Source organism: Glycine max, chromosome 19 (genome assembly GCF_000004515.6).
Source record: "Glycine max cultivar Williams 82 chromosome 19, Glycine_max_v4.0, whole genome shotgun sequence".
NCBI classification, from domain to species: domain Eukaryota; kingdom Viridiplantae; phylum Streptophyta; class Magnoliopsida; order Fabales; family Fabaceae; genus Glycine; species Glycine max.
In genome coordinates, this window is record NC_038255.2 from 44,358,086 (window position 1) to 44,502,264 (window position 144,179).

Sequence of the window (144,179 nt, forward strand, 5' to 3'; positions counted from 1 at the left end):
TAATATATAAGAAAGTGGTCTCGATTTTTAAAAATATAAAACAAGTAGTCAATTAACAAACATATTTTTCAAACATTTAAAAAAATTAAAATGAAATTTATTTTTCAAAAATAAAAAATATTTTCTCAAAACAAATAGGCTTTTTAAACATTTTCAATAAGTCTAAAAATTTAATTATTATTATTATTTTAATTTATTGTTTTCAAAAATTTTGTAGCACACTCAAAATTCTTCTTCTCTTATTTTTTGGGAAAATCCATAATGCTCCATCATCTAATTCCCTAGTCATCTTCTTCCCCTTCCCTATACCCGCCAATCATTCATAATTGACTTTCAAATTGACCTACATTTGTCTCTAAGACCATGTTGTCCTTGCATTTTGTAGTGCTTCCAACCCTAAAACCGTCCCTGATCTTCGGTTCCAACATGCTTACTTCACCAGAAGTGCTCAACCCATCAACTGATTCATGACCCCAAAGTATATATCATTCCATGCAACATCTATTCCTAGAAGTGTGAGCAATAACATGTACAAAACTACAAATTGCGAGGGTCTATAAACTAAGGTTGTTTGTGGTATGATATATTTTAATTTTTAGATGAAACATCATTCGAATTAAATATAAAATAAAAATATGATTCGATTTGATTCCATTTAATTATAACATTAAATTTAAATCAAATTTTTGTGTTTTAGTTCAATTCAGTTTGCCAATTTTTTATTTTATTATCATAATATAAAATCTATCAATTAAAATTATATAATTATTCTATTATATTATTTCAAAAATGATTTTTATTTTTTGTTAAATTTTGTTTAACATATTTTACTTAAAAATTATTATTTTTACTTTTATTTAATAATAATATAAAATGATATTTTCACTTTTATTTAATACTATGTTTTAACAATATTAGTACATCATTTTTTAACTTATGAAAGTAAAATATACATCTTGACTATAAATAAAATAATAATAATAAATTATTTAATACTTATAATTAATTACCACGATAAAATTAATGTAATTATAATATCCGATTTATTCGGATTGATTCAATTTTTTATAACAAGACCTGAAAATCAAACCAATCCACAAAAAATATGTAATTTTTAGATTTTTTGTTTTTGTGATATCCAACTTAAGTGATTTTTGGATTTATTTGACGATTTACAAACAATTTGATTCGATTTGAACACACCTATTATGAACCACCGCAACAAGTGGCACCTAATTTTGAAAATAGAAAACAGAACGTCAAAACAAAAACATTTTTAAAATCCTGAAAATTTGAAAATGAAAATCATTTTCAAAAAAAAAATATTTTTTTAAAACAAATAAAACTTTAAAAAAATAGTTATTTGTACTGGAAAAAATTTGCATAGGTAAAAGACTAATTATTCAAATTAACACAAAGTAATTAGTCACTGAATCTCTAAATACATTATGATGTTGTTCATTACAGAAAGAGATGGCCGGCTTCAACTATACGACTCAAATCAGGAACTTTATTTTGGGTAAAATGAAAATATAGTGATAAAAAATGTAATTTTAAGTAAATCTAAAAATATATTTTCTTTTGAAAATGCATTTTTGGTATTTTTATTTCTTGAAAGCATAAAATAAAAGTCAAATCAAATGTATTTTCAGAATTCTAATATTTCAAGAATGAAAACAGTTTTTAGAAAATGAAAACAGAAAATAAAAATGCAAACCAAACATACCCTAACTAATAGTGTTTTTTATAAAGATACCAGAATTCTCTTATATTATATATATGGGACAGATCCGTTTACACCAAATCTCATCAATTAAATTTAATCAATCTAATGGTTCCAAATATTTCAGCTAATAAATAAAATTAAAACAAAACACAATTAGTTAGAGCTATATTTAAAATTACTTGATCATATTTTTTCTGTAAGCGTGTGGATTAAAGATGAGCACACCAATAAGGAAAGATATGGTCCTCCTATAACTGTATCATGGCTAGGTTTTTGGGATGTAAGGATGGAAAAGGCTCTCCCCATGAGACCCCATCTACCCCATTCACGTAAGGACCAAGTCCACGAGGATGCGGGTATAGTACTCTATAAGTAATCATTTATAGCAGAGAATTAAACATCTTTTTGAGACACTTGGTGCTAAATGGAATAGTAGTCTTCATACTATTAATTAACATAAGTGGCAGTGGTTGGCTGAGGTGGAAAATAAAAGGTCAATGCTGTTACTTGTGATGGCAAAAGTTGTTCATATATGAGACTAGATGTAGCTAGGGTTGTTGGAAATTGACGGAGAAAAGTTATTACGAGGAATCACAATATATAATTATTATTTTCATGTTTGCTTTAATCCTATGAAGTGTATCGCATATACATCACATTTCACAAATAAAAAACACGAAAATTAAAGTAAAAAGTATATGAAATCATGAGACGATTACAAACACTATATTTAAAAAGAAAAAGAGTGATGAACTTAATTACAATGTAAAATAATTTTAAAAAAAACTCAATCACAAATCATTATATGGGATAAGTTTTTTTTACTTTTATAAAAATTATATAAACCATGAATTATGATTGAATGACAATATAATATTATTTTTAAGTATATATTGCTAGGTATATGATGATTAAATTCTTATTTAAAAGGAATGATTAAGATTATAATTAAATACAATATTAGTATAAATTATTTATGTATAATTGTATCAATAAAACTAACTTTATTTTTAATTCTATCTGTATATTGCATTGTTAAATTCTTATGACATATAGGTGACTAATGCCAATTCTGATAGACATGTAATTTTTTTTCTTCGAAAAATGCATCATAATTATTAGAAATAGAGTAACGAGATATAGAATATCTGAATTGTAATCAATCGCACATCATCATCTGATGAAGAATTCTAGCGGAACGAAATTAGAAAGAGAAAAGAAAAAAAATGAATCCACAAATCCACATGGGGTCAATGATTATGAAGTAATAATATCTTGGCTTGGTGGTCATTTAGTTATATCATCAATTATGAGTTTGACTGTGAGGTAAGATGTCTTATCCCTCTTGTAATCCTCAAGTCTATTCTTAATTAAGTTCATCTTGAGCAGTATCGATCGAAGACAATTCTAGTTAACTCCAGTGCATATATATACACATACATTGTTCACAACGTGATAGAAAGTACTAATTTCTCAACTTTTGAAAATAAAATGAACGGTTTTGAATTAATCATCAAGATTTTCAACAAAGTACTCGTTAAAGAATTAATTAACAATACAATTTTTTAACAAAATCTTGATGCATTAAAATTATGGTGAAGTATATACAATAATGATTTTTTTTATTTAATTCTTTAATCTCTTATATTTAATTAACCACACACACATACGTACATATCAGTTCACATTCACAATGACATGTCCCTTATATAGGATGCTGATGGGGAACAACAACAAGCCAGTCCAGGGCAGCTAACTGAACTTTTATAGTGTAACGTCGTCGTCTTGGTGATCAAACAATACGAGCATATTCCCAGACATGTTTCGTGCCACTCTAACTTGAAATATACGTCACTTTAGACACGTACGTACGTATGCTCGTACTTACTATAGTAGTAAAAAATAACAACAATGGAACTACAACACCATGTACGTACGTATGCTCGTACTCACTTCATTTGTGCGACATGGACAACATATATGTTGTTGACTTCAATATAATGAGTGTGGAGGTCCTTGTAGCCAAATGAGTTTATCATCATAACAAGGATATAACTGACTCTCTATAATCGCTTTTTATACTTAATTTTTGTTTTTTTGAAATTTTTTATTTCAATAATTAATGTAGACTAATATTATAAGATAATTATATTAGTTATTTATTATTAGCGAAGTTTATTTTATGTGATCAAATTAAGTGAGTTCATTAGACTATTAAATTAAATGATATAAACTTAAATGAATAGATATCAGTATTAACCTGTCATTAGAAGATAATAAAAATCCTATTAGGTTAACAACTATAACAAACATATGATCCCTAATATAGTGAGTCATAACACATAATTTATCTTCTTTCCATCTGAAGAATTACGAAGGTCTCATTGAGGAATAAAAAGAGACTATGGTTGAGGAGGAATTATAATGTCATTATTTATGATCGTGATGGATAGTCACAAAGATCTTACAACAAATGTCAAAAAATGCCTAGATCAGGAACCAACTATGAATCCAGGTATTTTATCTAATTCTTGATAATCAAACATGTTGTAGATCCTAGACTTTTGGTGAATTGTCCTAAATTACATATATACTTGTGAATTTTTAGTCTCCGCATGAAGAATAAAGATTAAAGATAATTTCAACAAATGGTATCAGAGCAGGTCTTTAATGTTTAATTATTAACAATTAGATAAAATACTTAGATCCATAATTGGTTCCTGATCTAAATGTTATTAGACATTAGTTGTAAGATTTTTGCGGTTATTCATCACGAATAATGACAATATGGTTCTTCCTCAATCAGAACTTGTTTATTCTTCAATTGGACTTTCGTAACCCTTCTGATTAAGATAATAGAAACTATGTGTGATGGTTCGGTATATTGGAAAACGTAATCTTCTTATAATGTGTTAACCTAATAAGGTTTAATTTCATTATCCCCTAATGGACCAACACTGACATTTGTTCATTTAAGTTCATATCATCTTATTTAACAATCTAACAGATTCACTTAGTTTGATCACATAAAATAAAAATCACTAATGATTAATAATTAATATAATTATCTTATAATATTAGTCCAAATTAATTATTGGAATAGAAAATTCCAACAATCTCCCACTTGAGCTATATATTCTAACAATTATATAAAAAATTCTTATATGTGCATCTGTACGTTATTTATCTTTAGACTTTCACCTTAAGAACTTGATTTATCTCATGTATCAATAATGAAATCATTGTGGTTTTCGTCACTACAACAAATGTAACTATACCTCAATGACTATCATATCAATACACTCAATGACATAGATCAATATGAATAAGCAACATGAAAATTACATGCAATGTGATCTCAAACATGCTTATTTTCCATTGGTTCAACTTAAGTCTTTAGCAAGATCAATCTTAAGTCCTTAAGTACAATTTAAATATTGTACTTAAATAAATAAATTTCATAATAAACTTATAAACCGTAATTTTTATTTATGCAAAAAATCAAACACATGAAATTCGAATGCAAACATAAAACATAATGTCATTGTTCATGATCGTGATGGATAACCGCAAAAATCTTATAACAAATGTCGAAGAATGCTTATATCAAGAATCAACTATAAATTTAAGTATTTTATCTAATCCTTAACAATCAAACATCTTTAATCCTTAATAATCAACTATATTGTAGACTTTACGACTTTTGGTGAATTGTTCTAAATTATAAACATATGAATTTAGGTATTTTATCTAAATGTATTAATTAATTATCAGTTATAAATATCATCATGTTTCTAATATTTTCTTTCTGAATTTAATTTTTATTTTATATGATTACTAGTATTTTATAACTTTTACTTTAACCAAAACAAATGATGTTGTATGTTTTAATTATTAATTGTTAAAATGAATTTTGATTATTTTCCTTTCAACTTTGGTAAATTAATGACTCTTGGGCATGAAAATCTACTAATTAATTAGTTTTTTATGCTTTGGCTCGTATAAATTGCTGGTTGAACAGGTCAACTTGTTCACCAAAACTTATATATATCTACCTCTAATTTCAACATATTTGTTTATTTAGAAAATTGTAACAAAAACATATGTAGTTTGATATGTAAATTTTTGGATAGTCCAGAACTCCAGATATAGATCGACTCAAGTTTGGCATTTGATAGAGTGTGAATCATCCGAAGCATACGCCATTCAAGCTCATAACTAGTTATGGGACTATGGATCATTCTAACAAACTGAGCATGTAATATAGCAAATGCCCAATACTTGAGAGTTTGTGGACGGTCCGTGTATATACACCAATCTAGCATAGCAAGCACACGGGTTTTTCAAGTGCTAGAGCAATTGTGAACTATATAAATTCTAGATAGATTGAGCATAGCAAACACCCAAACCTTTAAGACTCAATATTGTTTAAGGAATTGTAAATAGTTTAGATTGATTAAGCATAACAAGTACTTACGCTTTTAAAATTAATGTTTAAGAGATTGTTGACTGTTCATCTGATTAAAAACTCTTCAAAATAGATGAGCATGTGATCCTTAAATCCTAATCAAATTCAATAAATAAGTATGATTTTTTCACATTATTACTTACATCAGGTCAAGCATAAGAGTAATTATTTGGATTTATTGAGTTCAACTAGTTTTAGGATCCTTAGACATGAACAATAGCACTTTCTATAAATTCTAACTTTTATTTTATTTTATCTTTAGCTAAAATTGTAAATTTAGTCATCATATTTATCTCAAAATTCAATTTTGATTTTTTTATAATTTAATTTATGAATTTTGTCACCCAGATTTTTACAATCTATCTTAAAATTGAACAATGACCATTAATTATTTATCTTAACCTCCACGTGTCGTCGTTTTTATCGGATGTTGATAGTCACATGTCACAATTTTATGAGAAATTGACGTTAATTAAGTGCACAAAATTAATGTCTAATAAACATATAACATATAACGGTCAAGGTTGACAAATAATAGTCAATGCTCAATTTCAAGATTTGACAAAATAGTGAGATAATTTCCAATTTCGGAATTTGATAAAATAGTGAGATGATTGTAAATCAGGGGACTAAATTTGTTAACTAAATTATAGGGGATCAAAATCAAATTTTAAGATAAATAAGAAAATTAAATTTATAATTTTACCTTATCTTTAATAAAATAGTAAGTTTTTTGTTATTATTTCCTTGTCACCATATCTGCGTAGAAAAAGAGGAAAACTACTAGTAAAAAACATATTAGTACAAAATTATCCACGACAATACTTTATTTTTTGGGATGATGGACGGTGCAGCGGGGGACCCCATATGGTTCAATTTTCTTAAGCCCTCAGGATGACTATGCAGTGACAGAGTATCACGGACGGTCCTATCACCTTGCATTGGAAAAAGAGAACCTCAAACACTGCCCCCCACACTACATACTACTACTAGTGTAGTGAATTGACCCCACACAAGCATCGCTGTCTCTCTGTGTATCAATGCTTCTCTGACCTCCCTGTTTCAACAGTTTCTCGCATGCCCTCATTGTAATTATGGCTTAATCATTCAATACCAACAACTAAAGCCTCTTACAAAGGCCAGTAACTTTTCTGTTACCCTCGTCCTCGCGAACACCATCATTTTCACCTTGATTTCTTCAATATCACGTGCACAACCTTTTTAATACGTACTTATAGTATATTACTACTAATAGTCAACGAGTCAGTCAACGTATGCATATAAAGTAACTTTATTTACTTCTACCAAAGCCCAAAGGTGGTATACTGGTAGCTTTAAAATTTCAGTATCTTTAAGCTAATACTACTACCAGTATAGTATAGTAGGAGTTTGGCTTAAATAAGCTCTATTAAGATTAATTATGATTTCTTATATTTATCTTGTATTTTATATATCACATTACTTATCATATTTTTTTTATTTTTCTCCTTTTTTTTACTTGAGGTTTAAACACTGCAAGGAATTAATTAATGTTACCTGAATCCGCTGATCATTATTCCTACTAATTAAGATAATCATTTATATATGATTTTTTTTCTATTTGCTAGACCTAAGGCAGAAGAAATGCGACTCACTGTCTCGAACACACACACACACATTCTTCTTCTACCTATGTGTGCATGTGGGTAGTATCTGTTTTTAGAAAGTTCAGGTCTACTGTGTGTATGTGTGTGAGACTGAAAGAGAAAGAGTGTGTGTGTAGTGTGTGTGGTGGCCCATTAAAATTTATGACTGACTGCCACTTTGAGGATGCCATAATAAGATATTAAGAAAGAGGGTACGCGTCAAACCAAAGACAGCAAAGAGCAAATTAATTAATTAAATTGACATAGACTGACATATTATTTGTAATATAACTTGTTTCAGAGAAAAGAGCTAAGAATAAAAGAGTTCAGGTATGACATATATAAGATGCAGCTCACATATTATCTGTATAACTCTTATCTTATAATTAATAGAAATAATACTATGAAAGAAAAAATATAAAACAAGATATGTAATATGAGAGAGAGAGAAATGAGTTATAAAAATGTTTATAAAAAATAATATGAATCTCTGTCTCTCTCTATATATACTACCCATTATCATGTTATGATTATGTATATATGTGAGCTTTTGGTTTTATCTCTCAAATGATAAAGAAATCAAAACAAGAGAGCAGACACCAGTTGGAAGCCCTTACACAAGTTTATATATACAATACTTTTCAGGGGGTTAAATATATTTTATTCGATTCAAGTTTCGTCTATGGCTTTTTCTTGTCCTTTGGCAGAATAATCACATGAAGCCAGCCACTCTCTCTTTTACAGAATATGAGTACCCTCCAAAAAAAACTTATATTATATTCCTTGGCTTTAGCTATTCTAACATCCCTTGTTTTCTTGCTTGTACTGTCTGAAACCTTTGAAAGTTAGCTGTTTTCTTCTACTTTGCTAGAAAGCAAACCTTTCCAATATAGCTTCACTGCTCCCCCTTTTTCTAATATGCAAATGATACCCGGAGACCCCTTTTCACTATCCACTTCCCTCCCAGGGCTTCCCAATAATGAACAAAACACTAACACAAACCCTAACCCTAATACTCCACCGCCCAACAAAAAGAAGAGAAATCTACCCGGAACACCAGGTAATGCAAAATCATTTTTTTTAATTGATTAATTATTCTCAAATAAATTGATTTTGCCACTTTTCTTCAAACGGGTTTTAACTTTTTTTGAATTTGGATTGGATTATTATATATGCAGATCCAGATGCGGAGGTTATTGCTCTTTCGCCAAAGACTCTCATGGCAACGAACCGTTTCATCTGTGAAATATGCAACAAAGGGTTTCAGAGGGACCAGAACCTTCAGCTCCATAGGAGGGGTCACAACCTTCCATGGAAGCTAAGACAGAGATCAAACAAAGATATTCGGAAGAAGGTATATATCTGTCCAGAAAAAACCTGTGTCCACCACGATGCGGCAAGGGCTCTCGGTGATCTCACCGGAATAAAGAAGCATTATAGCAGAAAACACGGTGAGAAGAAGTGGAAGTGTGAAAAGTGTTCGAAAAAATACGCAGTTCAATCTGATTGGAAAGCTCACACCAAAACCTGCGGCACCAGAGAGTATAAGTGCGACTGTGGCACCCTCTTCTCAAGGTAGTTAATTAAATCCATACACTTTTTTTTTAATGAATATTCTGATGTTGGTTTAATTTTTCATATGATTTGATCACGTGAAAAAGTGAAAATTTCATGTCATAGAAACAAAGTAGACATGGATCTGATTGTCCGTTACATAGTCACGTAAAAATTCAGCTTCGTCTATATCTATAACTATATAGTATTTATAAGTTTTGCAATCTTTTTATATTAGTGGATGAAATTATAAATGCTCATACATGTGTAAGTTTGTTTCGTTTGTTGGTGGATTGAGCTTGGGATTTAATGTGCATATAATAATTGTGTATACATTAGCAGTATAAATGATTAGGTAATTAATGGGCAATTTTCATTGAAATTTGGACAGGAAGGACAGTTTTATTACACACAGGGCATTCTGCGATGCCTTAGCTGAAGAGAGTTCGAGACTCACCTCAGTTGCTTCAACGAGCCTAAATTTTATGAGTGAAGATACAACTATGATGAACACACAAGCTAGTTTGTCGTCAAGTGGATTAATCAATGGCCAGGGAATGCAAAGTGTTTCACATTTTGGTCCACATGGGCTTCGTTTAATGAGCATGGGCACAGACCAACAAAGACCAAACTTGTCACTATGGTTGAACCAAGGAAATCACCACATTAACAACCCACTTGATGTGGCATCATCAAGTTCTTCTGGTTTGCCTGAGGTATTGCACATGGCACAACCTAATAATAATGCCTTAATTGGTTCTTCTACAATGTTCTCCAATTTTGGAATAACGCCTGCTTCTTCCAATTCATCTAATCCAAACTTATCTCTAATGGGGAAAAAGGGAGAAGGTGGAGCTTCAGATTTGGCATCAATGTATTCTGAGAGTCAAAACAAGAATTCAAACTCAGCTACTCCAATGTCAGCCACTGCCCTTTTGCAGAAAGCAGCACAAATGGGCTCCACCAGAAGCACCAATCCTTCAATTTTCAGTGGCAGTTTTGGAGTAATGAGCTCATCCTCCACGCAAAGTACTAGTCTCAATAGCAATTCAAACCAAAGCTCTGACCAACTTAACCACGCCTTTCAGAATTTTAATGCAACAAGCAGCAGTGCAACTCTGTTGGGAAGTTCTACTAACTTTAGCTCGTTGACGCATTCATCAAACGGTTTTGACCAGTTTCTGATGGAAAACAATGTGGAGCCGACCCAGTTGAAGCTCCATCCTGGCTCAAACATAATGGAGCAACATAACTTGACAAGAGATTTTCTTGGCGTGAGTGGAAATGGAGGTGGACATCATGCATTTCTACCCCAAGAGCTGGCAAAGTTTGCTTCCTTAGGCTCATCAATGGGATTGAATCAGTTCACTGCAGGCCATCAATGAAGTCTTTTCTGACTATAATTAACTCATAGTATGACATATCTAGTGGTCCCAATTCATGTGTAAAATAACACTAAATTATTGGGAAGTTCGTGAAGGTTGGGACCAAGTTAGAGCGAGTTCGAGATCAGAGATGGTTCTTTGTGTGTGTTGTCAGCGGTTCGGAGGGTAAAAGGGACCCACTGCATGTTTGAGATGAAAGAAGGAACAGCGAGTTCCCCGAGCAATGCATGTTCTTCAAGTAGTTGTTGTTCTTGTTTGTTTGTCTTCTGTCTTAACCTTGTTATCGTTTTTGGCTTCTCTTCCTCGAAACAAGTGAAAATTAGTATAAAGTATAAAAAGCAACCAGAAAATAATGAGAATTTGATTGAAGAGCAAAAAATGGGAAAAAAATTTGAAATAAATAAACGTACTATACTAGTATTAGGTACTTTTATTATCGCTGACCGTGAGTCAAAACTCGGTTACTGGACAACCCTACATGGCGTGGATTATTAGTTCCCGTGTTAACATAACTTATGAGAAGGTTGAATATTTTGTGTATTGAAATCATTATAACAATAAATGACTCTAGACAAATTTACACGTTGGATATGTTAGTCATATACTCTTATAGTCTTATGGTAACCATATTATTTTTAATATGATTAAGGGAAGTTCACGAGGAGATAAGCATTTCCACGTACGTTTCTTATTCGGTTGCCTTTTTGGTAGATATCAAGTGCTGCACAGTAATTTTAAATAGCCAGAATCCAGATGCTGGGCTAACTTTTCCATAGACTCTAAGTATATAGTGATCAAATCTCTAGCTAGTGGCTACTGATAAGTGTTAAACAGTGAAGGTTTCGTTTGAGCCGTTTGATTTTTCAAATACGTACAATTTTATAGTAGTAGTAATTAAGATTGAATTAAGACTGCTTACTATTTTAGTGCTTGCTTTCATTGCCTGTTGCTTTCAGGTCAAACTTCTTTATTTGGTGGTATACTGAATTACTAAAAAATAGTCTATGGTTGCTATTTGCTGCTTTGCACAGTAGAAACGGTAAATGAAATATAAAGTTGGTTTAATAATAAAGAGAAAAGAAATAAAAAAGAGTTTACAGATTCGAATTTCTTTATTAATACAAATTAAGAATACTAATAACAACTAACATTTACTTTACTGATTAAAAAAATAAAAATTATAAAGTATGCCCTAGGCTGGTTCAATCCCTTGCAGTTCAGATGTTTGGAAAATGGAAACAACAGCCAATCCAAGCATCATTAAGCAAACTTCACTGGCTGATGTGGAAAATTTTAAATAGCTGTTAGGTTTATTAACTTAATGAAAACTTACTACAATGGATTGATGGAATTTTTTTATTGGTAAATGTTAATTTGTTAAAAATATTTGTAATGAAAAATAAGTTTTGTTAGAAACTTACAAAGATGTAATGGAAAATGAAATACCATTTGCATAGATGAATATTGAATAGATCACACAGACATATAAAATACAGTTTTTAAATAAGATTTTACCTTATCTAAAAAAAAATATTTACCTGATGTCACGGTACTCTTTGGCATGGATGAAATATTAATACGTACCCACTCATACATGATACTAAAACCAGCTCCATACGTTGATTGGGGTAAAATATTTACATTTAAAAGTTCACTCCATATTATAATATAAATTTTTTTCATGAACAATGCTAATATAATGAGATTTAAACATATAATTCTCACATACTTAACAAGTATAACTCAGATGTCAATGCACACTGAATTTATGAAAAATGGCTTAGATTTAATCCTCGCAAAATACATTCTTAGATAAGAATGAAAAATTTTAAATATGACTAAATTTTAGTCAAGAATTAATCTCACAATCAGTTCAAAGAATTTAAATTTGTAAAGATACCTTAGCATACCACTTAGGAGCCTAAGAGCCTAATTACGGTGATAAAATAAAAAACACATATAACCACATGTAAATCACCACTCAAATCCTCTACAACTAGGCCAATCCTAGTAGGTTATTTTACAAATCTAAATGTTTATTCTTTAATAAGAATGTTTTTCTATATAAAGCATTTATTTATTTTTGGTTAATTTTTATTCCTTTTAAATATTATATATTAACTTTAATTCTTATTAAATTCTATATAAAGTTAGTATATCTTTTCTTAGATGAACCAAATTTTAAATTAAATTTATTGTAATATTAAACAATTTTAATTTAATTTAATTTTAAAATTTTGAATTTCAACATCTCATGTTAAGAAAAACTATTTGTATTAATTTTAATAATTTAATTCTGTATTTTGACTCAATTTTAAAATTGTTATATCATTAATTAAACCTTATTTAATGCGATAAAATATTTCTCATAATATAAATAATAATAAAAATTACTTTATTTGATTCGGTGATAAAAGTCCTCGTTTGGTTATAACTTTTCTACAATCTATCAAATGTAAATAATTACACATTTTTTAATATGCATCTATCATTTCTCATTTGGTTGAATTGAACTATATTAACTTGCCTTTTTCTCTTAAATAACCCTACGAGAAAAGAAGCCAATAAACAGTAAATGAATGCTTTCATTTTGTGTTAGTGTTCTAAGCAATGAATCGACCTTAATTATCTTGTGCTTTATTAAGATGCGTCTCTTCCTCGTGGACCTATATCATAGGACCTTACAAAGATGTACTTTGCGATCATTGCGAAACAGTGTTTGAATTTTGAATGCTTTCGAGGATAGCTTGTACATGTCCAATGGCCAATTGACGCGGTTCCATGTAAATACTAAGTAGATGGTAAGAGCATGATATTTGAACGTGCACAAAGGAAGAGATCCTAATAAATAAAAGGCTAAACATTTTGGATAAATACTCATATATTTCTAAAACTGTGAAGCAATGATAAATTAATTTTTAAAAGATAAAAAAATTTAAATTTAAATTTAAATTCTAAATGTATAAAATATACAATAAATTAATCCTTGATATTTTATATGTTAAAAATTTTTGTTTTTTTAAAAATTAATTATATAAAAACAGTTAGTTATTCTGTACAAAATATAAATTAAAATACAAATTTAATTAATGATCTGAGAAAAAACAATAAGAAGATAAGTATTTTAGTGAGAGCGAAAATCATAAAAAAGAGAGGTATTTTGGAATACCTCATTTTTCTCTTCTTCCTCTCTTCTTCTCTCTCTCTGCTGGTTTCGAACCGAAGACTCGTTGCTTGGGAAATGCATTCCAAACCATCAAATCGTTCGGGAAACCGGCGTTAATAAATCCAACGGATATTAAATTTATAACAAAATTCTCTTGCATGCATGCATTCTTCGATGTTGAACACTTGGAGTCTTGGACCCTTACCAATGCTTGGTGTGGTATTGGTATATATTTATTTATAAAATAAAAAACCAGACACACATTTGAACTACGTTGCATTCTATTTATTGGAGTTGTCACAATTAAACACTTTATCTAAGGTCTAAGCCCAAATAAAACTGGACCCATATTTACATAGTCATACTGTTTTTCTTTGTGACTCAACCGAAACCCAAAGTCTTAATTGCATTGCCACTTTATTAGTAGGGTGTTCTTAACGTGATTTGATTTAATTTTTAGATAAAAATTATTCAAATTAAATATAAAATACAGATGTGATTTAATTTTAATATAATATCAAATTCGAATTAAACTAAATCATTTTTTTTAATTTAGTTCAATTTCATATTTGTTTTATTTTTTAACCTATTATCATAATTTAAATTTATCTAGTAAACTTACATACTTATTATATACTTTTTATATAATTTTAAAAATTAATTTTTTTATTTTTTTTTTTAACATATTTTAGTTAAAAATTATTATCTTGACTTCTATTTAATATAAAATAATGTTACCAGCTTTTTTAATATAATAATAATTTGTACATCATTTAATATTTAACACTACTTTTTAACAATATTATTACTATCTTTTTTAACATATAAAAATAAAATGTACATATTAATTATAAAGTAAGTGAAAATTTAAATTATCTAATACTTATTATTAATTATCACAATAGAAATTAATATAATTATAATATACATTTTGTTCGGCTTGATTTATTTTTTATAATAAGATCCAAAAACTAAATTACAAAAAATATATGTTTTTTTTTTGTTATTTTTGGTTTAAGCAATTTTTTATTTTTTATATTAATTTGGTGATTTACAAACGATTTGATTTAGTTTTAAACATTCTTACTTATTAGTCCAAGAGCTAACTCTCAAGGCAATTGTAAACTGAAAATATTGCTACAACTAACTTTCAAAATGTAGTAGTTCTTATAAAATCAATGAGATGTTAATGTATAACTAATTTTGCAATTGATTCATTTATCACGAAAATAAGAAGAGGTCTATTGCTTTAAAACTACAATAAAAATTGAACTAGAACATTTTAAAATTATGTCCAAAACCAAACATTTTATTTGATTACATGTAATAAATGTATCATTATGCTTTGCCTTGTTACCTCAAAGAGACCCCTTATACATGTGTAGAAGAAATAAATGCATATACATGTGTTAGGTTTTTATATGTTTGGGATTTAGCGTGTTTAGTGGCACGAAATAGAGAAGAGAGGAAGGGAGGTGCACGGAAGTGTACGGAAATATTCACTCATGCGGTTTGGCACGCTAGAAATACCAAGGAAGTTCTTTAAAAAAACGTGGGTCCCTCCATGCAAAATTTCTCAGCCAAATTGTAAAGAATAGAGACGAAATGAACAGTACTTATGATAGCCAGCGCACAGAATTCCCCTATCCATTTATCACCTACAACAATCAAGACTTTATGCCCTCCTGCACATGATTCTTATCATAGTATTAAATTTTTGTTCAACATTATTTTTATATCTATTAAATATTTTTAATTTAAATGTTTTTTATTTTTCTTCTATCAGATAATCTTTATTTTTTATTTTTTTTTCTTTTCTTACTTATTTTTCTTTTTCTCTCTTACTTTTTATTTACCAAACACATCCTTTAAGACTTAAGTTAATAAGAAATTTTCATTGAACTTTGCACAGGAAGAACAGCTTTATTGCTCACATCACAGGGCCTTCTTAATGCCTTTGCGGTTGCTACCAATAAGTCCAAATTTTTAGAGAGAATGAAAAAGCATGTGAGTACAGTGATATATAGAGGGATTCAAATTTAAATTATTCTAAAATAAAAATTAAAAATCTAATTAAATAGATTTTCTTTTTTAATTTGTTTGTGTGATTTTTTTTCAAATTTATTTGATTTTCTATTATTTTTTAAACTAAATAAAATCATAACACTTATATTACTACAGGATTATTTGTTATATAATATATATATATATATATATATATATATATATATATATATATAGCTTGAGTTTCAAAATTATTTTACTATATTATATGTGTTATAAGAATATGTATATCACTTACTTTTTAGACAATATATTTAATTTAAAATGTATGAAAATTTGATATATTTTTATTTGAACATGTTTAATATATTAAGAATTTTCATAAATTATTATTAGTAACTTTTTAGTATAATTTAATTTTAAAAATGAAAAAAAATCATATAAATTTTAATGAAATAATATTTTAATAAAAATCACAAAAATCAACCCGAGTCAAATCATAAAATATTTATTTTTATGAAAATTGAATCGCAAATATGCTAGTGAAATATATTTGAGTTGTCAGAGTAAATTTTCTTTTTCTAGGTATAATATAAATATTTATATTTGATATTCAACTAATTCTTTCTTTCTTGTTGATCCATTTTGAAATAAAGTGATTTATCTAAATAAGACTTCATATTCAAAATTTTGATTCTAATTTCAAACTAGATTAAAGAATTTAAATATTAAATCATTTGTGTTCACGAGGTTTAAAATTTCCCTGTATATACGCATCTTTTGCGCAATTGGACGTTGGACCCTTAATGGCCTCACCAATGCTTGAGCCTCGGTTCCCATCACTAGTCGTGAAAGGGACGTACTTCCTATATTTTCACTATTGTGTTATGCACTTTTCATTATATTTTTTAAAATAAATGTATTTTGGAATCTAACTTTTTGAAATACAATAAAAAAATAAAAAAAAGCAATAACCGTCATCATCGTTAAATCCACATGAAGTTCAATACTTGAAAGTAGTCGAATGAGTTTTGTGGAATATGACATCAATAAATTTTATTTATGTTCTTTTTTCAGAATATTATTTAAATAAATTATTATGTGAGGTCAAATCATTACATTTTTTAAGAAATTAAAAATAATTAATTATATTTATATAAAAAAGTTTTTGTTATGCAACTAAATATCATGTGACAATATCATTTTTTTTCATAAAACGTAACAGAAGGTTTTTATTTATTTTTTAATTAAAAAATATATAATCATATTAATTAGTGTTTTTTAAGGAGGTTATCAATTAAATTTATAACAATTATTATATATTAATCATGTTATTCATATTAAATAAAATAATTTTATTATATTTTCTTTATCTATAAAATTCTGGAATCAAACTTTATTATCAGAGGATTTACAATAATTTATAAACATTATTCAAACAACTGAACTCTCATTTTTTTTTATTAGATTTAATAAATATTTATTAAGTATATGAAACAAAAAGTAATTAGTGCAAATTTGATACCTAAACATCTTTCTCTCTTTATATTTAATGTAATATTTATATAAACATATAAAATATTAAAATTTTCGTATATAATACCATATTTAATATACATACATTTATGTACCATTTAAAGTTGCATTTATACAATATATTATATTTAATGCAGTATTTATTATTTTACACAATATATTCTTAAATTTAATAATATTTGTTTAAAAATGAATAAATATTATTAAATATTATATTGATGAAATTATGAAATATTATATATTTTATAATTATTATTTTTAAAATATCATAACAAGATTTTAAAGATCACCATCCTTTACAATTTTTTTTTATAAAAAAACTGCATTGTTCTCAACCATTAAAATAAATTTTTACTAATATAAAATTTTAATCCGTATCCAAATTCTAGGATAGATATTATAGATTTATAGAAGAGTTATGGTAATAAATAAGATGAAACTACAGAAGTTGTGGCTATGATAGGCTTCTCTTAGTGAGCTAATTACAACGCAAAATGTAGTATTAATATTATATCTATTGGCTTAAATATGTTTTAAATCGTTGATAAATTAGCGGATTTTATTTTGGGGTCATAATAAAAAAATGTTAGTGATATTCTCTTCCTGACATTTTCCCTCAAATTTTTTTTTTATGATTGGTTAAAATTATTGAAAGTCACAATTTCTTATATGTTTTATTTTTTATTTAATGATCCTCTTTCCACGTTTAGATTAAATGAAAAATGAAATTTACCAAAATTAATGAGAGAGAGAAAGTGTCACTGATATTTTTCTAAAAAAATTGTAGAGTCCTTCATAAAATAAATTTGTTTTTGATCCTTGTTGTTTTGTTTAATCCATCTATTATGTCTATTTTCCATTTTAGTCCTTGAAATATTTTATTTACTTTGTATTAGTTTCTTTGAAAAATATTTGATAGGGACTAATAACAAATTATTCACATATTTTAGGGACAAAAATGAAATAAATATGTATTAGAAGAATTAAAACAAAAAAAAGGACCAAAAATAGTTTTTTATTTTATTTTGTTAGAGACTCAATGCTAATAATTTTTATTAGAGACCCAAAATATGATTTTATATACCAGGGACTTAAAACATATTTAAACTTATATTCATTACACACGTATATAGTTGATTTTTTTCTCCCTTTAAAATTTCATAAACATGCATTTAACATTTATACAAAATTTCTCACATAGATGATATGGAATTAGAGAATAGCCATGACAAAGAATAAGATGAGAACCACTAGGTTTGTGATTATGATTATGATCATGATTATGCCAAACTTTTCAAAAGTTAATGACAATCCTCTATTTGTGCATATTGAGTCAACTTGTGTGTTTGGTTTAATCAACTGAGTTACCAAATGTGAACTAGAATGTGCACCTTCTATATTAAAACTTGACATTGCATATGTAATATGTCTTTATGCTTTGTCATACAACATGTATTGAAAAGTTCATCTATGTTGTCTCCAATTGTATCCTTGGTTGTGGCTTAACCAAGTTCATTGACATTAATATTGATATTCGTCCTCTTACAATATTGATGTCCTTTTAAGGTTTTATAATTATTCTTTATAACCAAGTTATTTACATTTTTACATGTTTTTGTTAATTGGTTTTACGTGTCAGATGTTTGTGGTCTTACCACCAACATGGTGAATTCTCGTGTGCAAGAGTTTATAAACAAATAATAACTTGTTACAGGAATATTTGAGAAAAAAAAGTTGTTAGGTGAAATAATAATCAAACATTATTGTAATAAATAAATTTAAATTGATGAGTAACATTTTTCCCCATAAATCCTTTGTCCAATTATTTTCTTTCATTTTTCTTATGTTTCTTTGATATATTAATAAATATGCTTGCAAATAATACTAATGATGACACTAAAAGTTACTAGAGCGACATGAAAAATGCATGCAAAAAATATTGATGACACCAATATATAATAAATTCTTTGTATTTGATCAGATGAGATGTTTCCAAGACGACACAATTTCTCTGTCACTCCCTTCTCCTTTCAACTATTCCAAGTTACTCTGGTGAGATTTTGTGCCCCCTCTAGCATCAATGCATAGACGATCCGAAACCATCTAAACACAGTGAGTTGTCGTCAAACTCCGCGTTTGTCATTATGCGTGGAGGAGGCCTATTGTTTTTCAATGGATACACTATGCAATTGACAACGACATTGCTGCTATTCAAGAACTTGCGGGCGAAGTCCTTTAATGGAGTTTAATACAATCGGGCGAATTAAATTTACACAGTACCGTAGCCCATATAACGTTCAATGGAGGTAACTGATGAGATGTGAAACATGGAAGCAGAGTAGGATAGGAGAGAGGAGAGTAGGGGTGTTCACATGTACGAGTCACCCGTGAACCCGAATTGACCAAAATCGACCTGAACAATTTGGGTTGGGTCATTTATGTATTTGGATCAAAATTGAATTGAACTGATTAAAATTGTCCATGTGTGGGTTGGGTCACGAGTTTAGATTTATAGATTCGATCAAAGTCGAACTGAATTGATCAAAACTAATAAATTTGTTTAGAATTATTTGGTTTGACTTTAAATACTACTAATATTAAGACTTTAAGTGTTAGAAACTGTAAGTATTGGTACTACTAGTGTTGAAACTTTTTAAGATATTACTTTGAGGTACATTGTTATTTGTTTCACCTTTTTTTTCATAATATTTTTTCTGTCATGTTTATAATATTAATGAATCATATTTTGTTCATTTGTTTTAACAAATCTGATTGTAGCAAAGCTTATTGTACAAAATTAATTTGTAAGAAATAATTATGATTCAAACTATTATAGTAAATCTTGTTGAAAAAAATTTGTTTTAATTTGTATTAATCTATTTTAGAATATTATGTTGATAGTACTAAATGAATCAATTTTACTATTTTCAGACATGTGATAATATTGTGTTAATTGTATTGAATATTTGGATGAATTATGATATAAAATAGTAATTTAAAAAAAAAAGATCAAATTTAAATGAATAGTTTGTTGGTTTGAACTAAACCAAACCGTTTATGAATAAGTTGATTTGGGTTGGGTTTTAAATAAAATTTATGAAAACCGAACAAAACTAAATCGATCAAATTTGATTGGGTTGAGTTTTGAAGTTGACCAAAATCAACCTGGACACCCTAAAGAAGAAAGGAGAGAGGAAAATAGAGGAAAAACTTTTAAAAAAATAAAATAAATAGTTATAATTATTAAATAACCTTGTATTATTTTTAGTAAAACAGAAAGATTGAGTGATTTTTTTCCAATAGATTTAGGTGTACTCCAACTGAAAAAAAAACTATGTAATTATGTTAGCATTTCCTATTTATATATATATATATATATATATATATATATATATATATATAATTAAAATTGAATAGATATAATTAAAATTAAGACAATATGTGTATAATATCCTAACTTTTGAAATAGAATTACATCCCTCATAAAACATTAAAATTGGATAAAATAAAAAATATGATTTATCACACTATAAAGTAAAGGATATGAATGTAATCTCATAAAAGAAGTCTATACGTTGGTTTTGAAAAAAAATATAGCAACACTTTTAACTATGTTTTTTATTTTGACATATTTAATTATATTTTTAAATTAATAAGTAAATAATCATATGCATGAAGGTACTGAGGTGGGGTAAATTAATCAAAATAAAAGTAGAATTGATTTCGGTAGAAGTAGTAATTATACTTTCTTGCTTAAACACTATTATAATTTTTTTATTTATCAAAATTTATTCTACCATGATATGAAAAACAATTCAAACATGTAAAATTTGATCAAAATCAAGATTGATCTATCTGATAATAATGATCAATCCTGATTTTGAATGTTATCCAAAGATACACATTGAGCCGGTAAAAAGGGCACTTAAATGGGTGAAATTAATTTTCATTTTAGGGTTATTTTGGTTCGGTAGATTTTCAATTTTGGGGAAAGTAGGGCGCGGTCATTTCTATGGGCAGCGGGTTATTAACCGGGTCGCAAATCCGACCTGCGGAAAGCCGAACAGCACTCTAAGAAGAACGGCGCAGCAACTCGATCATCGATCTTCCCCGGTGATCTTCAACGATCCGGCGAAAACACGATTCTCACCACTCGCAAACTCGGACAGGGCACAGAAGATCGTGAAATCGTACGATCTTACGAGTCAGATCGCGGTTTTGAGTACCATGGTCTTACCTCCTTTCCATATCCTCCTATCTCTAAAATCTCTTTCTGGATTTGTTGTGTTTTTCTTCTGTATTTCTGCATAGTAACCAAATAGATAAAACAATGCTTAGATTCAATCAATGACTAGAATGAGCAACAGATCGTTTTTGTTATGTTCAAGTGCAAGAACTGGGGATGGGGAGAGGGATAGGTGGCTTAGTGGATGATGAATGGATCTAGTTTCAAGGGGAGTTCCCTGTGGCTTTGACAATTCATGTATGATCTGATAGTCAATATGTATTCTTCTCTTTTATAAATAAAAATAGTCCTCTCATTTGACATGTCTCCTCTCTATCTCTGTCTATTTGTGTGTGTATAGTGTTCTAAGTGATGCATTGGTATTTGGTAGTCCGGTAGAACCCGTGACCAGTACCTTGACTAAGTCTATGATTGAATAGAATTGGATTGGCTTTTAGTATTCCTCAACGATATTTGCATTGGTTTCTGAATTCTCACACTAAAACTGCATCTTCTCTTTTCATTCGACACTTGCTCTCTTTCTCCCTGTCTCATATTACTTTCTATCCCTTTTCAATCTCACTATTTTATACTGTTGGTGAATCCAGAGGTGAAAGCTTTGTTTTTTGAATTGTGAGGAAGATTGACCAAATAAACAGAGGCAAAAATGAAGATGGTAACTGCTTTCAACGGCAACATGAAGGTAATTAAATTTTCAAGAACCTGTGTAGTTAGGTATTTAGGTTATATGGATATGCATAGGGTTTGTGAAAAGGGACCCGCCTCCCCCAATGGTTAGATAAGCCTGAGTAATATATGCTATATTGCTATATGCTAAAACTGCATAATTTTTTGTATTCAATTTTCACATTTATTTTTACTGTCTTCTCAGAAAGCTGCTGCTGGACTTAGACGCATTAATCTTGATGGTCTTCGATGGAGGGTTTTTGACGCAAAGGGCCAGGTGAGTCTGCTGCTTCTTTTTTATCCTTCTCTTGAAAGCTAACATAGAGCGACTATGTGCCCATGATATGATGTTTCTGCTGTCAAGTTAAAGCAGTTTTCCAGGAGTGTAGGATTAAAAAAAGTACTGTTGAACTCAAAACACATGCCACAGTTTCATTTTCGTTATGTTTAGACTGATGGATTGGAAATGGATAGAATGGAACTAACTGGAATAGAATCACATCAATTGCCATTGTTTGGAGTGTTTAAAATAGGAGATACTTCTATTTTCTATCCCCCTGTACAGGATGCAATTGGGTGGAACTAAGTTATTATGCATTCTCCTTATCATTCTGTTCACTTCTATATGGGCTAATATTATTTATATTCCATCATGGATCATTCAATTGTGTGGTAATTTTATTCTAATTCAATCCACAATCCACACCACTCTATCCCATTCTACCCATCACTAGATATGCAAACATTGCCTTTGTGATTCCTTATGCATTTTTTTTAGCATTTGCATATCACACAAGAATAAAATGTGAGTGGTTAATGAAATTCTTTGCAAACATTCAGCTTATTGGCTTGCATATCATGTAAGACTGGGATTGAAAGTCAAATCCTATGAGGAGTTATCAATGGAATAAGACAATTCAATTTCATGGAGGTTTCATTTGATAATCATCCAGAATGAATGTCAATCTTTTGCAATATCTAGTTATAAAACCAGCTCAGAAGGGGTCATATTTATCACTAGTAGTTACATCTCCAGAAGATATAGCCATGACTCAGTATTAGTGAAGCCTTTTGAAACAAATTATTCCATGAATAAGTTACAACTTATTATAAAATGCTAATTGAGATCATACCGAAGGCTGGCCAAGCTTCTAACATCTTGTACACTTTTGATTGGTATTTAGTGTGTGATTGATTACTGAGCAATTTGCTTATCTGTCTTGAGATCATTTTGCTAATACAAATGTTCCTTTTATATAGGTTCTTGGGAGGTTAGCATCTCAAATAGCTACTGTAGTTCAAGGAAAGGATAAACCAACTTACACACCTAATCGTGATGATGGGGATATGTGCATTGTTCTTAATGCAAAAGATATTTGTGTGACTGGGAGAAAACTTACAGACAAGGTCTACTACTGGCATACAGGGCAAGTGCTTTGCATTTGTACTATTAGTTAGAAGGGATGAAATATTATTTAATAGTTTTGAGCTTCTTATAAATCAAATGGTTTTCTTCTGGTTAAGGTGCCTATCTTCTATGTTTTTCAACAATATTTTCATTGCCGCTTGTTTATTTGGTTTCATATGCTCTTTAATTTTCAGTATTATCCAGTCTATTTTGACATAAGTCATGGTATGTAGGTATATTGGCCACCTCAAGCAAAGGACTCTAAAGGATCAAATGGCCAAAGACCCTACTGAAGTCATTCGCAAAGCTGTTCTGCGTATGCTGCCTAGAAACAAACTACGTGATGTAAGTACTACCTAGACCAATGTTTTTTTTGGGGGATTTTGAGCTGAATATGGAATTTCGTTGCTAGTTCATGTTTGGTTTGGATATTTCAAGGTAGAATACCATTTGAGACAAAAAAAAAGAAAATCCTTTGAACAGTATACAATGACATTCTAAGGATGGTAGGTTAAGATTCCAGAATTGTTGCCTCTTGTGGGAATCAAATCTCACAGAAGTGACTAACGGGTAGCTGCTGTGGTGGACAAAGTTTTGAGGTTTAACAATGGTTTTCCATAAAGTCACCTACAAGCAACATTATAAATTTATTTACCAAGTTTGTCCCTTGATTTAAAAAAAAATAAATCTCTTACTTTTATACTTCCAAAATAATTGTAATTATAAAACCCAAACAAATTCAGAACTTTAAAAATCTTTTGTTTCAGCATCAATTCTTTTACAATATCTAACCCACACAGTCCCATTATCATTAGAAGCCAAAGTGTAGATGGAAAGGTTAGTTAAGAGAAAGGTTGATGGGCGGGTAATAGAAAGGTTATTATATTAAAGAGAAAGGTTGCCCCATTTCAAGGTTAGGGTATGCCACAAGCCTGGTGTAGATGACCTACCAATGAAAAGGAATTGAACCATGGCATTTTCTGTTGTCTTTTGATGTTGATCGATCTACTAGTCGTGCCAAGTGCCAAACCTTGTTGGCTACTTCATGAATTGTTCCTTTTATTTATCATTTAATCCAACAGTATTGCTTTAGTACTTCACTAGCACTAGGATTCTGAAAAAGAGAATAGGATTGGGGAATACTGTTATCAGTGGGTATAAAATCATCAGGACGTTATCATAAATGTCCAAAGATGAAGTATCAATGACCCTTTGGTAGAGGATGGTTCTCTTAATAGCTTGTGGTTTCCTATTATCTTTATTTTCATTTGGTTAGAGCTTTTTCTGATATTTTTTTGTTCCTTATAATATTGAATAACTGATACTAAGTTGCATTTACTTGCATTATTGTTAATGGATATAGGACAGGGATCGAAAATTAAGGATCTTTCCTGGCAGTGAGCACCCTTTTGTTGATCGCCCACTTGAACCGTATGTGATGCCTCCTAGAAGCGTACGGGAAATGAGGCCGCGAGCAAGGCGTGCCATGATTCGAGCACAGAAGAAGGCAGAGCAGCAACAACAGAAGGCTGATGGAATGAAGGGCAAAAATGGTGAAGCACAGGAAGAAAGTGCATGAAGACGCAATTTTGCTCAAAAGATGGCACTGATCATTGGTTATCATTGAAATGGAAAGCCATCTGTCTCTGTTAGCAATCCTACAATGCCCTATTGAATTGTGTTTGAATTTTCTTTTTTTATAAGTCTTTTAGTAAGAGCATAATTGATTCACATTATAGGCATTTCTTGCATCCTTTTCAGTGATAATTCTGTTAAGTTCATGCTTAGAAGTTTAGACTAACTAGCATTTTGGTCCTCAGCTACTTCCTTCACTGTCAAACAGTGCCACAGTGCATTCAAGTATTCAAAATTGCTTTTTGTGTTTTCTCTCCCTTTGGGCTTAAATATGTTTTTCTTTTTTTTTAAACCACTGTAATCAGGGCCTTTGACTTCCTAATGGGACTCGAGATATTAGCACAAGCTTCAATCCTTTGGATTGGTTATGAGACTAATCCTCGATTTAGGAGTTAGTCACATTTAAAGTTCATCGCTCCTCCCCAAAAGTGTATTCTATGGGGATCAAACTTAGGAGGTTTAAATATGTTTTTAGTCTTTCAAACTTGATACACTTTTAGTTTTGGTCCCTTAAATAGAAATAGGCTAAAATATATTTTTGGTCCCCGATAAATTAACAAATTTTATGTTTTCTCTCTGATAAATTTTTTCTTTACATTGAGTTTCTAATAAAATAATAATTTTATTTTTGGTCTTTGGTATCTTTTTTTAGTCTTGAATAAATTAACAAATTGTGTTTGATTCTGGATAATGTTTTTTCAGTTTGTTATTAGAAATGAAACAAGTTTTGGTTCTGCTGATTTTCATTGTGTATTTCAATTAGATTTTATAATAGATTTTTATTTTCATTGTGAAATTAATTCTATATGCAAGTTAAAAAAAATTAAAAATTAATTATGATATAAATTATCATTTTTAACTAAAATTAAATTAATTACGATATAGTTGATGCTGTAATTGAATTAATTATGATAAAAAGTATCTTTTTTAATTGAAATTAAATTAATTACTATGCAAGTTACCCATTTTAATATATTTTTAATTAATTATGTACAAATTACCCTTTTTAATAGTAACGTAATTAATTTGTATCATAATTAATTAATGTAATTATTATTAAAAACTAATTTTAATATAGTTAATTCGATCACCATTAAAGAAAGGTAACTTGTATCGTAATTCATTTAATTTCAATTAAAAAAATAATGTGTATCATTATTAATTTAAAAGCAGGTAATGAAACTCCAAAAATATGGTTAAGTGATTTTCTCTATCACATTTACATTGACCCTTTAAATAATTTGGATTATCAAGTTTGTGACTAAAGCTAATGAGTTATCATCATGGAAGAAAAAAGATTATTATAGTGCAGTTGCTGAGTTAACACCATGAGATATGCCCTCTATGATATATAATAGTAGAAGCGATCCTTGAATTCATAGAAAAAAGAATAAGTGGTTAATATAAAAATCGTTAAGGTTATTTAACAATTACAAAATAATGCAAAAGATGAATAATAAATAATGAGATAACATCAAGTAGTTAGAAGATCTACGTTTTAAACAAATAAAAAAAGAAATTTTTTACAAATTTCAGACTCAATAATTTTTTCAAAATATGAATGAGTGTAAGGTTGAACAATGGAGATAAACTTTTGAATAAAGATGATCACAGAGTGAATAAATTTTGTAATTGAGAAACTAAAATTCTCAATATAAGATTTTCACCAAATGAGAAACTTTTCTCTTACCAAACATCTACTTAAAAATAATATTGATAAAGAATAACTCTAGAAATACTGTTTATTTAAAACAACTATTCTAATTTATGTAAAAAGAATTTCAACAATTTATTTTTAAAGAAATTGTTTATATAGTTAAAAATAATATATTATAATTTAAATGATTTATTGTAAATTTAAAATATAATTTATATATTTAAATATATTTATTTTATATAAATTTTAATTATTTTACAATTTATATATTAAAAATATTTTTTTATTATAAATTATAATTATATAAAATAAATAATTATCATGTGCTAAACTAGTGGTTAAAATTGAGGATAAATGACCATTTTGATCCATGTAAATTAATGATAATTTAGTCATTGAAAAAATAAATTTTTTGATTCATTAGTATAGAAAGTATGATAATTACATATTACATACAACTTCACGACAAATTAAATTTTGAATTTTATAATTTATCAAATTGATTTTCAAAAAATATAACTTAATGTTAAATTAATCATTAAATATTACAATTAATGAAAAAATTGGCCTACAAACATAATTACAAGATGAAATTACAGCCTTTTGTACATATGGAGAGACTAAATATTAGTTTTTGTTCTATGGAAAACTAAATTGTCACTGATCTACATATTTAGGGCTAAAATGATGATTTACTTAAAATTAAATTCAATAATAAAAATGATGAGATGGCATTTTAGGAGTAGCAAATTGACGTGGCAGACTAATATTGGTCCTATTTTGCACCTGTGTTATGTAAAGGACACAGCGTTGTGGTAAAATCCACGTGTAGACCGGTGATTGGACAAACTACGTGGGATGAGATGGTGCCGTGTAGGCAAAAGCAGCTACTACTATTAGGTTTGGTTTTCTGTTCGAACTCATCTGGTCGTTTTATTTATTTTTTATAAGAATAAAATAAATAGTCTCCGTGGGGTGATTGATTCTGACGAACAGTGCCCTCTACTTGTTCCTCTGCGAATGTGAAAAACACCAACCAACGAGGATTCGAAATCACAGAGGAAAAGGAAGATCTCACAATGTTCAATGTTATCGGTTTCTCGTTGTTGACGATGGATTCGGTGGCGTACAGGGGATTGCTCTACACATTCTTCATACTCAATTTTGTTTTGGTCTGCCAACTCATTCTCCTTCAACCTCTCGTCTCTGCTTCTGGTACCTCCCTGATCTCTTTCTATCTATTCATTTCTCTTTCCTTTTAGTGGTGGAGTGGTACTCTGCATATATAAGAACTGCATTTTCCATACTAGACTGCTATATCAATGTTATCAATAGATGATTACATGGTTAACCCATTGTGAATTATTTAGGATTTGGAGCGGCGATTTCATGGGGATGTTTAGTGTAGAGTACTATCAAATTAGAAACTGAAGTAGATTAACAAGATTTGTTGCTGGGCCATTGGATTTAATGGTACATAAGAAACAGAATCTGAGGTTTGAGAAAACAGAGAAAAGGTGTGAGTTCTCCTTCAAAGGGTGCCCCATTAAGTGAGCTAGTGCTTAGTTCTCCAATATTAACAATTCAGAATGAATCCTCTTGTGTAACTACTCTAACAGCCTTGCCTCATCTTTTTTCACCATGAATCTCTTGTGTATCCCCTACAATGACATGTTTTTGAACAGCCCCATTGAAAGCCATTCTGTGCATTGGCTATTTCTTTATGTTCTTCGTATACTTTTTCTGATCTTCTGGATTGTTTTAATGTTTTCCGTTGTTCAGTTTTATCCCAAGTTTTGCATAATTGCATTCTGAAGTGGAATTTTGGTTACAAGGCATACATTATCAAGTTGCATGTCCAAGTTTGTTGTGGTATATGGTGTTTTTCCTCAATTTTTATTTTTAAATTTAACAAGGAAACCTTGTTTATCAATTAGGAGAATGATGAAATAATATTTAAGTGCACACATCCCACTATAAAATCTTTTTCCTACTTTTATTACCGCTCTTAAAGTTCTGCAGCGGTTTTATGTCCAAGTTTGATAACAGTTTCTGTTGCCTGAGTTCAGTCTTTGTTTTGTTTTTTTGGATGTGATCAGATGGAAAACCTGAAAATGCTGCTGAGTTGTTTGAGCGTGCATCACAGAGCATAAAAGTGAAAGATTATACTGAGGCACTTGATGATCTAAATGCTGCGATAGAAGCAGACCCAACCCTTTCAAAAGCATACCTTTTCAGAGCCTCAGTTCTTCGTCAGTTATGCAGGTGTGGTTCATTTGCAAATATTATCCCTACCTCCGAGTTTTTGAATCTCAGATAACATTCCTTGTTAAATGCTGGGCTAAGTTTTTGGAATTGTTACCAAAAACATATTAATTAAGCACATCTTATTTTGATTTCCATATTCTATTTCTTAAGGACAGGAGATACTGTAAAAGATGTTGGTTACTAAAGTATATGTCCTCTTGACCATTTCTTTATGCACATCAAAGTGCTTTTAGACCGTGTTCTTTTATTTATTTAATGCTGACTCGTTCAAAATTATTTGTATTTTAAAATTTCCCACTTTTTTTTTTGTTGTGAGGGACGGGGGATATATCCCAAACCTTCTTATTATCAATCAAGCATTGTGAAAAACAGCAGTACTGCTCTCCTCCCTGGTGCATTCCTTCCTAAAGTTAGCAGAAGCATAAACAGAGCCCCTATTTTTGAAATTTTGTTTCAAATACTGACCATCATATGACTCTTTCCTCTCATCACCTTCCATCCTTCGTCTTCCCCCTCATCCCAAGTCTCTGAAACTCCTAATTGGGAAGTTATATCATTCAGGTGCTTTTTGGCTAATGTAGATATGAGCAATCTGAGAGGAGCTACAAAAAGTTTCTGGAGTTAAAACCTGGAGATTCAGCTGCAGAAAAGGAGCTCTCTCAACTATTGCAGGCTCAAAGTGCTCTGGAAACAGCTCAGTCCCTCTATGATTCGGGCAACTTCTCAAAATCTTTGGAATACATTGATAAAGTTGTTCTTGTTTTTTCTTCAGCTTGCAATAAGGTAACTCTTTTATGCCCTTATAGTTCCATAAATATCTTTTCTGTTTTGTGTCTGTCTTGTTACACTATGTAGTCTTAAAGTGAATGCCTAAGCTTTGGGTTTGGGCTGGTATTTGGTTTGTGGAACCAGCATGTTAACTCTATATTCATTATTTTCTGCAGGCTAAGCTTCTTAAAGTGAAAGTGTTAATTGCTGATAAAGAGTATGAGAGTGCTATTGCTGAGTCTGGTTTTCTTCTTAAGGAAGATGAAAATAATTTAGAGGCATTGTTGTTACGTGGTCGTGCATATTACTATTTAGCTGATCATGATGTTGCCACGAGGTTTGTCTTGTGGAAATGATATTCAAATCCTTCTTTTTTTATATACAATCTATCTTATATGCGAACATATATATTCAGGCATTTTCAGAAAGGTCTCCGCCTAGATCCAGAGCATAGTGAACTGAAAAAGGCATATTTTGGATTGAAAAATCTACTAAAAAAGAGTAAAAGTGTAAGCCTGGATCTATTGTGGAAATTTATTTTTACATTACATCTAAAGTCTATTTTCTTTCTTTCTTTTGGGTGTTGAAATGGTTGGTTGTCTTTTGGTTTCTATGTGAAAGGCTGAAGATAATGCTAGTAAGGGTAAACTACGTGTGGCAGTGGAGGAATTCAAAGCTGCACTTGCTGTTGACCCTATACATCTTGCACACAATGTACATCTTCATCTTGGCTTATGTAAAGTGCTAGTCAAGCTTGGCAGAGGAAAAGATGCCTTGGACAGTTGTAGTGAAGTTCTTAAGATTGATGAGGAGCTTGTGGAAGCTCTTGTTCAGGTTCACTATAATCTTGAAAATCATTGTGCATTTGTGCTTGTTTTGACTTTTAGCTGTATTTTTTGGGCAATAGTCTGCTAGCAATTTGTCTCTTCTTTTTTTGATTGCTTTGTTGAGTGCAATGGGACAAATACGGAATTGCAGTAAAATATACTGTAGTATAGGCTGCACTTACTACTTATCTTATCTTAGTGTTATTTGTTGTAGAGAGGAGAAGCTAAACTCTTAACAGAAGATTGGGAGGGAGCTGTGGAGGATCTGAGATCAGCTGCTCAAAAATTGCCTCAGGTTTGTTATATAAGTTGTACTCATAGAGCATACTCCAGATCACTAATATATTAGAATTTAGGATGAGTCTTGTGATGAACAAATATTCAATGCTGAATTCCCTTTCTCGGGATTATTAAGGATAAGAAATCCTTGAAAAAGATACAAAAAAACGCACTCATTCTAGAAGTAAGTGTTTGATGGAGAGATTAACTAAAAAAAACTAGTTATCTATTCATATAGGTTAAAGAAGAACTTTAACGTTTTTTTTTGCTCCCTACTTTCCTTAACAGCACTATACCAATATTCATTTCTGTTAATCCCTTAGTTCATAATCAGTTGTGAATTTCTTACACTTTTAAGATTGAAATCCCTCAGTCTCAGTTTATGAATTAATATGACGCATAAATATAATTTTTTAAGAACTCCAATAGTTAGTTGTTGGCTCAGATCCCATTATAAATTACTTGCATTTGTATGTGTATGCGGTTTGGAGGTTCAGAATTGTCTGTAGACTGTAGTTGTATTAATTTTAAGCAGAAAATATACCTTGCTCTTTAAAGCTTTCCCTTTTCTCGCTGTTTCGTGTTCTTTGCATTTTATTCCTAGAGTTTACTTTTGATCATTGTCAGTGTGAAAAGTTTTTACAGAAGTGCCTTATTAACATAATAACTAAGGTTTTTGATTTGCTGTGATTTGAAAGGTTTCAAGTTTCAACAGTTCTTTGAACTATTTCTGTGTGTTGAAGTGATAGTTTATCTATAACTGCAGGATATGAATATCCGTGAAGCAGTAATGAGGGCCGAGAAAGCTTTAAAGATAAGCAAACGCAAGGACTACTACAAAATTTTGGGAATTTCAAAAACAGCTTCGGCTGCTGATATAAAACGTGCCTACAAGAAACTCGCCTTACAATGGCATCCAGATAAGAACGTCGACAAGAGGGAAGAAGCAGAGGCTAAATTCCGAGAAATTGCTGCTGCTTATGAGGTCTATTATTATTATCTTATGGTTACCTGACCTTTCTCCTACAGTCTCTAATCAGGACGTGCCTGGTCATTGTTGAATGGGAAATGCTAACAACACATTTCTTTTTAGCCTGTTTTGATATTAGGTGAAATTTAAGTGGGACCTATTAAATTGTCTTACTTCCATTTTGGTGGGACTTGTACCAAATTCACCCAATAAGTGTGTTAAGAAGAGTGTGTAGTTACTAGCTTTTCTCTTTTTGGGTATCTTTATCATGCTTACACAATCATATTTTTTGTTGTTATGGGCATTAATCTGGATTTGAATATTTTGTTGAATAACTGATTGTTGCAATGTGTTTTAGGTTCTCAGCGATGAAGACAAGCGTGTAAGATATGACAGAGGGGAGGACCTTGAAGAGATGGGAACGGGCGGTGGCGGCGGCGGCGGTGGTTTCAACCCTTTTGGTGGTGGGGGGTATACATATACTTTTGAGGGTGGCTTCCCTGGTGGTGGCTTTGGAGGAGGCTTTCCCGGTGGTGGATTTGGAGGGGGCTTTCCCGGCGGTGGCGGTGGCGGTGGATTTGAGTTCCATTTTTGATTGGGAAAGCCGCATGCACTCCCCATTTTTTAAAAAAAATTTTCTGAAGGGACCACAACAATTATATTTGACTAATCACTTGCTAACGGTTGCTGAGATAAATACGTAGGCCATCCTCGGATGCTTGTAAGATAAGAAACGTGCTCTAGAGAATTTTTTGCTTTATGCATAAGTGATGGGGTTGGATGTTAGTTCAGGAGGCACATTTTGATGTAGCACATTTCCTTTTATGTGGTGGTTGTCACTATGTAACGACTACTTCAAATTCTAAGCAACCATAATACATTTTGATGGATTGAAATCAATTGAATTGCTTCGCAACTGACGCCAATTGTAATTTGAGTTGCTGCTTGAAGTCTATTTAGCTGCAATATCTAATAAAATTTTAAATTTATTTGCTATACTTGTGGCCGTGGCTCCACAATCTCTACACTATCAAGTTCTACATCTCATTCATTTATTCTCCGAATTTCGGGTATTTTTCACTCTTGATGTCTTTTTTCTTATATTTGGACCTGTCACGCGTGCAGTTGTGGATTGAAAAACAAGTGGAAGTGGCAATGAAACAATCTCTTGTCTGGCGGTGACACAAGTCCAGTCAGGTTTAGAGAAAGATATTTATATTTAAACTGATTAATTTTAATTCATTTAGGTTGGTTCAATTTTTTCAGTTTCTTCAATCAACCCAAATTAAAAGGTTGGTTGGATGGTTAAAAAGGAGAAGGAGAGAATAGTCAGGGTTCAATTTTTTCTTGCTAATAGAAATTAACAATCTAATAATTAATATTTGTTTATATAACTTTTTAAGATATGTTTGATTTAAAATTGATGAAATTTTTTATTATAGAAGGTTTAACATATTAATAAGTTTAGTAGATTGTTATTAACAATTTTTTTAATGTAATTTAATTTAAAAATTAAAAAGAAAGTATATAAATTTTAATAAAATAATATTTTATTAAAAATTTGAATTTTATTTTAAATGAAAATTAAATCACATATATTTTTTAAGTTTGATTTGAGTGATTTTTTTGATAAAAATGAAGCACAAACACCTTTGGAAAGAAGTATAAGATAGAAGTTGTTGCCCACCATTACATAATAAAATAAAAGTATAGGCTAAAAAGGTAAAGGTTCGGGTAGTGCGTTTTTGGATTCCATCCACTTAAACCAGATGCCTAAACTGATATTTTCAAGCTTACAATTTTAAAATTTGAATCAAACTGATGGTTTTGAATCAATTTGAGTTTCTTCCTTCACTTTGGTTCGGAATGTTCGAGTCGTTGGACCAACCAGGACCCATGACCACTTTACTCCTGTGTCCTGTCACACAGGGTAAAAGATGAGATTCACTCTCGATTAGTAGCCTTTCTAATCTAATACGATAATTAGACAAGTTTGATCCATGTTTTATTTTGATTAATCTTTAACTAACTTTGTTATAGTTCTATAATCTATACTTCGATTTACAAGTTGACTTAAACCCAAAATAAGTTAAATGAAATGAAATAATCTTTATAGTACCCACTATATACCTAACTGCATGAGTTAGTCACTTCCTTTATCTTTTTATTACGACGATATACTGAAAACTTTTCCACCACTGTGAAATGGAAAAAAACCATAGCCAGTGTCGTATGCAATTCGGATTGGGTAGGCAAAATTTCACCATCTTACTTACTCTCTAATTTAAACATACAAAGCTTGATTTTGTCTTGCAAGGGTATGATGAGCATTGAGGGATAGAACAAGCATACCTTTCAACAATAGTAAACAAATAGCTCCAACTCTAACTTATGGATTTGAAAGAAAAGAAAAAAAATCATTTATATAGAACCCAAAATTTTCTTAACTTCGTAGCAATAACAGCACACGAGATCTCCACCATCATCATCAATCAACCCAAACTCGCTGGAGCAAAAAAAAGAAAGAATAACATAAAAAAAAAAACCAAGAAAAATGAGCCATCCTAGGACTTACATTCAGAAACAAGAAACAATCATGACAACAACTGCAGCAACAAAGGTAACACCTTCAACTGTGTGCCTTTTCAAACTCACTGCACTCGAAGCATCAGCGGACGTGTCCGACGACCCTGAAGGAGAATCAGCAGCCCCAGCCCGGACATTTTTCTCCGGCTTGGTCGGTGCCGGAGCCTCTGCCGGTGAAGCAGCCGGTGCCGTTGCGCCGAAAAGCTTCATTGGAAGAAGTACCTTATCTACCTGATACACTGCAAGCTGGTTATCACTGTAGATAGTATTGGACACTGTAGTATCAACCACCCCAGTTGTTACATTCACTTGGTTCCCTGAGGTGGTGACATTTAAAGGGTACTCTCCATCATCACTGTTCCCAGCTTGCGTGTGCAAAGGGTTGCTTGCGGTTTGGAACTGTGAGATGGTGTAGAGAGTGGGGAGAATGTGGAACTGTATCAACTGCATTTGGTCTTGTGAGTTTATGGAGTTTAGTGTCCCTGCTTTGAGGCTTGAGAATGCATTATCAGTGGGTGCAAATACGGTTAGGCCTTGGTTTGAGTTGTTGAGCTGCGAATTGATTCTATCAGCTATTTGTGAGGCCTTGAGAAGTTTGATGAAGGTTGTGAATTGGCCTGCTTTCTCAAGAACTTGGGTGATGTTGGTGGGGCCCGCTGGTGCTGGTGCTACTTGGGCTGAAATTGTTTGAATGAAGATGTTGAGGAAGAGGAGAGGGAGGAAATTGAATAGCTTTGCCATTGGTGTGACTTGCGAGTGAGGAAATTAAGAAGACTAAGATGTTTGTTACAAGTGGAAAGAAGAGGTGTGGTATTGTAATATATATTAAGAATAGGGTGCATTGAAATTAGATTGTTAAAAGGTTAGGTGAAAGGTTGCAATTAGTATAAGGTGGCAAGAGGCCCTCATAATCAATTTTTCTTTCTAAAAGCATGACATTACAGGGAGGGCAGAATTGCTTCCCTTGGTGGGGGCTTCCCTGGCGGGGATGAATGCATTTTTTGATTGGTGAAGATTAGAAAATAGGGAATGATTTTGTTAGAGAAAGTTGTTTTTTTTTTAATCCAAGCATTTTTGTTAAGAATCAATGATTAATCTTTTGAGATATTTTTTCAGATTTATAGATCAATGATCAAATTTCTGATCAAATATTTTCTTGATTGGTGAAGATTGGAAAATAGGTGATGATTTTGTTAGAAAAAACTGTTTTTTTTTTTTAAATCCAAGTATTTTTGGTTGAGAATCAATAATTAATCCTTTAAGATGCGGAGATATATTAAGGGATTGATCTCTTTTGATAAATATTTTTTTCATATTTATAGATCAAGGATCAAATTTCTGACCAAAAACAAAATTATTTGCTAATCATATTTGATTAATTTATTTTGTTGTAGAGAAATTTGTTTTGTTGAAGGGTCCCGGCAATAATATTAGACTAATTTCGATCGCTTGCTAATGGTTGTTTGGGTAAATACGTAATAAGGCATTCCCCAGATGCTTGTAAGATAAGCAATGTACTTTACAGAACTTTTTGCTTTGTGAACAAGTGATGATGAGGTGGATGTTAGTTAAGGAGGCGCATTTTGATGCTGTCCCATTTTCTTTTTATGTGGTGGTTGTCACAATGTCACAATGTAACGAGATGACTTTAAATTCCAGGTAACTGTAACAGTTTTTCACACATTCGAGTCAATTGAATGGAATTGATACACACAGTTAACACTGAAAATCTTAGTTAGTGCCGAGTGTCCATCATCCCATATTTAGTTGCAACTGTCACTCGTGAAATTTTAATTCATTTACTATACGCGTACAACTACAACAATATGTTATCAAGTAATTGCCGTGAGAAGTTGATTTGGCTTTTATATGTGGAAAATGATGTATAGACTATGGATACTGATTGCTAGTGCACACTAAAAAAACAATACAATAGGTGGTATGATATAACGAGAAAAAATAAATAGAATAAAATAATGGTATTGGCTTCAATACAATTACTCTGCATAAAGTATTTTGGTATTGACTCACTGTATAAAGTAAGCATACCTTTCATTAATGATCTGAATCTTAGGTATTTTTTAGTTGATATTATTTAAACTCATATATAAATAAATAAAAATTTTATATTAATTAAAAAAGTTAGTTGATATTATTTAATTTTCTTAACCTCAAGTAAAATTAAAATTATTTTTAAAATATCCTTCATTGAAATTTGTTATCATGAATAAAAAAGAGTTATTAAAAATAAAATTATAATTAAATGAAATATATTTTAAGAATAATAACATTAAATAAGATAAAAATTAATTAAATTTATTTATATTTAAGTCTAACATATAATATTACTTTTATGTTTATATGAATCCGAAGAAAGTACTACGTTTCTGGTTTACAATAAAAAAAATAAGTACTTTGTTCATTTTATTAAGAAATCCAAAAAGAATAAATACATGGAAAATATAACAATTTACAATAAGGGACCTATTTATTATTTTTAATCATTAACAAATTAATGTTTAATAAGTACACTTGTTTTAATAAGTACCCTCTCTATCCTCTCTAATATTTTCTCCTATCTATCATTTAATCATTTTTTTATTTTTATTGCTGCAATACACTTATCTTTTGTATAGGAGAAGGCTAGAGAAAATCTGATTTGTTGGTTTGGATCCCGTCTAGAGGACACACAAATGAATAAAGAGAATATGTTGACTTGATACTACTAAGGTCGATTGCAGATAAGTAGACTCAATACTGCGAACGGGTTGAGAATCTTTTGACCCTATATAAACTCCTATGCAATCGTGAAGCATAAAATTTGACACAATTTATTAGCAACAGATAACGAATATCGTGATTCACCCTCAAGGCACCTCCCATGCCTCATCACACAAGAATAATTATTATTGTCAGAGTAAGAACGATACAAATAAACCATAAAGGCCTTAGGTATACTTTCTAATTTAACACTCTTAACCTCCAACCTATATTTACTAACTTCACGTCAGAGTCTTTGTAAAATATATTTGACACCATCTGTGGGAATTATTCATTCAAATTGTTCACGTTTTGTACCAATCCTTCTGCAACTTTGCAAATCAACTCATCAAGGATGGTCCAACTAGAGCAAACTCTCATTCTTGAAAGTCTCTATGACCATTGCTTCTTTGATCCTGATTTGGAGCATCTTCCCCCTTTGACAAAAGAGGAACTACCACCTCACCTCACCTAAAATAATTAAACAACCTCGAAAAAGAACTCCTCAACAAATCCATGAACAAGTCCTACTCATTCGCTCACACAACAAGAGGATTCAATTCCTTAAACAACAAAAAGAAAAGTTTAACATCAATTCGCTGAAGTCTAAAACAAGTAGGCCAACAAGCCATCAAAGCCATCCATGAGAAGACTCTTTCTTTAAGTGTTTGGTTGGTTGTAGGAGTACTTATTTTTAAAATTCGAATATTAGACATTGTAAGATTTGAAATAAAATTGTTTACATATTAAAAAAATACTCATCTATGTATAGAAACTTTGCTTCAAACCACCTTGAACAATTTAAAAAAGACAAAAAGTGAGCAAGCTAACTCTTGACCCTTGCATAATAGCTTGTAAGTACAAACGAAGGACCAAGGGCTTGAATAGAACTATAAAGTCCCCACTATTAAATGTCACAAGAAGGATAACTCAAAAATGGTAAAGGGAAGGAGAAAGCCTATCTTGGTAAACAAAATATCATACAAAGGTAAGAAGTAATGATGGTCAATATCATGAGAGCAAATCTAAGCATTATGCTCAACCAACTAGAAGGTTTAATTAACATTTTCTTTCAACAATACCCGTCACCTCAATGTACATAGGCAAACAAACTAAATTCGTCTCAAAGACCTAATAAGGAGTAGATAGAATGTTAGGTTGAACCTAGTCGATTTGTCTCGACTTAAGCGAGAAATTACAAGACATAGTTTGCTTACCCATTGATTACGTACCTAAGAAATTTTCTGTACTTAGATACTCAACACCTCCCAAACAATAATGTAGGAGAAGAAAGAAACCATACGAGCCATAAAGAACCAACCCTTGCCAGATGAAAAAAAGGGTAAATGATCACCCAGCACTTGAGGAGAACTCTAACCTTGCCAATGAGCTAAAGAAAACTTATGCTCATATAAATAAAAAAGCCAATCACTGGCCTAATTAATACTAAAAAGTCTAATAGTAGATAAGTAAACCTAATACTAAGTAGGGGTTGAGAATGTTCTGATCCTATACTGGCGTCCATGCAAATGTGGAGCATAAGATTTCACACATAAACTAATAAAACAAACAACCAATATCATGTGATTCACTAGCTACATGTAACATGAGTAAGAACATATAAATAGTTCATAGAAGCATCAAGTATACTCTCCAACTTTATATCTTCGTAACTTCCACCTATAAATAATGAATTAAGTGTTAAAGTTCTTGTAAGTACACCATTGAAGTTTGGCTTGTGCAGCTCAAAAGAGATTTTGCTTGAATATTTCATCCCTTTGATGTTGAACTTCTTAGCAGAGATAATAATATATTTTCACCTGCCGTGGTTGAAAAAAGGATGATCCCAATTGGTAGCCTTACTACTCCCATGAGAAGTAATATTTTTTGAAAGGAAGAGAAGAGAAGTAAGTGATTGATTTGATTAATGATATTGTGCCATAGGAAGAGAGAAATAAAAATAAAAGAGAGTTGTTCATTGAATGTTGAAATTTGTTGTTGTCAAAATATAATCACTTTTTTGACTTATCATGATAGAAAAGAAAAATATTTCTTAAATACTCAATACACTACTTTAAACCAAGAGAGAGAAAGAAATAATATAAAAAATAATAGACTTAATAAGTATTTGATGTAATAAGAAGAAAGATAAAAGACAACGGATGATCTAACTGTCACTACTCAATAGAAAATGATTTAAAAAGTAATAATTAGATGTTAGAATACTTGGATGTCTAACTATCATTACTCATCAGAAAAAATTTGCTTAGTGTTGATTAATTAATTGTTTAGTATATGTTTTTACTTTTGAATTTTTTTTTGCCAATTACATGTTGATCTTAAAGGTAAAATTAGTATGTTTATCATCTAAATTTAAGATTGGTTTAGATTTTTTTTTTACTTATTATTATTTCAATTTAATCATGTAATTTTAAATTTAGAGCATAAAATACTAATTTAAACTATTTAAAATATAAGTTATTCTGTTTATTTTTTCATGAAGGTATCTCCTAACCAATAATTAAAGACTTAACCAATTATCCGACACCAATTTTCTTTCAAAATGATAACCAATAATTGCAGAACAATTTCTTTCAAAGTGAAAGTTCACGAAAGTAATCCAAATAATTGCATGTTTCTCAATAAATTTTATTTAATAATAAATAATGCATTTGAAAACTGTTGAAAAGCTTGCTATTAGCAATCGTTTCAAGCTATAAATTCAAGTTCATTCTAATACACACCTAGTAGCACGAATTGAATGTTTATTTCAGATTTTTTTGGACTGCGACATTAGATAAGCTGGGCACTTTTCTATGGCGAGTGTTAACTGTTAAGAAAAGAACTGTACTTTTCACTCATTCAATGCTTCAATTACTATCACTTAAACACGGGGTAGCCACCACTATTTTCTAATTGATTAACTGAAAGTGAAAGTCTCCAAGTAACTAACAGAAAAGGTTAGTTCAGTGGTTTGTGACTTAGATTTGTGAAATTCATTGTGCCAACACATTCTGGATTGGACGGACAAAAATTTACCATTGCAATCAATTGCAGATTTGAAAAGGAAGAAAAATCATTTACATGGAACCCAAAATTTTAACTTGGTAGCGACAAAAAAGTACACGAGATCTACATCGTCAATCAGTTCAAACTTAACGCAGGGGAAAAGAAAAGAAAAGAAAAAAAACAAGAAAAAAATACATGTCAAAAATTGCCATTTGAAGACTTACATCCACAAACAAGAAACAACGATTGCCACGGTGAAGATAACACCTTCAAATGTGTGCCTTTTCAAACTCAATGCACTCGAAGCATCAGCAGACATGCCTTTTCAAACATGGGTGATGTTGGTGGGGCCCTCTGGTGCTGGTGCTACTTGGGCTGAAATTGTTTGGACGAGGAGGTTGAGGAAGAGGAGTGGAAGTAACAGCCTGAACTTTTTGCAGAACCCTAAGTATGAGTACATGAATCAAAGAAATTGAATAAGTATGTATCATTCCATTGTCTTAGGAGTTGCATTGTCACGTAAGTAAGACCGACGAACTCAATATAAGAATAATTCCACATAAGGTTTGCACTATTCTTCAATTTTATTTATTTCTTGACTCTTACCCTCAGTAACCTGAACATAAAAAATTCTTGTAGATATTCTTGTCAATGTCGGATTTGGAAACATAATAAATTGATCACCATCTTGCCTAGACCAACTGTATGAAATATTAGGCCTGTTTGGATAAACTTGTTAAAAGTAAAAGATTTGTATACATGCATATCAACAAATTGAAGCTTGGGGTCTAACAAGAATCAAAGTTTGGTCCTTTTGCAGGTGCCACATAAGTTGTTTCCAACAAGTTATATTGAACAACTTATTAAAATAAGCTCAAAAGATCTTATGAATCACTCAGACGATATTTTTATAAATTATGTCACACACTTGCATAAGCATTTATGAGATAAGTCTCAATAAACTGTCCATGAATTCCTCTAAATGGGGCCATCCATTATCCTATTGAGCCATTGAGGAATAGTTATCGCGATAACAAAAGATTTAATTTCTTTTTTCTTCTATTTTTCTACATCTATTATAGGTAGCAGATAATGTCGTTTTAGGCATGGTTTCTTGGTTAGATATTACATGGGGTACATTTCTGAATTGGAACTCTAATTCTTTATAAGACTAACCCTTTTACTATATTCAACTTCCGTTAATAGATTAATTTTCTTTAAAACAAGTTTGTAAATTATAATTATTCTTAGCAAAATTAAGAGAATAAATTTAATTCATTATATAAAAGTAATCTCAACATTAGTTTTCTAATAAGGAGTTTGCACTTTCTTTCTTTTCCTGAATTGCACTCTCAATTTAAGAGTTCTTTTTTAGGTTAAAAATTGATTACTAATAGGAGGACATTGCTTTGCACACCAGTCAAATTACTAATACACCTAGCATAAGATGGGCAATTCTAATATTACCTTTCTGTATCAACAAATTCGTAAGTTCATTACCGACTGTGAATCCGTAAGTTCATTACGAATTGACAATCCGTATGACATACGGATTGATAATCCATAATGGACTTATGGATTTTAATCCGTATCAGCTTTAAAGAAGTGTGATATTAAAATTGTCCATCTTATATTGGATGCATCAGCAATTTGACTGGTGCGCAAAATAATGCCCTAATAGGAATGGAATGAGGTGGACTGTAGTGGGCTTCCGGGAGTCCATTTAGTGTCTTCATGGGCCTTTGGCGTGGACGGAAATGCCGATGTCACATTGGCACGCAGAACAAAGCATAGATAGTGAAAGATTGCGCAACACATTGACAACACACGATGAATGAACGGCATCGTGCTTCGTTGTAGTTGTAGACTAGACTAGCCTTGCTTTCTTGCAGGATTTTGGCGCATGGAACCTATCGGCGTCTCCCTGAATCGCGTTTTTCTGTTCTAAACTGCAAACTGATATGATCAGATAAATTTTTTTTAAAAAAAAGCAGTACTCCAGTAACTACTAGTAATTGGCAACCTACAATCCTGGCCGTCCGTTCCGTTGACCGATGAATATCAAAAACAGGCGATTCGCACTTCCCATTCCCATTGCCATCGCCAGCGCATACATCGTATCCAACAGCCGCAAACCCTTCCTTTCTTCTTCGTCTCGTTGGTGTCCCCTCTGATCCGCGCTGGCACAGAACCCATTGCTGGACCTTCCAAACCCTAGCGGAGCCACGCGCTGAATTTCGATGCGATGATCGTGCGCACGTGAGGCGGCACTATGATGAACACAGCTAACGGCACGATGATGTCACCGTCGTCTTCGTCGGTAACGGCGCAGTCGCCGGGACTGAAGACCTATTTCAAAACCCCCGAGGGGAGATATAAGCTTCATTACGAGAAGACTCACCCTTCCGGTCTTCTTCATTACGCCCATGGCAAAACCGTTACTCAGGTTTCCCTTAAACCTTTGCGATCATTCTTACTGTTATTGGTTTTGGGGTTGTAGAGACTTGCTTTCTTCAATGCTCATTATGCATAATCTAATTATCTATCTTTTTACATAGTCTTTCTTCGTGTTTTGATTCATTCATTCCTAGGGTTTTCCTTGTTATTCATTACATTCTTTTCTTATATTGACTCGTTGAGTTCCGATTCTTTCTTCTGAATTCAATCGTGGGAATGTTGGCATTCTGGGATGAGTTATTTACCTTGGCATTCAGTTCTACTTGTTATTTTATTGTCTTTTAGTTATTTTGTAGAATTATTTCTGGGAATTCTCTAATGCTTTTCCTGTTGTTACTGTTTATTGAGTTAAAATGGAACTTGTCTTAGCGTATGAGTGCGTTGTCGGTTTGATTGAATAAGCAGGTAACCCTGGCACATCTCAAGGACAAGCCTGCGCCTTCTACCCCAACTGCGTCCTCGTCGTCATCAAGTTTCAGTGCCAGCAGTGGGGTACGGTCAGCGGCAGCTAGATTGCTGGGAGGAAGCAACGGAAGCCGGGCACTTAGTTTTGTTGGAGGCAACGGTGGCAGCAAGAGTAATGGAGGAAATACTAGGATTGGTTCGATTGGTGCTTCAAGTACAAGTAGTGCAATGGCGAATCCGAATTTTGACGGGAAAGGAACTTACTTGATCTTCAATGTCGGAGATGCAATTTTCATTAGTGATTTGAATTCACAAGACAAGGTATATTGGTCGGAGTTTGATGAATTTTAATATAAGAATTTTGGATTTGCTTCATCAGAGGTTTCTTGTTGCGTGTAGGACCCCATAAAGTCTATTCACTTCAGTAACTCGAATCCTGTGTGCCACGCATTTGATCAGGATGCTAAGGATGGGCATGATTTGCTCATTGGTTTGAACTCTGGTGATGGTAAAAAAGTCTTTGCTAAAATTTAACTTTTCATTTTGTGAGGAAAATTTAAGCATTATGAATTTATTGTTCCTGTTTGTATCATTGTAGTCTACTCAGTGTCATTGAGACAGCAATTACAGGATGTTGGTAAAAAGCCTGTCGGGGCCCTGCATTACAACAGAGATGGTTCTGTCAATAACAGGCAAGATTTAATTACCCAACCCATTGTAATGTTTTAATTGTGTGTTAACTTTTCTCAGAATTGTTGCATGACTTAATTTGCTAGTGCTAGTAATTACATACAGTTTTGAATTTTGATTGCCATGTATGTTAATACACACTATCATTTTTTCTTTAGAAATTCCAGTATGTTGATTGAGCATTTAGTGTCAGTTTTTGAAGAATATATTATCAGAAACAAAAGAGCTGTTAATGTTATGTGCAGATGGTCCAACTTTGGTAATTTATATGCGTTGACTGTCACTCAGCAATCAAAATGAGTAAGTTATAGGTCTTGCTAATTGCTAATGAGTGTTCTTAGGACTCCAGTTAAGCAACACTTGATGCTCCTGTTAAATGCTTTCAATTACTTAAAAAAGTAAGTATTAAATATTGTGTTTTTGATGTAATAAATGCTTCTTTTTTTTTCATTTAATACTTCCTAGTTTTGTTTTCCTTATGGCACTCATTAGTATTTACCTTCTAGGAAGCACTGACACGTCTGTAGAATAACATGCTGGTGTGTCATACACTTTTCGGACACAACATTTGTTGGACACGCCTTTGTCACGTGTCGGATACCCCTTAATCTTGTCACAATTAAAAAACATTTTTTTTGGCTCATACACCTCTTCGACACAGCTAGTACACCTCTCTGACCCGGCTCGAGCACAAGTCAAGAGAGTGAGTTGATACCTATTCTTGGCTAAATGTGTTGGAGTTGGTGCTTCATAGTCTATTATAGATTATTTATTGTTCATGTTGTGGTGGCTGCCAATAATGCTGTTTTGTATTACGTTGTGCGCTCATTATCAGTTATCTATCCCAGTGCTTCACAATTGAGCCCATTTCAAGAGTAGATATTTGGTCATGATATAGATGGACTATTTTTTTTAATAATTTTCTTCCAAACCTTTTCCGTTTCCTATGGATTCCTTTTGGACAGTGGCCTGAAAGCTAGGAAGGACATTATTTCAGTTTGGGAAAACTTGTTGAGATGTGAATAATTTTTTAGTTTGAATGTCTTGGGATACAGGACACTTGCCTTGTTGACATGGTATTTCTTTGCTATGTGAATGAAGGTTTGATATAACCATGAGCCCATGACACAGCTACCATATCATTTAATGTGGGTGGAATCATGTTTATCAAATTCTAGTTTCATTGATGTGTATATTCCATTATGTATAAATTCAAACATAGTGGTTGAGCAAACTTCTAAATCCTTTGTGTGATATATGATAAAATATGGAAATTTCATTATCTGATTCTGTTCATCTCTGTTCTATTGATTATGAATTAGCATTTTTTATGAAAATGATTATGCTTGTTGAGGAATTATCCTTTTTAGATTATGCGATCTCTTATGGATAGGGGTGCCAATCAAATCCAGCAGCTTGGTTGGCCCAAAAAGAGCTCAGAATTGAGCCAAACATGAGCACATGGTGTTCCCAGTCAGTGGAAAAATTAGTTTAATTGTATGAAAGAATATTACTTGTTTCTCTCAAGTGTATTAAGTAAAATATGTTTATGTTGATACGTGGTTGACTTCAGTGGTTATAATTCTTGTCATTGAGTATTCTCTGAATTGTTACATTCTATAAATTTAATGTATTGGAATGCCAAAGACAGTGATTGGAACCTATCTTAATTGATGTATTTTCAATTCAACAGTCGTTGTACTTGTATTGCTTGGGTTCCTGGAGGCGATGGTTCTTTCGTTGTTTCTCATGCTGATGGGAATTTGTACGTATATGAAAAGGCAAGTGTCAATCATCAAGAGAGAAACTTATTTTATGGTTCATTTATGATGATCTTTCTTATGATGAGTTAAGTAGATTTTTACCTTTTTCTTTCTTATTTCAGAACAAAGATGGCGCTGGTGATTCTTCTTTCCCAGTTGTAAAGGATCAAACTCAGTTTTCGGTTGCCCATGCACGTTACAGTAAGGTAATGAATTTGATGTCCTTTTGATTTCTTGACAACTTATTGATATTCTACTTCTATTTTATCTTTTTCTTTCCTTTAGCCTATCTATTTTAATTTTATTGTAGTTAAACTCGGTTTTTATCACTTACTAGTAATGATTGCTTAGTTTTTTGTAGAATTTTGCTGCTTTCTCACTGAACACTTGATTGACCGCACAATTAATACATCCAAGGCGTAATTAGTTTTTGGATGAAATGATGAATTCTACAATTGGCACTTCTGTAGAATATTTTGCGTTACTATATCTATAATTTTCTTTTAAAAAAAAGAAATATTGGTCTTTGCAGAGTAATCCTATAGCGAGATGGCATATATGCCAGGGTTCAATTAATAGTATTTCTTTCTCGATGGATGGGGCATTCTTAGCAACTGTTGGGCGAGATGGTATATTCTTAATCCAATTCCATCCTCACTATGTATTATATCTACTTATTTTCATATTCTTTCAAAGATAACATCTGAAATTATTTTACTTACTGCATCCAGGTTATTTACGAGTGTTTGATTACTCAAAAGAACAACTTATATGTGGCGGGAAAAGTTATTATGGTGCTTTGTTATGTTGTGCTTGGAGGTTAGTCTTGTTTGGTTCTAGTCAATTAATTAATGAAATCGGCATTTATGGATCCGTTTCCTTTTTCCCTAGTTCACCTCTTTCTCTAGAGCTTATATAAAATAATATGTATCTTACTCTAGCTTGTGATTCTTCTGTTTTTGGTTAATTAATACTTTGAGAATACAATTTCACAATCATAACTCTGCTTTAACAGCATGGATGGAAAATATATTTTGACGGGAGGGGAAGATGATTTAGTTCAAGTTTGGAGCATGGAAGATCGCAAGGTTGTGGCATGGGGTGAGGGACATAACTCATGGGTAAGTTGTGTGTTAATTTTTTGTCATGTGCTTGTAGCAAACTTTGCTACCACAGGACTGATGTAGTTTGTGTCAAATGCTGTGATCAGGTCAGTGGAGTTGCTTTCGATTCATATTGGTCATCTCCAAATTCAAATGACAATGGAGAGACTATTATGTATCGTTTTGGTTCTGTTGGTCAGGTACTCAGAAAAATGTTTCATTATAATATTTACTTTTTCTATGTGTAGCTTTTCAGCCTATGTAAAACTCATCAATATACCTAACATAGATGGATCTGTGTGTAGCTTTTACTCTTTAATTAAAATTTTCCACATGATTTTTCCCTGTTGGCCTGTGATATAATTGACAGTTTCAAAATAAAGTTGTGGGTGTGCTTGCCTAGAAATTAGCTGATTGCTAGATGGTTTTGGTTTCAAATGCTTAGATAGAGTGGCACTGGTGTAATTTTCAGATTCAGTCATGGTTTTCAATTATTGGATCTGGGACTCGTTTCTAAGAATTTAGTAGATACTAGCATATGAACAACATACTTAGTTAAAAGCTACTGTGAAAGCTGAAGCAAAAATTATTTTACATAATTATGAGTACAACATTTTAGCGGCTTTCAGTTTCATACGATGAAGTTAGGCATTTATAATTTCTCAGAGCATCTGTCAAAATCAAAAGTTCAATAAAACATATGTTGCAGAATGTTGGGTAAGAAGATAGCACAACTAATATTATTTTGAAACTGATGAATGTTAGACAATTGACTCCACTCATCCCCTAGGGAGCAAGGTAAACTGTCTGTGGCTTCATTTAGAATGTCAGGTGATGAATTTTTTTTTAAAAAAATATGGTTGTAATTGGGATGGTTTTTGACTAAAATTTCTCAACCGTGTCTATGGATGTTTTTGCCTTCCAAGCTCTTATGTTTGGTCAAATTTTTGAACTAAGAAATTTTGGTGGTCAGGATACACAATTGCTTCTATGGGACCTGGAAATGGACGAGATTGTAGTGCCCTTGAGACGGCCACCTGGTGGATCCCCAACTTACAGTACTGGAAGTCAGTCATCGCACTGGGACAATGTTGTACCATTAGGTACCTTGCAACCTGCTCCGAGTATGCTGGATGTTCCAAAAATCTCACCGTTGGTTGCTCACCGTGTGCATACTGAACCACTCTCTGGCTTGATATTTACCCAGGAATCTGTGCTTACTGCCTGCCGGGAGGGGCATATTAAAATCTGGATGAGGCCAGGGGTTGCTGAGAGCCAATCTAGCACCTCTGAAAACTTGTTAGCTACCAATCTCAAGGAGAAGCCTTCACTTTCAAGCAAGATCAGCAGCAATTCTAGCTACAAGCAATGATTAAATCTTAATCTAAAGGGAATTTTAAGCAATTTTTTTATATGGTTTGTTTATCTTTATCCAGTTGGTTTCCTAGTTTTAACATAGTGATTCAAGTAAAGATGAACCAACTGGTCTATTGTATATTCAGTTATTCACGGATGAGCATGCCATTGATGGCACTGAGGATGGGAGAGAGAGTTCTCTCCAGCTGCCTGCTGTAATTATAAAACGGCTGTTATTAGGATAATCTGATTAGTGATTACAGGAATAATGTGAAAATTGGTCCTTGGAGATCGGTACTTTTGAAGTTCATACATACAAGCCATTATTTATTGTGTTGGCATTTAATTTTGTGGCTTTACATATTACTTCATCAACGTGAATTGCATGAAGCTGAATGCCATGTCGTGTGTGCTGATATTCGAATTGATGTGCGTGTGAAGCTCAATATGTGATAAATTTATTGTTTGACACTAATGGGAACTAAAAATTTTAAGTTTTTAGTTGCATTGCAAGTGAAATAGAGAGAAAAGAAAGACAAGTGAGAAATTGATAAGAATAGAAATAAAAGAAATGTGGTAGAGAAGATGTATTTATGAGAAGAAAAAAGAGGTGAATTTTTTTCTTTTTGTTAGCTTATTCAAATGGAAGTGTAGGTGGAAATAAATAAATAAATTTAATTAATTAATTTAGAATTAATATATTTAATTTAAGAGACTTTGGACATGAAGTGCAAAATTAATGATAAAGAATTAAAAATTAAATATTTAGAATTTCATAAAATTAAGCAGGGATAACTATTTGGGCGTTCAATTTTAATCATGATTACTAAATTTACTTTCTAAACGTTTCCCCTTGCTTATCCAATCGATGACAAATTCTGAAATAAGGCATGGAGTTGGGGTGAATTATGACAGCAACTAACAAGTTCATGAAAAATACAATGGCGAACCAACAATAAAAAATCATTAAACAGTACCATTATTCTGTTTTATTGCCATCATTAATTATTCTGGTTGTATAGCATAGAAGATAGCATATAGAGAAGGCAACCAAAATAGACATATCACATATGTATTCATCTTTTCAACCATCTTTATAGTACAAAATCCTTTGTGTTCCCCTAAAATTGTACACAAACCATCTTTCTTTATCTTTTCACCTACAGGATTTGCTCAGAAGTTTCTTGGCCTCACAGTTACAACTGGCTTTGAGTCAGCGGTCTCAACTCTCAAGGAATGTGATACTTGTGTATTCTCGCGAGTACCACGGAGTCAAAAAAGGGTGTAATGTGCTTAAATTAACTAGTCCATACATTATATTTTTATGTACAGCTAAACACCATCAATATCAAAGTATATTCTACATCAGCTCACATGCACTGCATTATTTTCATGATGTTGAGAATCGGTCAAAGCTTGGTGAGTGGTCGCAGATGAATATGATTAATGAGGCAGCACCACCTCTTGGGAACCAAGCCATCGTCTTCTCCACTTCAAAAACTCAATAAGAATATAAGCTCCACACATCACAGCTCCAAACCCAGTAAATGTAGCAAGTAGGATGGATAGAACGGCTTCCTTATTAAGCTGTTGTGCCACCAATGTATCAAAATAATTGACATTAGAGATGGAAAATTTTGACATTTTTTTTTTCAATGCAATTCGAAAACACTAAATTGAAACCCACTGATATACTATTATTATCTACATTTAACTTTCTTTTTATATTATTAAGTTATAGGTGTGAAATATTTACCGATTTTATCTTCATCAAAGAACCTACTTGATCACTTTTAGCGAGATTTTTTCTCTCAATTACGTATTTTCTATCCACAAGATTTAAATCTAAAACTTTCTTAGAAATTGCCTGTTGGAGTCCAATTTCACTTGAACCTAACATAATGTTTGATTTACATTTAACTAATTAGCATTAAGCTTACTGACCATGCTTCTATGCCTTCAACAAAGTTTTGCAAATAATCATTTGTTTTTATGGCCTAAACTTTGAATGCAACATGTCCACTTAGGCTAGAGGAGTTAACAGAGAAAGGGGGTGAAGGGGGAAAAACACACAATATTTCCTTACCAGTGAATAGAAAAGACGTCCAGCCAGAACCACCATAACAAACTGGGCAATTGCATAAACCCAAACATGTTCACACGTCACTAAGAACAAATTTGGGGGAATCAGTGCAATACCAAAGGCAGAATTCAAATGTCTAGTGTTGTCTAAAAGTAGAGAAAGTCCTACCCATAATTGTGGATGTCATGCTTGCAAGTAGACCTAGTATACATGAAAAAGGGAGAGAAATGGCAACGGCACCAGATCCCATACTTGAAACCTGCCCGACAATGATATCATCATTAGGAATTCATAGACACCAAAGGGAACATTATCAAAGAATATTAATACTTACAAGTAGCTGCTCAAGAAAACAAAAGTATGCCAGCATGTTGATGATCACAAGAATGGGGACATTTTGCCAAACCCTGTGAAAGTTCTATAAATCATTATTAAATGATATAGAAATATTTTCAGATAATGAATACTTAATAAAAACATTGGTTTCTCCTTGCCTGTATTGTTGGCTTCTACTCCTTGTCAAGTAAAGTGTCTGGCCATTTAGAACTCGTAGAAGAGTGACGGGTAGGTTCTGAACTTCCTGCTTGCACACATCGCATGTTCTGTTGCCTTTAATGCTAAACCATTTAACTGCACATTCTTGGTGTGCCAGTGCAAGTTCACCTTTGCAGCTGCACTCCATTTTAAGGGTATCAGAACCTTCTCCCAATTCTATCAAACAAATTCTGCAGACGGCTTCTTCTTCAGGAATATCTTCCCCATCCTCGTTTTCGACTGAACAAGAATATTCATAAGCACAAGATGGTTATCGATAAAGCTTAATCTGGATGCCCAACTCCTAGCCAATAACTGCTATTTTCACATGGGGAAAAATGAAAATTCTTCATAAAAAAATGTTAAAGAAATTCTGTTTTAAAATTTCAAAAATTTAAATTTTTCATGAAATTTCACATGCGAAAAAATGAAAATTCTTCATGAAATTTCACATTTTTAGTTATTTAAAATTCTATTTTAAAATTTTAAAAATTTAAATTATTCATAAAAAATATATAAAAAAATATTTAAACACACCCTAGAAAAATCCTATAAATCTTAGATAAATTCTCTATCCAAACGCACTCTTAGAAAAATCCTATAAATCTTAGATAAATTCTCTATCCAAACGCACTCTTAGAAAAATCCTATAAATCTTTGTCTCTAAGATAATAAGATGGAATGCTAGAATTGTTATGAAATGCACAAACTCGTAATTGGAAATTGTAGGACAACATTTGAGTTTAGGTATTTAATGTTTTTGAAAATTGGTTCACCTCCAACCAATTCACATAGGCCTAGCATACATAGAGGTAGATTTTTCATCCATCCCTTTTTGACTTTTATGCCACAAAAGTGGCTTTACGGTTTGAGGTTTCACACTTTATTACACAAGCAAGAAAAAGAGAGTTACTGGTGTCGTCAGGTGGAGATTTCGTAGATGTTGTGGCAATACTCCTTGCCAACCGTGGTGTGGTAGGAACAATACGAAACATGGCACCTACGTATGTGTTGCCATCTTCGGTAAGCACAGGAACTGAACGGGAACGATGCATCGGTAACTGCTGTCCTTTTTTCTGTAAAAGGAGGAAAGAATGAATCAGATAAAAGTGGATAAAAAATTATCTTGGAGACATCAAATATCCATATTCAATTATGATTTGGGAAGGAATAGAAGGGCATAGAAATAACATTTGCTTTTTAAAATTAGCATAGCAAACTATAGATAGTATTACAGATGTTAGTGTAACATGCATAAAAAACTATGAAAGGTTGAATGGGCTGGAATTGAAGAATGCATCTGATGAAGAAGGCAATTTTTAGTGAATTGGATGATTTTAAGTAAGAGTTTTATTTTGATCCACTGCCACCTTTTTCCACCAACATTCAATCGCATGCTGTCATATTAAATCAGTGTGATTTCTCAGGTAATTGTAATCTCAGCCAAACTCTCCAATAACGTGTCAACATATTATTAGATGCCAGTGCAGAAAAGAATTTTTTTATCCTAATGGTATATCAAAATTAATATGTCACCTAGGTACCGAATTTGTGTATTTGAAACTGACTATTATACTATTATACAGAACTTAATGCCAAACTCCTCCCAATAGAATGAATGGATGATCAACAGAGGCAAACGGATTGGCTGACTCAACTATACCACAAGCAAAATGAAATTATCATTGAAATTGATATTTTAAAAGGTGTGCAGCAGTGCAGGTGTTAATGCAATGCTCTGTGAGCTTGATCTGTTAAGTATTAAAATTGCTGCCAATTATTAAAAAAATAAATAAGTTATGATACACTTGACAAATTTGAACTGAAGAGATGTTAGGTGCATGTTACATGAATTCTGAAATAGTAGGATAGTAAGCAGACTTTTGAAACTGATGATGCAGAGGAAACAAATGCTGAAAGAACCATATCTATAGTAACAAACTAACAATACAGCATCTGTTTTACTGGTTTAAATTTGGATACTTTATTGACCGCCTTCACAAACAAATTTTGGAATAGAAGCTAGATGCATGTCAAAAAACAAGAAAAAAAAATGAGAGTGAGAGTGAATTCCAGATTTCTAATAAAGCCAACATCTAGTAATATGTATGCTAATTGTAAATAATGCACGTGTTACACACAATTTCATCATAAAAAAGCTACACAAAGCATGGTTAGAAGCATCCCAAGTTAGAAATGCCTTTTCCCAGAATGATTTTCCACTTTATTGTATGAAAATTTATTTTAAATAGCTAAATGTGATCATTACAGTGCAACCATAGTATAAGTTGCAAAGACACTCACAACATGTGTTGCTGGGTAGGAAATGTTCCCTCCATGCTCAGACTCCTGATTTGACTGAGCAATTGGAGTGACAGGTAGGGATGATATTTTCTTCCCATTAGGTGATGATGTTCTTGAAATAATAGGATCTTGCAGTCGTTCTGGGGGTGAACCTTCAAGTGCTGGGATGGATGCCTCTTCAACATCTGAACAAGTGTTGTGAAATTTAAAACTGAGCTTGGGAATAAGAGTTTTAGTAGTTGATTCATTTTTGGTTGAAGAAGGAACTTGGAACTCATTTATTTGGCTTCTAAGAGATGGAGTTGGAGGTTTGCTTGTTCTAAAAAATTCCTCTCTTGTTTCATCTAGCGTTCTTGTGGGTATCTCGGTAAGGCTTTTACTTCTCCCATGTGTATGTCTACTAGGGAGTTCCTCAGTTATTTCGGATGGCTCTACATCCTACACATCAAGAAGCCAAAATGAACTTTCATTAAAAATATAGGAGAAACATTACTTACCAAGCTGTAAAATAGTAAATCTCAAAGTTATACACACATATTTTCGCAACAAAACATAGTTTTCCCTATTTTTAGCTTATGCATGTATATTCTATAAGTATAGAAGAGACATGCTAACTGCTAAGAAGGTAGGCGTTAACATGATGTGGCTTTATGTAAGAGTTTTTCTATCTCGTGTATTCTGAACTGATCACTGCTTATGTGACAGAGGGCTATGTTAATAGAACCATACAGGTCACCAATGAATTGCCATTCAATATAACTATAGATGTTTTACTAATTTAGTTTGACCTAGCAACAGACACTACAAAATCATGAAAATCTTCAGAAGACAATATTGTCTATGCTTGATGAGTAATTGGATGCTTTGATTGGCCAGATTTTCAGCCTGAGCTAGTTCTGAAATTCCTATTACTTCCATAAATTCAATGAAATAACTCCTAAGAAACAATATCTGCTTGGCCAAATGAGGCAGCTTTGTGTACAACTAAAATTAGATATAGAGAAGACCAAAGCAAAATCATTCGTTAGAAACAGTGGAGATGATGATCATTGATCATTGTACAAAGGTATGAACTGATAAATACTCATGTGAATTCTAGTAAAAAAACTAATGTTCTAAAAGTTTTTAGTTTGAACACTAAAAACTATTGAAAGAACATGCATGATGAAGAAAGTGTTAGCTTAGCCTTAGAGTAAAACAAAGAAAATTAAAAATAGGCAACTGAAGGAAGTGGAAAACATAATAGTAAAATAGTACCTTTTGAATTGGGTTATAAGCTCTACTAGAACTAGAAGTGCCTTGGTCATTAATCTTGGGAAAGTGATGTGCTTCAGTGGCCATATATGAAGGGGTTCAGCGGAAAACCCACAAAGAGTTTGAGCTGACTGTATTTTGCAGAAAAGAATGGCGAAATCTTGCTGCGATCATTGGAGCAGGAAAGAAGCATAAAGAGAATTTAGAAAAAGGAGAAGACAAGTGGCATAAAAAGCTTCAAGCATACATGTTTCAGCTTTTCTGGTTTTTTAAGGTGGGGCACAAAAGTAAAAAGTTAAGTGAGACTATGCTAACTAACTACACTCTTTATGAGTTCAATGGTTACGTGTATGTAAAAAATATGGCTATTTCATCTTAAATGATTGTTTGAACTATTTTAAAATAATTATTTTTAGATTTTTAATAAATAATTTATTTTTCTCTTATTTTATAATATTTCTAGAAAAAAAAATAATTACTCATTTAATTCTTATATATGTACAATGCTATGTTTGATAAAGTTAGATGAAACATTACAAGTTATGAACTATAAATTCAAGAGTTAGAACCTTCTAAACTAGCTCATTTAAATAAAAGTGTTTATTAAGATTAACTGATAAGTTAATTGATAAATGTTAAAAAATGCATAATGATATATTTAATATTTCTTATATTTTCGATAATTTATCATCTTAAAAAGTAGGCTTAAATATGTTTGTAGTTCTTTAAATTTGGGTAATTATTTTTTTAGTTCTTTTTATTTTTTTAATCCCTCAAATTTTTGAAAAGTTACTTTTAGTCTCTCTTTATTCAATGTGTTCATGAATTTCCAATTCATAATGATTTTTAAACGTCAATTTTTTTTTTTGAAAAATGATTTTTGATAATTTTAAACCATCATAATATTTGACTCGAATGGTCTCGTGACTATTTTTTTTACATATTCAACTGGTTTTAAAGAAGACAAATAAAAAGATAGATGTAGAATTGTCGCGATTTTTTTTTTACATATTGTGGTTGTTTTAAATTGACACAAATAATTTTTAAAGAAATTAAATTAAAAAAAATTATAGTGAGGAATCGTCACGAATTGTGACACCATTAATAGAAAGAATGAGGCCGACTAAATGTAACTTTTTAAAAATTTGAGGAACTAATAAAATAAATTCTCTTTGAAGGACTAAAAGAATAATTAATCAAATCTAAAGGATTAAAAACATATTTAAGCCTAACAAGTATGATAATAATTTTATATTATAAAAGAATAATAAAAGTTTGGTGATTTTGCTCATATTGTTTAAAATTAATTTTTTAATAAATTAATATTGTTTTAAATCAAAATTTTCCTTTTGTTGAAAAAAAAGATATAATTAAATAAAATAAACTTATATTGTTTAAAATCAATTTTTTATTAATAGTCTTATTTTAAAAAAATAAAAATTGTATTTTCTTTATAAATTTGATTTTTTATCAACTTTTTTAGTGACCAAATGTTTTGAATAAAACTAAAAAATGTATTAATTTATTAAAATAAATAGTTTAACATTAAACAAAATAATACAAAAAGTATAATTCCAAATTTCATAATAACTAAGAAAATAAATATGACATCTAGTGTTTGTAAGAATGTTAAAATATGTAAAAGAGTTTTTAAATTGAATAAATGGGTTAAAAAGAAGTTTAAATAAATTATTTCAGATAAAATTGAGAAGAAAATAAAGTTGATTACTTATAAGTTAGCTTATTTTTCATAAGTTACACAAAAAGTAGTATGTTATTTGAAGTAGTTTATAGAAAACAAACTACTAAAATAAGTTCATGTACCAAATAAGTTTTGGATAAAATAACTTATAAAAACATCTACAATGAGAGTTGCTTAATAGATTTCTTAAAAAAATATTATTTTAATATGCTATATGTGATTTTGAGTTGTTTAAAATTAGATAGAGTTATTTATATAAATAATTATTGCTCACGAGTTATTTAGCTTGTATTAAACAACTTATAAAAATACACATTGAAGAGAAAATTGAGTTGACATAAACTAGGTTGTTTATATGAACATACTCTAAATTGGTCAAATAAACTTATAAGCTTTTCAAAACTGTTCCCATTGTTAACTTAACTCAAAGTTTACATAAAATTCTATCATAATAATATTAACAATTTAAGGATTAATTAAGAGAAAATAAATTTCAAAAGGTGTTTTTATAAGTGCTGCTACCCGGTGACGCGGCAATAACAATTTAATTAAAATGTGTTAATTGTGGGGAAAAGAATTATTTTTAAAATAATAATAATAATTTAAGGATTAATTAAGAGAAAATAAAAGTTCAAAAGGTTTATTTTTAAGAATTTAATTAGATTATACTAATTGTACATTAAAAAACATAAGTTTACAAAAAATAACATGGAATAGTGTAAAAAAAATTACACTATCATTTAATTACATATATTATTGAATTTTATAATATTTTTTACAGTTATATTTAGGATAATTATTAATTTATTAATAGTATGACTTACCTTCTTAGTAAATAAAAATTCAACGTTATGTATGAAGAGCAAAACAAATTAAAGTAGATATAATTTGGCCCAATAGTGAGCGGAAATATGGGCGCATGTGATGGGGTTGTTTTATTTTTGTACGTTATCTATTTGGAAAAGAAGATATATTATATTATGAAACATTCTCAATATTTCATTTATCTTCATTACAGTTTTTAATGGAAAATTTGTAAATCCTTTCTTCATATCGTTTTCATTACAAGTTTTTAAGGACTTCCATTCAACGCCGATAGATCCTAAACATTGGATGAAGTTTTTTCAGTCTTGGTCTTCGTGATTGGCTCCAATTCAACCTTACAACTAATGCTTTTCCTCAAATTGGAACTGGAAACACCCTTTTTAGGGTTACCACCTATCATCTTTGTGGTGACAGAAATAGATTGGTTTTCACCAATTCTTCAAAATTTCCCAATTCTCTCATATATTATATTTTAGGACAATTTCAGTTTATTTCTCGTAAGCTAAGGAAAACCATATCCTCATATGTTCAAGATACAAGTTTTTTACATGGATACCATTTGATGAAAGGTTTGCGTGTGGAGGAGAGATGGGTGGGAGGAAACGGTGTTGATAGAGGGAGAAGTGAAGAGGTACTTTGAAAGGAGATATGTGGAGGATATGAAAAGTAGACCAAAGTTTGATGGTGTTAACTTCCACAAATTTCAAGTGGTGACAATTTGATGCTCATAGTGGATTTTAAAAGAAGATGAAGTGAAATAAGTAATTTGAAATTGTGGTAATGACAAAAGTCTGGGTCTCGATGGTTTCATTTTCCTTTTTATTAAGGAGTTTTGGGAGACCATGAAAGTAGAAGTAATGAGATTTTCAAGGGAGTTGCATAGAAATGGTGTCTTGCCTAGAGATATCAACTCTTCCTTCATTTCTCTTATTGCCAAGTGTGATAATCTAGAATTATTAGTTGACTTTAGACCTATTTCCCTTGTTGGTTGGTTGTATAAAATTATAGCCAAAATCCCAGCTATAGGCTTAAAAGAGTATTGGATGGAGTGACTGATCATAGGCAAAGTGTTTTTCTTGGTGGTAGACAACTTCTACATAGTGTGTTGACAGCTAATGAGGTGGTGGATGATGTTACACGAAAGATAAAAAATACTTCATTTTTTAAGTAGATTTTGAAAAAGCTTATTAATAACTGTTAAATAATTGTATTTTAATAATAGAAAATGAAGCAAAATTGTCTTTAAAATAATTATTTAGCAGTTATTTGTGCTCAAATGTTAAAGAATTAATATTTCGTTGAATTTTGGCTGCAAATATAAAAACTGGAGGTGTTATAAGCAAAAAGTGGAAAAAAACAAAGAAAAAAAAGAAGAAATAAAAAAAGGTCCAGCCTAGCCTCTCGCTTAGCGCGCAACTCGCGTTAAGCGAGATAAAAGACATAAGCACTAAGCGAGGTGTTAAGCATAAGAGTAAGAACTCGCGTTTAGCGCACAACACGCGTCTAGCGTGCACAATAGTAACAAAGCGCGCTAAGCGCGCAGCACGCGCTAGCGCACGATCCAACAAAAGCAGCACGCGCTAAGCGAGAGGAGTTCACTAAGCGCACGATCTGATTGCACTAAGCGAAGAGTGTCGCGCTAAGCGAGCCTACGAAGGCACTAAGCGAGGTGTTAAGCATAAGAGTCAGAACTCGCATTTAGCGCACAACACGAGCCTAGCGTGCACAATAGTAACAAAACACGCTAAGCGCGCAGCACGCGCTAAGCTCACGATCCAACAGAAGCAGCACGCACTAAGCCAGAGGAGTTCACTAAGTGCATGATCTGAACGCACTAAGCGAGGAGTGTCGCGCTAAGCGAGCCTACGAAGGCCCAAAGCCCACTTCAACAGCTATAAATAAAGAGTCTGGCCAAGGGAAAACAACATATCGAATCTCAGAGCACACTCTCCTTACTACCTAAAGCATCCTGAGAACTCTTCTTCTCTTTTCTTCTATCATCTTTATTTCTTTCTTTCACCCCCTCTCATTGTAAAGCCCTAATAGCCATGAGTGGCTAATCCCCTAGTTAGGATCTGGCTGGCCTAAAAGCCAACGATGTATGATGTACTTCTCATATTTATCAATGCAACATGAGTCCTTTCCAGGTTTTTCTATTCTATTATCTTTTCTATTTCTCTCTTGCATTCTCATCTTTATATTTTTTTAGGAGTTAGACACTCGGGAGAGGGTAACTTCTAATTAAGGTCTAAAGAAAGTATGTATGAATCAGTTTTAGGGGTTAGACACTCGGAAGAGGGTAACTTCTAATAGAACAAAAAGAAAGCGTTTCATAAGAAAATCATTACTAGACATAGAATGATAGTTTTATGCCCATGCATTTATGCGAACATCTAGAATTTAGACTTCATGCATTTTATTTATTGAATCTTTTCAAAGGGATTTGGAAGATAGATAAATAAAATAGGCTTATCATCGTGAGGAATCGGGGGCAAGTGAATGAATAGATGTGGGTAGAATAGATCCAATTGAATTGATAAAGAAAAATCCTAAACTCATACATCTTAGGCAGAAAAGGCATGCTAGGTCCTAACACTTGCATTTCATTGAATTTCCTTTTCTTAATTGTCTGCTTTTAATTCTCTTGCTTTTTATTACTTATAATTCACTCTTATCATTTCCTATTTTTTTTCTCCTACCTCTCTCTTTAACTTTATTTTCCTTATAAGTTAAAAAGTTTCCAAGATAAATACAACACAAAATTCCTGTGAAAATCGACATTCGAACTTCCGAGACTTTATTACTTGGACATTTGATACACTTGCATAACGCCTAACACCTATGACTCGGTATCTTGGGATTTTCTTGTGTATATGTTGCGTAGACTAGGCTTTCATGGAACCTAGATTTAATGGATTAAGGGATGTCTTGAATCCTCATAGGCATCAATGTTGGTGAATGGAAGCCTTACACAAGAATTTAAGTGTTCCAATTGTCTACGACAAGGGGATCTGTTGGCTCCATTTCTTTTCTTGGTTGTGACAGAGGGCTTGAATGGTTTAGTGAGGGAAACTAAAAATGAAATCCTTTTAAGGGATACTCAGTTGAAAATAATAATTGTGAAGTTAGCCTACTTAAATACACTGATGATACAATCTTCCTTAGTGAGGTAAATGTAAAGAATGTTTTCACTATAAAAGTTATTCTTAGATTGTTTGAATTAGTCTATGGACTAAGAGTAAGCTTTCATAAGAGTAGCTTTGGGGCTATAGGTGTGGAATTCTCTCTATGCCCTTTGCCTACATAGGATTGCCTATTAGGGCTAATCTTAGGAAGGTGGAGATGTAACAACCTGTTATTAGAAAATTTGAAAAAAGATTGACTCTTTAAAAACATAAACACATTTCTTTTGGGGGAAGGTATGTTTGATAAATTTGGTGTTATCATCATTGTCAATTTTGTTTATTTCCTTCTTTAGGATTCTTAAGGAATTTTGCTCTAGACTTAGGAATTCAAAGAAGATTCTTGTGGGGTGAAAGTGAGGATAGTAAAAAAAATTGCTTGAGTGAAGTGAAAGGGCATATGCAAAAGTAAGAAGTTAGGTGGTCTTGGAGTGAAAGGCATTGCGGTTTTTAATGAGGCCTTATTGAAAAAATGGCAGGGAATCTTTTCCACAATAATGATAGGGGGTTTGGAAGGAGGTAATTAATGCAAAATATGAAGGTTGACAAGGTCTCTTGAGAGGGGAGGGTTTTAACTTGGAGAGTTTGTGGTGGAGAGATTTAAAAAAGGTGTGGTGGTGGTGATAGGGAAAATTGGTTTGAGAAAGGAATTCAGTGAAAAATTAGGGTGGGGTATAAAGCTAGATTTTGGGTGGGCTCTTGGTTGGAAGGAAAATGTTTGATGAATTTGTTTCCGAGACTATTCCTTGTCTCAGAACAAAAGGAGGAGGTGATAGGAGACATGGGTGTCTTCAAAATCAATGTCCATTCTATAAAAAAATCCTTCACTTTAACATTATTAGTTCTGTCGAAATAGTTAATTGTTTTGGGAAGACAAAACTAGAAGAAATATGGAAACGTGAAGATGAAAGTTCTTAGGCAAGGGGTGTAGCTATGTTTAAGCTTAAGAAACTGTGTCTCTATGAAGTTGTGATATTAAAAGTTCATTAGCCGAAAATTCTTTAGTTCTAGATATATGTTACATGACTTCCTTTTTCAGCTTTACATAGGGGGACAATTGAAATGTCAAATTAAAAAAAAATGTATAATACAGAGTATTTGAGTTTGTACTATCACTTTTAACTTGCTTACACGAGGAAACAAATCTGCATGAGTAGCAAGTAAACAAAAAATAAAAAACAGTATATTCTGCAATCGTTTATTAATACTAATAAAGTGAGAAGTTTAATTACATCGTTTTCAAAACAAGTTTTTAGACAAAAATTATCGAAGTTTTATTAAGTCACACCAAAACTTTTCAATTTTTAGCCCAGTAAATATTTGCAAATTTTCAAGTTTTATCAGCCAGGGAAGAGAAAGAAGAAGAGGAAGAGGAGACGCCTATAATGCTATGTGTGTGGGTAATGAGTAAGAAGATGAGGAAAAGAGGAAGAGGAGGACACATACTATGTGCGTGTGTAACTGAGCAAAAGCCCAGAAAATTAAGGGATGATTGGATAAGATTGGATGAGAAATAAATATGTTTTATTTTTATTTTTCTTTTAAAGATTAAACGTTAAATTACTATAATAATCTAACTAAAATAGAAGAATTGAATGGATTTTCTTGTCCAAAATTTATGATGTAGAGTGCTAGGATGCTCCAAAAGAGGTGAGAGTATGGTACCAAACTCATATATATATATATATATATGAGTGAATTTAATATTTATGTATTAATGGTGTATAATTCTTTATATATATATATATATATATATATATATATATATATATATATAATATGAAATTAATAAAATAAATATTTTTCTCTTAACATGATTTATTTTATACTTAAAAACAATAATAAATTTATGAAAAATTTTCAATGAGAAAAAATTTAATTTATAATATTTTCATAAAAGAAAAATATTATAACTTTTTTCAAAATATATCATCACAAAAGAAATTTAAGATACTCATATTTTTACAAAGGTTTGAAGCATTTTCTAATGACTACAACAAAAAATTACAACAACAAAAAAATGTTAAATTATTGGAAAAAAATATTTAAACCTTTTACAAATTATAATAACTTTCTACACATTTTTATATTTTAAATATATTGTATAGTTTTCTTAGTGTCAATACAATAAAAAAGTTAAAAAAACTAGGATGATAAAATTAATATCAATTTGTTCTCTCTTATAATTATTTTCATTCATTTTTTTTTTAAAAAAAACTATGGGAACAATTCCAATTTCTTTTATATGGGGCAAATATATATTTTTTAAAATATATTTAAATAAAAATTAAAATTTTGTGAGAACAATGGTCCTCAAGCATCGATCCATCATTGTCCAAAGACCAATTAGAATCCTAACCTTGAAGCACTCGTGAAGGGACACAAATAGAAAACTTGTTTTTATAAGGATACTACTATGATCGCTCCCTCTAAAACAAGTATTAGTAATATTTATTTTTTGACGGAACCAGTATTAGTATTATATTCATACAATAATTAATTAATTATACATAGAAATAAAAAATTTATCCGTTTGGAACCTGGCATTGCTCATTCTATTACCTTTATTGCGTGCCAGACCAGATTCGGTACACGGCAATTGGGTGTTTATAATATGGTTTGACTTATTTTTTTTAAAATAAATTATTTAAATCAAATATAAAATAAATATGTTTCAATTTAATTTGATTTAAATATAATATTAAATTCAAACCAAAACAAACCAATCTTTTTGATTTAATTTAATTTGGTTTCATGATTTTTTATTTTTTTAATTTATTATTATAATTTAAATTTATTAAACTTACATAATTATTATATATGTTATATAATTTTAAAAATAATTTTTTCTTTATTAAATTTTGTTTAACATATTTTATAAAAATTATTATCTTTCATTTCTATTTAACATTAATATAAAATAATATACCAACTCTTCACTTCTATTATTATTTTTTTAAAAAAATGACAATACATCATTTTTAACATATGAAAGTAAAATTATATTTAAATAGAAATATATTTAAATCAATTCTAAAATTATGAGATAAAATTAAGTTTAAATATATTTTTTCTTTATAAATATACTAATTTTATTAATTATTCTGATATTTTTTTTACATAATATTTCTTATAATTTTTTAACGTGATTCTTGTAATATTTAAAATTTTAAACGTAAATTTGTCATATAACAATACTACTACTTATTAAAGTCATGAAAACATTTCGTAATAAAAAGGACTAAAAACTAAATATTTGAAAAGTACAAAAATAAAAAAAAAATATTTAGAAAAACTAAAAACAAAAATAATATATTTTAGGAAAATGTATTTAAACCATAAAATCAAGGATGAGCTAAAATTAGATGAGAAACATATTTCAATTTTCTAGAAAACATGCAAAAAAAGAATTGTTGGCACCAATAATTTAATACTTAAGTTTAGAATTCGATATTCAGTTTAAATATAAAATTACAATTAAAATTCTGAAATGGAGTTTTCCCATGAAGATGATTTAATTAGGAATTGGCAACTGGATAAATCTTGTCATTTTGGTTTCAGCATTTATCATAACTGTCACTCTCTCATTGGCTCAATGTGTCGGTGCATTGTGCGTCTACAGTAAACTCATCTCCACAACTGGACAGTACTACTGCATTAGCAAGTGGCATTCTATTTTTCTCAAATATATTTATAACAAAATTTACACCAGTTTTTATATAATTCAGATATAATTAAAAAATATTTATTGTTTTTTTCCTAATTATTCATATAACTGTCTTTGTTCTTTTATTTCCGTAACAGTAAGTAGAATTTGTTTCCCCCTTTTTCTATTGATAGCTTTTTCCCCGCTACTTTAATTATATGGAAGAACAACTTTCCTTGGTGAACTTAAATTTAATGTATACTAGGATATCAAATTTGATGAATGTTAATCAGTATTCTAAACTTAAGGAAATAAAAGAGGAGAATTTTTTGTTGACATGTGTAAAAATACATTTTCTTACGTTTTTTTAAATACATTTTCATATAATTTTAATAAAAAAATATTTTTAATTTCTTATCTAACGTTTTTAAAGTGCTTGTTTACTTATAAAAGAAATACTTATTAGCAAAACCCTTTCTTATTTACAATCTCTCAATGGTCAACACATTTAGATTTAAAATAAATTTTTAATCACTTCTATTTTTTAAGCCCGGGTAATATGCTATCGTATTATAAATTTAGAATATATAATTTAGAGTGAGACTCTCAATATTTTCTCTCTTTTATTATTTAAAAACATGTATATCAGACACTATCTTTCTAAATTATTGTTACACATAATGGTGTTGTTCGACTTGAATAAAATTGATTTCAGATGGTAGATGTAATCATTAAAAAAATGTCTATTATTTTTTTTTTTTAAAAATGTCTCTGTGTCCAGGAAAAAAGAATTATCTTAATTATATTTGTCTACTTTTCTTTTGTTTTTATCTGTATGTTTGATTTTCTTAATTATCATCTTTAGTATTTATGTTTAAATTAAATTTAGATATTTTTAAATATAAATTATAAAAAATTAGAAACAACTTTATATTATAATTTAAATTTTAAATTATTATTATAAATTTAAAGTATAATTTATAGATTAAAAGTATTTATTTATTATAATTTTTTTACTGCTATTATAAATTTTAATTATATAAAAAATGTTTATTCTATATAATAAATAGATAAAATACTAATTTACTAATAAAATATATTCAGATAAATTCGTACAAATTTCCTTCGCATCATTTATCCATGTTCTACGGAACAAGATCATTTCAATCCTCAATAAAAATTTCGTCCCCATAAAAACACTAGCTTGTTAGGTGTAATGTCTTTTTCTTCAAATACAAACACTAATATTCGGCAGCTTATGAATATAAGCTCAATAAAATCTTATGGACTATTTTTAAGATACTTTTTTAATTTCTCTTAATTACTCTCATAAACAGTTATCATAGTAAAAGATAAGTCTAAATAATCTATATATAAACTCTTCCAACAGAGTTTAAATTACATAATAATTTTTCAAACGTTAACTTTGTATCTACCCCGAAAAAAAAAACGTTAACTTTGTGCATTTTTTTTTACAGAATAACTTTGTACATCTTCTCTACTATTTATTCCACATTTCCATCAGCTATCTTCTTAAGAATCTAAATATCAATCATGGCAATGTAAAAGACAAGCATAGCAAACACAGTAATAGAAATAGCATTCAGAAAAAAAAAACATCATTTTTTTTAAATACATAAAAAAAACATTTTTTAAGACTATAAATATATTCTATGCGAGACAATTTTATTTAAGTATATATATGATCGTTATAGATAATAAAAAAATTTCTTTAATGTAATTATATTAAAAATACATTTGAAACTAAAAATATATAAAATTTGAATAACTATATTGGATGAGAGTGTTTATGGGATTTATTTTTAACGATTAGGATTTATTTTTTCAATTTTCAACAATAACATTTTTAAGAATGTTTCTTCGGTCTATTATTTTCATCTTTAGATTCTAAATTAATTTTTAATATTGTTTATAAAAAATATTGATAATTAAAAATAATTTTATATCATAATATAAATTATTTATCACAAGTATAAAATATAATTTTATATTATAAATTTTTATAATATGAAATAAATATTTATAATGTAGATTGCACAAATTAAAATACTAATAACTAAAAAGAAGTAATAAGATGGAAAAATGATTTTGTCCAATTATATTAATTTAATGTCATAATTTGTAATTCCATAATTATTGAGGACTTGTATGATTTTCTTTTCTACCAAAATAATAAGATATGCATTCTTCTTACTTCTACAGTCTTTAGAAAGAATGATCGAATTTGTAATTGGTACTTATTTTAGAAGTAGAAAAATTAACTAGTTTGGTCAGATATTTAAACTCGAGTAATAATATTTTGATTCCTAGTTTTGACTGCAAGGAGTAGCTATTGGCCATAGAATTGATTAATAATATAGGAAGCAATTAAAATAAAAAAGTGAAAAGTGAAAAGTGAGTATGATTGAAACAGAAGTGAAACTTCCATGTGCTGACACGTAAAGGAGATGACGATGATGCGCCTTCACAATCACATCACAGATCGCAACTTCACTGGCTTCGCATTTGCGGCATCGCTGTGTCCTTTTTATATCTTCACTAGATCTACTACACTCCCAACTCCACACTTCTTCTTCTTCTTCTTCTTCTTCTTCATTGCACAGTGCATCCATAAACATGAAGTAATGAGGTAATCTAAAGTGGAAAAAATGGGTGGGGGCCGGTTCAAACCGACGCAGAAGAGGAAGAGGGTTCCAAAGAGGGTGTGGTTAAGCTTCCAAAAATCAATGGGTGTCCTCGTGGGTGGAAACCATACCTCCTCCAGGTTTTGCACTCGCTAACTCCCCTCCCTTCCCCCTTTCGGCTTTCAAAAGATCCATCTTTCTCTCACTTTCTCTTAACTCGATTAGTTCAACATGGACACCAAGGCATTCAAATTCCAGATCCTTACTAGCTCCATCGCCAGGCGCGTGCTCCTTCGCACAATCCTACTCGCGTGCGCTGTCTCGTTTGTCTCTCTGTACCGCGCCCTATCCCTCTTCGATTTCGGAACCCTCGCTCCCATCGCCACCTACTTCGACTGCGTCTCCGGCTTCCAGAGCGTCACCTTCCGCCCCGGTTCCCCCTTACTCCGAACCCGGTTCGGGGTCTCCGCCAATTGCGAGAAAGACGCCAATTTGACCCTCACTGTGGTCACCGAGCTAACCGGTAGCCGGTTACTCCACCCCGGAGCTAAAAGCCTCTGCGTCGGAGAAGGCTCCTCAATGGCCGTCACGGCAATGAAACAGTTAGGTTTTTTCTCCAGCGTCAGCGCCGTCCAAACGCACCGTTTCGAGCAGAGGAACGTCCTGTACGAGGATAATTCCTTCGATTTCGTGTTCTCGAGAGACCTAGACAAGGTTTCTGTCCCGGCATTGCTGGTTCTCGAGGTTGAGCGTGTCCTTAAGCCAGGTGGCGTTGGTGTCTTCCTTGTAGGCACCACAAGTTCTCACCCCAATGACATGATAAGAGCAGCCACACCTGTGTCCTCGTTATTAAGGTCTTCCAATGTTGTGCATGTTGGTTCTGTCAACGACCATAACCTTGTTGTTTTCAAGAAACGAGTTGAAAACGCTACTTTGTTTTACCAACATGGTTTACCCGCTGATTGTCCCAGTGTCACCTTCACCAAACCCCTTATAGAGTTAATGGAGCCTCTCGTGAGTGAGAAACAACAACAACCACCGATTGAGTTTCACAAGAGGAATATTCCCTATTTGCCTAAGTTTGTGGATGTTTCCACTAGGAAGAGGTTGGTGTATATTGACATTGGGGTAGGGGAGCTTCTTGATGCCAATGTTAGTGATTGTTGGTTCCTACCATCGTACCCCATTGATCAGAAGGATTTCAATGTTTATTTTGTTCACTACAACACTTCGATTATGTTGTCCTATGTGAAGCGACCTGGTATTACCTTTGTTTACCACCCTGGCTTGGCTGGTATTGATAAGGTCAATGCTAAGCTTGGTAGTGATGATGATGATGACATGGATCCTTTACTTGGGGAGGAGGAGAAGTTTGATTTCCCTGCGTGGTTCAAAGAAACTGTGCAATATGCTGATTTTGTGGTCCTCAAGATGAACGCAGGAAGTGTTGAGCTCAAGTTCCTCTCGGACATATTTGAGAATGGAGCTATATGCTTTGTTGATGAGTTGTTTCTCAAGTGTCCCGAGAGGAGGGGAGGTGATGAGAAAAGTGTAACCAGCAAGGAAAGTTGCATGGATATTTACAAGGCTCTCCGAAGCAATGGTGTCTATGTGCATCAATGGTGGGGAGACTGAATTGCATTGAACCTTTGATGATTATTATGGTGTTAGAGAAACTCTGTGTATGTACAAGTTTCTCTTGTGTTTTATGTATTTGGACTATAGTCCAACTATGTCTCTGTTTTGTGTTTGTTGTCTGTGAAAGTGTGTAGGATGCTATGAACATCCGAGTGCTTTATGGTTGGGCGATTAATGCTAAAATAAACAACCACTGTCGTTCTCGTTTGCTAATAAAATCTGTGATGATTCGTGGTTTGTTGTGTTGCGTTTTTCTACTTTTCTTTTTCTTTTTTGTTGTTTTTGATTGGTTTTGGGTTATAATGGCGAGTAGGAATTGGCAGACAAAGCACAAAGCTATAATAAATTTCATAAAGAACGAATCATTTTTTTAAGATCGGATCAAGGATTTCTGCCATACTTGATCCATCGTTGCCATACCACTAAAAATAATATAAAATCAGCAACTCTTTGATTCACTGTATTTTGCTTATAAATTTGAAGCATTGCTATATTTTATGAAACGAGGGATGATGTTTAGACATTCATAATTTACAGACACCCATAGAAAATTGTTATGAAAAATCTTCATTCTCAATGTGGCGGTGTGGTTTATGCTTCACCAAATGTTCAGTTTTCTTTCTATATTAATTATTGATCTCGGGTCAGAAAGCAGCGTTGAAAGACACAGTAGTATGGGTCAATTGGATCAACTCTCGACTACGTCAGTACGGTGTATTCACTGTATTATACTATTATGAATAGATACTTGGTGGTCAATTATAAAATTAGATTCGGTCATAAATTTATGATAGAAGGTAATTATAAAATTTAAGTTCAAACTCTTCGATAATATAATAATATGCTACTCTTCGATGGTATATAATTAACGTTTTCCCATAAATAACTTGGCCAAACCAAATTTTCGCTGCGGTAAAGAAACAAAGAAAGTAGCATGTGGCCATTGCCATGGCCAATTTCAGTTTGATGTTTGAAACAACTCACTTTCAAAAATAAAAATAAATAATCTAGATTGTTAATAAAAAGTCAACAGCTATTATTACATATACATACATAACAAATTATAAATATATTAAACATCAATTATTAATTTTCTTATCAACAATTAAAACATTATTTGTGATACACTAGCAAGTTAATCATTTGCTTTTTCTGTACTTTGGTGAAATTAGAAATGTCTTTGAAGTTGATGAGGAGGAATCCTTTATTTGGTTGGGTACTAAATTTCAGCAAGCGACTAATCCATGATTTAAAAATGGCTTAAAATTAAATAGGTGTTCCTGTTAGGAAACCATCAGTTTGGTTACAGAAAATAGGAATAATTTCCACGTACAGATATCAGAACCACAGAATCAGCACTCCCACACAAAAAAGAAGATCCCATTTAGTTCCCTTAACCGTTGTATGCCTAACACGCCCACTTTATCCGTACTATATAGGGTTCAAAACTTTTTCCATATTACAGCATGGCAAAATTTTACATACCAACCCTTCTATTAAAGTTAAAAAAGAAAATGCCATCATACCAAGAGAAAATGTATTTAATTATTCATATAGAATGGAAGCCATTTATAAGCACAAACAAACAAGCTAATTGGAGGCATTGTCTTATACAAATTATGTGCAATGCCAGCCTGTCGTTCATGTTGAATCGCAAGTCCTATATATATAAATTACATTTTCTTTTGTTTTTCTGATTATTGGAAAATACAGAAAAGTAAGGTGACACCATGAAAAGAAGACACGGAGAAATGTAAAAGTATTACAGCTGGGCTGTACATGAAGCTTGAGGAATTAACAGTGTATCTTCAATGTATCTTCCTCACTCCTCAGACCCAACCTTTATCTCCAAAAGCCTCTCAATTGGTTGCCTGCAAATTGGGCATCTATCCGTCTGGAACCTCAAAACCTTTGCACATCCACTACACATACACTGCAAATACAAAATGAATCCAGCCAACGTATATCAAGGACTCAAGTATCAAATAATAAGTTTTTAACAGTTAAATTAGGTTAAATGATCACGAGTTTGCAAAGAACCTAAGACCAAAAGGTGACAGACTAATAAATTACGAGCTGAAGAAATAGAAAACGGTTTGAAAAAAGATATTTGATAAAAGATTGATTATGATATTGATGACTACCATCACATCAGCATCGTTCTATCAACTAATCAAAGAAAAATTCATTCAAAAAGGGAAGCTGCAAATACCATATGCCGGCAGGGATGGACAATTGTATCTCGAGGCTCTGACCAGCAAATGACACAATCTTTGCCTTGGTCATTCTCATCCAAGTCACTCTCCGTTGAATTTCCAATACCATATATCTCCTGCAGCTCATACCTCATTCCATTCACCCACAAGATCTGCTTAGCAACTTTCACCCGGAACTCTCCTTTCTCCTTCTCAAACACCACTTGCGTAATCTGAGAGTTTGTGTTACCAGAGGTTGGAGATCTATCTGACTCGTCATAATTACCAGGGGGAGCATCTGCCTTCACTGATGCATCTGCCTTTACTGCTAGAGGGTAGACATTCATGTCACCCACTTTCAATAACTCAGACTCCTCAAACACTGAAAAATCAATACCAGTTCCAGCTGCTTGTCTAAACTTCTGGCCAAGACCTTGCTCGAAATGCACAGTCACCGGTGCAAGATGGTTTTCCTTCATTGGTGTGAGGATGCAGCCTTCACCTTCTTTTGCAAAGAAATATATGGCAATGCTGTCAAACAGATAAAAAGAAACAACACAACCTTTAGAACAAGTAAATGAAGAATTGTAGTACAAAATGTTCACATTCATAACCATCATCAGGATTCGATGACAACCCTCACACTCACAAGTCACAAATGCACATTAGCATTTAAAAGCATTAAAATTTAAACATCTAGCTAAATGTATACCCATTAAGCTGCTTACAATGTTCCAAATCCAAATATAGGACTCCAAGTACTTACAATTACTGATAGTGACTTAGTGGCATTTTCACAAGTTTAAAATTAAAACAGTTTCTTATGCAACATTGGTAAAAACTAAGAAGCATAAGGAAACACTTACTGACTCAACTACTCAGACAACTAACAGAGAAAAATAGGCACTGTTTCAATTTATACCTAAAAATATAGGTCACGTCTACCATTTATTCTATCTTCAAAACATCAAAATTAGAACTCCAATTTGAATATAAGGATAGAAAGGGACAAAAACCTAAACACTCAAACTGTTGGGGAATTACCACCTCCTCCTTTGACATGGCTTCATTCTTTTCTTGAACAAAAGTCAAAATTAAAATAACACAAATAACAAAAACTCTGACTCTTGTTTGATAGCAATAACAGCTTCAAGTTATAGAAGGAAACTACATGATTGTTAAGCTAATGTCCGAACAAAAAGAACCTTGACTTTCAAACTGACCACCATTATTGGCAAATGGCAACTATATTTCTGAACATACAATTATTTCTCAACTTCTTTTAACCATCCTTAAAAGGGTAGCATAGCTTGCAAAAGACAACAAGTTCATGAACCCCAAACCCCACCCAACCTCTGCAAAAAGGACGGGATTAGAAAGCCACTCTGAAGAATACATTTAAAGGAGAAGTAAAAAAACAGCTTCTTTTATTCTTCCTGATATAACCGTTGGCATTGAGGTTTGAGCATATAACCTCGTGAAAATAACCCAAACCTTTTACCACCAACCCAATCCTAGTGGCTAGAAACATAGTTTATATATGCAATATAATCAAATGAAGAGTTTTAATATGCCACTTGTAATTTACATTTTGTATTGATCTTCTATCAAGCTAAGCATGCCTTATGTTTAGTTTGATCTTAATGAAATTCAGTTTAGCTTCTTCAAAATATATATATATATATATATATATATATATATATATATATATATATATATATATAATCAAATGAAGATATATCATCACTCTGGCAATAAATATCAGTAAGAGATTTTTTATGTTCCAATTGATTCTCCATATTGTCAAAGGTAATTGAACCCTAGAAAGTAGAAACACAAAGATTGATTCACCTCTTCGTGCAACATAAACCACACAGATAATAACTTATTACAAAGAACAAAGATCCCCAATTGAATCCAGTAACCCCTTAATTCCACAATTTACACGACAAAAACACATTAAACAATCACAACACGTATAATAGCGAAATTACAAGAAAGCATACCTCCCAGAAACGGTGGCATCGAAGGAAAACGAAACGAGGAGGTGGCCAGAATTTTGTTCATCGGGTTCGAGCCTAAGGGTCTCTTTCCTGATATTGACATCGTTCTTTATGGTAACGGCTTTCTGATGCTCAACGAAAGGTGCAGGGTTAGGCATCATGGGCCCACAAGGGTAACGCCCCTGAATCCACGCCGGGTCCATGTGTGGATGATGATGTTGATGATGGTGATGATGAGGATGATGAGGCATGGGAGGTGGCACCGAAGGATAGTAACCGGGGTAATGGTACTGAGGGTAATGCAGGGGAGGGTTCGGGTACGGTGAAGCAGCACCATGGTACACGAATGGATTCGCGGCGATCTCAGGCTGCGGCGTCACCGGAGGAGGTGGCGGAGGGTGACTCCGCCGTGAAGCCCCGCTGTGTCGGCGACGGGGATTGCCGCCGCCGACGCCGCCGCTGCTTGAGATGTTGCCCATGAAAAGGAGAGAAGATACCAAACCGAAGCCCTAATTTTAACGATTATGGGTTTCAGTGTTTTTTGAGAGAGAGGGAAGAGAATGAATCCAAGGCCGAACCGAAAAGTTAAGAGCCGAAAGGGTGTTATGCGTGGAGCAAATGTTGAATGCTCCAAGCATTTAAGATTTGGAAGAAAAGAATAGAAATTCTAAAGTGAGAGGCTGCGCTCTTGGGTGGAACAAATCTTGAATGCTTGGAAGAAAAGAATAGAAATTCTAAAGTGAGAGCCAGAGAGGTTGTGTTGTTGGGTTAGATTAGATGGCACCGTTGATGACGATGAGAAACCAAGCTATTCTCATTATTATTATTATTATTTACCTGTAAAAAATTTAGGATAACTCACATTCAGTTTATTCTATCTTTTATTAAACTGACGTTTTAGGTTAGTATACATAAATTCAAGAACATTTAATAGATTAAAAATACACTTATTGGTATATTTAATCTAAAATAGTTTTATTTAGTATAAGATATAGATGTAATTGTTGTTTGTTGAAGTGCCTTTTCAATAAATTGTAGGTGTAGCATTTTTTTTAAGATCAGAAGGAATTATTTTAAACAAGGATATAAGTAAAAAAAAAATTAACAAAACTTACTATTTACAAAATATCAATAGTTTTAAAATAAAAATCTTAATAATTTTGAAATAAAAGAAGTATTTAATAATTTGATATTAATTACTCAAATGCAACTATATATTCGCTTCTCAAATCCAAAATAATTAATTAAACTAAAATAATCTTATATTAATTCATGAATACACTCGATATAGCAACAGCCTTAAGTCTCAATGAGCTTTTAAAAATAGTCTACTAGATATACATAATCAACTATAGACAATAAAAGACAATGACTAATACGTCAATGATTACAACAAATAAACAAAAAATATAAATAATTCTTAATATAAAATTTTGAAATATATATATATATATATATAATTATTTTATAAAAATATTCAGAAACAACCTTTATCCGTGTATCACTACATTCTACTTCTACTTCTAGTTTAAAACAAGAAAAGATAATTTACTGTATCATATTCTTATCACCAAACCACATAAAGGTGGTGAGAAAGGAAAATGGCTAGGATTGTGATTGGAAATCTTTTTTTTTTTTTCTATAAACACTTAAAAATAAGAAAAAATGAAATGCATTTGTGAAAAAAATCTTTATACACAAGTTAAAATCATTTAGCTTTTCAAAAAAAAAAAATGTTAAGGGACCATTAGTAGCGGCGACATTAACGGCGACATTAACGACGACATTAGTCAAATATTGAATCTTTTACATGAGTTAGTCCACACATGCACATGGCATGGTCGTGGATAGACATGAAGCGTATCATGCCATAAGAAATGGGCCATTCAAGTTCCAGTTTAGTATAAATAGCAGCGAGAAATCCCTGCATACATAATTTGCTGTGGATAAGTTCCCAAGTTCCTTTCCTTTCTCTCAAGGCTAAGAGGCCTAGACATCACCACAAACAAGTCACCAAAGAAGGAAGAGTGTCACAGAATCCGGGTGATCTTGTTTGTGGTGATGTCTAGACCTTCCTAGACTTGTCTTTTGTCGGAGTTCACTGTCTCCGTGTTGCGGTGGCAGCCGGAGGGATATTTTCAAACTAAGCATGTGGATCTCGCTTCCTAGTTATGCTCTAGAAGACTTCATCAATGAACACAAAGAGGCAGAGTCAAGATCCAAAGAAGCTCAGGGTGAAGCAGAGCAACATGTCCTTTAGCTATTAACAATATCAAGGCTATAATCCTCGTAAGTAATAACATCTCCTAAACACTTTCTTGTAAGAAAATAATCTCATCTCCTTTCTATACAACTTACAAATATGTTTAATACTCGGGTTTTTTTTCTTCCTCTTCTTAATATCTGAGTTTTGTTGCTATTTATTATTATTATTATGAATTTTGAGTTTTGTAGCATACAAGAAGTATCACTGTGAACCAAGTAGTAAAATGGGTGCTTCCGTTTTCGCCACTGGTCATTTTATTCATGTTCCAGCGAGAGTGGATATATATGTTGTAGAACTTGTTAGAACAAAGTTTGCAATTGATTTTTATTGTGGCAAAATGCTGATGCTGTTTGCGTTACGTGGGATGTGTTAATTTGATGAATATTTTTTTTTATAAGGGATGTTTTGGTTGATAAGGGTATTGCATGCGGAAAAATGCAGGGGCTTTGTTTTATGGTTTTTGTGGGGCGCATCAGTTTGATGACAATAGTGAAGGGGTTGAATTGTTTTGATGATTTATACCGGAACATTCTTAGTGTACACGGTATTTAATGCTCAATGTTAACATAACTAAGATACATAGTTATTACTTAGAACTTAGAAGGGGTGAGGGGGATATCTGTTGCTTATGTTATTTTTGGTTGGTTCCAATGAAACGTCCGAGCAAAAGAGAAGACTAGTTTAGATTATTTTGGCTATGCCATTTTCAGTTTTGTGTGCTTTCTTTGTCCAATACTCCAATTCATATATTAAAGCTAAAACACAAATTCTGTCATTGACATATGAACTACTTAGTCCAGCTCTTCTTTTTGTCATTTTTAATCCCTTAGTTTTCCTTTGTTTTGAGACTGACTTCTATGCATATAGCTTTGTCTTAATTTGCTCTTATTTTACAAAGCACATGTTGATTACAGCTTGAATAATTTTGGAGTCCACCCTAGTGTGGATGAGTATCAAAAGTTGATACAATCTCTCTGCTTGAAGGCTTAGGATAAGGAAATTGCAGAGAAGCTACATGAGGAAATGAAAGAGAGAATGGTTTGCATCTCAAGGGCATCACACGGGGTTTAATTAGAAAGAGATGGTGGAAGAGGTTATGGAGGTTGAGATTACTGCATCGACATAAACATTGTTCTTTCTTTGAGGTGGTGTGTGATGTGAGGGGATTGGTAGTTGTAATTCTTTTCCGATTTAGCAGACCATTTTGTTAGGAAATTGCAATCTTGATGCAAAAATAATTAAGAGGAGAAAATTTGAGAAGTGATCGTTGAAGTGTTTGATTCCCTTGATACTCAGGTTTTATTTTTTTCATCAATTTATAATATCACTTGTTTTTATTTTTATTATGATATAACTTATATTTATTTATAAAAAAATTATTTAATTAAAAATATTTTTACTAATTATTTGGGTTAAGGTGCATAAATATTATATTATTAGTTATATAAATAAAATATTGATATTTTAAATTATTTTTTATTACATATCTTATCTTTTGTATTTTCTAAAAAAGTTAAAAATAAGATTAAAATAAAAAATCTATCTAATACAAATCTCGCTTCAGATTGATCAGATTGGATTAAAAGTTTATCCTAAATCAATTAAATGATAAATTAACAAAATTAAAATGATTGAATCAAATAAACTTTCTTTTCAAATGGATTCAATTCAATTCGTAACATTCTTAATCATCCCGTGTGCCTTAATTTACTCTATTTTTTTATTATACAAAAAAATAAAATAATCATTTTGTATAAATTTCCAATAAACATATTACTTGTACTTATAAAGTCTTTTATGTAATTTTATAATAAAAAAACATTTTTACAATTATCACATTCAAACAAGTTAAAAATTACTTCTAATTTAAAAAAATGCTTTTTATGATTTTAACCCAACACAAAACAGATTCTATTCATATAGAAATCACTTAAAAAAAAATCACTTTTTTTAAAAGTATTTTTTAAGCTTAAACAAGCGAATCCTTCGTCATGATCTACTTTCCAATAAAAAATGGACGTGATATAATTATGTTTTTAATTTTTACTTTTTTAACTCAAGTTAGCTGCAGAGATATTCTAATTTCAAGGATATAGGAATTCATGATGGAAATGTTATATGTGAATTGTGAAGTCCATCGACATTTTTTTATACCTCTCAATTTTCTATCTTTCCACTAACATCTATTAATTGTTTGAAAAATATTTCACCTAATACCCTTATAAGACTATGTAAACATCGAAAGAACATAACACAAAAAAGAATATCAAAAGAACATTAAATTATGAGTAATATAATAAAAAACTTCAGGTACATCAATATATGAATGAAATTTATTCTATTTAATTAAATTTTGAAATTGTTGGGGGCATTACAAAGAGAGGAAATGGACAGCATAGTTTTCAAAAGTTGAAGCATAATATGAGCTTCTACCTATCTTGAAAAAAATAAACCCTTGTTGACCTTATATTTAGAAAATATCTTCTATAAGAAATATTTAATACTTTTTTATTTAGCAAGTAAAAAATTAATTAAAAAAATATTGAAAAAAATATTTAGAATTATTTATTTAAAAACATATAATTTTACTTAAACAAAAAGCTTTATAATAAAGCAAGTTCTCAAATAAACTTTTAAATCACCTCTAAAAAAAACTTTCGAATCTACTAAAACTTTTAGAAAGATTTGACTTTAAAAAGTTATCAATTTTAACTTTAAATTTAAAAAGTAATGCAGAGTCAAGCTTTGGATTTAAAAAACAGGATAAACTTGGACCTTGTATCATTTTCACCCGTGATCCACCACATCCATAAACAAAATCGAAGAAACTTTCGAATGGAATGAGATTGCAACATGGTAGACAAGAGAATCTGTCAGAGAAATGAAGATAAAAGATTTAGTCAATGTGTCAAAGACTTAGCTTAGCTCAGCTCAAATCACAACCTCGGTGTTCTTTCTCTCAATTTCTTCTCATAATTGCCATCTCCAAAACCTTCACGAACCGCACACCCAAATCCAACATCCTACGAATTTTTACACTTCTCTCGAGCCATGAAGAATCCTTTTTCTTTTTGCACTTGTTTCTCAGCATCGATCAAAGAACAAACCAAGCACGGTATAAACATGTTAATTAATGTCTTTTCCTTCTCCCTCTCATCAACACTTGCTTGTTTTTTCATCACATTTGATCTTAATTTCATAGAATTATGGATTGCATCTGTAATTACCCAACAGAGGAGCCAGATGAAGATAATAATGATGGCAACTTTCGCTTATTCACGTATAGAGAATTGAATTCTGCCACACGTGGTTTTCACCCATCGGAAAAGATTGGAGAAGGAGGCTTTGGCACTGTCTACAAGGTTATACATAGTTATATACTATCATTATTTTCATGTGGCTATTGAAGAAATGTACAATTTGATATTGTATGTTAATTCTAATATTTATTTGAGAACTAAACTTGAAAGGGGTTGTGTAAATTGTAAAGGGGCAGCTTCGGGATGGAACTTTGGTGGCAGTGAAAGTGCTTTCAATTGAGCTAGATTCCTTGAGAGGAGAGAGGGAGTTTGTGGCAGAATTGAATACACTAACAAATATCAAACACCACAATCTTGTCAATCTCCGAGGGTGTTGTGTAGAAGGAGCCCACAGATACATAGTCTACGACTACATGGAAAACAATAGCCTTCGTTACACTTTCTTAGGTGACCTTCAGATTAATCTCTAAGCTTTTATGTTAATTGATTTCCATGTAAGTGTTAGATACTGGAGGGAAACATATATAGAAGCAGGCCATAAAATGTTTTTCTTCTAAATTGATAGGTTCAGAGCAAAAAAGGATGGAATTCAGCTGGGAAACTCGGAGGGATGTATCCATAGGTGTGGCCAGAGGGCTTGCCTTTCTCCATGAGGAACATCAACCCCATATTGTGCATAGAGATATCAAATCCAGCAATGTTCTTCTTGATCCAAATTTTACACCAAAAGTCTCGGATTTTGGCTTGGCCAAGCTACTAAGAGATGAAAAGTCCCATGTCACTACCCATGTTGCAGGCACATTGTGAGTGAAAAGGGAAAACCCTTTGGCTAAATAGAATAAAATTGGATCCTTTTTATTCAGTGACAAATGGGGTTTCTTTTTTTTTTCAAAAAAAAAAAAACGTTACAGGGGTTATCTTGCACCAGACTATGCTAGTTCTGGACACTTGACACGAAAATCAGATGTTTATAGCTTTGGAGTACTACTTTTGGAAATTGTCAGTGGCCAAAGAGTGGTAGATGCTTATCAAAACGGGGAACGTTTCATAGTTGAGAAGGTAATAAAATTGGACTGAAAAACACAATTCTCTCATTTAATTCATGCATAAATAACACAGTGTGAACAAATAAACAAGCCTATATACGAAATGGGGTTAACATGTTTTATTATTTGGACATGCATGTCTATGTTAAATGATGTGTGAACATGTTTGCAGGCTTGGGCAGCATATGAGGCTAATGATCTTCTGAGAATGGTGGATCCAGTGCTGAATAACAACTATCCCGCGGAAGAAGTGAAACGGTTCCTAATGGTGGGGCTGCGTTGCGTGCAAGAAATGGCGAGGCTTAGGCCACGAATGTCAGAGGTTTTGGACATGTTGACCAACAATGTTGACATGGGAGAGTTTAGTGTTTCAAAACCAGGATTAGTCACTGATCTCAGGAGCGCCAGAATAAGGAGCCAAATGAATCCATCAGAAGAATCAAGTGTTACTGCAGCAACCTTTGCAGACTCCTCTGGATGGAGTACCGCCAATCTTGCCCGTTAGATTTATAGGGTGTTTGATTTCATGATTCGGAAGTGATTTTTAAAAGTTAACTGTTATAGGTTCCACGTCTCAAACGTTATTCTTCTATTCTCAATATGTTTCCAAACATGTTACTATTACAAGAATGGTTCTTAGGTTATGATGTAGGATCACGCCAAATACATCATATCATCAATTGGGATTCATCAAAGTTTTGCTCAAAGAGTTTACAATCATCACTTTTCCATTACTATACAGGGAGGGTTGCCACTTCTTGTGTCAAGTCTCCCTTTTCCATTAATATATTATGATTTCTTTTGGCTGTGGAAAAAAAATTAGGGAAGTCATAATGCATATGAGCACAACAGTTCAATAAAATTCTTTTTAAAAATCAATTGGATGCGTAACTAACATGTAAAGGGAAAAGTTAGGAAAAAAACCAGTTAGGAATCCAGTTATACTTCAGTTCATCTGCTTTAGTTTAATATCATTATTATACACCAAAAAATTTAATATCAACATATAAGTTTAGCTAACATTATTGCATGTTGACATAAGCCCTATTTATAAAAGTTTGAAGTGGGGTTGATTGCGGCCCAAGGCCTCTAAAAAGAAATATTATCATATTTAGTATAACGAAATGGTAACTTTGCTTTAGGCCTAGTAATATTTCTTTGTTCCTAAGTATATTATAGTATTCATGTGCTGGAATATGAATGTTGATCGAAGCCAATATTGATGAATTGTTTTTTTTAAAAGCATGATGAATTGGGTTGGTTTGTTTCTTTGGACTAAGGTGCCCTATTATTCAAACTTATTGCTTGTTTGGAGCCTAAGAGGCATCTCATTTTGAAGTGCAGTTGTAGTCATGTCTCTTTGTATTTGTTTGTGTTGCTACTCATCAATTTAGTGAGGCACATAACATGTTTTAATTGGACAACACATGTCCTTAAGCTTCACATATAACTAAATTTTGTATTGTTTAACAGTTTTGTTGAAAATAGGATGATAACTCGATTTATTTTTTCTATTAACCATCCAAATCCATGTATATAAATTCAATAAAATCTATTAATTTTTAAAATAAAAAATTAATAAATTGGTTGAATTGGACGATTACCATTTGTTTTAATTAGATGGAAAACAACATCTATAATACACAATTAATTAGATGTATTATTTATCTTAATTTTATTGGTCTTATACAATTTCACATATTTAAACACTCTACATAAAAATTCACTTCAATGTTAAAGTTTTCAAATGAGTATTTAATTAACTTAATTTAGTTAGTCCTAATAAAAATTCACTTCAATGTTAAAGTTTTCAAATGAGTATTTAATTAACTTAATTTAGTTAGTCCTACAATGCTTGAAAAATATGTTATTAATGATATAGATGTTGTTAAGCAATGGTGTTTCACCAAAAAATATATGAGCAATGATATTTATATAAGTAATTTCATATCGTCATATGTTTCAATGAAAAAAATGTTAAACGATATTACTTAAAACGAAACTCATGTAAGCCTCCCGTTGTCTCCACAAGAGATATTATAATGAGCCGTTAAGATATTTTATAATGCATTTAATCGAATAGTTAAAAATTATTGTTTGGACATAAGTCTTTAAACAGCAAGTACTAGATTCTAGTGTTAGGAGGTGAGAATGTATATAAAGATTGAACTTTATTATATAAAATATTTTGTAAGCAAAATATAATATAATTCAAATAGATGAGTTAAATATCCATCCATAAAAATTGGTTAATAGATGATGGCTAAGACAAATTTTTTAATTAAATGAGATATGGGTGAATTATACTCTTTTAAAGTAGATTTTTAATAATTCATAAATAGATTAGTGAGATTTATTTTGTACTCGTCTATTATAATTTAATTTAAATTTTAGCTAATCTAACTATTTGACAATCTCAATTGAGTGATCTTATTTTATAATTCAAATTTATAAAACTTTATATTGATTTAAAAATATTTTTATAATACCTTTTATTTTTGTTTTGCTGGGAGCCAAAAGGTCAGAACATTATTTATATACATTAAGATTGACATATTACGCTTTTGATGGTTTGCAATCGGTTGGCTACTGCTTCCGTGTTTTCTCTGGGAGATTTACTAAAATAATACTCTTCTAAAAATAAATTATTCTAAATAAAGTTTTGTATTAAAACATTAGTCACGTTCTATATATAATCGCCAAACGGCCGAAGTATTCTTCAAATCGCCAAAAGTTGAAATTTCTGGCGTAGGTTAATGGTGACAAATGGTGATATGTTTTAACTTTTAACTCAACATTTTTTAGAGTAATTTGGTTTTAAAAAGTATTATATCAGTAAATCTCCTTATTTTATCCTGCAGATTATAAGATTATTGCATGAATGAACGAATAAATCTAAAGTATTTTCACGCGCGTCTCATATATATTGCGTCCTTTTCGTCCTATTTTTCATGCAGTTGTATTAGATATATTGTTGACCCATCAGTAATTGTTTTGAAAAAATAGATGTAACTACAAACGCATCTTTCCCAGATCCACGTGCGAGTCATATTTACAAATGGTTATTACCCATTTGATCGACAGTATATAATTAACTCGTATAATTCTTGTATTAGTACAAAAACTATATTGAAGTTGCGTGAGTAAACTAAACACCACAGAAACATTAGTCACAAGTCTCATCTCTCAATCGGTAAAGTTATCTAAATTCTAACAACCAAAATGAAAGGAAACGGAAATTAAAAATAAATATTTGTACAAGTTATTATTGATTTGATAAACAATCAATAGATCATCATTCAACTTTTTGTTTGGATACCTTCTGAATTGTGTGAATAGAATTAGTATTACTAATCTTTGAATAATTTATGTATGAGTTACTTCGGACTGTCGAGTTTATTTGTGAAATATGTAACATACTGAAAGCAAAAACTGATGATATTATATAAATAAATTTAATCAAGCTAGCTTTCCACCCATGATTTCGTCTCTTGTGAAGTTTGTAGATCATTAGCTGCAAACTGGATTGGAAAAGTTCGATAATCAAGATTTTGGTAGCTAGCTATACAAATCTTCTTTAATTGCACTACGTACCAATATTGGTGTGCACCATGTGCATTGTACAAAGTGAAAAATGAAAGCACATTGCTACACTCCTCTCACAAATACACACAACTTGAATGAACAAAGTGTATTACACAAGGCTGTTGCAACAATTATCTTACCAGCATTACTAGCATAGGCTCAACAATTAATGGCATTTGTCCAATTTTAATTTCAAGATCTAGTGTACACCTGTGTGGCTCCAAAGGGAAATAAAAGCTGGAAAAAGATAGAAAATAATTAAAAAAAAATAGTAACTAAAAGACATAATAAATTTGTTCTCTAAAAGCTGGGTACATTATATTGCTAGGTACTCAATTCAGTCAACATTTTCTTTATCATAATTAAAAGACAATAATGCCACTAACTGTCAACGAATTCAAACTAATGAAATATATATATCTCAAAACCAGGCTCCCGATTTGAGTTGAAATGTACAGAATATAAACAAATGTAAATGTAGCCAAGAAGTTAACTAGTCAATTGCAACAAAAAATAACAACACAATAATGAAAAGGATTGGTGGATGCGTCAACTTTAAGGTGACAATGATCTTTACTGGAGGGAGGACAGAAGATGTCAATTAACCTATAAAATGATAAGAAAGGAATAAAACAAAAAATATTATTTTATTTTCTTTGTAGCTATTGACACTTACCTCTCTTCTATCTAGCTAGCCAAGTCAATAACATTTTGAACCAGGTAGGCTATTCACAACCTAACACAATATTAAACGCAATTAAGAGATTAATCATTAATCAGATACCAAAGGAGAGTAGGAGACCTTTCAAGCCTCTTCTCTCCATCCCTCCCAACTGATAAGATTGAAAGAAACAAAGACAATAGGAAATCAAAACTGAATTGAATTAAAGAGAGACATAATGAACTAAGTTTTGTAGAAAACAGAAACTAGTTAATTTAGTTTTCCCTTGATTAATAACGCACAACATGCATGGCTCCTCGCACGCCATTCGTTAAGGCCATCACTGTCCTGATGGGCTCTGCAAATGGCATACAGGGAGCCAGGCACGCCAAGTATGCTAATAGTAATATACAAAAACTAATTAAATGCAAACTTAACCAATTTATCTGTACCATGGAAGATGGTAAGATTTATAGAGATATGACCAAATGAGTGCTCTTGATGATTGGTGTTGCTGAGACTAGAAGTGATCTGCAAGTAATATCTATGAGGAGGTAGAAGCAATTAAGAAGCATATATGCAGCATGAAGTAAGAGAAGCTAGGCCTTCCATGCCCCCACAAAGACAAAAACACTCCTCAGCTCCTTTGGCTACTGTTTTTACTTGGGAAACAACCAAGCAGCTAGCAATTTGGCATGAAGCAAAGCTAGCTTTGTAAATAACTCTACCTGAACCAACCTTGTCTCCCCCCCTCCCTCTCTCTTTTTCTATTCCCTACTTTACTTTTTCAAACTCCCAAGGAGTTTGAAACATATTGATGAAGAGAAATAGTGTTACATATATATGAGTGAATGAGGAGGGGGTGAAGGTCTTCTCATATTTACTATTGGCTGGGATGGCTCTAGGGATGTCTCAGGGTTCAACTTCTTTTTCCATTTCATAAAGGGCAAGTCATTTTTATCTTGAGAAACTAAAGTGTCTACAAGTGCTTGGATCCCCTTAGATTCCTATTCCCCCACCATTGAGTTTCTTTAAAGAACAAGATATTTCCCCCTCTTGTCCTTTTCCCTTTACACTTTGTGGTGTTTCTTTTCCCTTTCTCTTTTGGTATGGTATAACATGATGGAAGAGTACAACCCAGAATTGAATTTTAACAAGCTAGGGGGGTACTTATAGGGAGCACTTATGTACCTGTTTCTTTTCTTTGCTTTTTTTTTTCACCTTCATTCCCCCCTTTTTTCCTTTAACCAACTTCTGCAGGCATTTCAAATAAACTGTGATCACTTATAATTGTTGCAAGATAAGAGCAGTTCAACTAGGAAACTGCATAAATATTGTTTTTCTTTAACTCAGGGAAATGCAAAATTAGCACTACCATCTTCTTAGTTTGTTCCGCCGTCTTACATCTAGATTCTCGTTATTCAGTAACATGTGGTCCACTATGCGAACATGAACTGACACATTAACTTTAAAAAGATACACACACGTTAGATTTATTAACAATCTTGTGACAACAAAATGTTCAGTCATCTGTCAATTTCTTGTGAACTTGGGTTGCAAATGCTTTTGAATCAGAATTCTCTGTAGTTAGTAGCACACTGTATAAACCTATTGTCTTACATTGCATACACATACACGGGTGCTTTCAAATTGCCCCTCAATCCTCGGATGCAAGAAGTGATAAACTCCGAAACGAAATTATTAAAAGTGTGGAACCATGGATTAGAACTTAACTTTATTCAACCGGAAAAAATAAAAAGAAAAGACAAATTCAAAGGCATTAAATTGTTAAAACTGCTGAATGAATTGCATGCATGATAGAAATAAAGAAACATTCTGGGTGGTGCTTAGAAAACAAAAGTCACGGGCAAAGACACATGCCATTATGCAAAGCAAAAGTAGAGGGTTTCCCTTCTAGTTAGACAGGAATCTCAAGTAGGACCAGAACCAATCCTGAAACAAACACGTTCAAGTTGCAAAATAAAGCTGCAGAATTTCCATACCCAGAATCTTGTGGAGAATACTCGACAAGACAAATGTTTACAAAAGCTTATTGCATCAAGTAGGAGCTATATTCACTCGTGTTTGGCAACATCTGTGTGTTTGGAATAACCTTGCTACCCTTCCCTTTGCAGATTTTATACTCTCTGCTCTTCTTGTTTGTTTCTGCTTTACTACCAGGACTTATGCACATGTATTCTGCTTTACATTCGTTCCAATGTAAAATTTGTGGCCAACACTAACTTGCACATATATATTTTAATTACAATTGCATTCAACATTCAACCGTTTAAAGTTAATTCTATAAGAATCAATATTATTAAAATCTAAAGCAAACAGTCACTAGATGAATGTGTCACGGGAAATCATGCAGGTTAAGTGTGTGACTTTAAATCAAATTCATTTCGGTGAAAATTGGTTTTGAATAAGCAAGTTAACAGTTAAATTCACTATAAATCTTGATTTGAATGATTGGTTTTTAACAAGTTAACAGTGAAAATTGGTTTTTACTTATTTTGAATGATTTAAGGTCAATTCAAATGAGTAAACTTTAAAAATAAAAATTACATAAGAAATTATTTCAGTTTAAAAAAGTGACATTGAATTGAGTCTTGATTTGTAACTTCGTTAAATTCTCGTAGGAGAATTCTGTGAACCATAAAGTTCCTCATTATTTGAAGTACCAACCATAAACCCGTTTATTAGAACTTCCAATATTTTAGCCCAAACTTGTGTGGTGGGGATTCATTCATTTTCCTCCTGCATGGGACAACAAGGATTGGCAACTACTGTGTAACCGTAACATTTGGTAGCTAATTGATAGTTAAAAATTAGTTGAAAGTTGAATTTTTTTTTAAAAAAAAAATCTCGAGGTTGTTTGGATTGTTGAAGATAAGTGAAATTATGGAGCCGAATGAAATGAATTTGTTTTTGATGAGGATGAAATAACCTGTATAATGAATAGTGACATTAATTTTGAGATAGAATTAAATCTTTAATTGGAAAATAATACCAAAAACATATAAAAGCATCAACAATGTATCATAAATCAAGCCCCTCATCATTCAGCAACACAAACGAATTCTTTTACAAACATAAATGATCGCCACTTGGAAAGAGAACAAGAAAATAACTAATTTTATGTTGTAACAGCAAGACCTTAAGTTCAACAAATTAGACAAATCTTTTCTTCTCACTCCAAAAGGAGGAGGAGACCTAGCATCACACGAATATTGTAGTACATTTCAATTTTAGACACTAGAGACTAGAGAGTATCAATTCATTTCTTTCTCTTCTCCCTTGGTGAAGTGATTCAAATTTTAAAATTATGCCTATGCCATACAACTTAAATATGAAAACCTAATTTCATTATTGCTATTTAAGACAATCATATCTGGTGTGTTTGGTTTAACGTTAAGTTGAATGGACACACATTTTGTGAGAAGTAAGAATTCTTAGCTTTTGATTCAGTAGTCATTGGGAGATTTCGGAACGTTAAACCAAACACACACGATATCATGGTGAAGGCAGATAAACCAAAAGCATCAAAATGCACACCCCTGTCCAATTGAAAGGCAACATAAAAAAGAAACCATCGTGATTATACATTCCATCAGTTTCAGGAACAGATCAATAGAATCGGAATATTTACAAGAATGAAGAGTTTGCAGTACTAGTAGCAAAATCAACAGTCTACACTAGTAGTGACTCAAACACGAATTAGCAGCACAAGCTGCTGTAACTATAAGTAGGAACAAAACAACAAAAACAATCACAAGCAGATGAGAATTCAAGCGTTGATTATGTAAAGAAAGCAAAAACGGTGAATGAGAAAAGGAAACTATATGTTATTTTTTAAATTAAATATTTTTAAATAATTATTCCAAAATAAAAACCAAAAAATACTCGTTATTCTAAATTCTTTAAATATTTTAAAACAGGGAAATATAAAAGAAATTTTGATCATTAAATAATATTATCAACAAAGGAGAATACTTATTTTAAAATAAGAGGATCGCGGAATTAATAATGTAATACTCATAAGTCATATTTTCTAAAAGAGAGGAGTGTAAAAGATATTTTGAAGATAAATTTTTTTTCTAATGGGAGTTAATGAAACTTTGACTGATTTTTCTTTAAAAAAAATATTTTAGTATAATTTTACTTGTCGGGAGGAAAAAAATATATATTTATATAATATGAAAAACAGTGTAATACGTACATCTATTAAAAAGAGTGTGATTGATCCAATTCTAAATGTTTTAAATTTTTATAATTATTTTAATTCAATTGAATATTCTCTTTTACTGTCCTTTACTATCCTTCTATTAAAAAAAATAAGTTGTGTGTGTGTTAATTTTTTTTAAAATATATATCATTTAAATTTAAATGAAAATTATAAAAATATATTTATGCAAAATTGAAAATACTACACAGCAAAATGGCCAGTATCAATCAAATCATCAACAAACCTCTCTTGCTTTCATTTTAATTTTGTTGTCATAATAACATAACTTGGGCTCAGCTCTGATGCAATGCATCTTGTGTTTGAGTAGGCCCAATTTGGAAGTCCTGAACTGGATGTTATATTGCTTCCTGCATCTCATTTGCTTCCAGCACTTCTTTTTTATTTTCCGGAATGACCATTATTACATTTTGAAATACACTTCCTTTTTTACTTTTGGAGTGACCAATTCGAAAGGTCAAAAAATATTCTGGAAAGAGTGCAGATAAACTTTGGAAGTGCAAGAAGCATCAACCAACTGGATGCTATCCTTGATTCCCTGACCCAATTTATCCAAATTGCTTCCTTTTGGGGCCTTTTCACTTTGACGTTGAGGTCCATACGCTACTGATAAAAAACCATAAACAAAACAAACGTACTACAGTGCTAATACTCTTTTAGTCAATGGCATAAAAGAAGTATATTTTTCCTTGAGAACTAATTTCATTGACTTTAGGAGGTGTTTTTTTGTCTGTACAACTGTACAACATGTATTTTTTTACCAAAGATAACTATGTTCGAGCTATATATAAAACTATCATGAGTGATAAAATTTTTCCTCAAAATATTTAATTTAAGTGTATTCAATGAATTCAAACTCAAAATTAAGTTGAAATAATTTTTTATCAGTTGAAGCATGTGCTTGATAGTAGAAAGCATTGTTTCAAGGTATGAAATTGATAGTAGAAAGCATTGTTTCAAGGTATGAAATTTTATTGTAGGGAATCACATTCCCATGAATATTATGTCTTGAAATATTATTCTCATGAACATGTTTGTTTGACAATAGTAATTTCAGGGAAAAATTTATCTAATTAAAAAATAAAATTTGAAAAAATAAAGTGAGAATAAATAATTATTGTAAAAAATAACTTTCATTTAGATGGAAATTCAATGTATCCATTCTTCTCGATGAACAAGAAGCAACATAATTGTGAGTATTTCACGTTCATGGAAATGTTTTGACAAAACTTGAACCAAACTTGTGATATTTTTAAATCCATATTCCTAAAAATATTTAAAAGTTTGCTCGATACCTTGAAGCAAAACTTGTACCAACCATTAGGGATCATTTGGACAAACTTTTAATTTCTAAAAGACTAACTAGTGATACTTTTGACTTTTAAAATATTGAAATAAAATGTTTATTAAAATTTAATGCAGTTATTTGTGTGAAGATTTCAATCCGATAAAATGTTTTTTCTTGTTTATTTTGTATTGGTAAATGCAAATTAAAACTCAAAAGACAAAGGGTTTTTTTAATTTTATATTGAAGTAAAATATGTTGGCTATTAAAATTAAAACTGGAAACAAAGTCTACTTATCAAACTAAAACTCAAAGACACATGTATATGATGGTTTTTATTTTGCATTGTTGGTTTTTGTTTTATATATTTTTTCAAAAAAAAAATCAAACTGATAAAAAAATTGAGAACGGAGAAGGTGGAATGAGTAGCAGGGCACTCGGCTTCTTTCGTGACAAGTGTCATCCCTGCCATTGTGGTCATCATCAGAATCAATTTCACAGAGACAGTAGCAGCTTCAAATTCACTTTTGAGAAATTGTTCTTAAAGAATAAGAATAACTTGATCCGCACAATAATTAATCACATCCCTGTTTCTGATCATTTCGTGTCTTTCTTATCCAAAGTTTTGTTGTCTCAAGCCAAATGACAAAATTTTAGTTTGTCCACTCTTAAACTACATAATTTTTTTATGTCAGTAACCACGTGCATCAATGCATGTGTTACCCAATATTTTTTTTTAACTCTTTTTTTGTGGACAGCGAATTTTTACGGTGGAAAGGAGTTGCAACTCATCCATCATCTTTGATGAGTAAGTAAGCTCAATGCTACGTGGGTTCACGCTCGAGAACCTTCACTAATCACTACCCAACTGTCTTAAGAAGAGAAATTTCATTTGTATAAGATCGTATAAACTTTTTAATAACTAAGAGAATAGAAAGAAAAAATTATATTTATACAGATTTTAATATCAAAATGTATTAATAGTGTGCAATATAAAAAAGGTTAGGCAAATAATATATACAATCATTATTATTAAATATTGTCCTCGTGGCATGTGACCAAAATCGTTTAGCTCGATTGAAAATGTAAAAGGACATGTTCACACGCTGTCAAGCTGTAATAAACTTCCAACAAATAGTTGCATGGCAATCTTCGTTAGAGACACCACAAGTTGCATGACGGAAACGTTTTGTTTTAATCGAAAGCTAATGGTCCTAGTCCACGAAACAAATATTTTGTCCATTGCAGATACTTATCCCTTTGTACTATAACTCCATCTTAAATAATGGCAAAAAGGGGCACGATATGAAGCTTTAGTGGGGCAAGACAATGTGTCCCCCTCCCTCCCTCCCTCTCTTTTCAAGGTGAGTTGGTGTTCATTTTTCATCTTTTGGTGCCCATTTCTTTCTCTCTTGTGTAATGGATTAATTTAAGGAGGAAGACCAACAATTAATTAACCCTTTATTTATTTTTAGTTTAGGAAGTAAAAAAGATATGAAAGATAGTGTGATATGATAAGAAAAAATAAAAATATATATAAATATTAATACTGTACAAAGATATGAATATCATTATTATTTAAAAAGCATGTTTAATAGTAAGAAAATTAAAAAGCTTGATTACACTTTTGATCACCCATTTCACAATTTGCTGAATTTTGCCACCCATAGTTCTTACTTTTCTTTCTCTCCCTCTTTCTTTCCATTCATTTAAGACATAATAAGTCTTTGCAGCTCTAAAAAAATGACATCAGGCTTTGCATGGTTGGTTTGGAAATTGATGAAACCCATACCTATAGCGGTAAAAATGGGTTCAAACCCAAGAGGTAACCTGGTCCACCACAGATCTGGTAGGGTTGGGTCCAAAAGAGAAATTTTTTATAATTGATTGTAAAACGTAACCTGACCCACTTATGATCTGGGTTCACCTGAATTCAACCCTAATGGATCAAATTGATCCACCTAACCTATTTAAAAAAATAATATATTAGTATTTTGTAATAAGTTCTAAAGACCTTAAAGTATTTTATTTATAATATATGCATTGTGACGTGTGAATAGTAAAAAATTTAATTTAATTAATATTTTTCTAATTTATTTAAATCTATTTTTTTTAAATTTAATTTTTTTTTAAAAGATATATGTTTTTTTAATTTTAGATGGATTCATGAGTCAAACCATTTAACTCACAATCCGTGATAGACCAGACAAGATAAAGTTACTTTTTTTTTTCTTAAATCAATTTTAAGTGGATCAAATTGAGTTGGGATATTTAAGTAGTGGATAAGATAGGCCAGATTAATCCATTTTAACATCTGGTCATACCGAAATTATTCATGCAAAACCGGAAAGCTGATCATTTATAACTAGCTTTAATTTCCACAAATAAGACATCCAGCTAGCTAGGGAAAGTTTTATACGTTAAATATCACTGTTCTTTTTTTCTAATTCCTGCGTATGAAGACAAGTATTTTGAAAAGTTTAACGTAGCATCAAGTTGTAGTTTTGCACATTTTGGTTTCAATCTCCTTCGCCACCCTATCCCTATAATAAACACACATTCTCCCATGGACTTTGGTCCCCCACATAACAAGTAAATATACATCATCATCCCTGAGCTAGGGGATACGCTAAGTCCCATAAATATCAGCATAGGACCACACCCCTCTTCAATTTCACAACAGAGAAAAATTAAACAACCATGGGACCATCTTGGAGTAACGCAGTGACCACACCAATAGATAAATCCATTAGATGCGACACGATTAAATAGACACATAGCACAACCATTTTGCTCTCATAAACTCTTCACTACACGTGATCCTATCATATCTCAACATCGCACGATAACAATTGACAAAGAAATCAAGTAATAAAACGACATGGTATTGGCAAGAAAACGCGAAAACCACGACCACAGGATACTAACGCACATGTACGTAACACTTAAAAATACATACACAAATTAACATGGGCATGTCTGTTGAGATGGACGTCACCACAAATATAGTAAACATAAATTAAATAAACATAGTGACGAGGATATACAGATTATTCCAATCCACCATGTATAAGCAAATTAATTAAGAACACAATTAAATGAAGCATGTCTCTCGTAGCTCAAATAGCTTGGCCAGAATTACAGGTTTGAGGAGCTCCTGAAAGACCCTAGAGCCTTTGCTGCTTGGGCCCTCAACACGGACTGGTGGTAGAATGCAGCAAGAGCAGCACCGATGAAGGGTCCAACCCAGAAGATCCACTAAACCAATTCAAAACAATTTTCAGAGCCCAATTAATTAATCTCTACACCAACAACTACTACAAATTAAAATCGAAGAATTAGTGACTAAATTAAGTAAAGAGTTTACAGTACTTTTCGTCATTAATTTATTTTTACTTTAGTAAGAATTTTCTTTAAAAATATATATAGTACCCCATGATCGACCTCATTCGGTTATATAACAGACTCTTTTGAAATTTATTTGTTCTTTTTATAAGAATCAAATTTTCTTTTATATTAACTCTTTTTTATTAAAGTATTTTTAATTACTTTACAAAAAGTTAATAAATAAGAAATTAATATGATGAATTTATGATCTCTCTTGTATGTCGGGACGGCAGCAGCAGTAGTCTAGTAGACTAGTAGTACATACAAATTATTTGGTCTTTAATTTTTATTTTTCTTGTACATAAGTTAACTAAAATATTAATATGAAAATGAACAAGAGAGAACAAGGAAAATATATGCATGCATATGTATATTTATGTAGATACCTGGTCATCCCAAGCCTTCTCGTTGTTGAATATGACAGCAGGCCCAAGGCTTCTAGCTGGGTTGATGCCAGTGCCGGTGATAGGGATGGTGGCCAAGTGAACCATGAACACCGCAAACCCAATTGGAAGTGGTGCCAACACCTGCATATAATAAAAAGTATTAATAGTAGTGGTAGCTAGTGGTCTTTGTATTTATTTATTTATTTATTCAGATGCAATTAATTAAATTTGGGAGTGTAAGAAGAAATTTAAAGTAGAAAAGAATGAATTTGCAGAGGATAAGGGAACATATAATATATGCATACGGGAACATGGGAGTCTCTTGCTACTCTCTTGGGATCGGTAGCAGAGAAGACGGTGTAGACAAGAATAAAGGTGCCAATAATCTCAGCGCCCAAACCGGTTCCTTTGCTGTAACCATCAGCGAGCATGTTCACGCCACCTTTGTACCTGTTGTAGTAGCTCTTCTGCAAAGCCTTCACAAGCCCCACCCCACTTATGGCCCCCAACACCTGAGCCACCATGTACCCAACAGCTCTTGTCAGCGACACCTTCCTCGCCAAAAACAACCCGAACGTCACCGCCGGGTTTATGTGTCCCCCTGAAAATAGTTTATACTCAATACTCATGCCCTTTTATTTTATTTTATAGTATCATCTAATCACAAATTATTATATACCACAAATTTGTCGAAAATTGTAAAATTAACTTGAAAGGAGATAGAAGCCATGGTGCATTTGAATTTTTATTAACTACTAATATTTTTTTATGAAAAGAAATATGTGGTAAGTCTGTTAATGCAAAATAGTTTTATATTAATCAGAAAATTTGTACGTATGAAAAGTTTGTTGATATACCTGATATGCCGGCGGTGCAATAGACGAGGACAAAAATCATGCCTCCAAAGGCCCAAGCGATGCCGAGGACGCCGACGCCGCTGCAGGGCTCGGCGGCGGTGGCTGTCTGGTGGTTGTAGCCGATGACGGTGAGGATGGTGACGTAGAGGAAGAGGAGGGTGGCGACGAACTCGGCGATGAGGGCTCGGAAGAAGGACCACTTTCGGAGCTCGGCGGGGTCGTAGAATGGGGCGGGGGGTGGGTCGTGGTAGTCCTTGTGAGGCAACCCACTTTGAATCTCCGTTTCGAGGTCTTTGGCCATTGGAGAGAGAGAGATTGAGAAGTGTTTTGATAAGGTTCAGAGGCAATGAATAAGTATATATATAAGGGACATGCGATGTGATTGCTGTGCTGTCTTGAGCTTGAAGGGTTAAGTGAAATTGTATGATGATAATTTCCACTGACCCCACCTTTTGTTTCTCTTCTCTGCTCTGCTCCGGTTTCTCTCTGTCACTCCACTAGCCCAATTATCATCCCTTTGCTATTAATGGATTTGAAATTTGAAATTTATATCAGTTTAATTTTATTTTGAGTTATTCAATTGGCTTTAATAGTAATATCTTATATATTTCTTTTTCTAATGTACTGTATGGAATCCACAGCAAGTTGGCTTTGTGTAACTGACTACCATGATAATATGTTATACATGGACGTTGACAACTCGATTATGGTCATCAGTTATTAATAGGAGAAGAGCAGCCGAAGCAAGTAAGTGACATTCATCCATTACTCATTTTTTACGTACACTTACTTACTTAAGTGTCAGATATTCATCTCACCATTAAAGAAGGAGTTCAGCTAAGAAATAAAAAGATCATTTACAGGTCGAACAACAAAAGATCTAATAAGAATAAATTATATTTATTTTAGTGGTGACCACTTTGAAGGAGATCAATAATCAATCCTAATATTCAATTTGTTATGTCTTTTACCAATTATCTAAGGTTTTCTTACAAGAGAAATGCTTTTAATTGAGATAGCTAGATTTAGGAAATAGATTTAGTTAAATTTAAGGAAAGAAAGAGACTTTGGACATCATCAATGATTACTCCAAATATTCTGGGATAGTAGATATGATTTGATAATTATCAATTTAGTTGGCATTCTGCCTAAAATTCAAGTGCATGTTTATGTTCCCATTTAAATATATATATATATATCCTTTAGTAAACATGCATTGATGATCTGGGAACGGTAACACCCCACCCCCACCCATTACTTATCTTGGTATTCACCCAAAAGATTAAAGAATGTGATTTAGTACTAATTACTTACTGGATTAGCGTTCTACCCTATATTGACTAGAAAATTTCTTATGATAAACTTTCATAAATAATATTATATGTAACATAATAGTATATTTATATTAGATTAAATTAGTATTTTCTTCATCTAATTTATTATTTAGGTTTAATTTGATTTTTTTTTATTTTTTTCAATTTATTCCTCTAATTTTTTAAATTAATTCAATTTATTTATTCAATGTAAATTATAAAAAATCATATTTTATGACAGTTCAAAACCTCCACTTAATTGAATTTAAACCGTCATAAAATATATACTTTTTTTAAAAAAAGAATCAATTTTAAAAATTAGAATATTAATTAAATAATAAAAAAATTAGAAGATCAAATTAATCTTAAATAATAAATTAAAAGAGTAAAATACTAATTTAACCTATATATTAATATTATTTATTTTTAAAATGTATTGTAAAATATGCATTAATTTAATTTTATACCTCTTAAGTTAATTATATATTTTAATTATACATAATGTTAAAAATGGTAATATCATAGCAATTAATTAAGTTTTATGTAATTATCAAATCTTATTTAAATTAAATTCTGTACTACATAAAAAATTATCAAAGTTTTATGTACAAATAGAAACTAAAATAAACCTCATCGCTACTTATCTTATAAATAACCTAACTATTTAAAATAGAAACATTTTATCTTTTAATTTTGTGAAATCCGCAATTTTGGTACATCCTACAATTAAATTCAAAAAACATTAATCGATAAAAAAATTAATTTAATATGACACAAGATAATTTATTTAATATAAATCATAGTCAATATTAATCTTTTAAAAGACAACACTTTTAGTGAGGAAGATTGACCAAAATTATATATTTTAAAAAAGTAGAAAACTGAATGTCTAAAAATAAGAGATTAAAATTGTGGATTTTAAAAAATAAGAGGATTAAATTTTTCTATTTTAAAATAAGAGATTAAAATTATGAATTTTAAAAAATAAAATGATCAAAATTGAATTTAAGTTTTTTTTTTCAAATAATAAAGTGTAAATTTATAATTAAAATTATTTTAAACGCGCATATATCTCAATTATATTTAATCATCTGAAATTAATTTTTCACAATTGATAGTATATAATTTTAAAATAAACAGATATATAGATAATCACTAAAGATTTAAGATGTATAATTGAGACAATAATTGAAAAGATGATTTATTTTTTTATTAATATTACCTTAATTTTATATTTAATTATGCATATGAACAATATAATTATTAGTTGTATTGACGCAATAATTGCTCTTATTCCCTTTCTGTTTTTGTTTTGGTCTTGTCAATTTCTAGCTCATGGTATGTCCGTTGTTGCATCACGCATGACCATGAAGATTCACAAATACATTCTTCGCCCCCACCTACTTCTGAAATCTGAACTGCTAGTCCTGTAAAACAAAATTGAAAGTACAACAAGGTAGTTATGGGAGAAGGATAGGTGAGAATGTGAGACGATTAGATGACGCCACCTTTAACATTATTAAACATTAAATATCCAAATCTAACTATAAGAAAGTTCTGTCAGGTCAGGTGCACTTGGTTAAAAAGTTTTAATTTTTAACTTTCCCTATTAATTTAATTAAAACGTCTTGTTTTTGTTGGAACAATTTAGAGATATAAATCTAAATAAATTTTGCTTCTGTTTGTTTAAGAAAGAAAATAAAAGGAAGATATAAGACGAATGAAGAAAAGAAAGGCAGTAGAAAAATAATATAAAAATTAGATTGTTTGGTAAAAAAAAGTAGGTAAAAAAGATTTATAATTTGTGTCTCTTATTTAGTTGTGTAGGAAAAAAATAACATGTATTAAAATGACATAAATATTTCTAAGAAAAAAAAATTGTAAAAAACCAAAGAAAATTTTATCATTTTATATATTAAAGCATTCCGTCCTTCACATTTCCTTTCACTTTTAGACAGATAACTGGTATTGACCTTCCTAAATGAATAGAATAATAGAATCGAACAAAGCCTTAGTAAAATTCATAATTTATATGCAATTAACTTGTCTCTTTTGCGTTTTTCTTCAAGGCAATACCTTTTGCTTTTTTCATCAAGGCAATACCTTGGGATCATGGTTGACGATTTTTGAGTCTTTTCCAACTTTAGGACTCCTCATAGATTGCGTTCTCTAGCGTTAACATTGATATATCATTAATATATAAAAGAAGATATATAATATAGTTTATTTTTCAGTATAAAAACATATAGTTGATTCATTTTAACATTTTGAATAAGATTGATTCTCTAATCGTGTGTAAAATAAAAAATGCATTATCAGTTATTAATTGAAATGTTGGAAGATTAATTAAATGTCAATTAAGAAGCTTTAATTTAAATATCTCTTCATTACGAGAACCATGAAAAAAATGGAGAATGTTCATATTCTATGCTTATAATTTATAAAATAAATATAAGATTTGACATGATTTATGACTATAAGAAAAACAATAATGAACAAAATGCATTAGGCAATCATGTTAATTTGTAAAAAAAAAAAAAAAACATGATAAAAAAAATAGTGATTCGACGATTTGTTGGTTAACCGCGAGATTAAAAATTTAAAAATAGCACTGCTTACACTATTCCCCTAACAAACACAAACTCTGGGAGATTTGAATTTAATATTTCTTCAACGTACGACAATATAATGACGATTACCTAAAATGTTACAGAGAAAAGTATACATAAGTATGATTGATCTCCTATGAATAACAATCATAATTAATTTTAAAACATACATGTGCGATTTTGCTTTGTTTAGAATAGAAACAACAGGAAATTGAAGAACAGAAGCAAAGTCATCTGCATGGGAAAAAGAAGGATACGGTACTCCCTCCCCAACACATGTTCGAGACAACACGTGTGAACACCACACAGAGACAACACGTGTGAACACCACACAGATAAGTGTGTGAGCGTGTAGTCACAATTTTTTTTGATCAAATATTAGTTGTTAATTCGTTAATGAGAAAATTTCAAATTTCGAATCTATAATTTCTATTTTTCTCTTTTCCTTTAAGCTCGAAGTCACATGGTTGATGGTTGATGATTGTGGTGGCACCCACATGCACCCATACATGGACATGAAGAGAGAGAGAAAGAAAGAACCAACGAAATGCATGCATGGGATGGGATGATGAATGTGAATAATGACAGAAATGCTCCAACAAAGAACAAAACTTCTGTACAGCCTGATTATCCAGCTCACATACGTCTCATCATTTCATCTTTTCCTCTGCGATTCCCTTGCCCCACCACAATGGCCACTCTCTCTGCATGCCCAATATCATGTATCAATAATAATCTCAGCATCAAACGTCAAATGTTCTTTTTAACTTTACATCTACTTCAACTTCTTGTGAAGTGCCCTTCGAAATGTTTCTTACAATACTTTACACTGATTAATTTTTTCTAATATTTACAGCTCATTTAGTGCATCTAATAAGATAGAAAAAGAGAAATGTTACGTGTAAAGAAATCTGTAAAGTGTATAAACATTTTATGCTGTATAAAATAAATATTACAAAAATAACACCATTTACTGATAATTTAGTGCTGAATTAGTTTATGTTAGAATAGATATTATGGGTTCTTACTAATTATATGACATTATATTTACAAATTATTATATTGGTATAGAATGTTAATATATATTATTAATATTTCAAATATTAGTTTAATATATTATGTTTCTAATATAAATCTTCAATATATGTATTAATAGTTTATTATTTAATTTGTTAGACAAAAATTACGCAAACTAATGAAGATAGTTTTAACATTGATATTTTTTTGTAGTAATATAATTTGCACGGCATTAGCTGTAGTTGTAGTTGGTGCATTGATTGTAAAATTTAGTTTGGAGTTTGACCAAGAGTTCTCAAGTTAATTATGCATCTCCTTTTATGCATACTCTCGTCCTATATACTATCATATGCTTGCATATATTTTTGTCTTGTAAATGAGTGTTTTTTCACTTTTAATCATAACAAGTTTATTTTTTAAATTTTAATCTTGTGAGTTTGTATATTTTTAATTTTAACCTTTATAAGATATTTTGTTTATTTGTAGTATAAGTAAGTTTACATTTTTTCAATTTAATCCTATAAAAGTAAATTTATGTAAAGTATAAATAAAAAAATTAAAATTTTACAAAAACCAAATTGAAAAAATAAAAAATTACATGGACTAAAAAAACAACATATCTTACCGGAATCAAAATTAGAAAAACATTAACTTGAAAAACTAAAATTAAAAAAATAAACTTACAACAGAAAAAATAAAAAACGTTAACTTATAATAATTAAAAACATATTTACTTCTATTTACTTTTATCTCCTTTTCGTTGTCTCGCTCATGCATTGCCAGCTAACATCATTTCTTCTTTCATGGGCCATACAAAGTGTACATTGCAAAACATCACGTATTTATTAGTTCTTTTCTAGAGGACTAGTGCATGTGCATATATGTCTCCAACTCTGACATAAACAGAGACAATTCATTTTTAGTGTGATTTTACTGAAGAATGTACTCTTTACATAAATTTGTTGTATCTGTAAGCGTCAAAATCCAAGTTAAAGCATTAAAAACATAAATTTAACAACTAATTGGCGCCTTTAATGACACTATTAGTTTATCTTATATAGTAATATATGAGAAATATGATAATATTCGGACTCTCTAAATCCGGTGAACCTGTTGATAAAGGGGTGCCGTTTTTCACATCCTTGTGACAGCCTAGCTAATTAAAAAGATTCATGCATGATGTGAGGCAGATATCCAATGGATGCATGGGATGCCAGAGACCAACCAAGTTTTTGATTTGTTTGCATAACATGGATTGTCTATATCTTCCTTTTTTCATAATTTTGATGATGTCATTTCTTCTTTCATTTTTCTATTTTTTTTAATTAGCTTTTAGTCTTCTTTCAATAAAAAAGAAAAGAAATATATAATAAAAACTAAATTTTATTACTCATTTGATCTTATATTTATACAAGTTTTTGTGCTTAGTTTTTATACTTAAAAACATTACTTTCAATTAAAAAAATCTCCTTAAATTTTTACACATTATTTTTAATTCTTTTTAGTCCATATTATAAGGACTAAAAAGGTTTATTTATGGATTACATGGGATTAAAAATGATATACATAGGTATTAAAAGAAAATGTTATTAAGTATATATAATTATTAATAAAGAAAATTACTCCTTTTGGTGTATATATTTTTTATTTCTAAATTATCTTTTTATATATAACTGTTTAAGTAAATTATGCTCGTACCTCCTGCGTTTTTTTTTTCTTTCAAATTGCATGTGACACACTCCTTTTTTGCACCTTATAAAAATCATTTAATTGTTTAGCTCACATTACACTCAAACTCCTTTCTTCCTAAACACTGCTTAATAATTTAATAGAAAGTAAGCACATGTTACTCACTTGATTTTTAATGAAATATTATATCTAAAATACTCCCATCTCTTTTCTATTAATTTCATAAAAGACATGTCATCATTTTCAACATGAAAAATATTTTAAACAGTAAATAGCGAGATAGAATAACCAACACAATTAGTAGATATAATAACCATTTTCAACAAAATGGACAACTTTCTCTTTAGGATTTCACCATTTTGAACGATGATAGGAAAGAGCATTAGGATTATAGTAAATTCTCGAATGCAATAAAGACAATGACAATGATGACATTGACAATTATATAATAAAAGCATAGTTTTAAAATCTTGTCCGATCCGACCGTTCGGACTGGTCGAACCGAGACCTGGTAGCATATATAATCAGGTCAATTTGGTTATTTGATCGGTCATGTATCTGACTCGGGATGATCCGATTAGACCTAGACAAACCCGATCAATTTGGGATAAACCTGATGACCCAGACCAAATTTTAAAACCTCTTTTGCGTATAAAAAAACAAAAAAAAAAAGCTTCAAAAAAACCTGAAACTTGTGTAATTATGTTATTTAATTATTATTTATGGAATTATGTTATCAACTTTAATACTTCAATTGTTATTTTAAATTTTGAAGTATGAATAAATTTTTTTTAATCAAACAATGTTAGTTATATACTTATATATAATGGATACATATATAATTTTAAATTTTTCAATATATACTAGATCAATTAATAGTCTATCGATTAAATCATTCACCCACTCACGAACTCACTACCTCAACTAAATCAATGATGACAACAATTTTAATATACTATTAGTGTAATTAATTAGAAAAAACTTTACATTAGACTTTAAAACAATTTTTACAAAAAATAATAATTTTATCATATATAATAAATTTTATCAGTTTTACTATAGAACTTAAAATCAAAATTACTTATTAAGCTTAAAAAATCTTGTAAAAGTTGATGCAAGAAAGAACAGCGAAATAAACAGAGAAAGTTATCTCAGTAAACACAATGACTCTAAAAATAATACTACAATTTTTGTATAGTAGCTCAGAGATAATAAAAGTTGGTTTAAGAAAGAAGAGCGAAATAGCCACTAAGAGTGAGAGCAGAGAAAGTGGGGTTATCTACAACATAATGGCCCTGAACGATTTTTTTGCTGGGGAGATCGCGACGAAGCTTCTGAAAATGCGGATAAACATCTCCCGCGCGCCGACCAGCTCATCAGCTACATCCACGACCTCCTCCCCACCATCGAGGAAATCAAGTACTCCGGCGTCGAGCTTCCTGCACCGCGCTAGTCGCAACTCGACCGTCTCTCGGAGATTCTCCGCTCCGGCGTCAAGCTCTCCCACAAGTCCTCTCCTCCAGCCGCTGGAACGTCTACCGCAACAAGAAGAGGAACCCTAATGGCGAACAAGAAGAGGAATATGTGAACAGGAACCCTAATTTCTGAGAGTAATTGGGAGGGGATAATTAGAAAGGATAAGTTTGGTTTAACAAAAAGAGTAAAATTAATTAAAAAAACATCGGATAGAGAAAAAAAAAACATAGAAATATAAATGCAATTTACTCTAATTGTTTTTATTTTTTTTTCACAACGTATAACTCTTATAGCTCCTGTTACTCTTCCTACAAAAAATACTATTATTATTTTCTTTAACTACTTTTCTTATTATATTTTAAAAATAAAGATAGAAGTGCTTTTTTTTTCACTAGTAGAAAATAAAAGGAATCATTTTTTGTATAACTCTTTTAAAGGTAACATGATCCGACAATTCATTTGGATATGACATGCGTTGCACATGTGGCACCAAACAAGATGATTTGTGATGATTGAAAGTGTAAAAAGAAATCATTCCTACTTTCTACTCAACAGTGTGAACAGGACCTGGAACAAGAAAAAGGCCTAGTCTAGGCCCAAGTTAAAGGCTGCTGTAACCATAATTTACGCCACTCACAAGTTGTAGACTAGAAGGAAAAAGGAAAGAAAAATTATATGATTTTAATTTTAGTCTTTAAATTTAACATTATTTTTTTTAGTTTTTAGTAATAATGTACAAATACTTTTGAATCGTTTTTGGTTTATGTTATTACACAAATTTTACTTTTTAATTCTTATTATTTTATAGAGACAAGAATAAAAAAGAACTAAAGTTATTTGTAAAAGACTAAAAAAAATATTTTTAAATATAAGAATTAAAAGATAAAATTTGTAAAATTATAGAAATTAAATAAGTATTTTTTTTCAAAAAGATAAATAATAACAAGCCACAATTTTTAAGGTAACAGTAAAACACCAACTTACTTTCTTGTACCTCTTGTTTGGTTGGGGTAAAATAAGTGATAAAGGAAGAGAAGAGGAGGAAAGAGATGAGAAAATATGTTTATTTGGGTGGTTTGGTTGGTTAGAATTGGAAGGAAGATTTCAAAAGAAAATTGTGGGGCTTACTGTTTAAATGTCTCTCGATCAAGTGGGTGGAATAGCAAAGAATTAAACATTGTTCACTTTTTTTTCCCGTCTAGCCCTTCCTCACACCTTGTGTAACTCGTGGGTGTTTTTTTGTTTTTAATCAGCATGTAACTTGTGGGTGTTGTTCCAGCTGCAAGTGGAGACTCCTTCCTTGCTCCTCCTAGTCTTCTAGGAGGTGCTGCAAGATGTGTTGCTAACAGAGATCATGTTGGGGGTAATGGGAGTCGAAAAACAAATTTCAATAGTGTTATTTAAAAAAAATACAATACATTAAATTTATTTTCATTGTGTATGGTAAAAGAATACCCTCACTCCTTTCACAACACATAATGGAAATAAGTTTTCTTTGTGTACTATGGAAAGAGATATCTCCCATTTCAACTTTATTAATAATATAAACTTGTTTTTGTTGGGTATGGTAATACAATATACAATGAACATAGGTTTTTTTTTATGTATTTCGAAGTGACACCCCTCACCTTCAATTACTACGCAACGAAAACTAGTTTATATGGTATATCGTATCATACAAACATGTTTTTCATGAAATATATTTTTATAAAAAAAATACAAAAAAGATTAGGATAAAGAGAAAAGGGTATGAGAATAACATGGGCCTCAATTTAATTACAGCCCTGAGCCACTAATGATGGGCTTCAATTTTACTCATAGTGGGCCAAAGTTTTGTGCGCATCAAAGCTTCTTTTCCGTTGTCCCTTGTGCGGCTTTTGTTTCCTTTGGTCTCACTATTGCATCCTTGTACCTCCCAATACAATTGCATTTCATAATGAGATTTTCGGAATGTAATGGAAGATACAATACCGGGATTGCAGGATGTAATAGCCCCCTTGTGCTCTTTATTGTATGTTGACATTGAGCTAGCTTCTGGGCTTGCACCAATTTTGTTAATTGATTCGTATCACGGGCTCTCTGTGGAATAAAAAAAACATATAATTGATCTGCTTTTTTTTATCCATATATATATATATATATATATATATATATATATATATATATATATATATATATATTCATTTTATATCTAAGCCAGCCATCAATTTGCACCATTTATGCTCCTTGTCTTTTGCACACTCCCATATTCCAATTATTATTATGATCACAATATCATCATCCAAACACTTCTTTGTTTGTGTTACCGAATGCGCGTGAGCCCAATCCTTGGTCATCTTTCTTAAATTCAAAAGCATCTATGAAGTTGTTAATTTTGATACTACGATTATTACAAATTCACACTGAAACAGAGTATAATTGTCCAAAGGAATCTTAGGCTTTGCCTCAAAGGTTGTAGTCCAAATTACATACACGCATGCACACACATGTTTTTATTGACTTAAATGTCAAACTGTCTAAGTAGATACTACAATCATTGTTAATGTAATTCAAATTTTTGAGAAATTTTTTGAGTGTCGGATTATCTTTACGGATATCAAAGTCGTATTTATGCAATTTAGATTCCTAAAAAATTTCATTTAGAATCAACTAATTCAATCAAATTTCTTGTTACAAAATCAAATGATCATTTCAAAATTCAAACTATCAAGTTGATATAACAAATCAATTTGCATATAATTCGAAACTGGAATCTTATTCTTCTTAGGAAGAACAATTTGATTGACTCATCATGATGCTAATTTCAATGTCAAATTTGTTATCGAGTAATTTAAATACATATTATAATCATGATATAGCATATTCTTACTTTTTTCTCAAAATCCTTTTACATTGAAATAACTATAAACCCAACATATACTCAGTGATGTCCAAGTAATTTGAGTTTCATGCTATCATCGTGTACCTATAATTACAATTTAATTTGGTAGATACTTTTCTTCAAATAAAAGATTTTAGTATGCCCTAAAATTACTAAAAGCACTTACGAATTTGAGTCTTTTACTAAAATGTATTAAAATTACTAATGTGCTGAGATACTTGAAGGCAAAACAAAAGAGTAGCCAAACTCATGGATGGACTTGGTTCAAACCACTTACACAAATCTGCAAATTAAAAGCAGACGTACAAAATTCTCTATTGCAAAATTACAGAAGGCACTGAATATCACTACAAAAATAGGGTTCTGAACTTTGGCATGGGATGGGAATCTAATGATATGATAATCGTACAGTTGAAGCCTTAGCATAAACATCAATATCCAAAATTCTCCAACTTACTACAAATACTCTCAGTTGGATGTGAAATTGTTCTGGACAAGAAGAATTGAAAAGCAATGGTTTCTAAGTGAGGAGGATGCGAAACCTTTTTGTGTGGAATCATGGCAGGGGCAAACTCAACACAAGGTATCAAGAACTTGGTGTCTTTTGCCATGGCACTCACTGAACCCTACACGTGCAAAGATTTTTCACCTTACTCACTTCAGTAACTGCAAGTTGAGTTGCAACAATTTCCTAGATTAACTTTTGAGTACAGAAAAAAAACTGTTTAATGGTATTATAGTTATGACTGTGTGCGTCTGAAACTGGAGTTAAGAGGGATACTAGCGAGGCTTCCTTTTTATAAGGGTTGGAGTGATGGCATTGTTAATTCATATATATGTAGCACACGATAAACCCACAACTAACGTGGCGATTACTTAATACTTACGTCAAAATCACCACGCATCGACACAAAAAGAAAAATGTATATATATTTTTTAGAAAAAGGAAAAATATGCTTACATTATTCATTTGTTAGTTACATATTTTTTGTAAGTATCACGATTCTCGTCCATTACTTGTAACGTTTCTATGAGGTGCGTGAATATGTCTTTATGATTGGTTTTGTTAATATTCATCTTTAGAAGTGTTTGAGTTGGACTTCTTTATAGAAAAACTCGTATAATATGTCATACATTTTCATCGGTTTATGTAAATAAATAATAATTTGTTTTCTTACACTAAATTTCGCATATTCTTTTTTATTATTTCACTTGTCTTTATTTTTGTGACATTGTTGTGATACTCCAATATGTTTTTGTGTGGAGTGCGTGAATCCAAACATGTCATTATCTGTCATAATTTTCTTTTAGTACATGACTATTATCATGACACAACTTTATTGTTCTAATTTTCAACAAATTTGAAAGCATATTCTCTTTCAGTGATTCTTGGATACTATCATTTGGTTAGTAATATAGTTCATTCTAATTTAACAGATTTTTAGAATATAATTAATAGAATATTTTCTAAAAAATTTGGATTAATAACGTAAATATCAATTTTTATTATAAATTCGTGAAAGTTCTTTAATGACATGTGAAGTTAGTGATCAATATTTGTAATCTTGGATCTTAAAAACGTTTAATTTATCTTATGATATCGATTGATGTTTGTAATTTTTTGATAAATTACTATTGTAATTAGTATTTTCATTATTTTATATAAAATATTATATATATATATATATATATATATATATATATATATATATATATATATATATATATATATATTTGCTGAAAGATATTTGACCCCCCTCCGGTCTATTCCTGTCTTCGTCCATGATGTCAGCCCTAAATTAAGTATCAGCAAGTGTTTTAAAACTCAGTTCAACCCGACCAGTCGAACCGATTGGACCATGATGGCGGTTCATGCAATTCGAGTCAGGTTTCTGATTGATCATGCTTTTGGCCCGGAATGACCCGGGCGACTTGCTGGTTGGACCAGTGAATCGCTGATCCGGTTCGGGTCACTTTCTTATTTTTTATTTTTTTAAAAAAATTAATATGTATGAAGCCGCATCTTTTTTATTAAAAAAAAAAAAGAGAAAAAACACGAGGAAGGAGGTCTCTATCTCTCTCAAACTCGCACGGACGCACAATGTTCATCGTGCGAGTGAAGAACGCGAAGGGACCAGTGAGTGAGGGAGACATTCTCGCCCAACATGAGTCTGAGAAAAAAACAAGGGAGTGCGGACTTGCGGCGCATAATGCTAAAATGTCTGTTGAAACGGAATTAGGTTTCCTAAGTTAATAGGCCTTAACAATAATCATTGTCTCATATTTGATCATAAAGGCCCAAACAAAATAACCAAGAAAATCATGTTGCCATCCAAATATTTATGATACACCCCTTTTACAGTTTTAACTTTTACGGATAAAAAAAATGATACACCACTTTTCTTATATTAGATCTTTTAACTTAAGAAGTTTTATAATTAGGTTTTCGTTTAGGTTTTTATACAGATTATATTATATTAAAATTAAATATGATTTGGATGATAAATTGACTTTTAACTTTTTGAAATAAAGAAGATTAAGTTTTAACTATATTAATAATTAGGCACAAAGGTTCCCGTAACTCTTCTTATCACGTGACATCAAAATATTGGAAATGTATGATATGAAATTAGCAATTATGTTAATTTGTGTTGTATTTATTTGTTGCTTTTTTAGTGCATTTTTAGAAACTTTAACAAATTTTACAAGTATAAAATTTGTATATAATAAAATTTTATTTATTTTTATTAAAGATCAGATCATACGGATCAATTAGTGATTCACTAGTTTGACTATTGACCTTGTGATACAATGCTTTAATCGAGTCAAATACTAATTGATTTTTAAACTATCTTAACCCATAAATTTAGTAACTCATAAAAAAATCACAATTTCAGAAAAATAATATGACAAATTGAGGGTTAAATTATGATTTTGATATTTTTATAATTTTAAATTCATAATTTTAGTTTCATATTTTTAAATTAAGATATTTAGTCCTCATATAACAACAAACATTGACTTTGTATGATATATTCTCGAGGATTAAATGTCTTGATTTAAAAATAGGAAGATCAAAATCATAGATTTAAAATTATAAATTAAAAAGAAAAAAATTACAATTTAACTTAAATTAAATTTAATTAGCATTTATTTTTACAAGTCTAGGTTCTGTCAAATAGAGATCCAGTGCATGTTTAATGATTATATAAAGTTGATAATATGGTGAGTTGAAATCACCGTAATTATCTGAAACAACAAATTAATGTTTTTTTGTTATAATTTTACCATGATTTTGAGTTTAATAGTTTAATATGTATGTATTATTAACAAATGTAGATTTCTACGCTAATCTCCAAACACATTAAAATTTTAAACCACCCACTTCAGGAAAAGAAAAGGGGCACGTACACACAAAGACTTTCTTAAAATTATTTACATAAATAGAAAATTACATAATTAACTGCATATTTTACAAATGTACAAAGTAGTTGCGAGCTCGATCGTGACCAAGTTCACAACTGGACTCTCTTCATAAAACTATAGCCTTCAAAACATGTTTGGCGTTCACATGTTTATGGGACAAAATCTTGCAACATTTACTTTACTACACTTCACCATTCCTGCAAACGTAAAATTAAGCCCCCGATTATGGACCCAAGATATATGCTTGATGGTACCACCGACAAAATGTTCATGCATGGATGATTGATGGATATTTATATACCCTACGTCACAAACCATGCATAAACAACTTATAATTATAAGTTACATCAAATTGGAGAAGGTCGTTTATTATAGTTGACCATTTCCATTTTCGAATCCCTCGGCAGCTTCTTCTTCTTCTTCGGTGATTGTTTCCAAAGTAGGTGTATTAGAAGGTTTCTTTGTGTAAATAATAGGTGCTGGGGCAACCTCCATCCAGGAACTTAGCTTTCTGATTCCCTTAGCCATTGGCATATTTTGACAAACAACAATTGATATTGCTCCTCTTACCTGATCAAATCTCAAATCGAGTATTGCAAAATGTAAATATCTTCTCTCCTCCTCCTATGTCTAGAAAGAAGAGAGATACTTTCCTAAGAGTATTTGCAAAGGGTTTTAATTTGTTTATGAGAGAGAATCAAATAAGAAGCAGGAATTTTTTATATTTTTTATTTGCCAAAGCCCTTACGTGCGTGTACATATTTATAGGTAGTGGAGCTCGGAATAAGGAGCTAAAAATCAGAAGATACAATTAAGTAGGAGATATTTGGAGAAGGCATAAATAGGAGACACGTATACCTGGACGGTTTTAAGGTAATACACGTGGAGAAATGAAAGACTATTCGGAAGCTTCGGTTATGGCAACATTAATTACATTAAAAATCTACGAAAAGTTCCAAGAATAGCGTGGCTATTGATCTAACCACAAACGTGTCCCTAGAATAATATCATTGTCGGTTGCTAAAGTCCTACTAAGAACCCCCAAACGAATTCCCTGTTAGAGAGGCAAAAGAAAATGTCAACAACACCTCACTTTTATCATGTCCATGAAATATTCGTATATTCTTAGCTAATTTGTCGACAATTTGGGCATAGCCTCTAGAATATACTGGAATCTAACAGAGAAACAGAAAGGATTGGAAATTTGGAACTAAAACTAGTAATTCCTTTAATGGTGAAGCGGTCACAACATGTTACCAATATTTTTTCTTGTACAATTCTTTAAACATGTTACTAATATGTTCCTTAACAATTCCTTAACGCACTCAATGTTTATTTTTTTATTTTTTATGGGTGCCTGGTCCTATATCAACTGTTTATGCCCAACAAACTCAGACTAAAGGCAACAATGTCCTTAACTTAACAAAGCCATTAAAAGTCGTATGCCACTTGAGATTGGATCTAGGCCTTTGTTTTCTTGTGGTCCCCTGTTGGACTCCTTCGAGGAATTTATACCTTAGCCCGATTTAATGAGCCCATAAATTGGTTTGACCACAAACTATTCTTGGGACTGTTACTACGCGCACCTAGAAGTAATTCTGATTTTGTCATAAAATTGATACGGATTGAACAATTTGTAAGACTCACACGGATGAATAAGATGGGAATTTTATGAAAGAATAAGATGAGAATTGCGCAAATTATGCTGGGTGTACCAGAAATTTGCATGGTGCACGTAGTAATTTCCTATTATTGGTTGAAGATAACCCATGACCTATAAGCCTATAAAACCAGTTGACCCAATACAAAAAAGTTTGATCCACATTAATTCACCAACCCATTACATTACAATCCCCCTCCCTTTCCCACAAAAAATAAAAAAATTTCACCAACCTATCTTTGAGATATTTTTAGCCTGAGATCAAAAGAGAGGGTGAAAAACTGAAAAATGTCACAGCTATGCATTGAATTAATCTATTTAAACTAAAATACCTTGTTGGTGATAATTTATCATGATTTTATGAATAAAAAAAGAAGCGGTAAAATAAACAGTTGCAAAGCCACTGTTGAATTCACTAGTCAAGTAAAATTCGTTAACAAATTGAGTTACTACAGTTGGCGAACACTTTCTTTAAGTGAAGTTTCACTTTTAAATGATATAAGGTCCAAAGAAGCTCATCCTTATCTACAAAACAATAAAAAGACAATCGTATAGTACGTTAATTATCTTTTGATAGACACTGTTTGCATCCTAAATTCTAGCCTAACTCAATTGATAGGACCACAGTATATGTGGGCATGCGCGCTGCAACTTGTTTTACCTTATATAAGACACCCCATAATGTTGCATTATATATACAAGAGCCTTGGGACAAGTTGGCCAACGCGTGCTAATCTGACGAAGGAAATATATATCCTTACTCTCAAACACATGTTGCACGGGTGATTGATATACTACAGTGAAGAGGACAATAGGCATGCCTTATTAGGCCTTGTTCATTTTTCTAAGCTCTTTATTTGGCGGAATTATCAAATTAACATATGTGTGGTCTTCAAAATTTAAGAGCCATCACTTTCTTTCTTGCTTTCCTAATCTAGAACTAGGAGTTCACATCGATAGGAACTATCCTTTTACCTCCCTCAAGTAAGCAGCAGCAATCAATCTTTTTCTTTTTTTTAAAAAAAAAGGGACATTGAAGGGGGAATGGACAAAAATTAACATTTTATATTGATTGAATTTTTTTGGTAGTTACGGTAACTATAGCATTTAGCTTCACAAAAAAATTCACAAGTTTCAATCCTTGACAGGCTAATTATGAGATTAATTCTCAGGACAAGATTTACTTACACTTAAAATTCTTTCTTCCTCTCAATGATGTATTATGTGAGAATTGAAACTATTTTTTTTCCCTACAAATTCAACTTGTATTGTCAATTAGGCTACACCTATTAAGTATATTGACTAAATAATTAACATCAATTTGTTTTTTTAAAAAAAAACAAGGATCAATATGTTCTTAAAACCTCAAGGGAGAGTTATATTCCAAAAAAAAAAAAAATCAACTCAGAAAGTTTACAATAATTTATACATATTGTTCAATTAATTAATAAAGAAATATACACTTATTATACTTGAATCATCCAAAGTTATAGAATAGATTTGCATTTTCATTTTAAATAAAGACCCTTTAATTTAATTGCCTTGTTAGTATGGTGTGAGGAAATTGGAGAGGAAGAAAGAAACATGAGGAGGTTGGTTTAAATTTAAAATCTTTATCTTCTTATTCTTGCCTATTCTCCATCAGGGAAAGAAATTTGAAAGGGAGGAAAACTTGTTTATGATTTGTTTTATTGTACTGACTAAATTTGTTTAATACTTATAAGGATATATAACAATATATTACTTTAATTTTTTCTCTCCTCCCTTTACTAACCAAATAAAGGAATTCTTCTTAATAAATAAATAAATTGATTAAAGAATCCTTCTCTCCAGGACCGTACATGAATAAGGTTAGGTTGAGTTTAAGAAAAATATCACTAGATCAATTAAAATTGAAAGAGTTTACTTGTTCGGGATTTAGTTAATTTTGAGTTTATGACTCAAATTAAACAAATCAACTCAACTAATAACAGGTTGGATATATAATAGGTCTGAAAAATTACTCTCAAAGTTATTTATTTATTTTTAAATTAAAAATGATAATATTCAAATTATTTAATGTATGTGTGTATAATAATAATAGTTTATTTGTTATATATTATTAGTATAAAGTTTATATATCGTTTCAAGACTGTCTTAAGTTGTAAATTTACCTTCTTTTATCTTATATCAAATTTATGATTTCAATTAATGCAAATGTAATAGTCTTAATTTATAATTTAAGATGAGAAGGACTTTTTCATCGTTAAATAAAACAAATATAAAGTTACCTACTAAGTGGAGAAAATATTATTTTAGTTAAAAATAAAGTTTTTGAATATTTTTACTAACAAAAAATTAATAATTAACAACTAACCGTGCTAGATTTTGTAATAATTTAACAAAATATCTAAGACTAGGGGTAACCACGATCAAGTTGATTCAAATTTAAGAGATTTTTATATCCAAACTAATCAATGTTAATTGTTTTGAGTTTGACTGAATTTTTTAGAAGACAAAAAGACAACTTGATCATATTCGGATTGACTTGAATCAAATCATCATATCACCTAATAAAAAAAATAGGAAATCATTATATAAGAAAAGAAAACTAATAAATAATATAAAATTTGGAATTATACTACATAAAATTTATAGAATTATAGAATTATACAACATAAAAATTTAAAAAATATAAGTCCAAGATCTAGGTTGGTTTGAGTTTTACTCCTTCAATTCGATACTTTTTTTTCAATGATAAAATAAAGACAACAAGGAAAAAGGAGATCAACTAACCCAGGAAATAAGGTTCCTAAAGCATCACCTTGAAGGGTGAGCTAAAGATCTGGAGGACAAGAGTCCCAATTCGATACTTGAAGTAATGTCATTAGATTTACACATGCTTTTTGTAATACTCTAATGGAATCACATCAGAATAAGGATGGTATAGATACAATTGATGATGACTTTAAGGAATTAATTGGTACTACCTATAATCAACAAGATACATATATTTTTCGGCAAATCACTTAAAAACTTCATAGTTAAACAAGATTGTCTTGGCCTAGAAGTAGGTAGAGCTTATTCTTGAGGTTTCAAAAAGGATTACTTACGAAGGATTTCTGAATGGTAGAGGATTCTGACCAACAAGAATTTGGAGTAAAGTATCATTGCGTGAAATGTTGTAGTGTGAGAGCCATTAAAAAATTAAAAATTAGAGATGTTACACTTTTGGATTTTTTTAATTACATCTTCCAAAACTAAAAGGTATCCTAACAACTGTTAACTTGATTGACAAGTATACCAATTTGCACAAGTAGTAATTAAAATGGTAAGTCTGAGTATCGTGTCCACAGGAAATTTGTTGTACTTAGATACCATATTTCCAATTTGTAAGCATTTTCAATTTCAGTAAAATAAATTAGAGAAACTCATTCATGTTTCAAATTCTTTAATTAATTTTTCTAGACTTCAACGCATAACAAAACAAACGCAAAACTGTAAAACAGAACAAATATAAAGATAAAAATGTTGAGGAGTATTCTACTAAATTTTTTCTTGCCGTAACTAAATAGGTTTTTCTTTATTCAATATTACTCTCATGTTCTTGCACCGTCAAATTACTCAAATCGTAATTCCTCACATGAAAGAGCCTAACCCTCTTAGTGTTGTTCTTGATTCCTCAACAAACTCATTCTAAGCGGGCTACACTACGCACAAGAGGCAACATTTACTATATTACTGCACATTATTCCTAGAAATGCAGACTTTCTAAGGACTTTAACCATTTTTCAATACTCAAAACCTAACAAAGCATATAAATGGGTGATCAAGCCGCAAATATGTAAAATAAACACAAATAGAAGCAAAGAACACTAGCAATAACATTAAATAGATAGTTAGAAGTTTTACATTAAGAGTGCTCAGTAGAAAAACTCCCCAACAATGAAGTGTTTAGCCCTCAATTAGCAAGGAGGGCTTAATACAAAGGTGAAATGATGTTGGAATGAAAGAAAATGGTAAAAGTATGAAGAAAATGTATTCTCTTCAGCCTTGGTGCCTTCTTCTTTCCTTCTCACGCTGTCTGTCTTTCTGTTCCCTCTATTCTCAGCGTTTTTAAAGACTTTTGGGCTTCTCAGCTTATGATGGCGCGCTCAGCGAGCATGTTTCGCTAAGAGAGAGAGTAAGTGGTTGTGCGCTAAGCGAGCTTGGATGTACTAAGTGCGAGAAGAGACAACGTTCTCATTGGGCGGACTGGCTGCACGCTAAGCGCACTGCTCTCTGACTCAACATTCTCTAGGATTTTGTTCTCGTTTAGCGAGCAGGCTTTCTCGCTAAGCGGATGAGTCTCGCTTAGCCAATCTGGCTCGCTGGGCGAGCCCTTCAGCAGCATTTCAAAATCTTCTCTTCTTTAGCCTAAAAATCCAATTAAATCCAACATTAGTCAACAAAAATGGAGTCTCCATTGTATAAATTCACACAATAATAAATTGTTTACAAATCTCGCAAAAGAAATAAATTAGAGGTACATTTATACTTTTTTTCCTATTTTTAATACATTTAAAGCTCATGAATAACAATTAACAACAGTCGAGCTTTACATTAAAAATAGATTATTTTTTGTTTATAAAATGGTAAAAGATCATATATCAAACAGAATGTTAGTAACTATTATGCTGTAGCAATGACAATCAAATCTTATAGCTTGCATTCTTTTCCTTTAATCAATAGTTTAGGGTCCAAATAGTCATATGGAGTACATTCATAAAGTGGTAATACTTATCTAATTAGATACAACATTTTATCCTCTATAAAGGAGTTTGTTCTATTATAGGGATTATATTTTATTCTCTTTAATTTGTATTGGAGATTTTAATCACATAGGTACCATCAATACCTTCAGTATTAATGAAAATACTTTTTGTTGAAAAAAACAAAACTAATATGTTGTAATGAACAAGTGAAATCGACTTAGTAATTCTAAATTCCTAATACATGCTTAAACTGCAAATAATTTTATTTGGAGAGAACTCTCTGTCAAACAAAATTCAAAGGAATTCAAACCTATAACTTGAGAAGGTCAAAGTTTTCTTGTGGATTTTTAACTATTTGCCAAACCAAGTAACATTGAACATGTACTTAAAGTTGGTTCTTTTCAAAGCAAACCAACAATTCGACTGCGTGGTGAGCCATTTTGAGCCTAATTTGGTCCCCGATTTTGATTTCTTTGTTTTCTATTGTACTTTGAGCAACTTATTTGCCTATCAAAACCTTTCACGCTTTGAGGTTGTGAATGGGCATTTCTTTGTACAAATCATTGAGAAAAACAGTTTCTAAATCATATATTCTATTTGTTTTTAAACAATAAAAATATATATTTTTTAACAACAATGTATGATTTGTACAAATATATAATTTTTTTTTACTAAATCATATTGTTTTCTACTTTTTGGGACACCTATAAAAGTAATACAAATCACCTTTATCTTTTTCTCATCTTCATTGTTCTATAATATTATAATCTTCGGAATATATATAGTTTACACTTCACCGCATACTATATCAAAGCTAATGTGTTAAAATTTAATTGAATGCTATTTTTAAAATATAATCTTCTCTCTAGTTGCGCTAATTTGTAACCCATATCTTTCTTTTTTATATATAAATTAGTTTATATGTATTGAACCTTAGAATATATCAAAATCAAGACAAACCTCAAAGCTTAATAATACTTACAGAAATATGTAATATGATCTATTAATAAGATTCTTAGGTTAACAACGAAAATTATATTTATATCCTTTTAAAGAGATGAGTCTATTCTTTATCGGATCAATATTTGTTAATCTATAAACCTTATCTTTGAACATTTAAAAGGACAGCTAAAGCTAAAAGGCTAAACCGCTGGTTCCTTTGCATGAGCAAAAATGATGTAGTTACGTCCAATGCAAAGCGTATACACCAATGGGAAAGGATTAGGCCACAGTGGAAGTACTAGACAATAATAGTCATGACCACTATGATAAAAATAAATACTAATGACCACGTCGTGACAAAAGTCTATGATAACGTGTCAGGATATGGACATCTTGATCATCATTAATTGAATGGTGATGATGGAACCCACATCTTTAAATCTGACAAATTATATTGTTACTATAAATTTATATATTTTTAATATAAGAGATAAAATTAAAATAATATGTGATAAAATGAATAATATATAAGAAATAAAATTAATATTCAAAAAATAATAATATATAAATAATATAACTCTTTAACTTTTTCCCAGTAGTAGCTGGCAATTGACTGATTTTTTTTTTATACATAAGTAATAGACTAGACAATGGACTTTTTTTTTATGTTTTCGTCAATATAGAAGTATTTTTTAACGCCTCGTCATTTATTTATAATTTCTTTTATGAATTTATTTAAATTACTTAAACTCTTCGTAACTAGACGGATCCTTGTTTCTTGTATATATTATTTATAATCGTTAAGTTCTATGTGTTTTCTTGATTAAATGGATTTAAATTTTCGAATGATATTCTCTCTTAGCTAAATGAGCGTCTTATTTTTTTTTTTTACGATAATAGCAGTCTAATTTGGGTAAGAAAAATCCATAAAAAAAATTGGTGGACACCCTCAATGCTAATTAACACTTAGCGATAGAAAAGAAAAGAAAATATAAGGTATAATAAAATTATGATAGCAAAAAAATATCAAATTGATATTCATAATATAAAAATTTCCATTTCTACGAGAAAACGTGTGCTGCCGTCTTAACCTTTATTAAAAGTCATTAGAAATGTTTTATTATTTTATTAACTTAAGGCAGTCGCCGAACAAAGATCCCATTGGTCCAAGTGTCTGTCTCATGGAAATCGGATAACTCTTTTCTTGTTTCTCTATCTGTTTTCCCTATCCAGACTAGTAAAATAATAATTTTAGAAAAAAGGAGGTTACGAGAAAGGAGAAAATCTTAGGATTTATTGTTCCGCGGCTCAATATCACGTGACTATTATGGTGGGAAAATTACTTTTAAAAATAAGCAACTAAGTAAAGAGTATATTAATTTCTAAATTTATCGAGAGAAAAAAAAGATTATGATAATCTTTAAATTAAATTAAAACCAAACACATTTACAATAAAAATATGCCTTTAATTAATATTTTAAATATCACAATCCAAGTAATAATAAACATTCAATTAAAACGAGTATACTGGGTAAGAATGGGTCACTATAGTTTAAGTAGTACAATTTTATGACAACTTTTCCCCCCATGACAATGCTTCAATTTTGAGTGTTAAATAGCGATTCTTTTTTTATTATTTAACATGTAGAATGTGAATTTTTTTCATATGGTGCATGTATCACTCACTACTTATTTGTGTAACGTGTAGTGTGCCATTTTTGTTTTCCCTTGATGTGAAAGGAATTTGAGATTGAACCCGAAACATCACCAACGGTGCACTGCATCCCCATGATATCATTAACAGAAGTGACCCAGTTAAGGGGGGCTTGATGTTAAAGCACGTGAGGCCCATTGCATTAAAATTGAACCCTTACTAGTTATTAAATTTGTTAATTGTAACGCGTATAGTGATACCTAGAGTAGAGAAAAAGCGGATTGGCTTTATGCATAACCAACCGAAAACCAATTATATAAATAAATGAGAACTAGAAGGAATAATAGTCAAGAGTGTGAATGAGAGCAACATTCAATGGCGTCTAGGAAGGGATTCCTTTCGAAAGTGAGTTCCATGTTTGTATCATCAAGTACCGATTTGGAGCTGAAATCCACAGAGGGTGACTTGGAATTGGATGAAGCTGAAATGTTCAACTGGAACATGTCCAATGACAACAACAAGAACAACACTGTGACAGAGTCGAAGAAGAGACCACGATCTGGTAAGAAGAAAAAGGTGAACCCTGTGGCCTCATCCTCAATGCCAGTGGCTATTCCTGATTGGTCCAAGATTCTGAAGGAGGACTTCAAGGAGCACAAGAAGAGAGAATTTGTTAGCGACCACGATTACGATCGAGTTCCTCCTCATGAGTATCTTGCTAGAACCAGAGAGGCTTCTCACTCAGTGCATGAAGGAAAAGGAAGGACCCTTAAGGGCAGGGACTTGCGCAGTGTAAGAAATTCCATTTGGAAGAAATTGGGGTTTGAAGATTGATTTATTAAGTAAATTGGTAGTAGTGCCACACACACATATGAACATTAGATCTGATTCCATCACTTTTTAATCTTTGGAATTTTTTTGTTTAGGTGATCAATTTAGTCAGAGGACTATACTAGCAACTTAGTAGCTCTGTTAGGAAAGGTTTATATTTATAAATTATTGGACATTTTTCTTTCTTTTGGGACGGGTGACTCTTGATTGTTAGGTTATATAAGGAGATATATGAAGCCTCCTTCATTTGGATGTCTAGAAGAAGGGATCATTATCATGCTTGTAAGTTGTAATTAAGTGTTTTCAACTATTTAAATGCCTACTTATACTTATGAGATCTTTTAAGTTTCATTTTCATCTTATACTTAATTTTCTTCTTTTTTTTAGCGTTACGTTGTTTGTATTATTTGTTTTTTCATTTGTTAAAAGCTTTTGGGTTTGAATGATGAGATAGGTGTATGGTGTTTAAAGAGATAAAAGGGCAAGGCATGAATGAATGGTAGGAAGTTTTCATGGGAATGGGAAGAAAACAAAGTAATTAGGGGTGTTGATGGGTTGTTTTAGTTTGAATTCAGGAGAAAATTAAATTCAAACCAATTGATTTTATTGGTTTGGTTCTATTCAAATTTTAGAAATATTTTTGTCTAACTGGAATCAAACCAATCTAATAATAAATGAGTTGATTCAGATATTCCATCAATTTTTTTCTTAAAAGTAGCTTTAAAAAAAAATAAAAATAACATGATTTTATTCTAATTTTAACAAATAATGATGTCATAGTATATGTAACATATTTAAATGTTATTTAAGTTATGTCCAACTAAATAATAATATAAATTATAAAGAAACACATGATTATGATTAAATCATAAAACTTCATTTATATATAATAATTAAAAGAAAATAAACTAAATTATTCAACACAAATATTGATTCTAAAAGCAAATTAAAGTAAAACATAATGAAAAGATTCAAAATAATACAATATTAGGTAAATTAAACATTTTAAAAAAAATAATAATAATGAATATATAATTGATTTAATTTAAATTTAAAAACGTGAATTCGATATTCGAACCAATTAACATGGAATTTTAATTTGGTTCGGATTAAACCTGAAAAAAAATAATCCAAATCAATTTAATTTATTCAATTTGAATTGTCGAATTGATAAAAAAATGATCCGAACCAATAAACTTTCTTAAAGAAGATGTCATGTAAGAAATGGAAGACGTTGGCGGAAAACACGGGTAATTGGTTGCTGTAGTAATAGTTAACGGCTTAACGCACCGGTTGGTGAGAAAGGTTACACCGAGCAACAGTTCATAAAGGAATTACGTTGTTTATAAGTTATTTTTTCAAAAACATATACCTTCTATTATATCTGTTTTGTTACTGAAACAAAAACTGTATAAAACAAATGCAATATTTTTTTGTTCATACATATTATCCTTCTTAGCAAGGTATTATTAGCTACGCTCTTATTAGCACAAACTCCTTGCTTCATTATAGTATTATAGTATAAATAGTGATACTTATGCATTATTTTTATACACTTTTATAATAATGAAACAATATATATATATATATATAAATGTGTGTTTATGCATGAGAATGAATCCTCTTCAAGTGACTTTACTGTTGAATAAGATTCTAATTTTTTTAATGAATATTATTAATACAATATATTTTTATAATAAAATAGAAGAACTATTTCAAGTTTTGTTTTTTACTAGAGTGGAACCCTCTGCAAGTATATGTTCTAATATTTTCTTTCTTTATATTTGGAATAATTTTCTTAGAAAAATATATATTTTATTTTCTATCAGAAAATTAATAATATAACGGTTTATTTATCTTTACATAAATAATTTTATTTTATCATATTTAATAAATTAACTTTAGGAAATGATGATTTACTCGAAACAAATTATTCCCAAAAATGTACTTACGTAGGATGTAAAAATATCTTTAAAAGTAGTTATGAGGTTTGTGATATTTTTTGAGAAAAATAGAATGTATAAGACTCATAAGAGTGATGATAAAAGGTCCACTCTATTCTAGGTGAGTTGAGTGAACAGAGGAAAAAAGACGAAGAAATAGAGAGAAGTAATAAAAGTAATAACTAATAAGTAATGTAGTAAAAACTAAAAAAATATAAATAAAATGGAAAAGAATTAAAATTTCAACTTTCCCTCATCTCAATTTTTGTATGCAAACAAAGTCGTATACGGGTCAGTTTTACTACAGCCATTCCAACGTCACTTGTTTTCCGTATTTCTAATTGACACTATTCTTTTATGATACTATTTTATAATTTTTTTAATAGAATAAAATTTATAGTTGGTTATTATAAATAAAAAATTTGGTTTTAGCTTTTTTAAAAAGAAAAAATGATTCTATTCGTCTCTTTAATTTAAAAACATCTTTGTTTCTGAAAAATTAATATTTAATGACGGTTAAAAATGTTATATATTTTGGGGATTAAAAGTATGGTATTTTCAAATTAAAAGGATGAATATAATACAAAATACTTTTAGAGCATTAAAATTGAATTTGGAAAATTTTAGAAAAAATTAAAAGTATATTTTATCTTTTTTTAATATATAACATAACAAAATATATAAATTTGAACGCACGTCTCTCTCCTTTAAAAATAAAGAAAGTCTTAAATAAAAAACTGCAAGAAATATTTTATATTCGCAAAGGACACAAACATTTACCTTTGCTCGATAGCAGAGGGAATAATTTAGACACGTTTTTATGAAGAAAATGGCACAATTGAAACCGAAATATTGAGAAGATGAATATTATCCACCTATTTCTATCTTTATTATAAAATTAATTTTATATGAGTTCCACAAATTACTTATATCCACTATTCGTTTAACGAAACTCATAAAATTTATTCAATGATAAAAAAGTATACTGACAAAAAGTCTTGAAAAAAATATTGTTAACATTTTTATATTAAGAATGAATGAATGATCAGAGAGAAAATCCATTATTCTTTTGTATATTAAAATCAAATCGTAGAAGGAATCAGAATAAATTTGTTGGGTTGGTAATAGATCAATTTTCAATTTGCTCCTACATTTAAGCCTTTTTAAAAGTGATTGATGATGTTTCAATGTTAGTACAACATTGATTTTGTCAAGTGGTAGAATGGCTTGTAAAATATCAGAGTCTAACATAGTTTGGGGGATACTTGTATTTCTTTAAGCATCTAAATTAGAATTTAATTCCTTATTACGCGTATAAAAATATTATTAAAAAAACAACTCATTTTAGGAGGCATTATTCTCGTAAGTAAATTACAAAAAGAAAGGCATCTATAATCTGATAATCAATACGAATTAATTATCTTACAAGCAATAAATCAAGGTCATATATTTTTATTGAATGTTGGCATGACTATATTACTAGTGCCAAATAGATAAATAATTGTTAACTTGTTCATAATGTGCATGCTAAGTGGGATACTAAACCATCTATTTTTTTTAGAAGAGACCATCTATTGATTATTGACCCAAATAAAAAGACCAATTAATTTAATATTTTATTTTAAATATTTTTTTCATTATTGTCACATGTCTTTAAACTCTAATTTCACCCCATCATCCTTCCATTAGTGTAGGGAAAATAGAAGTTATCAAATATGTGACCTGGTTTAATGGAGGTTTGATCGCTTTGGTAGCAAGTTTAGAATTAAAGGTCGAGTGCAAATTTAGATGGAGGACAAGTTTTTGTAGTGAAATAGACCATGGGAACTCTTTTCTTACATTTTTTTTTGTGGTGGGGGTTACGTATTTGCTATGAAAATTCAAAGAATAATGTGTTGATTGCTCACAATGTCCTGGGAGTTTGCATTTGAAAACAGTCTTAGATAGACTTAATTTTGCTATTATTACATACCCTCTTTTTTTAAATGAACTATATATTTTAAATTTTGTAATCTCAATAAATATCATGGTATAGTTGTATGAATTCTCTATAAGGAAATGAAAGAAAGAATACGATATTTTTTTTTATTATAGAACACAATATTCCTTGTTCAGAGTGTTTGTTAGAGATTAGAGAGTATAACTTTCCTTAGGTGATCTTAAATTTCAGTCAACAAAAAAACTCACTACAGTCTACATTAATAATAAGAATTTGGTTACAGTCCACTGTCCTATGCTTTGATACATAAAAAATTTTATACGTCCTATAATATTTAATTTTTATACGCTAAATTGCACTTATATAATTTTGAAAAATCTATAATTTTGGAACAACAGTTAAATATTTATCCATGACTGTTAAAATTGTACTCCCTCTGGTTTAATAAGTGACTCTGTGTTTGCCCAATTAACCAACCCTCTAAAAAAAAAAAGAAATAGCTTGCCCTATTTCGTTGTTGAAGGGTGTGGGTCATATATGCAATATTAGGCCCTTTGATCTTCTTGTTTTGTCTCTTCATTGGTAAATCAACATAATTTTTGTTGGTTTTTTCTACATTGAAAGTTTATTAGGGTAGTGTAGTGTCTCAATGTCTGATGAGCAATATATTAATTCTCCTGTTGTATGAATACTCGAATGATGCTGCTAATTAGTATGGAGTACAAGATATTCAAACTAGACTTTGGTTCTTTAATGTTGTATATGAGAGAGAAAGATACAAAAACCAGTTTAATAAACCTACATAAAATGATGTAGATTCTGCTGAAGTTATTACTTGTGTACCTTTTCCTCTAATAATTAAAGAAGAACATAAGAGAGGATGCATGTGATCAATCTGTTTTTATTATTTAATCTTTGCCCATATTTCTATTGAACGTGACAGACTAATAATGCACTTATAAAAGTACATGCTTAATTTCAGGGAATTGATGCAGCTTTGTTTGCAGGTGATCATTTAAATTTTAACAACAGTCTCTTCTAATTCAGGGAGCGAAGATCACCCCTAGCTTCTGGATCACGTACATGGATATCTTCTGTAAGGGATCCATTATTACATATATATTATTGGAACACACTTCTTCCTCACTTATATCATTATTCAGCAATCATTTCATTGCATCCCTATAAGATGCATTAAGTAGTTTATGACTTCAGTTACATTGGATAATCCTTGGCTATATATCTATTTAATTGCTTAACTTGATAACTGATGATGAAAACACAAGAACAGAAATAATTGATTCAAGCAATTTATATAAAGGCATTAGAGACCATTTGGGTCATGTTGTTGGTTGCAAATCAGATTGCGTAATGCCTTGCCTGCAGGTCTTGGAAAGGAAAAGCCTAGTGTCTTCTATATGCGTTAAAACTTGTCAACTCTCTTGGACCGGAGAATGTTCACTTTGAGATGGATTGCAAAGGGGTTGTCGATCCACAAGATTCATTCAGTAGATGATATTTCAAAGTTGGGAGTTATTATTACTGAGTCTTGGTTTTGCAAGGAGGCAAGCAAATGGAGTGATTAATGCTCTAGCAAAAGCAGCACCATTTATATCTTATCTTTGTGATCAATGAAGGTGTTTAACAAAAAAATTTGGAGAGGTGAAAAATAATTAAGCTTATATTATATAAATAAATGTAATCTTTTTTAAAATATTGTACTTATGGCTAATTTTAAATATTTAATGATATTATTTAAATATGAATTATTTTTTATGATATTAGAAAGTATTTTTAGCACTTTATTAATAATACTCTTTAGTTTTTTAACGACTTATATACCCTTGTTTGCTACTAAATAAAAAAGTAGAGGATTTATGTTTCAATTTTTTTGTAAAAAATTAACAAGACAAATTAAGTTATTTTATAATACGCAAAAAATGTTAAAGTTTCAATAATTTTTTCAACAAATTTAAGGAAATATTCATATTTTTGCCAAAATCATAGCAAAATTGAAAGAAAAATTGTAATAAAATTTAAAAAAAATTGCATAAAAAGCCTACAAGAAAAATATGCAAGCAAGAAAAAGTTGTAGGTTTAAGTTATATTTGAGGCTTTCCTATACGGATTGAGAATTTAAAGGTCATAAAAAATAAGTTTGAAGAACGCAAAAAAAAATTATAAAAAGATATTTAATTAAAAAAATAGTTCTTGTACAAAAATTATTACTAATGTTTAAAATTAGCCATTAATATTAATATTATTAATAGTTTTTAATATATGTATAGAAACATAACATACAGTAAATTATAAAAAAAAAAACTCCTATTAAGTAAAACTCACAGTAAATTATCAAAACACAATATAAGCTTGATGAATCCTATTAAAAGTAAAACTCACAAGTCATGAGTGCTTGTCCTAGGCCAACCTATTTTGTAGCTTCCCAGCCCACCTTTTACACTTTCAGTTTGTTTGTGGCAAATTTTTGTGTGTGAGTCTTATGATAAGATTTGTAGGTTCAGTGTGTTTTTTTCCCTCCTATTAACTCATACTAACTTAAGATCGGTAATACTATAAACCCCAAAAGGTTTGGGAGGGGCCATGACCCCTTGGGTCCTTTTAAGCTCCACCATTGTCTGTGATAATGATCATGTTTTTTTTTTTTTTTTTATCGTATTGTTTATCAGCTATTGATAAAATGACTTAAGTTTGTTCTTATAAAAAAAAACAATTTATATAAAGGCATGATGCATTGATTTTAATTTGTTTTGACCAATATATATAGCTACATTTTAAAGAATATATTTTTGTCTTTCTTTTCTTCTTTTTTAGTTATTTTAATTTCATTTTTCAAAGAATACATCGGCGCTGTTATCTCTGTCAATAGAAGTATTTCATCTATAAGCAGGGACGGAGGGACGTTAAAGCGTGGGGGGCCTTGGCCCCCTCTCATTTTTTTTTAATTCTAAAATTTTAACATATAATATTATTTTATTATTTTTTATTTTAAGAGTTTGGTAATTTGTTTATAAAAATATTAATTTTTAAGTATTACTTATCCCTTTATTTTTTTATATAAAATATTCTATTATCCTTTTATAATATTTATTTTCAAGATAATGATATTCTTTTTTCCTTTAAAATATATTTATTATTTTCCTTTTTTATAGTTTTCACTGTATAATTATATTTTTTATACAAAATATTTGAGTATTGTTTATTTCTCTTTTTAAAATTTCTTTTTTTGATAATCTATTATTACTTTAAAGACAATCAAATAAATTATTGTATTTACAAATAAATCACTTCATTATCATTCCTTTTATATTGATTTGGTTATAATTAATTGGTGAATTAAAAATTATATATTATTAACCTTTGTAAATGGAGCAAGCTTGCAGACATTACAGACAAGATTGACAGCTTGAACTTCAAGACATATTATATATATATTGGATTACAATATAGTCATATTTTTTATCACACCGTCCAATCTAAAAGTAAATTCTTCTTTCATGCTTATTGGATATTATCATGGTAAAGCATAAAATACAGAGTAATATAATTTGTTCCGATTTAGCATATTTTTAGAATGTGATTAATAAGTTTTTTTGTTAAAATAAATTACAGTTTTTTAAGATTAAATTATAGTCAATTTAGTTACTAATTTTTATTATAAATTCATAAATTTTTTAATAGAATGTAAAACCCATGATTAACATTTCCATTTTTAAAATTTTAAAAAATAAATATTTAATTTATCTTAATATACACATATTTTATATGGTTAGCCCTCCTCTGGGCATCTTCCTCTGTCTTGTCTCTGTTTCTGTGTATAAGATTTAATTTTCTTATATAACAAGTATATGATTGGTAATGAAAATAATTATAATATTATAAATTTAATGATTATATACCGCTAATATAAAATAATTTTATATTATTATTTAATTATATATATATATATATATATATATATATATATATATATATATATATATATATATATATATGACAGTTGATATAACTATTATCAGAATTTTGCTCTTCTAAAAAGTCACATTTCCCCCCTTTTTGTACCTTCCTATCTTTTGTTTACTGTTCTTTAAAAATTATAATTGCTTATGCTTTATTTTATAAGTGAATGATAAGTTTCTGTTATTTAAAAGCTATATTATTTTAAAATTCTGGATTTCACTTTTTATTATTTAATTATTTTAAATTTTCTATATAACTTGTTTTCAATATATTCATAAATTGTTTAAAAATACAACAATTTTAAATATTTTTTTGTTATTTTGAAATTATGCTTTTATGTTACGTTATACGTTTCATTTTTTATATGAGTAAAGTGCAATTTTTATTCACTTAAAATTCTTACATTTTTTTTAAAAAAATCAACATTATTATATTATATTATAAATAATTTATTATATTTTAATATTACACTTTATTTTTTAGTATTTCAATAATGTTGAATATTATATTAGTATTTTCAAATATTTCTCTTGTACTTAGTATCATTATAAATCTATTTTTATAAAAATTTCACACCGAAAGAAAAAAAGTAGAAGAAGAAGAAGGGTAAGTAAATTTTTGGTAAGGAACAACAGAGTAGTCGCAATCCGAAGCGGTCGTAGGATGTAACCGTGTCCGTGTGACAGGGTTGGCAGGTACGAGTTGGGGGCCACCGCACGAGGCTGTAATAGTGCCGCGTCATCCGAACCTCTGTCGTCTTTGGATCACACTTTCCTGTACTTTAGTTACATTAATAAATAAACACTGACCAAATTGCCTTGCCTGTCACAAACTCTTTTTTTTTTATTATTTATAATTTTACACTCTTTTAATCATAAATTATATGTACAATTTATTTGTGGACATTTATAAATAGGATGTATAGACAATTATTTGTGAAAATTTTTTGTTCACATTTCTTTTAACACAAACGGAAGTTCACAAATCTCCACAAATAATGCCTTCACTTATAAACTTATTGGCATTTCATTTAGAAATCTCCGATTAATATTTAAAACAAAAACGAAACAGCTAATCTTTTACACACACTATGATTTGAAACTTTTTCAACCACAATCCATTTAAACCGTACCTAATCAAACAAGCAAAAAATCTGTGTTTCGAAACTGACATTTCCGTGATGCAATTGTAAAGCCATGCACAGGTTTTAACTAGGCGAGGTATTAGACACCATGCATACATTATTGCATATACCTTAATGTAATGTGTTGTTTATTTCTAGATAGAAACCATGCCATATTTGGTGGAAACTGCGTCCTGAAAACAGAGTAATTTTCATTTGCTGTCACTTGAAAACAGGGCAATTGAAATTGAAGACAGCTTCGGAAACAGTTATTGTCACCTCTCTGCTCTTGCCTACTCGCTGCTCTCTCTTCCATCGTACTTTGACCATTACTTTAGATACTATTCTTCTAGTTTTCTCTTGTTTTGTTTTTTTTAGTAGAATTTAACTTGGGGCTAGGATTTGGCGGAAACTCGAGAATAATTTATTATTTACTGTCTACGTAAAAGATAATAGAAAGGGTAGTAGTATTAAATAAAAATAATATGAAATACAAACATTTCTTCATTTAACAAATAAGATATTTGTAAAAAAATGTTATAAAATTATGAGTTAATTATATTTTCCGTGCTTAAACTCTTTCAATGTTCTATTTTTAGTCTCTAAATGAAAGTTTGAGTAATTTTTATTTCTGATTTTTTGTTCCGTTAATGCTTTTAAAGGAATTATTCAATGTGTTACATATATAACTTAGATTTATTAAACCATTTCTAGATATATGATTTATTAACATACTTTTAAAAAAATAATAAGCGGAAACATATTAACTATCCCTAAAACATGAGTATACGAAGATAATTATTTCTAACCATATAAAAACAAATGATTAAAGTTAATTTTAAGTTAAACAATTTTGATAATTTGTATATTTTATACGAAGCCAACAAGAGATTGATGTCGTTGATAAGACGATTTCAAGTTACAAGATCCAACCCAACCCAAGATGTTACCATATATGGGGATCTCCAAGGATTTCAGGTTGTGTACTTCTCACTGGCTGATAATTTATGCAAGTGAATTATATTATATTAATTAATTGCTTTGAACATGGAAGATTACTGTTCCAAGGAACTTTTTGGCGAATACGCTTTGGCATTCCTGAAAAGACCATGCAATGCACCATGCGTGATGATGAATAAGTATAATGGTAATGGAGGTTGAACATGTGGATCCACCCACTTGTGTTTATAGATCAATAATGTTTTCTGCTAGCTAATTCAAGTCTAAATCTGATTAAGAAAACCAGAGTAGTGGAGTTTGTATATTTATAAAGAAAATAATAGCCTTCAAATTAATTGTTTCTCTTTTCCCTTTCTCTCTGTGATCATATCACATATTGATATTTTTCTTATTTTCATTTTTGGTCCATGCTAAAAACATAAAATTCTATAAAATAATAATACCTTTGATTATTTCAATAATATTAATTTAATTAAAAAATTTATTATGTAAGATCGTTGAATACTAGTAGCTGTTTTGTTATGTGTACGAGAACCCGACAAATACTTTGAGATCATTACGAGAGTATGTGGATAACCTAATCAAGAATAAGCTATATATAGGATAATCATAGAACAGTGATTATAATGAGGTCCAGCTAGCTTTGTGTTCTCCCATTGTAGGAGTGGAAAAAAAATGCAAGCTTATTAATTACTACCTAATTTGCATTATATAATGGAAAATTGTTACCTAATTTGCATTCACTGCAATGGCTCTTGTGTAATGACAGAACTCTGAACTTCAATAGACATGTATAAAGTACACAGTATGTTATGTAATATGAGAAATTCTTTACACTGGTTCCATTTTTTTTTTTTTTGAAGTTAGTAAATAATATGAATTACTTCATTGTTATTATTTCCAATTTTATAAATAATTTTAGTATTATAACTGAGTGTTACATAAAAAATAAGAAAAAAAAATATCACTCTTTTACTTGATCTGAAGACATTTAACAATCCTTGTTCTATCCACGACAATAATATCAGTTAGTACTTAATTACCGAAATAATGGTTAACATCTTACATCACTGGTTGCAATAACACAGTGGTCTAGGGCTCCGTGGTTAACATAGATTAGCGTAGCGTGGTTGAGCCTCAAGGCATAAAAATAGCATCAGCATATGATATGAGACAGCAACAAAACAGTGTGGTGGCCAACACGCCGCAACACATTCGTAAACCACCGTCCCTAATATCACCACCACACGTTAACTCTATTCTTACCTTTAACTTCACTCTACCAAGCCCAGACCTGACCCCGCTTTCTCACGTGCACCTTTTTTTTTTTCAACGAAAAATAAAAAAGACTACTTATTTAACATTTAATTAATTTTTTTCATCGAATTAAATCATTTTGAGATAAAGTAGTATTTTTAATTGTAATTTTATGGTCAAATCTTAGTTGAACTCAAGTGTGGAATCAGTTGAGGTAATGACTTTTCGTCATCATTCTAATTATTTTATGTGTAGTATTGTGTTGAGAGTAATTCTTGAGATAATAAGTAGTATTATTTTTTTTCTCTAGAATTCTCCGTCCGTAAGAATCTGCACCGTAAGCATTTTACTTGTTTATCCCTTGGCAGTCAGCATGGAAGATGAGTCAAAAAGGAACATGCCTTGGCCTTTTTACCAGCGTACTAGTGTGGTTTGTTGTTTTGTTTCTGGTACTAACAATAGTGACATGTTACGGGTGTCACACTCCCAATCTAACCCATTATTGACTTTGCGTTTATTTGACAACTGTGTTTTGCAATCCCGATAAGGCCATAACCCCATCCTTCCTTAATTACCTTAACCAAACTGTTAGTCCCCCACCACACACACACACACACACACTTTGCGGCATCATGATGGCAACTGCTTTTGGTTGAATTTGAATTCAGGTTTGGTTTTGTTTTCAGAGAGCAACCTGGAACCATATGTGTATGTGTCAATATTGTTGTTACTATAAATTATTTCTTCTATGATATTTAATTGTTATTGTCTTCCATGTGGCACCTCGATCATTAGTTTCTCGCGATCTGTGAAATCTGTAGCCGTGTGTGAAACATCTGATAAGACTTTACAATTCAGCATCAAGTCAACTCTACCCATTTTTTCTATATGTTGATTAGACTTTCAACAAACTTAATCTTCTTGTCTTTTATTTTATTTCTACTCTTTAATTTTCCGGGTCAAGCAAGAAAGGTTTATTTGGAAGACCAAAATTGCGTCCAACTACTTCTAGAAAAGCATAATATGTCTCACAACTTGTTCACACTTTTTTGTTTGCTAATTGTTAATAATAATGTCTTGTTGCTAATGTCACATAACATTTGGAATTGAATTGCAAGTCCGAATCCCTCCAAAGAATAATGCAACTACGAACGTATTTCCAAATAGAAACGGAAACTCCTTTGAATGTTTTGGGGGACATGAGATGAGTCAATTTTGTAAGTGTCTCCCCATAAAATTTCAGCCGTAGAATTTCATTCATGCCAAATGGAGTAGTGATTGCAAATAAACTGTTAGTCAATGCGTATGACCTAACTGATTTGCATACGAAAGTCACAAGAAAATGAAATAGGTAACTACAGTGGTAAAAACACAGAACAAAAAAATAGGTAACTACTGTCTCAATAACCATTAAGCCTAGGTAGCTTTTTTTACACTTAAAAACCATTGTATACAGGAAACTCCTATGAACCAATCGTATTCATAGGGATATATGATCACTACCCTTTCTCTTCTCTCCCCCACCTTTTTTCACATCAGAATTATTAAACAAAAGCCTCAAGTAAACCATGTTATGATCCAAAAAGAGAAGGAAAACCACGAGCTATCATCACTAAAAGAAAAAAAACAAATCCAAATAGGCCCTTCGAGAAAAACATTAATATCCATAAATTAGATGAGACTCTCCAGAGAAATTGATCAACCAGCTGTACAATTGAAATGATAATTGTTTATTTCTTCCTCTAGATTCCTCTACCATCGCTGTTGGAATCCATTAGAATGGTCAACCTCCTTGCAGTTTTGGTAAATTCGCTGCAATAGCATCAAAGACATAATCAACATTTGAACCTCTAAGACGGGTTTTGTATTTGCAACACAAGAGGATATAGTGACATTGATTTTTACCTGAATGCTTCATCTCCAATGTGCTTGACTGCCCCAGTTGTATCACGGTAAAGCATGTGACTTAGCACCACAGATTTTTCTATGCCAAACATGTCTGCCAGCTTTCTATACAATTCATCATAAGATCCAAGCATTGTGAGATCCATAGTCCGACCAATGTCTTCAGATTCCATAAAAACTTTACAGTGACCTGTCTCCAAACTAGCCATGGTTTCTTTTTGTTGATCCTTGTACCACTGTAACCTCTCAAGAGAAGAGCCTTGTGGGTGAAGAGCATAACCAAAACCATCTGAAAACTTGCACATTTTATCAGCATTTCCATCAAATGAATTATTTCGAGTAGGATCTGTCTTAGCAGAGGTGTTCAAAGAAATTTGCTGTTCGGTGAGAATTGTTTGGCCAAAAAGCACCAATTGGGGTGCCTTCACATCATCCACTTTCTTTGAAGGTTGAGTAGCAGTTGACATGGACAGTAAGCAAGAGACGTTGTCACCCGTGCCGACCTTTTGCATTGTTGCTGCATTGTTGGAGGAGACTCTCAATACTGGGGAAGCAGTGTGATCAAGTGGAGGGAAACCAGCTTGAAATAGGCCTGACTGCAGTTTATTGAAGTGGAGATTTGATAGGGATATACCATAATTAGCATGCCTGGCTCCCTGTATGCCAGCAGGAGTACTTTCAGCTAGACAACCAAACGGATTGCTTGGACCTAGAAAGTTGCTGGGAAATGCTGGCAATGAAATCTGACCATCAAAAGAAAAATCCGGGTGTTGAGGGAATCTTGGCTTCTTTTGTTGTGTTGAGTAATGGGAAAGATGAATGGTAGGCATGTTTGATACAATTTCAACCAGCCACGGGCTCACCCTTTTTACATTTTGAAGTAACTCTGGTTCATCCCATGTAACCTAAAAGTTCAAAAGATTATTTGGAGCTAAATAAAAATAGAAACACATATATACAGCCTGATTCTAAATGTGATAACATGCAAATTGGTAAGTAATGTGCAAACTAACATCATGAAATTTATTAATAATCTAATTCTCTAATAGCAAATTTATCAGCAACAACAATGTCCCATTTTTTTCTAAACATTCTATATTATTTAGTGCATATGTGCAAACAAATTTTCACATCTACTTGCTAACTCTAAATGTATCCAAGGTGAACTGTGTGAAGGTTCTGACAGATACAAAATGAATGATATCAATGCAGGTATAGGATTTCTACCAAATTCACTTAATGGCTAAGCTGTCCATGCCCATTATGGATGATAACACAAACCAACAAAATTACCAATAATACATGATTTATTGCAGGTAAAAAAAAATGCAGGGACCACCAGATTAAAAGCACAGTTCTCCATTTATCAATACCATGTAATAAAGTATGTTCAACTCTGGAAGGAAGATATTAAATTCAACAAACACGGTTAAACAGTACCTGGAGAAGTCTCCAAGGAGAGTTGGGCCATCTTGGATCAGCAAAGTTAACAGAAGAGATGGTTCCCATAAACCAGCTTATCCGCGAGGAGTCCTCTGTTTCAAAGGGCATCTTGAACCTCATTCCAGGACACCACCTAACCTGCAATGCGGCTCTAACTAAATTGGCCTTCACACAAAACTCTGGGGCACTTGCCCGGGGATAGTAAACAACCTCAAATGGCTGCATATTGGCAGCAAGAGTTGCAGCCTCAATAACTGCTTCAGGCCTCACTTTCCCCTTTGCATTTGGACTCAACCCATTTCTCAAGAGCTGGCTATCTTCCTCTCTCAAAAAAGCTGAAAACCCTCCATAAGGCATAGGACGAATCCCCCCACCTGAATTCCACCCTGCAGGAGCCTCAGGTCCTCCACCAATTCCAATCCCCCTCTTAGCCCGCCGAATTCCAACACGCAGATCATCCTTTTCTGCCCTCAAAAACACAATTGAATCCCCCGCCACAAGCTTCTTGTGATTCACAAAGCTACTCCACCCGGTAGTTAACAAGTGCCGGCGCGGCGTGCCCCTATAAATGTGCCTAAATTTCCATGTCTCACCATGAACATCCTTGGCAAGGATGTTCTGAACGGGAGGGTCCGCGGAATAGTCCAACCGAGGAAAAATTGTCTCAGCACAATATCTGGGAACAGAAAAGCCCCCACCATTGTTGGCATCAGACTGTGTCAAGGTTTTGGCAAAAGAAGGGGATTTATCTTTATTTTCAGATCCATTGATGCCTCCAACAGCATCATCCTCAAAATCACCCTCGTTTCTGGTCAAAGGAACAAGCCTAAGCTTTACATAAACCTCATCAGTTTCAGGATCAGCCATGTATTTGATAGCTCCAACTTTGCATTGAATGAAAGGTGGAATTTTGGGATAAACCCTGAAGTCCACGGGTCCACATGCATGTTCAGCATGACCCTGAGGAAAGTAGAACACCTTAGCATTCACCACTGGCATTTGAACCATCCCTCCCGCACACGCATGCCATAGCCGAGAATCCAAACACTTCTCCACCTCTTTCAATTTCTCCTTTGACTCCATCATACAGTAACCTGTTCTCACTGCAAATTCCTGCATAGATATAAATTTCCACAATTTCCCTTTTTAATTAAAAAAAATTATATTCCATAATTATCACCTTTTGAGAATCAGTAAAGTGCATTTTTGTGAATTTCTTACCTGAAATAGCATATATATGATCAAAACATAAGAATCCGTGCCACTTATCCACAAGTAAGTGATTGCAACAGAATTTTGGTAACAGACCAATTCTGACTTGAAAAGCTTCTCTCTTAGCTTCGGTGGAAGAAAAAGAGGTTTGTTTGCAAAATTGAAGAATCTCAAAGACTCCCCCAAGGTTCAAAGTTGAAACACGCCATGGATGGTTGAAGCAGAGAAGATAAGTGAAGGGTGAGTTGGGGGGACAGTGAAAAAGGTTTTAATTGAATTATTCTGAAAACCACAACATGTTTCAGAAAACACAGTTGGAGATCGTGGAGGAGGCTACAAAAACAGTTTCAGAATTCAGACTCAGTCGCTGTCTTGTTTGTGGAACAGGATAAGAGAGAGGGATAAAGAAAGAAAGGAAGATGATAAAACTAGAAAACACACAAAAAATAAATACAAAAATCTGTAACTAATTATACGATAATCTCTGTAACAATATCTCCTATAAGCTCCGTAATTGTAGTTCAAAATCCTCAAATCCGAAGGAAGACCCAAAAGTTGTTTTTTTTTTTTTTCTTTTCTTATTAAAACAATAGAAAAAAATTCAGGGAACCTTTGGCGTTCATAGATTCGGAGTGATGAGATGATGAATTGTATGATCGACACGGATGCGCGGATAAAGAGGCAGAGACATCAGACTTAGACCCACACTCTTACAGAGCAAAGCATAGCAGAGGAATCGTTTTCTTTTCGAGCTTTAGCTCATGCAATGCAAGTGTCCAAACAGCGCACACACAAGAAAAATAACAGAAAAAGCCTTTCTTTAACTACAACGACCCACTGGTGGTGGTCATAGTAATAATACCATGGGACATCACCACCTCTTCTAATACCTTTTTTCCATTTTTTTTTTCTAATCTTATTTGTTCTCGAAAAGGGGGAAACAAAAATAAAAACAAACAGTAATAACATTTCTTTTTCGTTGGATCTGAGAAACCTGTGTCTTCAAAAGCCGGCAAACCATTTTGAAGCATTTAACATTACAATATGTTATTGTGGTAGATTATTCATCAAAGTGTGATGATTAATAAATGATAGATCTGAGATTATAAATTTTTTCTCTATTTATGTGGTGATTTAAAATGGTTTAATTATACTTTTAATTTCAGTGTAATTATGCAATTTTAATCTCTATTTTTTAATTTAGGTAAATTAAATCTATATGTATCATAATTGTTTAATTTTATCCCTCCCTAAATTATTTAATGACAAGACATATTGCTTGATTTTAGATAAACTAAAAGTGTGTTTAAGTCATGTTCAATCAACATATCCTGTTACTGATCTATTATAATCTAATGTCATGTTAATAAAATCTAATAAAAAAAGGTGATGAAAAGATTGATAAAAATATTAAAATTACACAATTATGATATTTAATTGATGTAATTAACACAATTGAAATATGGTATCCAAAATTGTACAATCACATTTTTAAGAAGAAAAGTAAAATTAAACCATTAAAAATTGAAGATAATATTAATTAGTTTTTAACTATATAATAAACGAAAAAATGAGAGAAATAATACCGACTTTAAGGGAAGTGTAGTAGTTGGATATGTTGCGGCTAAAACATTGGGAAGAGGGACTGAAGCTGTTAATTAAACCCTAGTTAAGTTGAGTGAATCATAGTTAACTCTATTTGGGGGCAGGTGGGTTCAAACTACGGGATAATTGGGCATCGTTCGTTTTACCATTTGCGGCACGCCCCAAATGGTTGTTAGCTTCACATTCCTTTCGGCGCGTGAAAACACGCATTATAAGTCAATGTCGACAATGGCCATTATGGTCCATGGGTTTGAGTGTGTCACGTGTGAACAGGGACAACGTTAAACCAACTATAACATCACAAAATGTGCTATTTATTATCCCCCCATTTATTTGGTTTTAAACGCAGTCTGATGGTCGTAAAAAGCTGCTTTTTGTATGTTGAACTTTTAAGGTTCCAGCAAACAAGTAAGCGAAATCATACATCTTTACAATTACTGTAAGAATTTGGAAATTTGTATTTGCCATTGTATTCTATTTTCTCCTGGATTTTAGTTTATAATTAAACTTCATTTACTCACCCAAAATAATGTATAGTACTAGTACTAGTGTTTTCTTTTTTTTTTTTTTAATTTTATTCTTAACCTTTTTTGAATCTTGATTTTATTTCCAGTACCGTATGGTCCACTTTCCAACGTGGTTGGAAATGTTGCATCAACATTTCCCGGATATTTAATCAGAATTTAACTCCTAGAAATTAAAAGCATGTGTTTTATTCTTGGTTTTTCTTTTTTGATCAGCATGTGCATTGTTGATTCTATCTGATCATCAGTTACAAACCCAGCACTCTGTTGTTACATACTACTACAACCTTAACCAAAGCTAGTTCATAATAAGCATAGTAATTATAGAAAACAAATTCCAAATGATAAATTACACAAAAATAATATAATTTATAAAGAAAATAATGTTAACTATACGGTAGGTATTCAGTCAACCATATATCTAAGTCTCCTAGTACCTAAATGGGTGTATGGGTGTTTGACCTGTATACACATACTTGGGTTCCGGTAGGACAATTAACAAAGTAGCACATGCATATTAACCTCCCTAATCATCTTTAGGATTGAATTACCTAAGATGGTAATCACCCTAAAAGTTCATAAGGTCCAAATTCCTATAAGATTGACGACAAAATGTAAAAAATAATTATTCATTCATTCATTACTTATATTTATGGTTCTAAGTGGAAATTTTACTTAATTATCAGAATAGTTTTTGCAAATATCACATCCTTTGTAAGAGTGCTTCAACAAGTACTAAGGAAGGACACACTGAACTGGAGGACATATCTAAAATATTCAATCATTTTTGGGGCGGGAACAATAAAAATAATAATTACCCAGATTAAATTACACAAATAAAACTAATACAACACCAAATCATAACCAATAACCATGAAAAGAGAACAGCAAAAAAAATGATAAACACCTAACAAATAATCATGAATAAAATATATAATGAAAATCAAGAAAACACATGATAATTAGAGAGTGAAAAGAAAAAAGAAAACATAGTATCTTAAATGTTATTAAAAAAGAATAGTGTCGAGAGAGATAAGAGAGTCAAAAGAGAGAGAATAACATTGACATACAATGTTGTCAAGGGAGAGAGTATTGTCAATGGAGAGAAATTATGAAATTATCAATGATTTTGATGTTATCAAGACTGAGAACAAAAGGTTTCAGAAAATATAAGTGTGTTTATGGAAGAAAAAAGTTATGCTAGATATTCTAGATTAATTTCACTAAGAACCAATCTTAAAATCCATTTCTAGATCAGTTCATAATACGTTTGATCTAAAATTCATTTTTAATCTTTCCTAAACTCTAATTATAAAAAGGGATTAGAAATTGCTAGATGAGACCTTTGCCACTTTTGTCTCTTGATGATTAGGATTACTCTGTCTCTTAGCTTTTTTTCTTCTTGTTTTTGTATTTTCATGACTACTATGAGGAGTTAAACTCCTTTTTGGTGTCAACATTGTAAAAGTGGCCTGGTTTGATGTTTTCAGTAAAGAAAAAAGAAGCCGGTGTTTGATTTGAAAGCGTTCCCGATCGTTTGATTTGTTGCGTGGCTTGAAGATGTGCTGGCTAGATAGTTTAGTTTATATAATTCTTAATCTAGAACACACACCCTCTCTTATCTCTCTATATCTATTTATCTATCTATCTGAATTTAAAAATGTTTATGAAAGAAGAAAGATGTTCAAGGTCATTCACTTTTCCATGGTTTAGTGGATGATTGCAGGAGGTTTTTAAGAATAAGTAATCTGTTTTTTTCAAGAAGAATAAATATGTAACAGCTCAAGAATAACTCAAGAATAAGTAATCTGTTTTTTTCAAGAAGAATAAATATGTTACAGCTCACATTTTAGCTGCTTCAGCTTTCATTTACTTTGACACATGCTGAATTGAGGAGGCCCCTTTTCAAGTGATCTAAATCATAGCCAACGATGTAATTTCTGTTTCTTCAGTACATCAATAATATTCAGCATTTAACCTCAAAAAAATAAAAGAATTTGCTTGTGTATGCTAAAAGTTTATTTAATCGTAGCAAGGTCTCTCACTTGTATATTTTTTGGATCTATCTCCTAGTTATTGGTTGATTTCCTTCTTGTAACTAATTATATATAAGGCACATTTGCCCACATTTATATTTCATTTGCAAAGTCTCTCATTTCTATTAATACTACTACTGTTGATTTCTTTCATTTCTTTTTAATTTTTTTTCCTGGACTGTATCATCTGTTTTTATAATTTTTTTAAAGAAAATTATGTAGTTTGTATGATCAAAGACGGATTGGACCAACTAGCTTAATCATCCACATATTTTCAATAGCTGTTAAAAAAATCGACATTTTTTATAGAAAAAATTCGACTTATTTTCATTAACATGTAATCATTTTATTCATGAAGAGTCTTATATTTTTATAACATCCATTCTAGATTATATGACATTTTAGAGAGGAAAAATTATTTCAAAACAAATGTTATTTTATAAAATCAATACTATATTAAATATTTTTTTAGGATTATCTTTAATCAGTATTTAGTGGGAGTAATATATATAATAAGAGTAAATGAGTAATTAATTTGAGAGACAAATAATATATTAAAAAACTATCTAATGTTTTATAAAAAAATTCAACAAATTAATTATATTCTTTAATTTTTGTGTCAAAATGTTAAAAATCATATGAAAGGGAAGGAGTAATTGCTAGTTAAAATCTCTTAATGACATTATAATTGTTCATCAATTCACACCGATCACTATACAATGTTAATGGTGTCCCATCCATACTAAATTTGGCTTTTAAAGAAACTTGAAAGACACGAAGGAAAGAGGCTCTCACTTACGTGCATCCATTTTCTACCTGTAGAGGACCTACTAATTTTCAGTAGTTTTTTTTGGGGGGGAGAACTAATATTCTATAGTGAAAACATAGTAATATGATAATTATATATATATTGTACTGGTTAATTAATATAAAAATTTCCAGAAAAAATCATATAAAAAATTTATTAAGAAATTGAGTCTAGTAATAAAAGAATTAGAAAACACAATAATCAAGGGCTTTAATATTTTCCTATATAAGGCTATAATATAAATATTATCATCCATGAAGCTAAAAACGTGATACAATAAGGATACCATACAATATGGATATAAAAATATAACCTTTTTTAAAAATTAAGGATACGATATATCTTGAATATGTTAATAAAAAATTATATATGGATGCAAAATAAAATATAATAATACTGGTGTTAAAATGCAATTCAGCAGATGATATTGAGTGTTGTTAAAACACTGTAATATGCATATTCTATTTTAGCTATCAAACACTACAAACACACCTGTTGAGTGACAAAATAAATTTATTCAATAAAAATGATTTGAGCAAAGCCAAAACCACAGAAACAGAAAGATTCCCTCATCGGAAGAACATGCAAAACCACCAAGGAGAGATGTTTTCGTACTTGAAGAAGGGGGAAATTGTGCATTGTGCAGAGAGAGACTCACTCGCTCCAGAACAATTAGAAAGGAGTTGTCATGCTCGGAAGAGTGACAAGGTGTGCCGTGTTTTTATGTTTTGAGAAGAAAAGAGTTGTGTTTTGTTTAGTTTATGTTTGGATTATTTTTTATTTTAAAATTATAAATATTAAAAAGTGGCTCAAGTCGTACCAAAATTATATCTAAAACAACTTGAGCCTATTGGAGTTGTGCACAGACATCTTGAGTCGTATTCGAACCTGTCCTACAATTTCTTTTTAAGAAAATTGGATATTTAATTTCTTGAATGTATAGCCTGATATATGGAGGGGTATCGATGTTTTACATGGGTATAACACATATTTTTATTTTTGGAGTATCGGAGCTTCATAAATTACGATATGATCAAGATAAATGCTTGCAATTAATTAATGTCTATAGTGTAGGCTCGTCTATGGCAGTTATTTTTATTTATACACACGCACACACAAATTCACCTATATATAGGGTCGGTCATGAGATTCATGATACATGTGAAATACTAAATAAGACTTTCTTATTTGAGTATTTAAAAATAGATATATAATTTCATAAAAAATAATTTTATTTCACTAAACAAATAACATAATTTAACAAATTTGAAAAATATATATCATATTTTTTTTATTTAATTTACTCTTGTGTTATCATTTGTTATTTAATTTATTATATATTTAAAAAATTACATACATATAAATATCTATATATAAAATAAACATGATAAAAAGATAAAACACTAGATAAATTTATCTTTTCCAATCTCTATTTCAAGTAAAAGGTAGGAAACATTTTATTTAAAATATATGATATTATATTTTTGAAACTCATTCTTACTCTAATTGAATCTTAAAAAGTTTGGATAAACTCACAAGAAACTTATCTCATTTTTAAAAATTTATTTTATTTATATATTTATGATTTAATTTATTTTTTATTTAGTCCCACAAAAAATAATCTCTAACTCTCTGATGATCAAAATATTATTTCATATAAAAGCTTACATATATTTTATTCTTTATTAATATACTAATTTTAATTTTATTTCTTTTATAATTTTATTTTGTGTGTGTTTTATCTTGTTAAAAAAATACTTTAAGTTTATTATTATAGATCATTTACATATTGATATAAAGAGATAAAAATTCATTCAATATGAATTTATGACAATAACATGTTAAAAAAATAATTAAAAATGATATTTTTTAATCACATAACACATTTTAATTTGAATAAAAAAGATAAAATAAAGACATCAATTTATTTGTAAAAATAATATAAAAAATTAGATCTTTTAGTGGTGAAGTTAAAAGCCAGAGCTGTTGGATATTTATTAAGTAGTATAGCTTTCCAGCACCGCTTTGGCCCAGACCCATCGACTTGGAGTTAAAAGCCAGAGCTGTTGCCAAATGTTGCGGCGCTAAACTTTTCCCCTTTCTGGAGTTTGATTGGAGTGGGATATATATATATCATTCACCAGCAATAGAATCACGATTTAAATATATCATTCAACCATATTTTATAGGATTAATTAAGTTTTAATTTCTTAATTTTTTTATTAAGAATTTTAATTTCTAAACTTTTGTTTCACAATCATATTTTTAAACTTTTAGAAATTTCAGTTTTTAATCTTTAAATAAAACTTTAATTCTATTATTTTTATTTATTTAACGAGATTTTAGAGACTAAAAATCTAAATAAAAAAATTGAGAGACATTGAACAGTTAAATTTTTATTTAAGGACTAAAAATTAAATTTTAAAAAAATTGAGGAACCTTGATCATCGGTCAAATTTTTGTTTAAGAATTAAAAACCAAATTTGAAAAAAATTTGGAATCTAAAAACTTAGTAAATCCTATTTTATATATTCTAATTGTATAATTTAGTAAACCAGATTGATTACTTTTAGTTGAACTTTTTTTTATTTACAAAATTTAAATTCAAGATTTTAGTTAAAGAATCTAAATTTAGTTTCACTTGAGCCAAATGATATATTAATGTATGACCTAATATTTGATAGTAGTAGGTAATTTCTAAAGTCAAAAAAAAAAAAAGATAAATTAATAAATATCCGCGCAAGGGTATTAGAAAGAAGGCAAGAGAATCCATGTTAGAATCAAATATAAACAAAAAACAATAACATGTTAATTACAAGCAAGAAAAAGATTATATGTAACCCCCTCCCACTTCTCCTAAAATGATAAATGAAAAAATGACAATATAAAGAATATTTAGTTTGATTGTTTTCGACAATTGATGAGGTCCTGTCCTACCATATATGTACCCTGGAGAAAGAGATATTCATTTTAAGTGGTGGGGATTGAGAGAAGAGAGAGAGAGGGGGGATTAGTTAGGTCATCTCATGGAAACTCCACTACCTGATGCGTTGGCATGATTGAAGTTGAGCATGAAAAAACACATGGAGCATACGTCAAACATAGGCACTTGTCGTTCCCCTTCGGCTTGAAACTTGCGTGACCCATGCTGTGTGCAGTTGTACCCAATATTACAGGCACCCAGCCCACCAACACTAATACAGGGTTCATGAATTTGTCTGCATTTCGATGTTCATTTCTTCAACCTCCCTGGCGGAATTCATTGCCAATTGAAGTTACATTTTCTTTGAGGATAATGCATCTGTCTTCTTGTCACTCAACAAAAGAAACTCCAAAGACAGATAGCTTTGAAAAGAAAACACTTAGCTAGTGGCATGTAGAATCACTTTCTTTTTTTAATGATGCGAAGTAGTATTTGGTAACTTGTCAAAATGAATAATGTTTATTCATAAACCTAGCTAATTGATTATTTTTAGTAGGATTTTCACTTTTAATCATTTTAATTTATTTATAAAGTTTGAATTTGAGAGTTTACTTAAAGAATCTAAACCCAATTCCATTCGGATAAGCATAATAATATTGCCCAAGTATATTAGAATCACTTTTAAAGGACTAAAATTGATTATGAAATGTTATCTTGTTCCGTTTTATAATTAGCACAGTACTTATATATATATATATACTTAGCTACATAGTACGTAAATTTTCAAGAGAAACAATAAATTAAATTTAAAACATTTATTTAAGGAAACAAAATCTATCAAAGAAGATGCCCGGGTCGTTGTGCTTACAATAGAGAATGGGTACTTATTAAGTCGACTTTTTAATCTGTAAAATTTCTCTAGAAGAGTAAATCTGTAAAGTTTCTCAAGAAGAGTAACAATATGTATACATGGTTTGATTGGATCTTGTTATTTATAAAGTTGGGGGAAATTAAGGGTGAATTACAGCAATTTGTGACACAAATGATTTTTCAGTCTTCTATAGCTAATGGCTTAAGGTTGATTCAAAACAATTTTTAATAAGTAAAAACTGATACCTAATAATGTATATTGTTTTGCATCATTGTCTATCAATATGATTTTTGTTCATTAACCCCTCTTAGTGAACGTGAAATATGCAACGTAGTGTAAAGAGAGAAAAAAATAATACTTCAATTTTTACGTGAAAAATCTTAAATCATGAGACCTAGTCCAACAAAAGATTTTCACGGTGAAGATAAGATTACAAAATTTGTTTTTCTATTTTGAAAGAATCACTCAAAGAATTTTACATTTTCACATTTGTTAATAATTATTTTCTATTCTCACAAAGTATAACAAAAGTATCAAGAAAATTTAGTTTAATTAATTGTTATAAATCTTCTTATATATATCTTTGATTTTTATGGATAAAAAAAATATAAAAAATATAACTCTTTTTCACTCAAAGAGACATATAAGAAGACATTCATTCTATCATTCTTTTTCTCAAGAAATATGACTTCAATCACAAAAGAATGTCAATCTAAATAAGAAAGAATATTTTTTTTATCAATAAATATTAATTATCAATTATCTGTTTTTTATTAACATGAGAAACCAAATTTACAATCTTATTTTTTTTTACTATCAACTTAATCTTATAATTCTGAATGAGAAAGAATATTAATTACTTGTCTTCTGTCAAAATGCATACATCACCTTCTGGAATTCTCTTTTAGGAGATCCTTAATGAGTTAGGTCTACAAATCCTGTACGTGTGTTTGATGATGGTTAAGAGGGCTCGCTGAGGGCCGAAATGCAAGATCAAGATATATAGATTCACAACTTTAGTGGGAACCAAACCACTGGCAACTGTACGTGCAATATATATGTATGATTTTGGATATGTTAGACAACATAAAACGGGGGTGGTGAAATGAATCTCTGTCCCATCTTCTGTGCATCCTTTCCCAAACCCTTTTTGTAAAAACTAACGAGAAAATGCTCCCTCTCCTTTCTAAAGCCAAAATCATTCTGATTTAGACGTGTCTTCAATCTAATTATATATATAAACATTCCATTAGTTTCATATATCCACAACGAGCAGCTTTAATAATTACTACCTCATATATCAATTCATACACAGAATTATGCAGTGAACCCCTCAAAGTTGGCAAAAACAAACGACCCTTTTTAAGGGTCTAAAAGTTATTGAATAATTTTAAAGCCCTCATTTTGATTAAGATATTAAAAGAAATTTCGTATTAAAAAACATACAGTTTGCATCTTAATAAAAAAAAAATTGTAGTTTTCCTTAATTCGGAACAGTAGTTATAGCATTTGTCTAATATTAACTATTAAAACATAGAAATAAATTATCTTCGGTTAGCCTTATAAAAAACTAAAAAAAATAAAAAAATTATTGTTATTTCATTAACTTTTGTCCCAAATATTTATGTGGGGACAAATGTATTATTTCAATCACCGTTTATAGGCTACTATAATCTGTATAAATAATTCAGACTCAGTCTCGATTGAACGTTAAACAAAAACCATAAGGCAAACACAATGCTAAACCATTAATATATGTGTGGATATGGCCTCAAACTCGTAGGCATGTACAAAGCATAATTCAGGCATTGAATTAATTTGAAAACTACAAGACAACAACGGTGGATGCAAGCCGGACCCCGGAGAAAGACGAGAGGCAACGTCGTTTCATGTTTATTGATCCGTCTCAATATCTTATCCCCTTGTTCTTATGTTTAATAATAATAATAATGTGTTGTTTTTTGTAATTGTATTATTGGATGGGATGGGTATTGAGAATAGAGTAGAAGGGGAAGGGGAGTGACAAAAGAATCTTAGACGCGTCAGAATGTTGTGTCCCGTTGACGCCACCCAAACCCAAACCCAAATCTTTGTCCCTACCCTATTTCCACCGT

General features: G+C 30.9%; 12 protein-coding genes, 2 long non-coding RNA genes and 3 other non-coding genes across 24 annotated transcripts; 9 read left to right on the forward strand and 8 right to left on the reverse strand.

Annotated features, from left to right (window-relative positions):
- Positions 1 to 8,355: 8,355 nt before the first annotated feature.
- LOC100789331 (zinc finger protein JACKDAW) lies at positions 8,356 to 11,339 on the forward strand. Of its 2 annotated transcripts, XM_006604507.3 has the most exons (4): positions 8,356 to 8,879; positions 8,998 to 9,394; positions 9,765 to 10,089; positions 10,216 to 11,339. In XM_006604507.3, exons 1-4 carry the CDS (start codon positions 8,738 to 8,740, stop codon positions 10,756 to 10,758), a joined length of 1,407 nt encoding a protein of 468 aa, XP_006604570.1. In that variant the 5' UTR covers positions 8,356 to 8,737; the 3' UTR covers positions 10,759 to 11,339. The 2 variants fall into 2 exon arrangements, with proteins under 2 accessions (XP_006604570.1, XP_003553547.2); XM_003553499.4 differs by having other exon boundaries at positions 8,357 to 8,879; positions 9,765 to 11,338.
- Positions 11,340 to 21,437: 10,098 nt separating this feature from the next.
- Positions 21,438 to 25,675, forward strand: LOC100499790 (uncharacterized). Of its 2 annotated transcripts, XM_006603588.4 has the most exons (6): positions 21,438 to 21,694; positions 22,298 to 22,392; positions 22,582 to 22,653; positions 23,637 to 23,803; positions 24,018 to 24,129; positions 25,148 to 25,675. In XM_006603588.4, exons 2-6 carry the CDS (start codon positions 22,357 to 22,359, stop codon positions 25,361 to 25,363), a joined length of 603 nt encoding a protein of 200 aa, XP_006603651.1. In that variant the 5' UTR covers positions 21,438 to 21,694; positions 22,298 to 22,356; the 3' UTR covers positions 25,364 to 25,675.
- A 2,317-nt stretch (positions 25,676 to 27,992) lies between these two features.
- LOC100804685 (dnaJ protein P58IPK homolog) lies at positions 27,993 to 33,088 on the forward strand. The gene is made up of 9 exons (XM_003554323.4): positions 27,993 to 28,291; positions 29,176 to 29,341; positions 29,926 to 30,127; positions 30,289 to 30,449; positions 30,528 to 30,621; positions 30,734 to 30,946; positions 31,154 to 31,234; positions 31,985 to 32,203; positions 32,547 to 33,088. Exons 1-9 carry the CDS (start codon positions 28,156 to 28,158, stop codon positions 32,781 to 32,783), a joined length of 1,509 nt encoding a protein of 502 aa, XP_003554371.1. The 5' UTR covers positions 27,993 to 28,155; the 3' UTR covers positions 32,784 to 33,088.
- Positions 33,089 to 34,608: 1,520 nt separating this feature from the next.
- LOC100805219 (fasciclin-like arabinogalactan protein 11) lies at positions 34,609 to 35,568 on the reverse strand. Its single transcript, NM_001317535.2, has one exon. The coding sequence runs from the start codon at positions 35,513 to 35,515 to the stop codon at positions 34,766 to 34,768; it is 750 nt and encodes a 249-aa protein (NP_001304464.2). The 5' UTR covers positions 35,516 to 35,568; the 3' UTR covers positions 34,609 to 34,765.
- A 6,724-nt stretch (positions 35,569 to 42,292) lies between these two features.
- On the forward strand, positions 42,293 to 48,663 carry LOC100805756 (dystrophia myotonica WD repeat-containing protein). The gene is made up of 11 exons (XM_003554324.5): positions 42,293 to 42,989; positions 43,406 to 43,726; positions 43,805 to 43,913; positions 44,004 to 44,097; positions 45,789 to 45,876; positions 45,981 to 46,064; positions 46,391 to 46,487; positions 46,590 to 46,677; positions 46,874 to 46,979; positions 47,069 to 47,161; positions 47,935 to 48,663. Exons 1-11 carry the CDS (start codon positions 42,816 to 42,818, stop codon positions 48,331 to 48,333), a joined length of 1,653 nt encoding a protein of 550 aa, XP_003554372.1. The 5' UTR covers positions 42,293 to 42,815; the 3' UTR covers positions 48,334 to 48,663.
- Positions 48,664 to 48,787: 124 nt separating this feature from the next.
- Positions 48,788 to 54,746, reverse strand: LOC100789854 (E3 ubiquitin-protein ligase MARCHF7). Of its 3 annotated transcripts, XM_003553500.5 has the most exons (8): positions 54,496 to 54,745; positions 53,239 to 53,676; positions 51,848 to 52,010; positions 50,895 to 51,174; positions 50,735 to 50,807; positions 50,569 to 50,659; positions 50,404 to 50,483; positions 48,788 to 49,904 (listed from the first exon to the last, which is right to left on the reverse strand). In XM_003553500.5, the coding sequence occupies exons 1-8, from the start codon at positions 54,577 to 54,579 to the stop codon at positions 49,761 to 49,763; spliced, it is 1,353 nt and encodes a 450-aa protein (XP_003553548.1). In that variant the 5' UTR covers positions 54,580 to 54,745; the 3' UTR covers positions 48,788 to 49,760. The 3 variants fall into 3 exon arrangements, with proteins under 3 accessions (XP_003553548.1, XP_014626881.1, XP_025982760.1); XM_014771395.3 differs by lacking the exon at positions 50,404 to 50,483 and having other exon boundaries at positions 54,496 to 54,746; XM_026126975.2 differs by lacking the exon at positions 53,239 to 53,676.
- An 11,405-nt stretch (positions 54,747 to 66,151) lies between these two features.
- Positions 66,152 to 68,367, forward strand: LOC100806816 (uncharacterized). The gene has a single exon (XM_003554326.5). It carries the CDS (start codon positions 66,724 to 66,726, stop codon positions 68,125 to 68,127), a length of 1,404 nt encoding a protein of 467 aa, XP_003554374.1. The 5' UTR covers positions 66,152 to 66,723; the 3' UTR covers positions 68,128 to 68,367.
- Positions 68,368 to 69,653: 1,286 nt separating this feature from the next.
- Positions 69,654 to 73,132, reverse strand: LOC100807343 (probable E3 ubiquitin-protein ligase LOG2). Its single transcript, XM_003554327.5, has 3 exons — positions 72,332 to 73,132; positions 70,343 to 70,856; positions 69,654 to 70,063 (listed from the first exon to the last, which is right to left on the reverse strand). The coding sequence occupies exons 1-3, from the start codon at positions 72,805 to 72,807 to the stop codon at positions 69,953 to 69,955; spliced, it is 1,101 nt and encodes a 366-aa protein (XP_003554375.1). The 5' UTR covers positions 72,808 to 73,132; the 3' UTR covers positions 69,654 to 69,952.
- A 1,104-nt stretch (positions 73,133 to 74,236) lies between these two features.
- On the forward strand, positions 74,237 to 75,854 carry LOC121174120 (uncharacterized). The gene is made up of 2 exons (XR_005889935.1): positions 74,237 to 74,617; positions 75,509 to 75,854. It is a non-coding gene; the product is annotated as an uncharacterized lncRNA (long non-coding RNA).
- MIR1535B (microRNA MIR1535b) lies at positions 74,259 to 74,348 on the reverse strand. Its single transcript, NR_048804.1, has one exon. It is a non-coding gene; the product is annotated as a microRNA MIR1535b (primary transcript).
- MIR1535A (microRNA MIR1535a) lies at positions 74,310 to 74,405 on the forward strand. Its single transcript, NR_048644.1, has one exon. It is a non-coding gene; the product is annotated as a microRNA MIR1535a (primary transcript).
- A 1,493-nt stretch (positions 75,855 to 77,347) lies between the features above and the next one.
- LOC100790388 (putative serine/threonine-protein kinase) lies at positions 77,348 to 79,580 on the forward strand. 4 transcript variants are annotated; one of them, XM_006604511.4, is made up of 6 exons: positions 77,348 to 77,709; positions 77,829 to 77,956; positions 78,085 to 78,301; positions 78,420 to 78,657; positions 78,766 to 78,913; positions 79,073 to 79,580. In XM_006604511.4, exons 1-6 carry the CDS (start codon positions 77,646 to 77,648, stop codon positions 79,403 to 79,405), a joined length of 1,128 nt encoding a protein of 375 aa, XP_006604574.1. In that variant the 5' UTR covers positions 77,348 to 77,645; the 3' UTR covers positions 79,406 to 79,580. The 4 variants fall into 4 exon arrangements, with proteins under 4 accessions (XP_006604574.1, XP_040868562.1, XP_003553549.1 ...); XM_041012628.1 differs by having other exon boundaries at positions 77,375 to 77,709; positions 78,091 to 78,301; XM_003553501.5 differs by having other exon boundaries at positions 77,379 to 77,709; positions 77,797 to 77,956.
- A 2,741-nt stretch (positions 79,581 to 82,321) lies between these two features.
- LOC121174121 (uncharacterized) lies at positions 82,322 to 84,486 on the reverse strand. The gene is made up of 2 exons (XR_005889936.1): positions 83,162 to 84,486; positions 82,322 to 82,722 (listed from the first exon to the last, which is right to left on the reverse strand). It is a non-coding gene; the product is annotated as an uncharacterized lncRNA (long non-coding RNA).
- MIR160C (microRNA MIR160c) lies at positions 83,442 to 83,532 on the reverse strand. Its single transcript, NR_048769.1, has one exon. It is a non-coding gene; the product is annotated as a microRNA MIR160c (primary transcript).
- A 7,124-nt stretch (positions 84,487 to 91,610) lies between the features above and the next one.
- Positions 91,611 to 93,880, reverse strand: PIP2-8 (aquaporin PIP2-8). Its single transcript, XM_003554328.4, has 4 exons — positions 93,308 to 93,880; positions 92,756 to 93,051; positions 92,451 to 92,591; positions 91,611 to 91,935 (listed from the first exon to the last, which is right to left on the reverse strand). The coding sequence occupies exons 1-4, from the start codon at positions 93,606 to 93,608 to the stop codon at positions 91,816 to 91,818; spliced, it is 858 nt and encodes a 285-aa protein (XP_003554376.1). The 5' UTR covers positions 93,609 to 93,880; the 3' UTR covers positions 91,611 to 91,815.
- A 22,848-nt stretch (positions 93,881 to 116,728) lies between these two features.
- Positions 116,729 to 117,875, forward strand: LOC100808952 (uncharacterized). The gene has a single exon (XM_003554330.5). The coding sequence runs from the start codon at positions 117,083 to 117,085 to the stop codon at positions 117,539 to 117,541; it is 459 nt and encodes a 152-aa protein (XP_003554378.1). The 5' UTR covers positions 116,729 to 117,082; the 3' UTR covers positions 117,542 to 117,875.
- A 12,250-nt stretch (positions 117,876 to 130,125) lies between these two features.
- On the reverse strand, positions 130,126 to 134,205 carry LOC100791442 (auxin response factor 18). The gene is made up of 4 exons (XM_006604512.4): positions 133,308 to 134,205; positions 132,084 to 133,199; positions 130,644 to 131,548; positions 130,126 to 130,550 (listed from the first exon to the last, which is right to left on the reverse strand). The coding sequence occupies exons 1-4, from the start codon at positions 133,317 to 133,319 to the stop codon at positions 130,481 to 130,483; spliced, it is 2,103 nt and encodes a 700-aa protein (XP_006604575.1). The 5' UTR covers positions 133,320 to 134,205; the 3' UTR covers positions 130,126 to 130,480.
- Positions 134,206 to 144,179: the final 9,974 nt, after the last annotated feature.

Bases quoted from the DNA above. Each gene is read 5' to 3' on its own strand.
- LOC100807343 (XM_003554327.5), bottom strand. From the start codon at position 72,807: ATGGGCAACATCTCAAGCAGCGGCGGCGTCGGCGGCGGCAATCCCCGT. The intron at 70,857-72,331 runs GTATGCTTTCTT...TCTGTTTGACAG, and splicing joins GATGCCACCGTTTCTGGGAG to CATTGCCATATATTTCTTTG. The intron at 70,064-70,342 runs GTATTTGCAGCT...TTGTATTTGCAG, and splicing joins TCCATCCCTGCCGGCATATG to TGTATGTGTAGTGGATGTGC.
- LOC100499790 (XM_006603588.4), top strand. From the start codon at position 22,357: ATGAAGATGGTAACTGCTTTCAACGGCAACATGAAG. The intron at 22,654-23,636 runs GTGAGTCTGCTG...CCTTTTATATAG, and splicing joins TTTTTGACGCAAAGGGCCAG to GTTCTTGGGAGGTTAGCATC. The intron at 23,804-24,017 runs GCAAGTGCTTTG...CATGGTATGTAG, and splicing joins GTCTACTACTGGCATACAGG to GTATATTGGCCACCTCAAGC.
- LOC100791442 (XM_006604512.4), bottom strand. The intron at 131,549-132,083 runs GTACTGTTTAAC...TTGAACTTTTAG, and splicing joins CTCCTTGGAGACTTCTCCAG to GTTACATGGGATGAACCAGA. The intron at 130,551-130,643 runs GTAAAAATCAAT...ATGCTATTGCAG, and splicing joins ATTGGAGATGAAGCATTCAG to CGAATTTACCAAAACTGCAA.
- PIP2-8 (XM_003554328.4), bottom strand. From the start codon at position 93,608: ATGGCCAAAGACCTCGAAACGGAGATTCAAAGTGGGTTGCCTCACAAG. The intron at 92,592-92,755 runs GTATGCATATAT...TATTATATGCAG, and splicing joins CAAGAGACTCCCATGTTCCC to GTGTTGGCACCACTTCCAAT. The intron at 91,936-92,450 runs GTATCTACATAA...GAATTGGTTTAG, and splicing joins AGAAGGCTTGGGATGACCAG to TGGATCTTCTGGGTTGGACC.
- LOC100805756 (XM_003554324.5), top strand. From the start codon at position 42,816: ATGATGAACACAGCTAACGGCACGATGATGTCACCGTCGTCTTCGTCG. The intron at 44,098-45,788 runs GCAAGATTTAAT...TCAATTCAACAG, and splicing joins GATGGTTCTGTCAATAACAG to TCGTTGTACTTGTATTGCTT. The intron at 45,877-45,980 runs GCAAGTGTCAAT...TTCTTATTTCAG, and splicing joins ATTTGTACGTATATGAAAAG to AACAAAGATGGCGCTGGTGA.
- LOC100805219 (NM_001317535.2), bottom strand. From the start codon at position 35,515: ATGGCAAAGCTATTCAATTTCCTCCCTCTCCTCTTCCTCAACATCTTC.
- LOC100789854 (XM_003553500.5), bottom strand. From the start codon at position 54,579: ATGGCCACTGAAGCACATCACTTTCCCAAGATTAATGACCAAGGCACT. The intron at 50,484-50,568 runs GTAGGACTTTCT...ATTTGTTCTTAG, and splicing joins CATGACATCCACAATTATGG to TGACGTGTGAACATGTTTGG. The intron at 49,905-50,403 runs GTAAGGAAATAT...GTGGCACAACAG, and splicing joins GACGTCTTTTCTATTCACTG to CTTAATAAGGAAGCCGTTCT.
- LOC100789331 (XM_003553499.4), top strand. From the start codon at position 8,738: ATGCAAATGATACCCGGAGACCCCTTTTCACTATCCACTTCCCTCCCA. The intron at 8,880-8,997 runs GTAATGCAAAAT...TTATATATGCAG, and splicing joins AAATCTACCCGGAACACCAG to ATCCAGATGCGGAGGTTATT. The intron at 9,395-9,764 runs GTAGTTAATTAA...AAATTTGGACAG, and splicing joins TGTGGCACCCTCTTCTCAAG to GAAGGACAGTTTTATTACAC.
- LOC100790388 (XM_003553501.5), top strand. From the start codon at position 77,498: ATGTGTCAAAGACTTAGCTTAGCTCAGCTCAAATCACAACCTCGGTGT. The intron at 78,658-78,765 runs GTGAGTGAAAAG...AAAACGTTACAG, and splicing joins ACCCATGTTGCAGGCACATT to GGGTTATCTTGCACCAGACT. The intron at 78,914-79,072 runs GTAATAAAATTG...ACATGTTTGCAG, and splicing joins AACGTTTCATAGTTGAGAAG to GCTTGGGCAGCATATGAGGC.
- LOC100804685 (XM_003554323.4), top strand. From the start codon at position 28,156: ATGTTCAATGTTATCGGTTTCTCGTTGTTGACGATGGATTCGGTGGCG. The intron at 30,450-30,527 runs GTTTGTCTTGTG...ATATATATTCAG, and splicing joins GATCATGATGTTGCCACGAG to GCATTTTCAGAAAGGTCTCC. The intron at 30,947-31,153 runs GTTCACTATAAT...TATTTGTTGTAG, and splicing joins TTGTGGAAGCTCTTGTTCAG to AGAGGAGAAGCTAAACTCTT.
- LOC100806816 (XM_003554326.5), top strand. From the start codon at position 66,724: ATGGACACCAAGGCATTCAAATTCCAGATCCTTACTAGCTCCATCGCC.
- LOC100808952 (XM_003554330.5), top strand. From the start codon at position 117,083: ATGGCGTCTAGGAAGGGATTCCTTTCGAAAGTGAGTTCCATGTTTGTA.